Source organism: Bufo gargarizans, chromosome 3 (genome assembly GCF_014858855.1).
Source record: "Bufo gargarizans isolate SCDJY-AF-19 chromosome 3, ASM1485885v1, whole genome shotgun sequence".
In the NCBI taxonomy this organism is placed as follows: domain Eukaryota; kingdom Metazoa; phylum Chordata; class Amphibia; order Anura; family Bufonidae; genus Bufo; species Bufo gargarizans.
This window is the reverse complement of record NC_058082.1, coordinates 29862290-30006468: the sequence shown is the minus strand read 5'-3', so window position 1 is coordinate 30006468 and position 144179 is coordinate 29862290. Positions and strand designations below refer to the sequence as shown.

Below are 144179 nucleotides of genomic sequence, written 5' to 3'. Positions count from 1 at the left end.
TGACCTGTATTTGCTTTACTGAGTTGTATGAACTTTGCCTGCCCTGACCTTGCATTCGTATTATTTTACTTCTCTTTATAGCTTCTTGCCTGAGGGATGTTTTAAGGGGACAACTGGAGAATCTTTTAAACTCCACGCTGTCTGGTTTAGTTGTAGCAAAATCCAATAAGGGCATAGTTGGCTCATACTCCTTTTCCAAGACCAGACCAAGATAGATGGCCTATCCTAACCAAGATGAAACAAAACTGATTCTTTAGTTAAGGTGTGTATAACACAGAGAAACCATTACTGTGTGGACAATTACTCCATCTAGACTGGCATTTCAAAGTTTGCCGACAAGGGGGTGAAATTGGCCCAAGAATTTGTCTGTCCTATAATAATTGAGGCCGGAACATTATTGTGCTGCTCTCTTCTCTTCTTAGAGGGCATTGGTGCAGTGATGGGGACTTAAAAGTAAATTTAATAGTACGAGATTTGTGGTTAAAGTAGTTTTCTGGGAATGATTTAAAATGGCCACCAGCAACCTGTCCTAGAATGTGAGGACTGGTTGCCTCCACTTGCAGAGCAGCCTAGGGAGTGAGGGGCCGTGGCCTCACTACACATTATACTCTGGCACTTGCATGTACTACACATTGTTGAGTTTTCCTGTCAGGCTGCTCAGCCATGATGCATAACATAGGCAGGATCACATCATTACTGTTTATTGTAAAGCTGTGTAGTGAGGGCCCACTCCCTCACCTGAGCTCTGCAAGTAGCGGCAACCAGTCCTCCTCTCATTCTAGGACAGGTTTCTTATGGCCATTTTGCAACATTCCAGGAGAACCTCTTCAGAAGCCCTGAATAAAGCTCTTGGGCCCCAATGCAAAATTTGTACAAGGGCACAAAGGTCCACTACTGCTACACCACCTATAACTACACCCCTGGGTTGAAGAGGCTGTCCCATAGTGACGCTTTTTTATTTATATGACCTACTGGTAAGGCAAGTTATCAATGCAGAATAGGTGGTTGCACAGACTCTGGATGCCTAACCACTAGGGATGAGCGAACCCGAACTGTATAGTTCGGGTTCGTACCGAATTTTGGGGTGTCCGTGACACGGACCCGAACCCGGACATTTTCGTAAAAGTCTGGGTTCGGGTTCGGTGTTCGTCGCTTTCTTGGCGCTTTTTGAAAGGCTGCAAAGCAGCCAATCAACAAGCGTCATACTACTTGCCCCAAGAGGCCGTCACAGCCATGCCTACTATTGGCATGGCTGTGATTGGCCAGAGCACCATGTGACCCAGCCTCTATTTAAGCTTGAGTCACATAGCGCCGCCCGTCACTCTGCTCTGATTAGCGTAGGGAGAGGTTGCAGCTGCGACAGTAGGGCGAGATTAGGCTGATTAACTCCTCCAAAAGACTCCATCCAGTGATCGATCTGCAGCTGTGGATGATTGAGCTGCTGATACTCAATTGCTCACTGTTTTTAGGCTGCCCAGACCGTTTGTCAGTCACTTTTTTCTGGAGTGATCGGCGGCTATTTTGTGTCTTGTGGTGCGCCAGCACAAGCTGCGACCAAGTGCATTTAACCCTCAATGGTGTGGTTGTTTTTTGGCTAAAGCCTACATCAGGGTGAAGCTGTCACACCAAGTGCATTTAACCAGCAATAGCCTGTTTATTTTTTGGCCATATACTACATCAGGGGCAAGCTGCGCCTGTCACCAAGTGCATTTAACCCTCAATGGTGTGGTTGTTTTTTGGCTAAAGCCTACATCAGGGTGAAGCTGTCACACCAAGTGCATTTAACCAGCAATAGTCTGTTTATTTTTTGGCCATATACTACATCAGGGGCAAGCTGCGCCTGTCACCAAGTGCATTTAACCCTCAGTAGTGTGGTTGGTCAAGCTGTCACACCAAGTGCATTTAACCAGCAATAGTCTGTTTATTTTTTGGCCATATACTACATCAGGGGCAAGCTGCGCCTGTCACCAAGTGCATTTAACCCTCAGTAGTGTGGTTGGTCAAGCTGTCACACCAAGTGCATTTAACCATCAATAGTGTGGTTATTTTTTGGCCATATCCCAGTCTAATTCTGTCAGTAAACGTATACCTGTCACCCAGCGCCTAAATACTAGGCCTGAAGTTTATATCCAGCTAAATCTCTCGTTACCGCTGTCCTGTTGTGGCTGGGCAAGTTATTTAGTGTCCGTCAAAGTACAGTTTTTGTTCTGGGTTGAAATACAATTCCCAATTTAGCAATTTCCTAATTTAGTGGTTTCTGCTGTATCAGGCCTACTTTAAATACATCCCTAAAAGGGTATATCAGAATCAAGGTGCTGATAGGGTCATTCTGAATAACTTCACACACACGCTACTGTGCATTTCCAAGTCTAATTCTGTCAGTAAATCTATACCTGTCACCCAGCGCCTAAATACTAGGCCTCAAATTTATATCCCGCTAAATCTGTCGTTACTGCTGTACTGTTGTGGCTGGGCAAGTTATTTAGTGTCCGTCAAAGCACAGTTTTTGTTCTGGGTTGAAATACAATTCCCAATTTAGCAATTTCCTAATTTAGTGGTTTCTGCTGTATCAGAGCTATTTGAAATCTATCCCTAAAAGGGTATATAATATTCAAGGTGCACATAGGGTCATTCTGAATAACTTCACACACACGCTACTGTGCATTTCCAAGTCTAATTCTGTCAGTAAACCCATACCTGTCACCCAGCGCCTAAATACTAGGCCTCAAATTTATATTCAGCTGAATTTGAATACAATACATTGGGCCAAATAATATTTTTGTTGTTGTGGTGAACGATAACAATGAGGAAAACATCTAGTAAGGGACGCGGACATGGACATGGTCGTGGTGGTGTTAGTGGACCCTCTGGTGCTGGGAGAGGACGTGGCCGTTCTGCCTACCCGAAGAAAGTGTTGCACCAGGCATACAATAGAGCAAAAAGTACAGATAGAGATGACCTTCTGAAGGAAAAAAGGAGAAATACTGATAAGATGATCAGATGTATAGGAACATTTGATGTTCAGAATAGACAGGTGTACAATATCCTGAAAAAACATTGGCATGTCTTAAAATCAGACAGGGACTTGGTACAGATACTTCCAAAAAATCCAAGTATCACATACAGACGTGGAACAAATTTGAAGGAAATGTTGGTGAAAAGCCACTTTCAAAAAATTATCAGTAAAAAAGAAACTTGGCTGAGAACGAAAGGCTCATACCCGTGCGGGGCATGCAGCTTCTGCAAATACATGGTACCCAAGAAGGAATTTGTCAATCCTGTGGATGGTAAAGTTTACCAGATCAGGGAATACATAAATTGCGGAAGCACGGGTATTGTATATGGAATACAATGCGAGTGCAACAAGCTATATGTAGGAAAAACCATCCAAGAATTCAGAAGAAGGATTTCAAAACATTTTAGTGTCCTAAATGCAACGGAAGAAACACCTTTATCCAGACATTTGCAGAGATTCCATAAGGGCCAAACTATAGGCCTAAAGATATGGGGGATACAGAAAATAAAGGCAAACCCGAGACAAGGGAGTATAGATAAAAAAACTCCAGCAAGAGGAGACAAGGTGGATATACCGCCTCCATGCATTAGCACCAAATGGCCTAAATGAAGGATTCACCTTTTCCCCTTTCTTATAATTTTGGAGATAACGGCAAGATGATACTCAACAAACAAAAGTGAAAAAAGATGAATAAGAAAAGAGAAAAGAAAAAAATTAAACAAGGAACTCTAATGGAGATTATTGTGGGAGGCCCCCCAAAAGTTAAAACAATAAATATAATATAAAGAACTACAAATGGTAAAAATCATATTTAGATATTGGAAACAGAATCAATAATACAGTGGACAGAGAAATGTCATCTATCCAATCCGGCGGTAAAAACAACAATAACAAATGAAGTACTGACCTACAATCCTTGACCTAGGTGGGGATTCCAGAGAGGAGGATATCTGGGGAAATGAGGAGAAGGAACCTATAGGAGAAATAACAGTGAAATAATTATAAGCAGACATTACAGTATGAATGATAGGAAACAACAAGAATGAAACGGGGGAAGGGTGGATAAAAAGAAAAAAGAAAAAAAGAGAGAAAGAGAAAAAAAGAGATAAAATAATAAAATATTAAATGATAAATAATAAAAATACAAAGATATAAAATAATAAAATAATTAAAAACTTATTAAAAACACAAAAAACAATAAAAATAAAAAAACAGAGATAAAAAGACAAAAAATATGAAAAAGAACAAAAGAAAAGAAAACAGGACATATAAAGAATATAATTTTCTCTATTTAAATAACAAAAAGGAGTGATACAAATATGTCATATTTGTATCAAAAAATAAGTAAAGTTCTCCTCCCTCCTCCCTCTTCCTAAGAATTAACATAGGAAAGAAATTAATTTGAAAATAATAAATCAATAAATAATGAATAATATGGATGAAAGGTATAAAGCCTCCCTAAAAGTACAAAAGAATAGATGAGATACTCCACCTGAAGAGGAAAAATGTAAGTAATGTCAAAATTAGTTCCTCCTCATGTTCTCCTTTCCTTTCATCCCCACCCCCCCCCACCCCCCTCCTTTCCCCATCACCCACCTTCTCTTATAAAAAATGATAAAGTCCGGGCGCAGGCGCAAGTTAGGTAGTCGGGGATAGAAACCGATCGAGACGTTGAAAAATTCCAAGTCCTAGCACATGCGCAAAGTAGGAACTCAATGCGAACCGTAAGAGTAAGTATACGTCATTATAGGAGGACCCGGGACGCAGAGTAGAGACGTCACGGGTAGGCGACGCTGAGTCATCAAAGGTGGACTTATGACGTCAACGTAAGATACCGGTAATAAACAACTATTGGCCGCAAGGGGTGTCAGTCATGTTGAATCTCCCAGCGATTGGCTGGATGACACTCGCCCACATAAAGAGAAGGCATAAAGCCTCGGAATAGCCTCCTACACGTTGTTGCCTGCACGCCATCCCCTGAAGAAGCCGTTTGTATGGCGAAACATGTAGGGATGCAGGAGTAACATAGATTTTAGTTCAGAATTGGAGAGAAGGGAACCCCAACAGGGGAGATAGTACATACAGCAAAATAACAGCTGAGACACAAAATAGTCTGACAGAAAGGAATAGGACATATGAAAAGAAGGGGGACAGTCCTGAGGAGATATCAGGCACCCCAGTAGGGAATAAGTCCATATGTCAGCATTATACACAATTCCCATCTCTCCAACTCTTGAGGAATTTTAAATTTAGAGTGGAAATAAATATTTTCAAATTAACCATTAAAATGTATGTTTTATGAAAATCATAAAAAGTCAGTGAGGTGATAAAAAGCCACACTTTGGTCCCAGTGACCACTGAATTGCATATATAAAGAAATATAGTGTGACCACCTCCTGAAGGACCCAAAAGTCTGTTGAATAAAAGTTCTGCCACATCCACACGTCCTAGTGTACCAACTACCTCAGGTCCCAGTAGCCGCCAGAATTTACAGCGATATTTGGTGGGGCCCAATGCCGTTCTAAGGATGGTAAGGCCTGAGCAGGTACAGGCATTAGTCAATTGGGTGGCCGACAGTGGATCCAGCACGTTCACATTATCTCCCACCCAGTCTTCTGCAGAAAGCGCACAGATGGCGCCTGAAAACCAAGCCCACCAGTCTGTCACATCACCCCCATGCACACCAGGGAAACTGTCTCAGCCTCAAGTTATGCAGCAGTCTCTTATGCTGTTTGAAGACTCCGCTGGCAGGGTTTCCCAAGGGCATCCACCTAGCCCTTCCCCAGCGGTGAAAGACATAGAATGCACTGACGCACAACCACTTATGTTTCCTGATGATGAGGACATGGGAATACCACCTCAGCACGTCTCTGATGATGACGAAACACAGGTGCCAACTGCTGCGTCTTTCTGCAGTGTGCAGACTGAACAGGAGGTCAGGGATCAAGACTGGGTGGAAGACGATGCAGGGGACGATGAGGTCCTAGACCCCACATGGAATGAAGGTCGTGCCACTGACTTTCACAGTTCGGAGGAAGAGGCAGTGGTGAGATCGAGCCAACAGCGTAGCAAAAGAGGGAGCAGTGGGCAAAAGCAGAACACCCGCCTCCAAGAGACTCCGCCTGCTACTGACCGCCGCCATCTTGGACCGAGCACCCCAAAGGCAGCTTCAAGGAGTTCCCTGGCATGGCACTTCTTCAAACAATGTGCTGACGACAAGACCCGAGTGGTTTGCACACTGTGCCATCAGAGCCTGAAGCGAGGCATTAACGTTCTGAACCTTAGCACAACCTGCATGACCAGGCACCTGCATGCAAAGCATGAACTGCAGTGGAGTAAACACCTTAAAAACAAGGAAGTCGCTCAGGCTCCCCCTGCTACCTCTTCTGCTGCTGCCGCCTCGGCCTCTTCCTCCGCCTCTGGAGGAACGTTGGCACCTGCCGCCCAGCAAACAGGGGATGTACCACCAACACCACCACCACCTCCGTCACCAAGCGTCTCAACCATGTCACACGGCAGCGTTCAGCTCTCCATCTCACAAACATTTGAGAGAAAGCGTAAATTCCCACCTAGCCTTCCTCGATCCCTGGCCCTGAATGCCAGCATTTCTAAACTACTGGCCTATGAAATGCTGTCATTTAGGCTGGTGGACACAGACAGCTTCAAACAGCTCATGTCGCTTGCTGTCCCACAGTATGTTGTTCCCAGCCGCCACTACTTCTCCAAGAGAGCCGTGCCTTCCCTGCACAACCAAGTATCCGATAAAATCAAGTGTGCACTGCGCAACGCCATCTGTAGCAAGGTCCACCTAACCACAGATACGTGGACCAGTAAGCACGGCCAGGGACGCTATATCTCCCTAACTGCACACTGGGTAAATGTAGTGGCAGCTGGGCCCCAGGCGGAGAGCTGTTTGGCGCACGTCCTTCCGCCGCCAAGGATCACAGGGCAACATTCTTTGCCTCCTGTTGCCACCTCCTCCTTCTCGGCTTCCTCCTCCTCTTCTTCCACCTGCTCATCCAGTCAGCCACACACCTTCACCACCAACTTCAGCACAGCCCGGGGTAAACGTCAGCAGGCCATTCTGAAACTCATATGTTTGGGGGAAAAGGCCCCACACCGCACAGGAGTTGTGGCGGGGTATAGAACAACAGACCGACGAGTGGTTGCTGCCGGTGAGCCTCAAGCCCGGCCTGGTGGTGTGCGATAATGGGCGAAATCTCGTTGCAGCTCTGGGACTAGCCGGTATGACGCACATCCCTTGCCTGGCGCATGTGCTGAATTTGGTGGTGCAGAAGTTCATTCACAACTACCCCGACATGTCAGAGCTGCTGCATAAAGTGCGGGCCGTCTGTTCGCGCTTCCGGCGTTTACATCCTGCCGCTGCTCGCCTGTCTGCGCTACAGCGTAACTTCGGCCTTCCCGCTCACCGCCTCATATGCGACGTGCCCACCAGGTGGAACTCCACCTTGCACATGCTGGACAGACTGTGCGAGCAGCAGCAGGCCATAGTGGAGTTTCAGCTGCAGCACGCACGGGTCAGTCGCACTGCGGAACAGCGCCACTTCACCACCAATGACTGGGCCTCCATGCGAGACCTGTGTGCCCTGTTGCGCTGTTTCGAGTACTCCACCAACATGGCCAGTGGCGATGACGCCGTTATCAGCGTTACAATACCACTTCTATGTCTCCTTGAGAAAACACTTAGGGCGATGATGGAAGAGGAGGTGGTCCAGGAGGAGGAGGAGGAGGAGGAGGAGGAAGAGGGGTCATTTTTAGCACTTTCAGGCCAGTCTCTTCGAAGTGACTCAGAGGGAGGTTTTTTGCAACAGCAGAGGCCAGGTACAAATGTAGCCAGCCAGGGCCCACTACTGGAGGACGAGGAGGACGAGGATGAGGAGGAGGTGGAGGAGGATGAGGATGAAGCATGGTCACAGCGGGGTGGCACCCAACGCAGCTCGGGCCCATCACTGGTGCGTGGCTGGGGGGAAAGGCAGGACAATGACGATACGCCTCCCACAGAGGACAGCTTGTCCTTACCCCTGGGCAGCCTGGCACACATGATCGACTACATGCTGCAGTGCCTGCGCAACGACAGCAGAGTTGCCCACATTTTAACGTGTGCAGACTACTGGGTTGCCACCCTGCTGGATCCACGCTACAAAGACAATGTGCCCACCTTACTTCCTGCACTGGAGCGTGATAGGAAGATGCGCGAGTACAAGCGCACGTTGGTAGACGCGCTACTGAGAGCATTCCCAAATGTCACAGGGGAACAAGTGGAAGCCCAAGGCCAAGGCAAAGGAGGAGCAAGAGGTCGCCAAGGCAGCTGTGTCACGGCCAGCTCCTCTGAGGGCAGGGTTAGGATGGCAGAGATGTGGAAAAGTTTTGTCAACACGCCACAGCTAACTGCACCACCACCTGATATGCAACGTGTTAGCAGGAGGCAACATTTCACTAACATGGTGGAACAGTAAGTGTGCACACCCCTCCACGTACTGACTGATGGTTCGGCCCCATTCAACTTCTGGGTCTCTAAATTGTCCACGTGGCCAGAGCTAGCCTTTTATGCCTTGGAGGTGCTGGCCTGCCCGGCGGCCAGCGTTTTGTCTGAACGTGTATTCAGCACGGCAGGGGGCGTTATTACAGACAAACGCAGCCGCCTGTCTACAGCCAATGTGGACAAGCTGACGTTCATAAAAATGAACCAGGCATGGATCCCACAGGACCTGTCCGTCCCTTGTCCAGATTAGACATTACCTACCTCCCCTTAACCATATATTATTGTACTCCAGGGCACTTCCTCATTCAATCCTATTTTTATTTTCATTTTACCATTATATTGCGAGGCTACCCAAAGTTGAATGAACCTCTCCTCTGTCTGGGTGCCGGGGCCTAAATATATGCCAATGGACTGTTCCAATGTTGGGTGACGTGAAGCCTGATTCTCTGCTATGACATGCAGACTGATTCTCTGCTGACATGAAGCCAGATTCTCTGTTACGGGACCTCTCTCCCTTGTCTGGGTGCTGGGCCTAAATATCTGACAATGGACTGTTGCAGTGGTGGCTGACGTGAAGCCTGATTTTCTGCTATGACATGCAGACTAATTCTCTGCTGACATGAAGCCAGATCCTCTGTTACGGGACCTCTCTCCTCTGCCTGGGTGCTGGGCCTAAATATATGCCAATGGACTGTTGCACTGGTAGCTGACGTGAAGCCTGATTCTCTGCTATGACATGCAGACTAATTCTCTGCTGACATGAAGCCAGATTCTCTGTTACGGGACCTCTCTCCTCTGCCTGGGTGCTGGGCCTAAATATCTGACAATGGACTGTTGCAGTGGTGGGTGACGTGAAGCCTGATTCTCTGCTATGATATGAAGACTGATTCTCTGCTGACATGAAGCTAGATTGTCTGTTACGGGACCTCTCTCCTCTGCCTGGGTGCTGGGCCTAAATTGATGAAAATGGACTGTTACAGTGGTGGGTGACGTGAAGCCTGATTCTCTGCTATGACATGAAGACTGATTCTCTGCTGACATGAAGCCAGATTGTCTGTTACGGGACCTCTCTCCTCTGCCTGAGTGCTGGGCCTAAATTTATGAAAATGGACTGTTACAGTGGTGGGTGACGTGAAGCCTGATTCTCTGCTATGACATGAAGACTGATTCTCTGCTGACATGAAGCCAGATTGTCTGTTACGGGACCTCTCTCCTCTGCCTGGGTGCTGGGCCTAAATATCTGACAATGGACTGTTGCATTGGTGGCTGACGTGAAGCCTGATTCTCTGCTATGATATGAAGACTGATTCTCTGCTGACATGAAGCCAGATTGTCTGTTATGGGACCTCTCTCCTCTGCCTGGGTGCTGGGCCTAAATATCTGACAATGGACTGTTGCATTGGTGGCTGACGTGAAGCCTGATTCTCTGCTATGATCTGAAGACTGATTCTCTGCTGACATGAAGCCAGATTGTCTGTTATGGGACCTCTCTCCTCTGCCTGGGTGCTGGGCCTAAATTTATGAAAATGGACTGTTGCAGTGGTGGGTGACGTGAAGCCTGATTCTCTGCTATGACATGCAGACTGATTCTCTGCTGACATGAAGCCAGATTCTGTGTTACGGAACCTCTCTCCTCTGCCTGGGTGCTTGGCCTAAATTTATGAAAACGGACTGTTGCAGTGGTGGCTGACGTGAAGCCTCATTCTCTGCTATGACATGCAGACTGATTCTCTGCTGACATGAAGACAGATTCTCTGTTACGGGACCTCTCTCCTCTGCTTGGGTGCCGGGGCCTAAATATCTGAGAATGGACTGTTCCAGTGGTGGGTGACGTGAAGCCAGATTCTCTGCTATGGGACCTCTCTCCAATTGATTTTGGTTAATTTTTATTTATTTAATTTTTATTTTAATTCATTTCCCTATTCACATTTGTTTGCAGGGGATTTACCTACATGTTGCTGCCTTTTGCAGCCCTCTAGCCCTTTCCTGGGCTGTTTTACAGCCTTTTTAGTGCCCAAAAGTTCGGGTCCCCATTGACTTCAATGGGGTTCGGGTTCGGGACGAAGTTCGGATCGGGTTCGGATCCCGAACCCGAACATTTTCGGGAAGTTCGGCCGAACTTCTCGAACCCGAACATCCAGGTGTCCGCTCAACTCTACTAACCACTACTCCAAACAAGGGGCCCAAAATCTTGAATGAAGAGGTGGCCACTCATAAGTGGTCACTCTCCATATGGATAAACAGATTAAACTATTATCTATCTGAATTATTTCTATGGATAGAGGATACTAACTTCCTACCATCTCTCTGGCTAAGAACAGAGACATGACACCCATAACATGAAACTATGGGAGCTCCAGAGGTAGGTCATTGCTGTCTGACATGCCTAACCACTGCAATAGCGCCGTGGCCTTCTTGCTGCTTCCTGCAAGCCAGTGATGTTACAACTATGTCACATGGCCTGGGCACTGCTCGGCCCTATTCACTTCAATGGAGCTGAGCTGCGCCTAGGTCATGTGATATAGTCGTGTGCCTTCTAAAACAGCTTATCATCGGGGAGTCTCGGGTGTCGGACAGCTGCTGATTAGATGCTGATGACCTATCCAAAAGATAGATCATCAGTAACAAAAAGGTGGAGAACCCCTTTACAAAAAATTACAAGGACCTGATCATCAGGGGGTCCCGGGTGTCGGACCCCCGCCGATCAGATGCTAATTACCTATCCAAAGGATATATCATCTGTAACAAAAAGGTGGAGAACCCCTTTAAAATGGTTACAAGGCCCTTTCAGGAGTTAAAAAAAAAAATACCTCAACAGCTTGAACCCTTTGGGTCACTCACCCCTGAAACCCTTGCTTCTCGCTGGATGCAACAGGACCTACGCGCCCAGTCACATGATCACGCTGCGAGCAGGTCCTGCAGCATCCAGTGAGGAGCGAGTGTCCTCATGCATTCAAGTGGATGATATAAGTATTTTATTTTTGCCTGCACTATCATGGGTTGGGGCTACAGGGGGCATTTTCTATAGTGGGGGGCACTATGGTTGCCATTATCTATACTGGGGGCACTATGTTGGCCATTATCTATACTGGGGTGCACTATGCGGGCCATTATCTATACTAGGGGCACATTATATATACTAAGAGCACTTTAGGGGTTGGAATAAAAAAAAAAATCGTTCGTTTTTAATAGCCGTTTTTTAACGGTTGTTAAAAACTGATGCAAATCGGCCATTAAAAATGGATAAACGGACAGAAAATGGATGCCCACTCTCACAGGTTCGAGGCGCAGAGTAAATCTGGGCCACTGTAATTAAGTTCTGCGTAAAGCTGTTTATTTACTAGCCCGATACTTTTTTACATTTTTTTTCCTCAGCTAAATATAATTATTTCATGTTACAAAATAAGTTATATAGACATTGTTCAATCGAGATACAGAAAATTAATATGCAAAAATAAATTAGCATTTGCAAAGCACCTAACAATTTAATTAATATAATCTATAGCTGATCATTATCCGTGCGTTGTAACGTCAGGGTTTGAAGATTATGGTTTTGATTATGGAAACAAAAAGATTATCTGAGCCGCATTCATTAAATCCGACCAGCGAGAGCTAAATACATTGTTATCTGTGCGGCAAAATCCCTTTACATCTGCTTGTTTTATGGCACCTGGACTCTGTAATGTATATGCAGTCTATCCATATAAGCACGGTCGGGGGCCTTATGTAAAATTATATAATATATAAATATTCTGGAAATAACACCGCAAGCACAACCATCCGATAAAGATCCCAACATGCTAACACTGTGATCCAGTAAAGCTACATCTTTGCTCATAAATCAAGAACTCTTTTTATGCCATGACTAATAGTGCGTACCTGATAGCTGCTGTAGGGCCCTTGAGCTACAGAGGTCCCACCATCTCCATCATCTTGTTTCACAGGTTGCTTTTTTGCACAGATTTGCAAATATTTTCATGAAACTGTCACCGCCACTTCTGTAAGAAGGTCTGTTAGATGTTCTTCTCTACCTGCATGACGTTCTTTGTTTTGGTTTCACTTTGTCATCTCCTTTCCTTCTCTCAGCTGTCACCTATTTACACTAATTGTCTCCCTTTATATTCCCTCCCATACTGCCTTACTTTGCGGTTTATACTTCTTCCTGGATTGTGTTCACTGCTGGAGGCTGCTTCTGCTGATTCCTCAGATAAGTCTGTTTCCTTTATTTGCGTTTCCTTGCTGGCTTGATTCTAGGTGACGCTGACTTCGTCCGTATTAAGTGCAGGGAGTCGGTGGTCGTGTCCCCTCACTATCATAGGGTTTTCAGGTGTCACATAGTATTAGGTACGTGGGCATGCAATCGTCTACCATAAAGACCTTTGCATGGGCATACCAGTCAGGGAGAGCTCTAGGGGTTTTATAGGGCTCACCCATATGCTCCTTAGTTTGGGATCAAGCCAGTCGGATGTTTATTAATAAGTTCCAGCTTTCTGCAACACCATCCATGACATAAACAGTGGCCAGAAGAACATCATTTTACTAAAACATTGCATTTTATCATTATTTTGAACATGCTGTGGCAAAAACTGCAATAAGGAGATACAGAGGTGTCCACCATTACCTTTGCTTAAATTTGGTTACTCGTGAAAAGAATTGCGGACAAATACAATATGAGTATGTGCTAGCAAAACCCTTGACAGACTGCAGTACACAACACAACCACTGGGTGACAATGCAGTGTGCCCCCGAGGAGCCAAAGAAGAGGTTGGGAGTGGTAGTGGCCCTGATGAGGTGTTTTAGTTACTGTATCACGGTGCACTGCCTCAGGCCATTGCTTCCAGGGGTTCGGTGCAGCGAAATAAGTAATGTGAAGGAACCATTAAGACTGAACATTTTTCTTTGCTTAGTGGAAAAAACGCAGCACATCCAGCAGCAGTTCCTACAAAGTGCAATTTCTCCTCCCGGATAATGGGGTACGGTGTTTGGCAATGTGGCAGAAGATAATACTCAGACATTTGCTAGCTAATGCTGTCTTTCTCTGGATTCCCTTCCATACAGCTTAACTCTGGCAACTGTAGCTGTAGATGTCCACTGTGTGATACAGCAAAGAAGTCCCAGCGGGCGCTAAATTTTCAATTCATGTATCCTTTATTTCATCTTTGTAACAATGTAACAATAGACACGTTTCGGCCCATCCAGCCTTCATCAGCTCAGGTTAATACAATAGATCAACATCTTAAATAGCAGTAAAATCAATCACCTGTGGTGACGTCAGACGCCAACAAAAAAGTGGCCGATACCCAAATCGATGTCATCCAATGATCTCCCACAGTATGACCTTACTATGGACAAATGATTAAAACAATGAAACGATGCTGATACCGCTCAGCTTGCAGCGTGTCATCTCTGATTTGCTGTCTGTGAAAAGAAATAATTGTCAGTAACAATCTGATATAGCGGCAGCACGATTTACATATGCATAATCTCGTATTCTCTATTCAATCCTCTGGGCTGTAATGTGCCCAGAGTATGGATCCAATAGGCTTCTCTCCGTAACAATTGTGCCTTAATGTCACCACCTCTCCTATGTCGCTTCACTTGTTCCAGCACCTGGAATCTCAGCTGGAAAATTCTATGTCGGTGCTTATGAAAAGGTAAAGGAAGTAACAAATTGCCCGTGCGAATATCCGATTTATGCTTGCTGATGCGATCTTTTACCGCTTGTATAGTTTCTCCTATGTACACCAAACCACAGGGACGCTTCACCAAATAGACAACATTCGCAGAATCACAGGTAAAAAAGCCCTTAATTTTAAAGGCTTTTCCCTGTGTGGGGGTAATGGAAGAGATCGCCTTTAATTACATGAGAACACTGTACACAGTGCAGACAAGGGTAAGTGCCACTCTTCCCACTACCAATTGTTTTCTGTATTGATGTGGTTCTCATAGTGCCAATATCTGCATGTACCAACTGGTCTCGGTAAGTGGCACTTCGCTTGTTGCAAATCAAGGGTGCATTCCCAAACTCGGCAATTTGTGGGTACGCCTTACCCAACAATGGCCAATGTTTGCGTATAACGCCATCAAATTTTCCATTATAAGGATGATATTTATGGGTGAATGCAATGCGTGAATCTCCCATATTCTTCTCTGTTCGTACTGAAGTGGTAGCCTCTTATGATATCTGAGATGGGTAACCCCTCATCCTAAATCTCTGCAACATCTCATCTATCCTCTGTTCCTGCAATTGGGGGTCGGAGACAATTCTTTTCACCCTTTGCACCTGCGATTCAGGAATAGCTTTCTTTAAAGGGGATGGATGTGCACTTGTTTTAATGCAGCACACTGTTCTTATCTGTCTCCTTCCTATACAGATCCCTATGCAGATTACCCTCCCCATCCTTGGTGATCAATGTATCCAAAAAACTCACCTCAGTCTGATCATATGTGATTGTAAATTTTAACTCAGTAAATACTCCATTCAGCCGATCCAAGAAGGCCGCGAGGGGCTCGAGAGGCCCCGCCCACACGCAAAACACGTCATCAATATATATTTTCCACCACAGAACATACTTCTTATAACTCGGATCTTTATATACATGGTTATCTTCAACTATATACATGGTTATCTTCAAATAATGACATGAAAGCATTTGCGTAGGGCGAGGCCACATTCAAGCCCATCGCGGTCCCCCACCGCTGAAGGTAATAGACGTCATCGAACATGAAGTAATTTTCGAACAGCACCAGACGCCACAATTCCATGAAAAATTCTCTCTGCATGTTAGTATAGATACTTGTTTGCAATAAGCGTGATACTGCCTCCACACCCCCACCGTGACTGATGGAGGTGTAGAGGCTGACCACATCTATCGTGACAACCCAGCTTTCCCTAGGAACCGTTCGTATCTCTCTAATAATGCTCAGAAAATGTGATGTGTCTAAAGGGAAAGACGCTGTCTTTTTTACCAATGGTGTCAAAACCTTTTCCAAAACAATGGCTAAAGGAGATACAATAGAATTGACCGATGCCACTATAGGGCGTCCTGGGGGGTCCACTAATGCTGTATGCACCTTTGGGAGTATATAGAAAACACCAGAGTAATTGGTGATTGATTCATTAAAAATTCACTCATTTTTTTATCTATCACTCCCAGATATGCATAATGATTGATGACACCTAATATCTTGTTTTTGATCTTAAATACTGGATCACTATCAAGGATCATGTAGGTATCAGTATCTGACAATTGACGCATTATTTCCCTCACATAGTTAGCCTTATCCAGGACGACAAGTGATCCACCCTTATCAGCAGGTGTTATAATCAAATCCTTATCTTCTGCTAGGGACCGGATCGCTTGTCTTTCCTCAGCTGAAACATTATATGTCATATGCAGTTCACCCTTCCTGATATAGAGTCCATCAGGACCTCAGTCTCACAAGGTTGAAAGTGCTGACCGTTCCTAACTACACTGTGTGATACAGGCTTCTATCTATGGGTACTTTCACACTAGCTGTTCACCCTGTCACATCCGTCCTGCCGCTATTTCGCCGGACTGCCGCTCCATCCCCACTGACTATAATAAGGACGGGGCGGAGCTCCGGCGCAGCACGGTAGTGCACGGTGAGAGGCCGCCGGACTAAAAAGTTGGACATGCAGTACTTTTAGTCCGGCGGCCTCTCGCCGTGCACCGCCGTGCTGCACCGAGCTCCGCCCCATCCATATTATAGTCAATGGGGATGGAGCGGCAGTCCGACGGCACGGCGAAATAGTGGCAGGATGGATCCGACAGGGTGAACAGCCGCTAGTGTGAAAGTAACCTCTGCCTATCCTGAACTGTGGTGATGGTGTCTTAACATGTTTCCCCTCACCTTGCAGCGGAGTCTGTATATTTTTCTTAATCACTCTGCTGACACAAATACACCATACTTTACAGATCTTCTGTAGCCTGGGACCCTGCAGGCTCTCTGGGGCAGAGTTCTTCCTAGATGAGCTGACTCTACAGTCCTCATGACTGGAGGAGCAGGAGGTGGATCGCAGGCTCCTCTCGTTTATGGTTAGTGAGTCTAGTCTGAGTAGAACAAGTGAGAAAATACTGTATGTGTAAAAGAGTCAATGCAAAGAACACTTATCTCTGAGGCTTTACCTGTCTAGGAAACAACTTCAACACAAGAGCACTCCCGATAGAGAGAGACAAGGCATCTTAGAAAGTCTTAGAAGGAACACCACATCAAGGCCATGCGAGATAATGTCAGTAAGGTACAGCTCGTTTATGGCAAGGGACTTTGCTGCTGTGGAGAGTGAATATTGCTTAAGCAACTGCCATCATTTGATACTGATTGGCCATCTGGCTCTTTAATCTGCACCCCTCAGCTTGGGAACTGCAGAATGGGTTAATAACAGGATATCATGTCTATGGTTATTTGGAGTGATTGCAAAGTTCTCTGAGAGAGAGAGAGACTGGGAGTACTACAACTTACCATGATTGTTGCTGCCTATATACGGCCATTGAGGAAGTACCACCTGTGAAATTGTCACGAGGGTGTCAAGAGCCACGCCTGACTCCGTTGTACCCGGGGTCAGGAGGTCGCAGCGGTTGGCTGCACGCTCTATGTCAGATAGGGAAGTTTCCTTATTGTAGCTTTCTGGTTTTGCTTTACAAACCCTTTTGGCTCACTCAGGGATCCGTAGCTCCTTCTCTCAGCTGTTCCTTGTCCAGCACTCCCAATCCTCCTTATATTCCCCTCTCACACTTCTCTGGTTGCCAGATATGGAGCTTTCTGCCTGGACATCTATTCTGACCCACTGGAGCTGTGTTGCTGCGTTCTCTGAGTGTTGCCTTAGAACGCTACCCTCCGGATCCCTGTTGGACCTTTGTGGACAATTGTTGCCGTCCACCTGGGTGTTTGTGTTTGTCTGTCCTCTCCCTGGTGTTTCCCTCTTAGTGCAGTGGTGAGGACTAGCGATCCCACCGGCCCGTTCATTATCTAGGGCTCATTTCAGGGAAAGCCAGGGTTTAGGCACGTGATCGCCGCACGGGTGAGGAACCCGTCTAGGGACGTCAGGGCAGTCAGGTGCCAGCTGCAAGGTGAGTTAGGGGTCACCACCTTTCCCTCTCCCTTGGGCAGGGCTTTCCCTGTTTTCCTCCCTGTGCGTGTTGCCGGTCATTACAGAAATACCTTTGAATTGTGCTATTGCAGCTACCTGTATTGAAACTGTCATCATCAATTCCATAATAAAAAAAACGTATTGCAACCAACTGGCCTGGTTGACTTCACCGAACATCCACCAGTCCCTACACCTGATCTCCTGCCTTGCACCCATCTGTCTAACACCAAAGGCACCCCATCTAACATCAGGCAGGGTCCCCAAAACATCCATGGTGTGCCCCAAGGGAAGAAACGGTGCACCCTCCTGTGGTGATAGTATCAAGATATCAAAATTATTGTTAGGAGTAGGCAAACCCTCTCTTTACATTCCAGGATTGGGTCATAACCTCGTCCATGTTTCCTTCCAAAGCCAGGTCAGGAGACTGTAGCCATAAAATCATTCAAAGGGAACCACTTCACAGAGACCCCTATCATAAAATATAAAGATGCCATATACAAGCTTTACACAGCGGGGTCAGGAAAAGGCTAGTGTCCTTTCCAGCCAAGGTCACACATAAAGCCCCTATCTTGCAATATACAGTCGTGGCCAAAAGTTTTGAGAATGACACAAATATTAGTTTTCACAAAGTTTGCTGCTAAACTGCTTTTAGATCTTTGTTTCAGTTGTTTCTGTGATGTAGTGAAATATAATTACACGCACTTCATACGTTTCAAAGGCTTTTATCGCCAATTACATGACATTTATGCAAAGAGTGTTGGCCCTTCTTTTTCAGGACCTCTGCAATTCGACTAGGCATGCTCTCAATAAACTTCTGGGCCAATTCCTGACTGATAGCAACCCATTCTTTCATAATCACTTCTTGGAGTTTGTCAGAATTAGTGGGTTTTTGTTTGTCCACCCACCTCTTGAAGATTGACCACAAGTTCTCAATGGGATTAAGATCTGGGGAGTTTCCAGGCCATGGACCCGAGTTTAGTTATCACTTTTGCCTTATGGCATGGTGCTCCATCGTGCTGGAAAATGCATTGTTCTTCACCAAACTGTTGTTGGATTGTTGGAAGAAGTTGCTGTTGGAGGGTGTTTTGGTACCATTCTTTATTCATGGCTGTGTTTTTGGTCAAAAATTGTGAGTGAGCCCACTCCCTTGGATGAGAAGCAACCCCACACATGAATGGTCTCAGGATGCTTTACTGTTGGCATGACACAGGACTGATGGTAGCGCTCACCTTTTCTTCTCCGGACAAGCCTTTTTCCTGATGCCCCAAAAAATCGGAAAGAGGCTTCATCGGAGAATATGACTTTGCCCCAGTCCTCAGCAGTCCATTCACTATATTTTCTGCAGAAGATCAATCTGTCCCTGATGTTTTTTTTGGAGAGAAGTAGCTTCTTTGCTTCCCTTTTTGACACCAGGCCATCTTCCAAAAGTCTTCGCCTCACTGTGCGTGCAGATGCGCTCACACCTGCCTGCTGCCATTCCTGAGCAAGCTCTGCACTGGTGGCACTCCGATCCCGCAGCTGAATCCTCTTTAGGAGACGATCCTGGCGCTTGCTGGACTTTCTTGGACACCCTGAAGCCTTCTTAACAAGAATTGAACTTCTTTCCTTGAAGTTCTTGATGATCCTATAAATTGTTCATTGAGGTGCAATCTTAGTAGCCACAATATCCTTGCCTGTGAAGCCATTTTTATGCAACGCAATGATGGCTGCACGCGTTTCTTTGCAGGTCACCATGGTTAACAATGGAAGAACAATGATTTCAAGCATCACCCTCCTTTTAACAGGTCAAGTCTGCCATTTTAACCCAATCAGCCTGACATAATGATCTCCAGCCTTGTGCTCGTCAACACTCTCACCTGAGTTAACAAGACGATTACTGAAATGATCTCAGCAGGTCCTTTAATGACAGCAATGAAATGCAGTGGAAAGGTTTTTTGGGATTAGATTAATTTTCATGGCAAAGAAGGACTATGCAATTCATCTGATCACTCTTCATAACATTCTGGAGTATATGCAAATTGCCATTATAAAAAATTAAGCAGCAACTTTTCCAATTTCCAATAGTTATGTAATTCTCAAAACTTTTGGCCACGACTGTACATCAAATAAATATGTGGCCTAATACATATATAGTCCACGTGCTTCCTCCTGAGAAGTCAGGCCATGGATATGCTTCCATGGTATCAAAATCAAATGGATACCAGCTCAGTAACAGGGAGCAATTAGATAACTCCAGCTATCCTGCCATTACCAACGCCATGTTTGGTACGCAAGTGTGAAGGACATCAGGACGGAGTGCATGGAGCTAATATAAAATTGCTAGGATAAATACTCGAAAAGAAGATATTTCAATACAAAGATTTTGAGGCAGACTTGGTTTCCAGCAAGTGGTCGTAAAAACTGTCATAAAAGGTCATTACCATACTCCCTGGCCTCTTCTGACATCACAAGTGATGGAGAGATTTTACTGACCCTTTTTAACACATGCATGGAGAAAAGCAAACTGTCATTTCTTTGGGGATCACTAGCTTGATGGACTGACCAATATTTCTGCTTACCCAGGCAACCAGACTTAACCGTCAAATAACGTATTAAAGGGAACCTGTCAGCAGCAAAACCCATCCCAAACCGCCAGCAGTACCTTCAAGTATCCGGCAGTGAGTTTCGAATGATGATTTCTTACTGCATTCAGATGAGGCAGAAGAATGAAAAACTTTCTTTTATCCTCCGTCCGCGCTATTTTCCAAGCAGGCTTGAAGTCAAGGGAGCAGCGGCTCCTTGTTTCAAGGCAAGGTTAACAGCGCCCCCTTCCCTGCCCCTTCGCTGTGACTGACAGCCGGCTGTCGGGCATAAGCGCTGTCAGTCACAGCAAAGGGGCAGGGAAGGAGGCGCTGTTAACCTTGCCTTGAAGCAAGGAGCCGCTGCTCCCTTGACTTCAAGCCTGCTTGGAAAATAGCGCGGACAAAGGATAAAAGAACGTTTTTCATTCTTCTGCCTCATCTGAATGCAGTAAGAAAATCATCATTTGAAACTCACTGCCGGATACTTGAAGGTACTGCTGGCGGTTTGGGATGGATTTTGCCGCTGACAGGTTCCCTTTAAGGCCTCTTTCACACTTGCGTTGTCCGGATCCGGCGTGTACTCCACTTGCCGGAATTACACGCCGGATCCGGAAAAACGCAAGTGTACTGAAAGCATTTGAAGACGGATCCGTCTTCAAAATGCTTTCAGTGTTACTATGGCACCCAGGACGCTATTAAAGTCCTGGTTGCCATAGTAGTAGTGGGGAGCGGGGGAGCGGTATACTTACAGTCCGCGCGGCTCCCGGGGCGCTCCAGAGTGACGTCAGAGCGCCCCATGCGCATGGATCATGTGATCCATGCGATCACGTCATCCATGCGCTTGGGGCGCCCTGACGTCACTCTGGAGCGCCCCGGGAGCTGCACGGATGGTAAGTATGCTGCTCCCCGCTCCCCACTACACTTTACCATGGCTGCCAGTACTTTAGCGTCCTGGCAGCCATGGTAACCATTGAGAAAAAGCTAAACGTCGCATCCGGCAATGCGCCGAAACGACGTTTAGCTTAAGGCCGGATCCGGATCAATGCCTTTCAATGGGCATTCATTCCGGATCCGGCCTTGCGGCAAGTGTTCCGGATTTTTGGCCGGAGCAAAAAGCGCAGCATGCTGCGCTATTTGCTGCGGCCAAAAAACGTTTCGTTCCGGAACGGAAGACATCCTGATGCATCCTGAAGGACGGACTGTCTATTCAGAATGCATTAGGATAATCCTGATCAGTATTCTTCCGGCATAGAGCCCCGACGACGGAACTCTATGCCGGAAGAAAAGAACCCAAGTGTGAAAGGGCCCTAAGTTCTGTTTTTATTCCTTTTATTTTCCAAACTGTGTTTTTGTACTATATGTATATGCCTGTATATTTTATGATGTATTTTCTATGATAAGCCCATTGTTTGTATGCACTGTCCTTTTTTGATATTAAAACTTCACTTTAAGAGCCTTCTTGTGTTCTAACGATTCCATGGCCTTAGAAGAAGTGTTACCTAGATTGATTTATTAACCATGTGAATGCTAGCAGTTGTAGAGTGTACTTATGTGTTATTTAATGCAAGGTGTCTCGTCAGCCTGATATGACGAGTGGTGGCAGCTAAGATTGATTAGTTTCAGATGACGGAGTGCTTACAGAGGGAGGTCCAGCGTGACCCTGCAGGCTCCCATCCTGAACCTAAGATCCTGACACCTCCTATCACTGCACTGTCCCAAGGAGAGCCGGGATGGAGATTGCCACCTTGAACTGTGAGCACAACTACCACCATTGAAGCCACTACCACTCCTCCCATTTTTCACTCTCCTCCTCTGCTGCAGGGGAACCACCAGGCCATTACCTTTTGGAGTAGTCTTTGTTCAAGTGACAGCTGACCCATGAGGGTCAAGAGACTCTGGTAAGGAACACAGAGAAATAATACAAAGGTGTACATACAGCAGTGGAAGGAGCCGAACGATGGGCATTGTGGCCTGCCAGTGAGAGCAAGATGGGCATGGACATAACCGTGGCACTTCCTGTTGCTATATCCAACCAACCCCATGATGCACTTCTCCTTTCTCTACCACAGCATGAACACTAAAAAAAAAAACACGTAGTTTATAGCTCCTTCTACTCAGATAGCTACATAGATCCTCCAATATCACTGCCCCAGTTGCTGCTTTCACGTCCATAGACATAACATCACAGGAAATAAGAAACTGCATAGACGTGTGCAGTATCCTACTGCTAAAGCGGTGGTACACTGTAAAAGGATTGTAAATGTGGTTTACTCTATGTGCATAGACTCTTGCTGCAAAGGAGTTGATAGGCCAAAAGCAACCAGTCCCTACGTGGGGTTGTGTCCCTCTTCTCATATGGAAGAGTAGTTTGGATTACAGAGAATTAAGTGTAGAGACAGGATAGGTCATCAAGATCTGATCGGGAGGAACGGGGGGTGGTTCCAGCAGTGTACACCACCACTGATCAGCTGTGTGAACAGGCCATTTCCGAACCTACATGACTTCACACTTTTGGGAATTATAACCTTTAAAATATAACATTTGCTTAAAGAGGTTTTCCAGGAGTAAGAATATTGATGGCCCATCATGGGGATAGGCCATCAGCATTCGATCAGTGGAAGTCCAACACCTGCCATGCCACCAATCAGCTGTGTGAAGAGCGGGCAGACTGGCTATTGGCCCCACAGGGAAATTTCCCAGGGGGCCACCCGAGTCTTCCTCACAGCCGCAATTCATACTAAGAGCATCTGGTACTTATGCCCCTCACCAGTGGCCACCTGAATTCAACTGTATAGCCATCCTCAAGACAGTGATACAGTCTAATGCTGCTGTGGGGGCACCAGTATTTTGTGCTGCACTGTGGTATTTGGTTCTGCAGGGGCGGTACCTTGTGCTGCACTATGGTATTGCTGGCCCCGCCTACTTATGGTTCGTGTTGGCCCTGCCTACTTGTGTTGCCTACGTTCTGTCAATTGGGAGCCACCTAAAACATGGGGCCACTTTTAGTTTTTTTTCCAGGGCGGACTTTAAGTCCCCACTCTGCCCCTGGTGAAGAAGCTGCAGCGGTGAAGCCCCCTCACAGCTTACCAAGCACAGCGCTGTACATTGTATAGTGGCTGTGCTTGGTACTGCAGCTCAGGCCCTTTCACTTGAATGAGCTGCACATAAGCCATATGACTGATAAACGTGAGGTCATTAGGCAAGGAAGGGGCCACAGGGTTCACCGGCTCACTGCTGATGGGCGGTGGGAGCCAGACGTCAACTTGTGGATAGGTCATCAATATTCTACTCCCAGAAAATCCCTTTAATAAAGCCCTTTAAAACCTTAAGTACAGCTACAGCAAACTAAAACACATCCGTCTGTCAGACCCTGAAGAATACAACCACACATTTTCACAGTCCCATAAGTAATCTATATAATTTAGTAATAATCTCCTCGATATAAATCCAAACCAAACAATAACATTCAATGAATGAAAAACCCCCCAAAAATATTGTAAAACATAATTTACTGAAAATAATGAGTTTGTTTATGGAAACGAATGTCACCTATTAAATGAACTAGATGAGAAAGACGGCGTGTGCGGGAAGGTAATTAATAGATGCGGCACGCGCGTTATCACAAAGATAACATATGTCATTGGGAACCTTATTATTGTGTGTCGTTATTAATGCAAAGCCCCAACGCATGGACGGCCAGAATAATTCATTATCTCGGCGTCTTAATCCTTGCTAAGACACCAGCCTTTCTCCCGGATAAAACCATATGCGTAATATATGTGCGGGCATAAGAAGTTACTGTAGACTGCAGCCCATACTATACTGGCAGACGTGGCGCCATGCAGTCTGCGCTCCCTCAACTGCAAAATGTCAAAAGTAATTTTTAATTAGACGCAAAAGTTACAGAAATGAAAAGATTATTTTTTTTGTCCGGACAGACCAGTCTATTCTGTTACTGACTGCAAGGATGTAGATAAATACGGCTATTGTGGTAGAGCCGTGCACCCACTCCGGGACTGGTGCACAGACTGACCCTCGATTTCTATGGAGGTTTTTTAGTTGCACCTTGAGAATATGACAAACAATAAAATGTCTTCCAGTATTGTTTCTCGTGAAGGATTGTGGAGTGTTAAAGGAGTTATCCCCTCAATTAAAGGCTATGGACACTTCTGGGGCAATTTCAGTTTTTAATATTATTGCTTTATACTCATTTTGGGCCCCCCAAAAAAACAAACCTTTTTTCAGTAGGTGTTTATTAAAAAAAAATTTACAGTTTTTCTTCTACAGCTTTCGAGGCTATGGACAATGGCTTTGGGGACATTTTTTATGATTGCATTTTAGGCTACTTTTACATCTGCGCTTTTGCTGTCTGCTTTTTAGATCCAGCATTGGATCTCAAAATCACAGCAAAACACTTCCATTATAATAATACAACCGGCTACATCCCTTCTGAACAGATCCGACCTCAAAACCAGACAGCACAACACAGATGTGAAAGTAACCTAACTCATTTTGGGCTAAAAGTCATTTTTTCAATTGGTCTTTATTAAAACTTATCAGCAGTTTTTGTGCTACATGCAGTTAAAAATCTGTCTATTTGCAGACTGTTCTTTCTGTCATGTGAAGCCTTATCTCTGGTCTCCTGACCTCATAAACACTCATTATAGCTAAAGAATGTGTTAAGAATGTGGCTTAAAGGGGTTTTCTGAGACTTTTCAACCGATGACCTATCCTCTAGATCAGGGATGCTCAACCTGCGGCCCTCCAGCTGTTGCAAAACTACAATTCCCAGCATGCCCTAATAGCTGTCGGCTGTTCAGGCATAATGGGAGTTGTAGTTTTGCAACAGCAGGAAGGCCACAGGTTGAGCATCCCTGATCTAGATCATTAGTATCCGACACCCAAGACCCCACCAATCAGCTGTTTGAGAAGACCATGGTGCTCCTGTGAGTGCTGCCTTCCTGCAGCTTTTCCTAGGCCATTGACATTAACGTACATCGGTCACATGGCCTAGGCACAGCTCAGTGCCATTCAAGTGAATGGGGCTGAGCTGCCATACCAAGAACAGCCTATATAAAATGTACGATGCTGTGCTTGGTGATCAAACAGCTGATCGGGGGCGTCCCAGGTGTCAGAACTCCACTGATCAGATACTGATGATCTATCCAGAGGATCGGTCAGCAGTAAAAAAAACATCAGAATCACCCATTAAATTAATGTTTATGAGGTCAGGATATCAGAGATAAGGCTTTACATGAGCCATTAGCTGATGGAACTCAGAAGGGACAGTCTGCAAATAGACAGATTTTTGTAAAAAAAAAAAATTATTCGTTTTTTAAAACATAACAAATAAAACTTGACTGATTTTTAACCACATGTATCACAAAATTGATGAAAATGTTTAATAAAGTCCAACTGAAAAATAATTTTTAGCCCAAAATGAGTATAATGCAATCAAAAAAAATAATTGCCCTGAAGGTGTCCACTTTCAGTACATTTTCAGACTAGCTCTCTGCCTCACACTGAATCCATCAGAGAGCTGGTCTGTCAGCTGGCTCTGCAGCCCTTATCTATACTTTCCTAACAGCTCATAAACACTCATAGCTAAATTCTTATCAGTTTCATAAGCATTCAGCTTAAAGGGACTCTGTCACCACTTTCTAACCCCCACTTTTAAAACTATAGTTCTGTCCATGGAGCCCCTGTGATTTCAATGGTGTTGTTATATGCGAAATCCGCAGGCTCGTTTTGATAAAAAAAAACTTTTATCTAACCTGTCACTCATGTGGATAAGGTGCCCAGGGCGTTTCTCCTGGTCTGAACATGCCGCCCGCCGCCGTTGGTGCCCAGCTCCTCCTCTGCCTTGAATTAGCGCCGCCTGAATGTGAAGAAATACGCCTCCGGCTCTCCCTCAGTCCCCCCTCCTTCTTTTCTAAGATCCCGCGCGTGCGGCAGTGTTCGCGTTATCGGGAGGTTGAGCGAAGTGCGCATGCGCATGCGCACTTCGCTCAATGAGGCTGAATCGAAAAGTCCGCACGGGCGCATCAGGCACAGGCCTGTGCGCACGCGCAAAATTTTAGAAAAGGAGGGGGGACTGAGGGAGAGCCGGAGGCGTATTTCTTCACATTCAGGCGGCGCTGAAAGGATCAGAGGAGGAGCTGGGCACCAACGGCGGCGGCGGCATGTTCAGACCAGGAGAAACGCCCTGGGTACCTTATCCTCATGAGTGACAGGTTAGATAAAAGTATTTTTTATCAAAACGAGCCTGCGGATTTCGCATATAACAACACCATTGAAATCACAGGGGCTCCATGGACAGAACTATAGTTTTAAAAGTGGGGGTTAGAAAGTGGTGACAGAGTCCCTTTAAATAAGTGTTTATGATCTGTTAGGAGTTCAGAGATAAGGGATACCGATCCAGTCTTCAGAGCAGTTCTATGATTCAGTGTGAATTTCTTTTAGCCCAAAATGAGTCAAATGCAATAATAAAAAAAATGCCCCCAAAGGAGCCTTCAAACATTTAAAAAAAAGGCTCAAAATGGTGTGAAATAGTAAAATCATTCTTGACAACTTTTGACCTGCAGCCTCCCTCGTGGTGTGACATGATTTCCTATATGCTCCATCCCTTTTACTATAGTGCCCTACCCCTTTCCTGCAGAACCCACCTCTTTCTTGTATCACTGGACTCCCTTATGTATGCTCGGGACTGCCTCTAATGAGCAGCATCTCGGCGCTGTATACATTTAAAGTACACTGCGGGCTGCTATCCAGGAGATTTGCCAGCTCTTCCAGAAGTCTGAGAGGTGTCAGATTTTTCTGGGAGCCTGTTGGATGTTTTAGGAGTGTTGTCAAACATGAATAAAAAAAAAGTCATACTCAATTTACCAGCCCCCCACTGCTCTAGTTCCAATGCTTTATGGGCCCCTGCTGGTTTCTGTTTCCAGATTCTTCTTGACACACAGGAAATGACGACTCAGCCAATCACTGGCCACAGTAGTGACCCGCCTCACCCAGTGATTGGCTGAGTGGTCATGTGACCAGAAAATTCTGAGACCAGCAGAGAACCATGAATCATCAGGATAGGAGCAGCATGGTGATAGATGAGGCAGCACCATGTAAGCGTCACGGAAAGTGTACAGGAAACAACACAAAATGAATATACGACTCACCGGATCCAAAACTAAGGAACAAAAAGGGAGACCCCTGCATCAGACCTGGTACTCTCCCTGACTGCTCAGCCTATGCGAAAATCCCAATGGTAGATGATCGCATATCCTCGTACCTCGACTGTATAACACCTGAACACCCTATAATAGTGAGGGGACACGACCACCGGCTCCCTACACTAGATACGGAGGGAGTCAGGGTCACCTGGGATCCAGCAAACAGAAAAACACAAATGAATGCACAACACTTATCTTGTAGAAGACTGGGAAGTAGGATCAGCATGCACACACACTCCAGGAAGTAATATAAACCGCAAACTGATGCACTATGGGGAGGGATTTAAAGGTATGCAATCAGTACAACTACATGACAGCTGAGAGAGGCTAACGAGATGAGGAACTGAAAGCAAAACAAAGGAAGCTCAAGGAGGAGGTTCTGAAAGGCATCTGTCAGAGCTTCTCAGATGTCTGGTGGTGACAGTAAGAAGATTAATTTTGTATGTGTGGCCAGTCACCAGTTACATTGTCTTATTCGCCACATTCCCGTGGGTTGGCAGTAGCGCCTGACAATGGTCCATGTCCGGTTCCAAGGCAGCCATTTGCTTCCTCCTCTCCTGCTTGGTCCACAGCTCTGCTGCTTAGGATCCGCTAATGTTTCGAGCAGTTAATGCAACCGGCCCCCCATATATGACATGAGGCTTAGCGGCTTATTTAAAGGGAAATCGTCCTGCTCTGCCTTGCCCGGTGTTTGAGGTTCAATTCTATCCTGTCTCTAGTTCTCTGTGCTACTGTTTCTAATTTGACTCCTCATTGACCCTGATCCTGACCTCAGTCTCACCCATTTGATAGTTTGTCTGGTACCTGTTGTTCTACTCCTACCTCTGATTATCCTTGGCTACATTTCTGACTGTGCTCCGTTATCATCCTCTGGCCTGTCCCATCCTGACTGCTCTCCTGTTGACAAGCATTGGCTCCAATCAGGGCGGCAGCAATAGGGGGTCTGTGAATTTAGTATTCTGAATTTTTACCCAGCTAAACAATCCCTTTAAGCTTGCTTGTGTGGCCAAGATTTTCTGGTCTCATGGTGGCTGGGCCTCTCTCCATTAAACTTCCATCACTCCCAGAGCTGGTACAGTGATGAGGAGGTCGCACTTGGGTTGATAGAGGTAGTAGTTCCCCCAGGACACACCATCTGTAGTATCTCCTGGATGATGGAAGGTACAGTACGGTGCCCATGGTGTTAGTGTGTGAATTCATAGGCAGGAGACGTGTGCTGTACATGTTCTCCACGGACAGCACACGTACCCATTAATTTTAATGTCTGTATTCATACATCAATGTTTTAGCACGGTCCGTGCTTCCACGGTTTAAGCACGGAAGCATGCTCTATTTTGTCCATGCTCACAGATCCATCATCCATATGATTCAGTGAAGAACACGGATGCAATCTGTGTTTCATCCATGTTTCATAAGCCATTAGGAGTAGATGCTATGAAAATAAATTTTCAGCTGTGCAGTGTCAGTGAAATATGGAGAGCAAAAAACGGACACATGGACCAAACACGGACCCTTCATGGATTATTAACTGACCATACTATCATGGATTTCATCACGGATGTGTGAATGAGGCTTTAGTCCATGCTATGAGGGCCATAACCAAAGTGTTCTCCTCACAAACTATACCCTACCTACTAAATTTTTATTTTTATTATTTTGTTAGTATTTTGTAAATCCACCTTTGGCTTTCAACACTGCTTGAATCCTTCTGGGCATTGTAACGGTCACGTACACACACACACACACACAGGGGGGAGGATAGTGACCACTGCGCTCCACCCTCACCCCTGGCCCTGCCTACTTGCCTCACGAGTCCTGATGACAGGGGACAACTGGACGGCAGTCCCTAACTTAGGATACGTGCGGGAAGGACAGACAAGACAAATAACGGATAGTGAACGGACCGGGTCAAAACCAATAGGACAACGCAGTACAGAGGGATAAGCAAAGAAAGGTCAGGAGAAGCCGGGGTCATAAATACCAGGAGAGTTGAGAAGTACCAAAGGAGTCCGCAAAGAATAGTCAGGTGGAAGCCGAGGTCAATATACCAGGAAGGATGTGCAGTACAGGAGGAGCAGGCAAAGGATCGTCAGGGAACAGGATCAGGTAAGTACACAGGTATCCAACAACTGCCAGGAACCTAAATTAACAGGCAACCTGTTGCCAGCAGGCTGCCTGTATTTATAGTGGGGAGTCAGGGTCATATGACGTGGCCAGTGTCACATGACCGACAGACCGACCAGTCGAGCACCGAGTGATCAGCTCGGCGCTCAAGGCAGACCTAGGAGCAGGGAGCCTCCCAGCTAGCAAAGCCGCCCTGGCAATGAGGTCAAACAGAGATCATCGCTCCCGAAGCTAAGCAGCAGGTCTGCGGCTGATGGGAGACCGAGTGCGCCTTCAGAACCCCGTTACAGGCATAATCTCGATCAGATTCAAGCATGTCTCGATGGAAATCTATTCCCCGGTCTCTTCTACATGTTCCCAATGTTAGTACATACTGGTCGACTCACTTGGGTACGAATACAGCTTTTTCTTCAACTCTACCCACAAGTGTTCGATTGGGTTGAGGTGTGGGGGCCAATCCAGCACCTCTACTTCATTGTCATTGAATAATTTTTTCGCCAGTCTCGACGTATGCTTCGGGTTGTTGTCCTGCTCAAACACTATGTCTTCCGTTTCATACCCATAGTACTCAAGTGTACGAAGTAATTCGTCTTGTAGGATACTCACATATAGCTCAGTATTGAGACCACCATCAATCCTGGTCAAGTATCCAACCCCTTTGGCTATGAAACAACCCCCATATCATCAGGCATCCTCCACCAAACTTAACACTTCCTTCAATCTTGTTAGCCCCCTTTTCCTTTGTTTCTTCCAGACCCATTTGCACACATCAGTTCCCAGTCTATATGCTTTTGTCTCATCGCTCCAAATCACCAGTTTCCAAATCTTCTACTGTCCACTGTTTGTACTTTTTTGCAAACTCGAGCTGACGCTTCTTATGACGATATTGAAGTCAAGGCTTCTTCACCTTCTTTCGGACCGCCATTCCAGACTTGTGTAATGTGCATTGCACAGTGCTTGATTGGACATCTGTGATCTCACTATTACAAAGCATACCTCCACTACCGTGTTTGTCGTACCAGATCTTATAGACCTTGTGATGAGATGACTTGTTGACTCTGATATTTTGCCTGGAGGTCCACCTCTTGGCTTTGGAATGGATGAACGGACTTCATTTTGTATTCTTCCAACTGTCATGGCACTCACATGATGCAGTTTGGCAATTTGATAAACCCACTTAAGGAGAAGTTGGCATCGTACCCTATCTCAGAACCACATTGGAGGTTCCTAAACTCTTTCGTTGGTTAAATCCTAATTTTAAGCTTAGTCTAAGGAGATTATATGGCTGTGTGCTTGATACTATACACATGTAGGTGACGGGGGCGTCCATCATTACTCTTGGCCATATTTTGGGGTAATTACTTCCCCTGTAACTCTGCTACTCTTGTGTCTAAAGTTTTACATACGTCTTCTCTGGTTGATTTGTATAAATGGAATCAGTGGATAATAATGAGCACATTACTCCCTTTTCAGCCTATAGTATTACATGTACAATTGCTGTACCTTATCCGTGAAAAGTGATAATTAAAGAATATGTAAATGCGTCAACAGCACAAAGGCACAATAAAGCCGCATCTTTCCAGTACGCCTAATGGAGAACAGATAATTATTCCCATCAACCTGTTCTGTTGTCATGTTCACAATGTAGGCTGCGATCACGCGCACAGAAAAAAATGCTTTTTGCATTGATTTAAAGGAGAAATGTATCATCAATGACAATAACGCACCTAACAAAAACTACTGGTCCGACTGTGAAATATCCCACGTATACCTTTTCCCAGCTGTTATCCATCACTTATTCTCTGTGCTCCATCTCATTATCCAGCACTCCAGTCATTGTCCCCCCTCTATTCTTAAAAACTCCATCTAAGCTTACCAGGTGCCCGCTGGTCTGCACTTCCTGGTCCCGTTTCAGCACACAGGAAGTGGCAGTCAGTCACAGGAAATGGAGACCAGTAGGAACCAAAACAGCATTGGAACAGCAGGCAAGTCATTCTTTATTTTTTAAACCCATTATGCCCCTTTTCTAAAGAATTTTATCCTGCTGGACAATCTCTTTAATACAACTTGTTTCCCCATAGGTCAGAGGGACTCTCTCAGGCTTGAGGATGCAACTGCAGCCTTTGCATCCACTTTTGTTTGGCCCTTTGAGGTGACGTTCTATCTCACAGTGTGGCTGTGGTGGCACATCTGAAGATCTCAGAGAGGTGCGTGCACAGATCTCATAAGGCTCCATAGCAAAGCTTAGTAGCCCCGCTGCACCACCTATTTAATCAGTAGATGTACATCAAATGCTCCCAGGCAATGTAAAGTGTGATGTCCCAAATTTCTGATGAATTTACAATCTTTTTCATTAAACAGAAGACATTTTAATTTAAAAAAAAGTTCATACCAGAAAACTGGCATACATTGATAAATCTCCTACTTCACTTCACATATTTCAAAGCTCTCTTCCGCCACTAGGGGGAGCTCATTAAGGAGAGCTCAATGCATAGTAGTTTATATAGTTACAATTGTCAGCAATGAACGCTATAATCATCTTCTCCATTTTTGTTTTGTTCCCTCTAGTGGTGGATGCATGAAAATGCAGGTTTTCGTTACATCTGAAACAGTAGGAGCACCTATTCCCCCCTGGGCCCCATAAGAGTTGTTTGGCCTGTCTCTGTTTAAGGTACACCACTGATGTCAGAGTCAGAAGAGGGACTTTTTATTCTATGCACAGGATTCGGACCCTACAGCAATATAACTTGCCTTAGTGAAAAGTTTTAAAGGTTTGAAGCATTTTTAGTTTTAAGCCCTTAAAGAAGTTTTCCAGCCTGGCAATATTGATGACCTATGCTCAGGATAGGCATGAGTATTAGATTCATGGGGTCCAACACCCAGCATCCCCACCGATCAGCTGATCAAGTAAATTGGAGATGAACTTAAATATGCCGGCACAGCCACTACACAGTGGACGGAGCCTTCTGCTTCTGGTTTCGTCCACTGTTTAGTTCTGATGCAGTAAGACAGCTGATTTATGGGATGCTGGGTGTCAGACTCCTACTGATCTGATATTGATGCCTGTCTTGAGGATAGGATTTAGTGTTAAAAGGTTTTCCCACCAATGACCAATCCACAGCATATGAGATAAATGTCTGATAGGTGAGGATAACATCTCTGGGATCCTGATTGCATATCTGTAGGAAAAATGGGTGATGAGGCAGAGATTAAATAGAGAGATATTACGACTTGTTGTGGCTGACTCTGTAAGTCTCTTAGATTAATAATAATAATCTTTATTTCTATAGCGTCAACATATTCCGCAGCGCTTGACAGTTCAGGGTTTCATGTACAAACTAAACATAGACCCTTAAAAACTCTCAATCTTTATTTGAGTCAATTAACAGACCTATAGACACGGGTCAGGATGTATAAAAATGTAAATCATGGTCAGTAAGTCCATTCACAGATTACCAAATATACAAAAAAAAATAATAGACAGTGGGGATGGAAAGGTTGGTGAGGGAAAAAAGATATTGAGAGGGATGTCTTTCTCTATAGAGACCCTATATACCCCTCAGCCTGGAGATGTCTCCAAAAGGTGGAGACTCTCCGTCCTCATACCTACCCTAAAACACCCTAGTGAACCCTAATGAGTTCCAATTTCCCTTATACCCTGACGCGTTTCCCCCAAACTGGGTTCCTCAGGGGGTCAGTGTTGGAAGGAATGAAAAAACAGAAAAAGTCAATAAGACTAAAAAGAGGGTGAAATTAGAAGATACATATCCAATAGAGTAAACAATATGCTTAGAGAGGATAGCTCCGCAGATATATATTGGGGCAAAAATGATAAAGGATACATCACATGTAGTCCAAAAAGTAGTGAAACTAGGGGAACAGTAACTGGGCCTGGAAACTAGGGAAGAAACAGGTCACCTCCTAGACAACCCTAATCCGGGCCCTGACTACCTATCAATATAAATAGACCTTGAAGGTAGGAATATTCATATGCAGGATACCTAGGCCCTGATTTCCCTATAAGGCTCTGGAATAAGTATAGGACCAGAGACAACCCATTCCTCCCCAGATGGACGAATGAAAGTCTCTGTCTCAGGCCCAGATACAATAACAGGGAATATAACAAATACAAACAAGTGTGACACTTAACTTCTGTAGAGATGGAAGAGCAGGAAAACCAGAGACGACCTCACACCAGCTCAGCCAAATCCAAATTAAGCTATCTACCGCATAGTCAGAAGGGTGGGGTCAGACTATAAAGGGTAGAAGTGATGACCACTGAGCAACAGCTGAGAAAAGGGAAGTGGTCATTAACCCTATCAACACTGAATAAAGAGAAATCAAGGAGGCAGTTAGATTCCTCCACGCTCAGCCAGTCTCTCGAATCTCCTGACACCAGTCACCTGGGGGACCGTGACACAAGGTTATAGGAAATCATGGTCAAAGATCTAATGGCTCCGGCATCAGGTAACGATGCTGCAGAGAGTTACTTACATGAGCGATCCCCCTACGTCTCAGTAACTCCTCTACAGGTACAAGATGGTGCAGACGCAACAGAGTGTGTGTGCCAGGTTTAAATAATCAAGTAAGGAAGAACTTCCTCCTGCCGCAATCCACAGTTCTGATGTGGTGGAGCACATTACTGGGAGGTTCCTAGTGCTTCCGATGTCGTGGAACTCATCTCATACTTCCGGTGCAATACGGTGGAGCGCATATGTGGGAGGTTCCTAGTGCTTCCGGCGTCATGGAAAGCATAGATGGAACGCATCCCCTACTACCGGTCTGGCTCCATACTACCTTTAGTTTATTATTCCTATCCAGGTGGAACGCACAGACTCAGTCGTGCGTTCCACTGCGGAGATGACATACGAGTTCTTTAATCGTCTTGCCAATGTAGTCTTTTGGGCATGGGCACTGACATATGTAGACCACACCTCTGCTTTGGCAATTAATAAATTCTGTGATTGAGAAGGTCTCATTCGTGGCAGAGCAGGTGATTGTTCTTGATGTAGAAATGAAGTCGCATGCTTTACATGCTCTGCAGCGAAACATGCCTATGGGTCTACGGTGAAGCCACGTGCCAGTCCCTACAGGGGCCGTGTAGTGGCTATGCACCAAGCGGTCTTTCAGACTTGTCTCCTTGCGATATGTCTTACTTGGGGGAGTGGTAACGGCCTTGGTTAGATCAGGATCCATCGAAAGAATCGGCCAATATTTGTTCAAAACGTTACTAATTTCTGCATTGGCAACATCATATGTTGAAATCAGTTGGATAGGGGCCTGTTCACTATCCAATGCTACTTTTGGGGTAAGGAGATTCGTTCTGTCCTGCATCCGCACCTGTTTGAAAGCATCCCTCAAAATTGTTTGTGGGTACCCCCTATCCAAAAAAAATGTATATAACTTTTTGGCCTCTACATGGAAATTCTCAGAGCTAGAACAGTTTCTCCATACCCATAAGTATTGACACCTAGGGATACCTTTCTTTAGAGCCGGGGGGGGTGACTGTCACAATACAGGATGGTATTTGTAGCTGTTGGTTTCCTGAATATCATGGTTGTTAGTCTGTCTCCCTGTGTCCGTATCTTCACATCAAGAAAAGTAATACACTCACTCTGGATCTCATAGGTGAATTTTAAAGCAAACTAATTGATGTTAAGAGTGTTGATCAGGCTTACAAACGTCTCCTTATTTCCTTTCCATAACACTAAAATATCGTCAATATAACATGTCCAGAATGATATCTTGTCATTCCACCATGTATTTTTTTGGATAGGGGGTTACCCACAATCAATTTTGAGGGATGCTTTCAAACAGGTGCGGATGCAGGACAGAACGAATCTCCTTACCCCAAAAGTAGCATTGGATAGTGAACAGGCCCCTATCCAACTGATTTTAACATATGATGTTGCCAATGTAGAAATTAGTAACGTTTTGAACAAATATTGGCCGATTCTTTCGATGGATCCTGATCTAAGGCCGTTACCACTAACCCAAGTGTGAAATATCACAAGGGGACAAGTCTGAGAGACCACTTGGTGCATAGCCACTACACGGCCCCTCTAGGGACTGGCACATGGCTTGTCCGTAGACCAATAGGCATGTTTTGCTACAGAGCATGTAAAGCATGCAACTTCATTTCTACATCAAGAACAATCACCTGCTCTGCCACGAATCAGACCTTCTCAATCAGAGAATTTATTAACTGCAAAAGCAGAGGTGTGGTCTACATATGTCAGTGCCCATGCCCAAAAGACTACATTGGCAAGACGATTAAAGAACTCAGAAGGAGGGTTTGTGAACACATCAACGATGTTTATAAGAAGAATATTACACCCGTAGCTAGCCATGTAGTCGAGATGCACTCTGGCGACCCCCTCGTCCTAAGATTTTCGGTCTTGGAGATAATACCTCCATCGCCGAGAAAGGGTGACTGGGATAAAGAGATCCTTCAAAAAGAATCTGAGTAGATCTATAGGTTCCGGTCCCAGTCCCCAAGCGGTTTAAATGAGAGACTAACTTTTAGTTGTTTCATATAAATCGGACAGCTGACTTTATTTCTTTTCACATTAGTTTCTGTTTCCTGTAATTTATGTATTCAGTTCTACACTAGCCAGTGATGCGAGAAGCAACCAAAATAAATATGGAGGCACCTATCATGCCACCTTATCAGTTTCACTATGTTGTGAATCCACATGTATTTTATGTGGCTTCTCTCTGGTCAGTTGGCGTTTCACTGATGTTCGGCACTTTTTCAGCATTGGATTATTTAGACATGACTGTTCATGATTGAACGGTCAGCTATGTCCCTAGATGCCTTATTTTGACATCTATAATCAATGTCCGATAGAAATATCATTGGTGGTGAAAATGCTGATTGTATGTGTGTCTAATATATATATATATGTATTTCCATCTGGAGCCTATATAAGCCGTTTCAGATGTTAGACCCCATTCCAGGTGGTACAAGCTAGATATATTCACCTCATATGTCATCTCCGCAGTGGAACGCACGACTGAGTCTGTGCGTTCCACCTGGATAGGAGTAATAAACTAAAGGCAGTACAGTGTTCTGCCAGATTCCTATACCTGGCAGAATGCTATACCCGGAAGTGACGCGGCCGCACCGGAATTAGCTGGAGGAGGGTGTGTGTAGAATTGTGCAAGCGCAGATCCACTGGATTCGGAAAAATAATTGCACCGCCGCAGGAGAAGCACCTACTTCATTTGCATGTGCGAAACCGTACACCGCGCGTGCGCACTCAGGGTGACCCCAATATCCTGCACTCAGCTCTGCTATGTGGTGTCCCCAATATCCCGCACTCAGCCCTGCTATGTGGTGAGGCTGAACTGCTCCAGATGATATGTCCGCGCGTGCGCACTCAGGGGTAGGGAGATGTGATGGAACATTTTGCACTGAAAAATCTACCTATCCCTGAGTGCGCACGTGCGGTGTACGGTTTTGCGCATGCAAATGAAGTAGATGCTTCTCCCGCAGCGGTGCAATTATTTTTACGAATCCAGCGGATCTGCTCTTGCGCAGATCCACACACACCCGCCTCCAGCTGATTACTTCCGGGTATAGCATTCTGCCAAGGTATAGGAATCTGGCAGAACAACGGAGCCGGACCGGAAGTAGGGAATGTGTTCCAGCTATGCGTTCCACGACACTGGAAGTACTAGGAACCTCCCAACTATGCGTTCCACCGTAACGCACCGGAAGTAGGAGATGTGTTCCATCTATGCGTTCCACGACATCGGAAGCACTAAGAACCTCCAGTAATGCGCTCCACTGCACCGGAACTGTGGATTCCAGCGGGAGGAAGTTTTGCCTTACTTGATTATTTAAACCTGGCACACACACTCTGTTGCGTCTGCACCATCTTGTACCGGTAGAGCAGTTAGCGAGACGCAGGGGATCATCAATGTAAGTAACTCTCTGCAGCATCGTTACGTGATGCTGGAGCCATTAGATCTTTGACCGTGATTACCTATAACCTTGATTCAGGTGTAGCCTGGTCATCACTACTTTTTGGACTACATGTGATGTATCCTTATCATTTTTGCCCCAATATATATATCTGTGGAGCTATCCTCTCTAAGCATATCGTTTACTCTATTGGATATGCATCTTCTATTTTCACCCTCTTTTTAGTCATATTGACTTTAGCTGTTTTTTCATTCCTTCCCACCCTGACCCCCTGGGGAACCCAGTTTGAGGGAAACACGTCGGGGTATAATGGAAATTGGAACTCATTAGGTTTCACTAGGGTGTTTTAGGGTAGGTACAAGGATGGAGAGTCTCCACCTTTAGGAGACATCTCCAGGCTGAGGGGTATATTGGGTCTCTATAGGGAAAGAAATTCCTCTAGATATCTTTTTTCTCTCACCAACCTCACCATCCCCACTGTTTATTATTTTTTTGGTATATTTGGTAATCTGTGAATTGACTTAGGCTACTTTCACACTAGCGTTCGGCTGTCCGCTCGTGAGCTCCGTTTGAAGGGGCTCACGAGCGGACCCGAACGCTTCCGTCCAGCCCTGATGCAGTCTGAATGGATGCGGATCCGCTCAGACTGCATCAGTCTGGCGGCGTTCAGCCTCCGCTCCGCTCGCCTCCGCACGGACAGGCGGACACCTGAACGCTGCTTGCAGCGTTCGGGTGTCCGCCTGGCCGTGCGGAGGCGTGCGGATCCGTCCAGACTTACAATGTAAGTCAATGGGGACGGATCCGTTTGAAGATGCCACAATATGGCTCAATCTTCAAGCGGATCCGTCCCCCATTGACTTTACATTGAAAGTCTGGACGGATCCGTCCAAGGCTATTTTCACACTTAGCTTTTATATGCCAAAATAATGCAGACGGATCCGTTCTGAACGGAGCCTCCGTCTGCATTATTATGATCGGATCCGTTCAGAACGGATCCGATCGAACGCTAGTGTGAAAGTAGCCTTACTGACAATGATTTACATATTTATACATCCTGTCCCGTGTCTATAGGTCTGTTAATTGACTCAAATAAAGATTGAGAGTTTTTAAGGGTCTATGTTTAGTTTGCTTAGTTTTTCATAATTTGCGGGACTCAGGATTGACATTGATTGTATCATCCTATAAGCCTTATGAATTTCATGTACAAACAGTCATAAATAACATAGCAACAGACAAGTCAATAATTAGAATAAGAGGAATAAGGGCCCTGCTCGCAAAAGCTTACAAACTATAAGGGGAAAGGGGTGACACAAAAGATAAAAGTTCTTGTTTTGTACAATGGTTCGGCCATCTTTGGAAAATATGGGAGTAGATATTAAGCTGCATTAGCCAGTCAACAGCCGATATCTCTAGTGATTCTGGGTGCGGTGGAGAGTTTGGTTGAGGATCAGGTTCAGGAACTGATTATAAATGGTTAATATAGGGAGGGGCATTAGATCAGGGGATGTGATAGGCCACCCTAAAAAGATGTGTTATTATGGAGCACCTAAAACTGTGTATATTGCGATTTAACCGCATTTCTTGGGGTAGGGCCATCCATAGAACTGGTGCAGCTCGGGAGAAGTCTTGGAGCCGGGAGTGAGAGGTTTGGACTATGGCTGATGTCAGTCGTAAATCATTTACAGAGCAAAGAGCATGGGAAGGGTGGTAGACAGAGATGAGGGAGGAGATGTGGGGGGTACAGCACTGTGGAGAGCTTTGTGGTTGAGAAGAAGCAGTTTAAATTTGATTCTATACTGTATGGGCAACTAGTGCAATGACTGGCACAGAGTGGAGGCATCGGAATAGTGGATAGACAGATGCAGTGGCTGGGTTTGGGGTGGCCCTAACACTACTCTGGGTCCCCCGGACACCGTTGAGATGTCATCACATATTGCTGCTCTCCAGAAGGGATAGTAAGGTGTGGTGCACCCCAATGGGAAATAAGTCCAGAAAGTTAGGGTCTGCAGTAAACCAGGGTGCTTTTTTATTGGAGGAATTCAGGTGCAAAACAATACAGGCAAGACATAGGGCTGGCTTCTCCGGTATCCTCCCTGGAAGAAGAAGGGTTTTATTTTGAGGAAAGGCCTGAGCTACCTGTCCCTCTCTCTCTCTCTCTCTCTCTCATAAAGCTGGTATCCTGGCCAATGGCTGGAGGTCCATGGTCTGTAGCTCAGTAGTCCGGGTGGCTACTTGGTCACAGGGCTGATGACCCATGGTCTGTGGCTCAGCGTCCCCATCTCAGGGTCTTATTCTGGTCACTCATGCAGACTGGCAGAGTCTTCCCCTTCAAGCCTTCAAGAATTGGTCCCTAACTGCAGAACTCTAGGGGCTCTGACTGCTCTCCTTATATACCATTTCTAGCTAGACTGGAACCTTCTAGTGGGGAAGGGGGTGGAGTGGAGAAACTCAGCACACAGAATTACAAAGTTATCTCTCCCGTTTGGCATAGACTTACATTAGAGCTTCAATGATACTCAATGGCAATGGCAATTTTCCAGACAAAACAAGTTTCCAGACATAATAACATAGCTAAAACCAGACATTCGAAAGGTCAGTCTGTCTTGTTTTGGTGGTAAACAAATCAGTTTTTTCCCTCCAAAACATGCTCATCTTTAAACCCTATGGCAGCAGTGAAAAATTACCTGCTTCTTTTTCAAAGTCCCAAAAGTCTCTCAGTATTCATTAACCCTTTCCACACAGATACAGCGCAAATGAACAAGATATATATCACAACATACATAGAAATTGCAGTTAAACAGTGCATGTTAACCCTTTCAAGTGAAATAAAGTAAGACGTTTATAACTTTGCATAGAGGAAACAGGGACAAATGTCCAGACTTTAGAGTACCCCTGCTCCAGGGCACTACAATAGATGAGCCTGGGTGCTCCATTCAGGATAGATTGGAGAGGGGAGAATCTGGTGAGGGGGAGGCCAATTAATAGTGAGTTACAGTAATTGAGGCGGGAATAGATCAGGGCTTGTTGTTTCCAAAGAGAGAAAGGAGCAGATTCTAGAGATATTTTTGAGGTCCAGGCGACATAAGTGGGCAAGAGATTGAATATGGGGGGTGAATGAAAGATCAGTGTCAAATATAACACCTAGACAGCAGGTGTGCGGCATAGATGGTGCCACACCCTTAGATGGAGATATCTGGTTTAGGTAGGTTAGATTGCGATGGAGAAAGTAGTGTAGAGGTACAGCCATCTCGCCATTCAATCCTCACCAGGATGTGGCAGCTGGAGGTCATCTAACCATGCCAATAGGGGGTGGTTCTCCTATGACAAGTAGGTTGCAGAGATAAGAATCCCACTACAGACATTTTGTGTATACCCTGTAGATATGCCATTCAAGAAAAAAAAAATTTTTTAGAACACTAAATTTGACCTCATAAAACCTTATTTTTTCATCAATGCAACCATATGATGGCTTGTTTTTTGCAGGACGAGATGTAATTTTAGGCACCGTTTTTGTGTCTTCTTCAAACTTCTATGCCATTTACTACGCACAGTACATTAAGTGCTCAGCACCAAAAAGGTTTATACACAGTTTTTCATAGAACAAGATGGAATTTCTTTTGTAAAGTCACTCCTTCAACTGTTGAAGTCGGTCATCTGTGGTCATTCCATTATCTTTTAGAAACACTTCATTTATGTCTTTAGTTTATCACATTCATCACCATTGTATTCACAATCTCACGTACACAGACAAAGGGTCACATAAAGCAAGTTAGGAAATCCAAGTGCTTACACAATTTTAGACAGATCTGATCAAATTCAAAACCAGGACCCAAGTTCTTAAAGGAGAAGGCTTTCACCTAGTTACTAGTAATATCTAAGTGTTTAGTCACTCATTCGGTTGTTTCCAAGTATTCAATTTTGCATGTTAGTCCTGCTTTCTGGCCAGGAATAGGGAATTGGGACCTTTGGTTTCAGCAATGACGGGGGTCCAAGAGGCTGAAACCCTTTACTAAGGTAAAAACAATAAATAAAATGGTAACTTTATTAAACAACCTCTTTAAAGGGGTTGTCCCACTAAAAATATTGTACAATTTTCAAACCAGGATCTGGACACTTTTGTAATTGCATGTAATTTAAAAAATTTATAACCACTGACTTATTTATTAATATGTATTTGTATAGCGCCATCTGCTGTTATTTTTTTTTTCTTTGTCCTGCTTACTGAGGAGGCCGCACATGCTCAGTTTCATCCTTCAACTGCCTCCTGAGCTGTGATAGGGAGAGCATGGACACGCCTCCTGAGCTGTGATAGGGAGAACATGAACACGCCTCCTGAGCTGTGATAGGGAGAGCATGAACACGCCTCCTGAGCTGCAGCAGAAAGGACACTCCCCTTGAGCTGCCAGCTTGATATAAATCTAGCATAGCAATAAATGAGGAGATCTCTGGATCCATGTGAGGTACAGGGCTGGTTCTAGCTTTGTTAGAAAGAGACTGTCATATACTGTATGATGTCTGATTACCATTTTTTTACATTAATCATGGAATAACCCCTTTAAATGGTACAATATGTATGGTAGGGATGAGGGAATCAATAGAATTGTTAGAATTAATTTGTCTCATTGACAAGAGCTCTTTGTCTCTAAGGGCCTATCCCCAGAGGTGAAGAAGTGCCCATCTGCCTTTTGACTGACAGAGCCAGACATCTAGCCCGGCCCTGACAATCTGGGCCCTGTGCCACTGCTCCAAGTAGCAACACGGGTACTGAAGCTCAAAATTGGCTTCATGAGCAGCAACTGCGCATGCACTAGACTTCTGGGTAGTGGCACCAGTGCAGTCACTGCTCCCAAAGCCGAATTTGAGCTTCGGCACCTGCATCACTACTCGGATTAGTGGCACATGGCACAGATTGTCAGGGTCGGGCTAGATGTCCAGCCCTGTCAGTCAAAAGGCAGGTGGGAGCTTCCTTACTTGTAGAGAGTAGAAGTGTTGCTAATGAGACAAATCGATTAGTTAGTATCGATTTGCTCATCCCTGGTATGAAAGGGGATGTCTAAGTTAATAAATAAAATTCCCCTCATGCTTCTACATGCTATAATATTATTCACCTTTTTCTTCCCCATTCTCAATGCTGCAGCTCCGATACTCTTCTCCGTATTTGTATACAAGGCTGCAGCAGTAATACAGTTTAAGGCATGTCATGTGACTGCCGCAGCCGACCATTAGCCTCAGTGGTATACAGCATGAGACTGCGGAGAACAGTGAATGGCTGCAGCAATCACGTGCCCTATACCGCTACGTCACCACCGCAGCCTTGTATACATACTCTGGGAGAAGGACCAGATTTGCAGCCTGAGAACAACTGGGCAGAAACTGGTAAATATATGATAATTTTTTATTTTATAGCGTTTAGTGGCCTAACTTAGACAACCCTTGTTTTCACCTTCCTGCCCAGGCCGTTTTTTGCAAATCTGACGTGTCACTTTATGTGGTGATAACTTTAAAATGCTTTTACTTATACAGGCCATTCTGAGATTTTTTTCTCGTCACGTATTGTACTTCATGACAGTGGTAAAAACAAGTGAAAAAAAAAACATTTTTAATTATAAAAAAATACCAAATTTACCAAAAATTTTGAAAAATGTGCAAATTTCAATTTCTCTACTTTTATAATAGATAGTAATACCTTCAAAAATAGTAATTGCTTTACATTCCCCATATGTCTACTTCATGTTTGGATCATTTTGAAAATGACATTTTATTTTTTGGGGACGTTAGAAGGCTTAGAAGTTTGAAAGCAAACCCACTTTTTAAGGAACAGTTCAGGTCTGAAGTCACTTTGTGAGGCTAACATAATAGAAACCACCCAAAAATGACCCCATTTTAGAAACTACACCCCTCAAGGTATACAAAACTGATTTTACAAACTTTGTTAACCCTTTAGGTGTTCCACAAGAATTGATGGAAAATGGAGATGAAATTTCAGAATTTCACTTTTTTGGCAGATTTTACATTTTAATCCATTTTTTACAGTAGCAAAGCAAGGGTTAACAGCCAAATAAAACTCAATATTTATTACCCTGATTCTGCGGTTTACAGAAACACCCCACATGTGATCGTAAACTGCTGTACGGGCACACGGCAGGGCGCAGAAGGAAAGGAACGCCATATGGTTTTTGGAAGGCAAATTTAGCTGAACTGGTTTTTAGATGCCATGTCCCATTTGAAGACCCACTGATGCACCCCTACAGTAGAAACTCAAAAAAGTGACCACATTTTGGAAACTACAGGATAAGGTGCCAGTTTTATTGGTACTATTTTGGGGTACATATGATTTTTAATTGCTCTATATTAAGTTTTTTGTGAGGCAAGGTAACAAAAAAATGGATGTTTTGGCACCGTTTTTATTTAATGTTTTTACAGCATTTACCTGAGGGATTAGGTCATGTGACTTTTTTATAGAGCAGATCGTTACGCACGTGGCAATACCTAATATGTCTACTTTTTCTTATTTATTTAAGTTTTACACAATAATAGCATTTTTGAAACCGAAATAAGATTTTAGTGTCTCCATAGTCTGAGAGCCATAGCTTTTTTATTTTTAGACCGATTCTCTTAGGTAGGGTCTCCTTTTTTGCGGGATGAGGTGACGGTCTGATTGGTACTATTTTGGGGGGCATACGTCCTTTTGATTAATTGCTGTGGCAATTTTTGTGATGTAATGTGACAAAAATGGCTTTTTTTTTACACAGTTTTTTTTATGGTGTTTACCTGAGTCGTTAGGTCATGTAATATTTTTATAGAGCTGGTTGTTACGGACGTGGCGATACCTAATATGTATACTTTTATTTATTTTTTCACTTTAGCACAATAATAGCAGTTTTGAAGCAAAAAATAATCATATTTTAGTGTCTCCATAGTCTGAGAGCCATAGCTTTTTTATTTTTTGACCGATTCTCTCAGGTAGGGTATCATTTTTTGCGGGATTAGGTGAAGGTCTGATTGATACTATTTTGGGGGCATACGCCTTTTTGATTACTCTCTGTTGCAATTTTTGTGATGTAATGTGACAAAAATTGCTTTTTTTACACTTTTTTTTTTTTTACGGTGTTCACCTGAGTGGTTAGGTCATGTGATACTTTTATAGAGCTGTTTGTTACGGACGTGGTGATACCTAATATGTATACTTTTTTTATTTTTTTCACTTTAGCACAATAATAGCAGTTTTGAAGCAAAAAAATTATCATATTTTAGTGTCTACATAGTCTGAGAGCCATAGCTTTTTTTTATTTTATTGATTCTCTTAGGTAGGGTCTCATTTTTTGCGGGATGGGGTGACGGTCTGATTGGTACTATTTTGGGGGGCATACGCCTTTTTGATCACTTGCTGTTGCAATTTTTGTGATGTAATGTGACAAAAATGGCTTTTTATTACACTGTTTATTATTTTTTTATGGTGTTTATCGGACAGGGTGGATCATGTGATATATTGATAGAGCCGGTCATTACGGACGCGGCGATACCTAATATGTGTGGGTTGTTTTTTTTTCTGTTTTTTATTATAAAATAAGGGGAAAGGGGCGTTTTTTTTATTTTTTTACTTTATTCATTTTATTACTTTATTAATTTTATTAAAAACACTTTTTTTTAACTTTTTTTTACATTACTTTATTTATGACATTCACTTTTTGGGGTCTGATCCCCTCTGCAATGCATTACAATACATCTGTATTGTAATGCATTGCCTGTTAGTGTATGACACTGAGTCATACACTAACAGGTTGCCTAGGAGACCCAGCCTGAGGCTGGATCTCCTCGACACCCGTAGAAGGCAGTTCCCGATGCCGTGCAAGGCATTGGGCAGCCTCTGCACGGCATCGGGCTGCCTTGTGTCGCATCGGGTCCCCGCCACAGCAGCGCGGGGACTCGATTCGATCGTTCACCCAACACAAACCTCTTCTATGTCACGGTCAGCGTGGACCGCGGCATAGAAGGGGTTAATCCGCCGGCATCAGCTTTTACAGCAATGCTGGCGGATACAGCAGGGGCCCGGCTACCACGGACTGCCGGGCCCCTGCAGTGATCGCGCGCGCACCGCTCCGGTGCCCGCGCGATCACTATGACGTACTATTACGTCAAATTGCGGGAACTCAGTGGTTCCCATGACTTACTAGTACGTCAAAGGTCGGCAAGGGGTTAAGGGATGAACAGAATGAAAATATAATAAAACCATAATCATAGTAATAATGGGTTCTTAAAATTTCCACATGTAGAAATTTTACTAGATTTTTGCACCATCTATGGGTTGCATCCTAAATTGGTAGAAATGCTAGGCACATAAAACAAAGCTCCATATGTCCATATCTAGATATATATTTATTCCATATGTATGTCTAAAAAACCTAGAAAGAATGTAATGTGTAAAAATATGCATTTTTACATCACTATATTTATTATCTTTGTTCTGGTTATATTACCCCTGTACTGTGACATCACTGTGTGTATTATCTCTGTCCTGTGACATCACTGTGTTTATTATCCCTGTACTGTGACATCACTGTGTGTATTATCCCTGTACTGTGACATCACTGTGTGTATTATCCCTGTACTGTGACATCACTGTGTGTATTATCCCTGTACTGTGACATCACTGTGTATATTATCTCTGTACTGTGACATCACTGTGTGTATTATCCCTGTACTGTGACATCACTGTGTTTATTATCCCTGTACTGTGACATCACTGTGTGTATTATCTCTGTACTGTGACATCACTGTGTTTATTATCTCTGTACTGTGACATCACTGTGTTTATGATCCCTGTACTGTGACATCACTGTAGTTATCCCTGTACTGTGACATCACTGTGTTTATTATCTCTGTACTGTGACATCACTGTGTTTATTATCCCTGTACTGTGACATCACTGTGTGTATTATCCCTGTACTGTGACATCACTGTGTGTATTATCCCTGTACTGTGACATCACTGTGTTTATTATATCTGTACTGTGACATCACTGTGTGTATTATCCCTGTACTGTGACATCACTGTGTTTATTATCCCTGTACTGTGACATCACTGTGTGTATTATCCCTGTACTGTGACATCACTGTGTTTATTATCCCTGTACTGTGACATCACTGTGTTTATTATCTCTGTACTGTGACATCACTGTGTGTATTATCCCTGTACTGTGACATCACTGTGTGTATTATCCCTGTACTGTGACATCACTGTGTGTATTATCCCTGTACTGTGACATCACTGTGTGTATTATCCCTGTACTGTGACATCCCTGTGTGTATTATCCCTGTACTGTGACATCCCTGTGTGTATTATCCCTGTACTGTGACATCACTGTGTTTATTATCCCTGTACTGTGACATCACTGTGTTTATTATCCCTGTACTGTGACATCACTGTGTTTATTATCCCTGGACTGTGACATCACTGTGTTTATTATACATGTATAGTAATATCACTGTGTTTATTATACATGTATAGTAATATCACTGTGACATCATTTAGTTTAATATATATTTACTGTAACAACCGTCTGGGATTATTTTTGTACTGTATTATTTCTGTCATCCTTAATGCACCACTTTGTGCATGTTTTGTCAACTGTGCTTTTATTAAAAGCTTTCCCACTTTACGACACTAAATTTAGTATGCTTACAGTGCCTTGAAAAAGTATTCATACCCCTTGAACTTTTCCACTTTTTTTCACATCACGTTGGGATTTTATGTAATAGACCAACACAAAGTAGCAAATATGTGTGACGTGGAAAGAATACATGGTTTTCAACATTTTTAATAAATAAAAATCTGGAAAGTGTGACGTGCATTTGTCTTTTCTTGTCTTGGCCACGGCTTTAAGCTGCCATTCCACGATCCTCAGTGCTGTCTCCATTGAGAAGTATGGGAGGCAGAGAGGACGTGGCCTCCGGCTAGTTTTCTGCAAAATTTTGGCGCGCCAAAGTTCGGCTTAAAAAGCTGCCATGTGAACTTCCCCTTAGTTTGCCGTCACACATAGCGTTTTGCATTTAGCCAAAAAGTTCATCTTTGGTCTCATCTGACCAGAGCACCTCCTTCCACATGTTTGCTGTGTCCCCTACACGGCTTGTGGCAAACTGCAAACGGGACTTCTTATGGCTTGCTTTCTTCTTGCCACTCTTCCATAAATGCCAGATTTATGGCTCATGTACACAAACATGTGCTGGCTGGGCCTGTGCTGCGGACCGCAAATTGTGATCCACCATGAACGGGCATCGACTGTATGCCCACCGTCTGCGGACGCGGACCCATTCACTTGAATAGGGTCTGCGATCCGCATCCAACCACAAAAAAGTAGTGCATTCACAAAATTTTGCAGTGCGGAGGGACGGACAGAAACCCCCGGAAGCACTCCGTAGTGCTTCCGTGGCCTTCCGATCCATGCATCAGTTTCGCACCGCACCGTATCATCAAGATTGCGGACCCATTCAAGTGAATGAGTCCGCATCCGGTGTGTTCACAGCTGATGCCCGTACATTGCAGACCCAATGTTTGCAGGCCGCAAGACTGGCACGGCCAGGCAACGGCCGTGTGCATGAGCCTTCATGCAGTACACGACTAATAGACTGTCCTCATGTCTCTGCACATGTGACATGCAGTACAGTAGGAAAGTTGGGTGACATTACATCATATAATGTCATCCTGCATGGCACAAGTGCAGAGACATTAGAGTATGAGCAGTAGGAGAGGGGTCACTTGTGTGCCATGTAAGACAGCAAGAAAGCTGGGTGTCTATATATATGTATTGTATATGAGTGCATCCATGTATGTGTGTCCATGTATGTGGCGAGTGTGTGTATCAGTGTGTCCATGTATGTGGTGAGTGCGTGTATGAGTGCATCCATGTACAGTGCTGCTCATAATTATTCATACCCCTGGCAAATTTTGACTTAAAGTTACTTTTATTCAACCAGCAAGTAATTTTTTGACGGGAAATGACATAGGTGTCTCCCAAAAGATAATAAGACGATGTACAAGAGGCATTATTGTGGAAAAAAAAAAACATTTCTCAGCTTTTATTTACATTTGAGCAAAAAGTGTCCAGTCCAAAATTATTCATACCCTTCACAAACTGTCAGTCTGTGGGAAAATCAAAAGTCCTATATTATACCATTCCAAATAGTCCAAGCTGTTCTAAAGCATCTTAATTACCCTGATTAATTGGGAACAGCTGTTTTAATCAACTCAACAGGTGAAAAACAGCAGCTCTCTGCAGTTGGTTTGTGGACAGTCATGGCTAAGACAAAGGAGCTCAGTGAGGACCTGTGGCTGCTCACAAGTCAGGAAAGGGCTACAAGGCCATTTCTAAATGTTTTCAAGTTCCAGTGGCTACAGTGCAAAGTATTATTAAAAAATACAAGATGTTCCGCACTGTCTCAGAGGAAGTGGTCGGAAGCCAAAAGTGACACCTGTGCTGGCCAGGAGCATAGTTAGAGAGGTGAAATAGAATCCAAGGATCACCACCAAGGCCATCCTGGTGAATCTGGGCTCTGCTGGTGGCAATGTCTCAAGGCAGACAATCCAACGGACACTGCACAATGCAGACCAAGGAGGACGCCACTTGTCCAGATAAGGCACACAAAAGCTCGCTTGGCCTTTGCAAAAGCTCATCTGGACAAAGAAGAAGACTTCTGGTCTTCTGAAGGCTTCTATGGTCAGATGAAACAAAAATTGAATTGTTTGGTCACAATGATGTTTCCTTCATTTGGCGTAAAAACATGGTGGTGGGAACCTAATGCTTTGGGGGTGTTTTTCAGACAATGGACCAGGGAACCTAATCACAGTAAACGGCACCATGAAAAAAGAGCAATACATGAGGATTCTCAACGACAACATCAGTCAGTCTGCAGAGAAACTTGGCCTTGGGCATCAGTGGACATTTCAGCATGACAATGACCCAAAACACACAGAAAAAGTGGTGAAGAAATGGTTAGCAGACAACAACATTAACGTTTTGGAGAGGCCCAGCCAGAGTCCAGACTTGAATCCAATTGAGAATCTGTGGAGGGAGCTAAAGATCAGGGTGATGGCAAGAAGACCCTCCAACCTGAAAGATTTGGAGCTTATTGCTAAAGATGAATGGGCAAAAATACCTGTGGAGACCTGCAAAGAGCTGGTCTGCAATTATAGGAACCGTCTGATTGCTGTAATAGCCAATAAAGGATTTTCTATTGATTATTGAGAAGGGTAGGAATAATTTTGGACTGGACACTTTTTGTTAATAAAAGCTGAGAATTATATTTTTTTCCACAGTAATGCCTCTTGTACATCGTCTTATTATCTTTTGGGAGACACCTATGTCATTTCCCGTCAAAAAATTACTTGCTGGTTGAATAAAAGTAACTTTAAGTCAAATTTTGCCAGGGGTATTAATAATTATGGGCAGCACTGTATGTGATGAGTGCGTGTATGAGTGCGTCCATGTATGTGGTGAGTGCGTGTATGAATGCGTCCATGTATGTGCTGAGTGCGTGTATGAGTGCGTCCATGTATGTGGTGAGTGCGTGTATGAATGTGTCCATGTATGTGGTGAGTGCATGTATGAATGTGTCCATGTATGTGGTGAGTGCATGTATGAGTGTGTCCATGTATGTGGTGAGTGCATGTATGAGTGTGTCCATGTATGTGGTGAGTGCGTGTATGAATGCGTCCATGTATGTGGTGAGTGCGTGTATGAGTGTGTCCATGTATGTGGTGAGTGCGTGTATGAATGTGTCCATGTATGTGGTGAGTGCCTGCATGTGTGTCCATGTATGTGGTGAGTGCCTGCATGTGTGTCCATGTATGTGGTGAGTTCATGTATGAGTGCGTCCATGTATGTGGTGAGTGCAGGTATGAGTACGTCCATGTATGTGGTGAGTGCGTGTATGAGTGAGTCCATGTATGTGGTGAGTGCATGTATGAGTGCGTCCATGTATGTGGTGAGTGCAGGTATGAGTACGTCCATGTATGTGGTGAGTGCGTGTATGACTGCGTCCATGTATGTGGCGAGTGCGTGTATGACTGCGTCCATGTATGTGGCGAGTGCGTGTATGAGTGTGTCTATGGCTGCAGTGTGAAATGTACATAGGCTAAAATCCTTGTGGTTATGTAGAGGTAAATCCGACATGTCTATTTTGCAGCGCAGGTGTAAAGGGGTTGAGTTAAATATAAACACAGTCAGAAGCTTTAAATGTTAAAAAACAATAGTCATGCTAAAAATAACAGGAAAATAAATAAATAAAAAGTCACTCTGATATGATAAAATGTGAGACTCTCAGCCAATATATTTTGATCAAAACACATCTGTGCCCGCCTACCCGCGCCAAGGTGGTCTCAGTCAGGCAGGTCCAACTCTAAACCTACCTATGCCGTATGGGCATCTATATTCAGGAGAGCAGACCCTGCGCATATAGTGTGCTGCTCGTAGTTACCTCTGTGTGTACCGAGCAACCGATGAGAGGAGGAGCACGCACACCTATATGTACCAGCTAATCAAGGTCACCTATGGGATAGGCGGGACAAAGGTGTACAAGAATGGTACTTCCCAGATAATAGGAGAGCATTCACACTTGAAGTTGCCACTCCTTCAAGTGTATACTACAGATTAAACATTTAATTAGTGCTCTCCTTGCCTGGGCTGTCAGTTTAGGTGGACGGCCATGTCTTGGCAGGTTTGCAGTTGTGCCATACTCCTTCGATTTTCAGATAATAGATTGAACAGTGCTCCATGAGATTTTCAGAGCTTGGATATTTTTTTATAACCTAACTTTGCTTTACACTTCTCAACAACTTTTTCCCTGACCTGTCTGGTGTGTTCCTTGGTTTTCATAATGCTGTTTGATCACTAATGTTTACTAACAAACCACTAAGTCCTTCACAGAACAGCTGTAGTTATACTGAGAATACATTGCACACAGGTGGACTCTGTTTACTAATTAGGTGACTTCTGAAGGCAGTTGGTCACTGGATTTTATTTAGGGGTATCAGAGTACAGGGGGCTGAATACAAACGCACGCCACACTTTACAGGTTTTTATATATTAAAAATTTTGAAAACCATGTATCATTTTCTTTTCACTTTCATACATACTTGCTACTTTATGTTGGTCTATCTCATAAAATCCCAATAAATACGTTTGAGTTTGTAGGTGTAATGTGAAAAAATGTGGAAAAGTTCAAGGGGTATGAATATTTTTTCAAGGCACTGTAACTATTTATTGTCTCCAGTTAGCTTAGCCCAGGGGTGCACAACCTTTTCTGGTTGAGGGCCACCTTGTCAGCCTGAACCATTTCCAAGGGCCCGAAAATAACACTTAAAGTGGTTACACCAACTGAAATACTATGTTTACAGCATATTGAACATACAGTATATATCAGAAATGTCTAGTTACACTTCCAGGATTCCCATCTGATGGAAGAATACATGAAAAATACATGTGAGCAGCCACAAGACCTAGACATACATTTCTGTTACCAGAGGGTTGGGGGCCGCACACCATGGTATCGAGGGCCGCATGTGGCCCCCGAGCCGCAGGTTGTGCACCCCTGGCTTAGCCCTAACTACTGTATATAACTATCACCTTCCACGATGCACAACACTCTGGTGATGGAAACTAAAATAATTTTGACCTGAGCTTTGGATATGATTGAAGAAGAAAACATCATGCAACTTTAAATCAGTGCTGGATAAATAAAGCTAAAGAAAAGTATACATTTTATGTAGATTTACTTATAGAATGCTGTAAATTATTCACAGTGGCGGTTTTGATACTCTTTTATACTATTAGGATATGCGACTGTCATTTTGATGCTTTCCTTTATTTGATATAAAGTTAGATCTTGTTACATAAATTGCTTTTTACCCTTTTTTCGTTTCTATCTCATTCTACATGGACAGTAAATCTTCCTCTGTACCGTTTATATAGTCCTAATTTTGTTTCCATTCAATGAAACTGAAATATCTGTCTTGGCAGCACATTTGCCTAGAAAGATCTCGGTGCCAGATGTATAAGCAGAAGACTTTTAGACGAGGACATAGAACAGTGTTCTGTCTCATCTGTACATTATTCTCATGACCTATTTTGCAAGTCAAAGAAAGTACCAAATCAGAAATCTATTTTCTCTAGAAGACATGATAATGTCTCATGGCTTTTGTTATTGTGTAGAACACAGGGCTTGAATTATAATTGGATGGTAGCACAAAATTGAAGTTTTGTCCACCGAGGATTGGCAACAATTTTTAAAGTGCTATATGACCATTTGACCTTAGCCAGTGCTATAATAGCCTATGGTCTACCTCTATGGACTGTCCGTGAACTCCTGTATCGGTGAGAGTAGTGATATGGTTCATTGCAGTGTCTTCTTAGGATCTCCAGTCTTTACCTCTGCTTCAGTTATGGTGAAAGCCATGAGAGATGGTCTAGACTCCAGGTAGTGTAGTAAAAAAAATACCAGCCAAGTTTAAATGAGTAAAAAGGGGGTTGTGATTTTGGGGGTTTTGCTTAACATGGGGTGTTATGTATAGTCATCATTTCTGGTGCCCTCCAGTGGGATGCATGACCAACATCTGGTCCTCCAACTCTGTTTTCACAAAATGGCTAGTGGAGTCTTAGACCTGCCAATGGAGCTGCTTTCAGCACGTCTAGACCCCCTCTACTGCCCCGGGAAGTCAAAGACTCCAGCATCCATGCATCCATTTTGTAAAGATGGAGTTGAGGGACCAGTTCTCGGCCATGGAGGCAATGCAATTCCAGAAGAGGGCACCAGGAATGATGACCATACATTTTAACGTATAGTCAAATTTGAGACTAGAATGTTGCTTTATGCAGCAGCACAGGAGCATGGGATGTATCCCTGCATATCTAAGCTCTTCAGGGGCCTAGGAAAGCATGGTGAATCCTGTGCAAGCTGTCAGTTTGTCCAAACAAGACTTGTCATCTTGTGGAGGAGAAAGAGACAACAACTCTTGTCATGGTTTCCTCCTCCCCTGTTTGCTGAAGTTCCAGTGCTTATGAAGAGCCCTGTGTGAGTTGACACCAGTCATTGTAAAGGGGTAAGGGATAACCTCAGCTGGTCCCAAAGTAATGACCCTCCTTCTATGGCACATATTTTACATATGCACAATTATGCATTTGATGGATCAAAACGATGCGTGTCCGGTGCTCTATTTAACTACGAGATTTCCAGAGGGAGCAGATTACAAGCACTTGGCTATCTCCAGCAGCCCCCTAAATCCGAATGGAGCAGCGGTACTGATCCATTCATACTGGGGAGCACAGGCTTCCGATCTTTTGATTGGCAGAGCCCCTGTGGATAGAGGACAAGTTGTCTTACAGGGATTCTGTCACCTCATTTTAGCCTATAGAGATACGGACGTGCACGGCTAGATTGCCGCTAGCATGTCCGCAATATATCTGTCCCATAAAGTTGTGTACTTTTATTGTGTTTAAAAATGATTTTATAGATATGTAAATGAGCCTGGTAGGGAACCCAAGGGGGTGTACTAACCTTCTTGGAGCCCAGCCACGCCCCCCTGTGAAGGAGCCCAGCACCGCCTGCGTCCTCCGCATCTTCTCCTTGCTCACAGTTAGATCGCCGTAATCTCTCGATGCGCGAGCTCTCGCATGCGCAGTGCCAGCCTAGTGTTCCTTCCCTGTGCTGGCATCAGCCTCAGGGAAGGAACTGCACATGCGCGAGCTCCCGCATATACGAGATTGCGGCGATCTAACTTTGTGAGCAAGGAGTAGATTCGGAGGACGCAGGCGGTGCTGGGCTCCTTCACAGGGGGCGTGTCTGGGCTCTAAGAAGGTTAGTACGGCCCCTTGGGCTCCTTACCAGGCTCATTTACATATCTATAAAATCTTTTTTTAAACACAATAAAAGCACACAGCCCTATGGGACCGGTATATTGCGGACATGCTAGCGGCAATCTAGCTGTGCATGTCCGCAGCTCTATAGGCTAAAATGAGGTGACAGAATCCCTTTAATGGGACAACCCCTTTAAATTGCAAAATTAATTTTACCTTCTAATCTTTGTTTTTAAAGGAAGTCTGTCAGAAGTTTTAACCATGCTAAACTGCTGACAGCACTAGGCAAGAGCTTAAAAGAGCAACGTAAACATACCTTTTGTGGGGCTTTTCTTATCAGGAGCAGTTTGAATATGAAGTTTTATTCTGGCAGATTCTGCTTCTGCAAGAGCCCATAAGGGTGGAGCTTGACTGTGAACTGCTCACTGCAATAAGCTGCTTCAGAGCCCCTCCCCTCTGCTGTGAGTGATAGCTGTAGCATCCAACCAGGAGACCACTGCAGCTGTCACTCAGAGCAGAGGAGAGGGCTTGCAAACCAGCTCAATGCAGAGAGCACTTCACAGTGAAACTTCAACTCCTGAGCACTTGATAGAGCAGAATAAAACTCCATATTCACACTACTCATAAGGAGAAAAGCTCCACAAATGGTATATTCGTCTTGCTCTCCCCAGCCCCTACCTAGTGCTGTCAGCAGTTTTGCGAGGTCAAGACAAAATCGCTAGACAGGTCTGAGGTCCTTTAGTGGAACCCAACGTATCTGTCCACATAAGATACGCCCTCAAGGAGGGTCCCTTTTTGTCTATGTCCTATACCAGGATAATGATGGAGATCAGTGGGAGTGAGGTAGTGTCCATGTAATCACTTTGACAAACACACCCATCATAGTCTATACAGTTACTCCCGCCGATGACAAGAATATTTGTCATGATGTACAAAGGTTTTAAAGAAAATTTCCTGCATTTGATTGCTATTCTTGGAAAATATGTCCTAGTGCTCCTTTAAGACGTTCCTGAGTCTGTGCACCGAGTACAATAAACAGCACATTAACCAAGTATAAAACATTATAAATACTATAAAGCATTGTAATTACACGAGTGTAGTACATCTGGAGCCAGGCTCAATCATCGTAAGCATAATTATTATTGTTATGAGGTTTTCATGAATCCTTTCACAGAAACAAATGTGTATCGTAAATCATGAATATTCACGTAGAGTCATTTCTGTCTGGGATGGGAAATATGAAGTCTCGGCCTGCGCTTGATGATCTGTCTGTTCTTCAGGAACAATCACATTTCTAAACATCTAATAAACTTCTAAACGTTAGAAATATCATTATGGAAACCCAGATGAATAGACTGAGGAATGGATTTACCTTAAAGTGACACTAACCTCAAAACTTTATCTTCTTAAGACTCAGCCCCAATTATCAAACACTTTAAATATTAAAGAGCACCTCTGCCAACATCTGATATTACATCTCTGCTCTGCTCTTCGCTCTTTCCACAACCTTGAGTCAACAAAGACCTTTAACCTCTTCTTCTGTGGCCTCTCCTCTGACACTGTGGCCTCTCCTCTGACACTGTGGCCTCTCCTCTGACACTGTGGCCTCTCCTCGGACACTGTGGCCTCTCCTCGGACACTGTGGCACACATGAAGTCATCCCATTAATACCCACTGCCCGGCAAATTAATTTAAAAATACTGACAATGGCATACAAGGCCTTCCATAGCCTGTTCCCTCCATACATCAATGTCCGTGTCTCCTCATACATGTAATCTCTGGTCTACAACTTGTCCCCTCCATATTTCTCTGCTCTAACCTCCTGGTCCCTCCACACTGATAATCAGTCATCTGAAGAACTTTTCTTCTTTCTTTTTGCTCCTCACATGATTGTCTCTGAGATGTCCCATGCATCCTCCATACTCTGGGACTTGCTACCTCAACCCATCAGACTCTCTCAATATCCAAATGTCCAATAGCAACTGAAGAACCTGCAATAACTCAACCACACAACCATCTGAGCAGCTTCTACCCTCACCTTGCGTCTTTTTTCCTAAGGTTGCGAGCCCTTGTGGGCAACAAGACCATCTCTGATAGTCTGTGTAATTGCTTATATTGTGTATTTAAAGGGGGTGTCCAGTGTTTATAAAGTGATGAGCTATCCTTAGAAATCGGTGCTGGCACTATGCAGCACTAAAGCTGTGCTCCACTACAAGGTTCCTCCACTACAAGGTTGATGGTGCTTCCAGTAACAGAGTTACACCCTGATCGGCAGGGGTGTGGGATCTCAGACTCCCCGACAATCAGCTAGTAGTGATGAGCGGTAGAGGCAATATTCAAATTCATGATTTTTCTTGAATATTTGGGCGAATATTCGCCATATATTCGCGAATTCGTTATCTTAGTCATTATTTTCTTGATTGTCTAAATCAGCAATTAAAAAATTTGCAATAAAAATTCGCAGTACGAAAATCCGCAGTAAGAAAATTCGCAATCAACACTACTCCTAAAGTCAACGATATTGCAGCCTTCTCATTGGCCCACAAGCTGAAGCAGGAAGGGATCATGTGTACTGTTTAAAAAAAAATCTTGAATATTCTAAATTACGAATATATATCACTATATTCCAAATTTCCGCGAATTCTCAAAGTACCGATATTCGCGATAAAAATTTGAATATTTGTGATCAACACTATCAGCTGGTGATGACTCATCCTGAGAATAGGCCATCACTTCATGAAAATTGGCCAACATTTCACAGTGTCCTGGAAGGACTATTGTGCAGGGACAATACACAATGCATGCACAGACAATATAGTGCCCCATAGCAAAACTTAGTAAGGGCCCAGCCCCCAGTGTGAATTTCAATTTTTTTATTTATTAAATGGAGTAGTTTTTGAATTACAAAAATTGCACTCCACTTTACCCGACTTCTATTCCAGAAAAAAGTACACAAGGTGCTTTATTAATATGGTGTGCATTGTGAATACCAGATTTCTCAAAGTATTCACACCAGACAACTGGCATGAATGCGCTGAAAAATCGCTAAATCCCTGCTTCCCCTCATACAGTACATGCTAAAACTGCTTGCCTGCACCCACCACTAGAGGGAGCTCAGTGCACAGGAATTTATATAGTTGTCTTTGAATTCAATGGCAGTTGTAAAAAAAAACTTTGCACTCTAACCGCTCTAGTGCTGGCAAGTAATACTATGAGTCTATGGGAAACAGAAGGAGTCCGGCGCCATGCCCCCCTCTTACCCTCTTGTCCTGTATTACATAGGCATCACATTTATTTGAATGATTATTGTTGCCTCTGGAGAAAAATGTAACATTTCCTACTAGGTTCCCCTCACTGATAACAGCTGATTGCCGGAGGTTCCAGCAGGAGGCTGCTTTGTGGGGTGGAATTGGAATATTTAAGTTTTGATATTAGGGCGTTCACTGTGCACTAAAAATGACACAATGTCCTTATTCTGTGGGTCAATACGATTATAGTGATGCCAGATTTATATTTCGTTTTTATTTTGTTTTACTATTTTAAACCTTTGAAAAATAAACATTTTCTTGGCATCGCCATTTCTGAAAGCCATAACTTTTTTTTAGATTTCCATCTACAGAGATGTAGGAGGGCTTTTTTTTGCGGGACGAACTGTAGTTTTTAAGGGTACCATTCTGGGGTACATACAACTTTTTGATCACTGTTATTAAAAAAAAATTTTTTTTGGGGGGGGGGAGGGCATCAAGGTAAGTAAAAGAATTGCCAATCGCTTGTTTTCATTTATTTTTCCGTTTATCTCACAGGAAAATTCTTTTTCTATTTTAACCCCTTTAGGACCCTGCCATTTTTCACCTTAAGGACCAGACTGATTTTTGGAAATCTGACATGTGTCACTTTATGTGGTGAGAACTTTAAAACTCTTTTACTTATCCAGGCCATTCTGATACTGTTTTCTCGTCACATACAGGGCAGTTTCTAGGGAAATTTACCAACAGGGCGAGCATCAAAAAAGCGCCCCCCCCCCCCCCCCCCGATTGTGGGCTGATCTCTGAGGTACCCCATTGTAGTTAATGGGGGTGGCGGGCATTCAGTCTGCAGTGCCGGATCCAGTGAATTCCGGCAGGTTGTTCTCAGCTGGAACAGCCTGCCACAATCACTAACGCAGTTGTGAAAGTAGCCTAGTAGTCTCCTTTGATGTAGACGTTCTCTTTCTTTATCTTCTCCATTCAGATCAGACCGCCATGATGATTTTTCAGCCATCTCGTCTCTCTGCAGAGTTTGACAGACATCTTAGTTTCCTACTTTTCCATCATCCTCCCACCTTCTCAACATCCCATCATGCACTTCCAAAACTCTACTGCATAAACTGATAAACCCCCTGAAAATACTACTTAGGCTACTTTCACACTAGCGTTCGGGGCTCCGCTTGTGAGTTCCGTTTGAATGCTCAGAATGCATCAGTCTGGCACCGTTTGTCCTCCGCTCCGCTCAGCAGGCGGACACCCGAACGCTGCTTGCAGCATTCGGGTGTCCGCCTGGCCGTGCAGAGGCAAACGGATCCGTCCAGAGTTACAATGGAAGTAAATGGGGACGGATCCATTTGAAGGTGAAACAATATGGTGCAATTTTCAAACTGATCCGCCCCCCATTGACTTTCAATGTAAAGTCTGGACGGATCCGTCTGAATACAAGTTACACTTAGACTTTTTTCAGAAATATAATGCAAACGGTTCCGTCTGAACGGATCCCATCGTTTGCATTATAGGAGCGGATCTGTCTGTACAGATACCAGACGGATCCGCTCCGAACGCAAGTGTGAAAGTAGCCTTACACACAGATATCGCCCCCTTCAATAATTATGCTCCGTTATGTGTCAGTAAAAAAAGACAAAAAAAACAAAACATCTTAGTGCCCCCAGTAGAGCCAATGTCCCCAGAATGCCCTCATGTGTTCCATTGACCCGTACTGTGTGCCACTAGAAAAAACACTTATAGTGCCCCCAGTTGAGCTTAGGTGCCCATAGTGCCCCTATAATTTGTGACAGTATAAAATACTCCTATATAGTGCTCCTAGAAGATGCCCCATAGTGCTCCTCCCCTGACCCCATAGTGTCCTCCATAATGTGCCAGTATAAAATGCCCCTATAGACCGCCCCACATAGATGCCCCCATAATGCTCCTCTCCCCCTTCCCCATAGTGGCACCAAAATGTTTGCCAGTATTAAATGCCCCTATATAATGCCCCCATAGTGCTCTTCTTCCCCACTTCTCCATAGTGCCCCCCATAATGCGTGCCAGTAAATAGGGCCCCCAGTAAATGCCCCCATAGTGCTCCTTTACCCCCCACTTCTCCATAGAGCCCCCATAATGAATTCCAGTATATAGGGCCCACAGTAGATGCGTCCCCTCTTCTCCATAGTACCCCCCCATATTGTGCCAGTATATTGGGCCCCCATAGTGCTTCCCCTCTTCTCCATAATGCCCCCCCCCATATAGTGCCAGTATAAAGGGCCCCCAGTAGATGCATCCCCTCATCTCCATAGTGCCCCCCATATTGTGCCAGTATATAGAGCCCCCATAGTACTTCCCCTCTTCTCCATAGTGCCTCCCCATATTATGCCAGTATATAGGGCCCCCATAGTGCTTCCCCTCTTTTCCATAGTCCCCCCCATATGGTGCCAGTATATAGGGCCCCCAGTAGATGCGTCCCCTCTTCTCCATAGTGCCCCCCCCATATTGTGCCAGTATATAGGGCCCTCATAGTGCTTTCCCTCTTCTCCATAGTGCCCCCTTCATATTGTGCCAGTATATAGGGCCCCCATAGTGCCCCTCCATATTGTGCCAGTATATAGGGCCCCCACCCCCTTCTTGCCACAGTATGCTATAAATAATAAAAACAATAAACGCATATACTTACCTTATGCTGCTTAGCGATGCGATGCAGGCCTCTTCTGGCCTGTGTCCGGCTCTGTAAGGCTCAGACGGCTCGTGCCGCCTGCACCGGCCTCTGATAGGCTACAGGCACTAAGCCTGTAGCCTATCAGAGGAAGGGCCAAGGGAGAGGCCTCTCCTCTGCTCCTCCGCACCGTTCATCTGTATCGCTGTCCTGAGGACAGCGATACAGGAGGATGGAGGGGGCACAAAGGACTTTATTACTATGGAGGGGGCACAGAGGGCATTATTACTATGGAGGGGGCACAGAGGGCATTATTACTATGGAGGGGGCACAGAGGGCATTATTACTATGGAGGGGGCACAGAGGGCATTATTACTATGGAGGGGGCACAGAGGACTTTATTACTATGGAGGGGGCACAGAGGGCATTTCTACTATGGAGGGGGCACAGAGGGCATTACTAATGTGAAGGGTGCACAATGGGCATTTCTACTATGGAGGGGGCACAGAGCCAGAGGGCATTACTTCAATGAAGGGGGCACAGGGCAATATTACTGTGAAGGGGTAACAATGGGGATTTCTACTATGAAGGGGGGGCAGGGCAATATTACTGTGAAAGGGGGAACAATGGGGATTATTACTGTGAAGGGGCAAAATGGGGATTATTACTGTGAAGGGGGCACAATGGGATTATTACTGTGAAGGGGGCACAATGGGGATTATTACTATGAAGGGGGCAAAAATGGGGATTATTGCAGTGAAGGGGCACAATGGGGATTATTGCTGTGAAGGGGGCACAATGGGGATTATTACTGTAAAGGGGGCACAGATAGGGTATTACAAGTGTGAAAGGGGCACAGAGAGGGCATAACTACTGTGAGGGGGCACAGGGAGGGCATTAATACTGTGAGGGGGCACACATCTGTACAAAACTACTGTGAAGGTTGTACAATGAGGGCAATACTACTGTGAGGGGGTACATTTTTTTTTTTAAGTATTGCATGGAGGGGGTGCCAAACATCGTAGGCACGCCACTGAAGTACGGAACTATTTTCTCCCCGCTCCACCATTGAGCCGCCAGCGCTCCACAGCAGCAGCAGCACGATGTCCTCACACATGGTCCTGCTGATCTGTGTAGGGGGAGAAGCAGGGCAGGCTGGGAATCATCCTCTGCTCCTCCTACACAGCAGCGCCATGTGTCACAGTATCCTGCTGCTGCTGCTGATAGGGAACGCAGATCATGGGAGGAGCCAGGTGACTGAGGAGGGGCCAGGTGACTGAGGAGGGGCCAGATGACTGAGGAGGGGCCAGGTGACTGAGGAGAGGAGGATTTATTGTTTGTTTCACTTCCTGTGAAGGGGACACATCTGGGCATAACCACTGTGAAGGGGGCACTGGGCACATACAGGGCCGGTGCAAGGATTTTGCCAACACAAGCAAAGCTACATTTTGGCGCCCCCCCTCGCAGCTCACCTGCGAGGGGGGGGGGCGCCCACCTCAGGTCAGACCAGCAATCAGACCCCCAATGTTAATCAGACCTCAGCTCACAGCCCCAATCAGACCCCTAATGTTAATCAGACCTCAGATCAGACCCCCATGTCAGCCATCAGCCCCCCATGTAAGCCATCATGCCCCCATGTCAGCCATCAGCCCCCATGTCACATTTCTCCTCCTCCATGTCAAATCACCCCCCTATGCCACATCAGCCCTCCATGTCACATTTCTCCCCCTCCATGTCACATTTTTCCGCCCTCCCCCAGGGTGCGCCCTAAGGCATCCGCTTGGTCTGCCTTATGGTAGCACCGGCCCTGGGCACATATCTTGGCATATCCACCGTAAGAGGGCACATATCTAGGCATATCTACTGTGAAGGGGGCACACATCTTGGTATATCAACTGTGAAGGGGCACAAATCTTGGCATATGTACTGTGAGGGGGAACATATCTGTAAGTAGACCTGAGGGACTGACACACTGGGTAGAAAATAAAAGTAGGCACATAAGGACTGATTCTCATATATCCGCTCTGTGTAAGGCATTTCATTGTTGTAAGCGCCGTGCAAAATACCACAAGGGGGCCCACTGAGACTTTATCGCCCAAGGGCCCACATGAACCTGGAGCCAGCCCTGGGCATCGGCCACAGGCTCCACTGATGCTGCCCCTTTAAAGACAGCACAAGACGCCACCTGAGGCGAGATTCTCATCTCGCTTCATAGCAAAAGCGGGCCTGGCTATGCTGTAAAAAAACCCAAAAAAACACTTAATTGCTGTTTTGTTAATCCAGCCAAAAGAAAAAAATAAAGTGATTGAATATATATATATATATATATATATGTACCTCAAAATAGTACCCGCAAAAATTTCAGCTCTTCACACAAGAAACAAATCCTCACACAGCTCCACTGACAGAAAAAGAAAAAATGAATTTAAAAAAATCATTGCGGCATCCTGAAGTCCAGCTTAGGTCATGCCCTTAAAGGGTTTTAACTTTTGTCAAATAGGTAAGATATAATATTATGAAAAAAATTATTGAAATCTCTCCATATTGATGTGATCATAATTATCAGTGATTTTATTATTTATGCTCAGTGTGTGGAAAAATAGTCCAAAGACGTGATGTGATTAGAGTGTAATTTTGTTCATATTACAAGCTGCTGTTACACTGTATTAACTGGAGTTTGACTGACACCTAGTGGTAACTATAGATAAGTGCAATTAATCTTTGGTACCTGGAGCAGTCACTTGCGGTATTATGCTGGGCATCCTTGGCATTGTGCCCCGCATTGTGTAGCCCCGGTTAGAAGTATGTCCCTGTTCAGCCTGATGATATTGCACAAGGTATGCCGCGTGTCAGCCGTTTGTTACCTTTCCTGCCTGGTAACTGCGACTTCTAAGGCCTCCTGCACACGACCGTATGGCTTTTTCAGTGTTTTGCGGTCCGTTTTTCACAGATCCGTTGTTCCATTTTTTGTTTCCGTTGTGTTTCCGTTTTTGTTCCGTTTTTCTGTTCCGTTTTTCCGTATGGCATATACAGTAATTACATAGATAAAATTGGGCTGGGCATAACATTTTCAATAGATGGTTCCGCAAAAAACGGAACGGAAATGGAAGACATACGGATGCATTTCCGTATGTGTTCAGTTTTTTTGCGGACCCATTGACTTGAATTGAGCCACGGAACGTGATTTGCGGGCAATAATAGGACATGTTCTATCTTTAAACGGAACGGAAAAACGGAAACGGAATGCATACGGAGTACAATTCAGTTTTTTTTGCGGAACCATTGAAATGAATGGTTCCGTATACGGACCGTATACAGAAAGCAAAAAACGGCCAGTAAACGGGGGGAAAAAAACGTGTGCAGGAGGTCTCAGGGCTTGTTCACACGACCGTATGGCTTTTTCAGTGTTTTTCACAGATCCGTTGTTCCGTTTTTTGTTTCCGTTGTGTTTTCGTTTCTGTTCCGTTTTTCCGTTCCGTTTTTTCGTATAGCATATACAGTATACAGTAATTATATAGAAAAAATTGGGCTGGGCATAACATTTTCAATAGATGGTTCCGCAAAAAACGGAACGGATACGGAAGATATTTCCGCATGTATTCCGTTTTGTTTGCGGACCCATTGACTTGAATCAAGCCACGGACCGTGATTTGCGGACAAGAATAGGACAAGACTCAAAATCTAGCAGAACGGAATTGCGGACATACGGAAACGGAATGCTCACGGAAAACATTCTGTTTTTTTTGCGGACCCATTGAAATTAATGGTTCCGTATACGGACCGTATACGGAACGCAATAAACAGCCCGTATACGGAACGCAAAAAACGTTTGTGTGAACGAGCCCTTAGGCTGCATTCATCTTGCTGCTGGTTGCAGCGCTCTTCCATGTGACCAAAATTATGGTATGAAGCAACTTCCATCACTTCCAGGTGTTAGTATTTGGCTGGATCTGAGTTATGATGTTTTTTATTATTATTCTTGTTTGTGGAATTCCTCTTTATATTAGCAAACCGTTGGTCTAAGGACATTTGTTATTATGCATCTTGGGTCACTTCCGGTCACCATGATTTAGCCGGATCTGAGTGATGGTATTTTTTTGCATCATTTTCAGCTGTTGTGAGTCCTCTGCCCCAAATGATCCACCCCGTCACCTGAAGGCCCCATGCACACGGCCGTTGTTCGCAGCCGTGTGCGGGCCGTGGAACCGCGGCCTGGATCCCTCCTGAGAGCAGGAGCGCACGGTGTCACTGGTTGCTATGACGCCGTGCGCTCCCTGCTGCCGGCACAGTACAGTAATACACTGGTATGATCTATACCAGTGTATTACTGTACTGTGCCGGCAGCAGGGAGCGCACGGCGTCATAGCAACCAGTGACGCCATGCGCTCCTGCTCTCAGGAGGGATCCAGGCCGCGGTTCCACGGCCCGCACACGGCTGTGAACAACGGCCGTGTGCATGGGGCCGAACGCCGTAAAAAAAAATTATAATAATAAAAACTGTGCTAAAACAACCATTTTTTTTATCACCTTACATCACAAAAAATGTAATACCAAGTGATCAAATAGTCATATGTACCCCAAAATAGCACCAATCAAACCGTCATCTCATCCCTCAAAAAATGAGACCCTAAGACAATCGGCCAAAAAAACAATATACAGTATATATATGGCTTTCAGAATATGGAGACACTAAAGCATGATTTTTTTGTTTCAAAAATGCTTTTATTGTGTTAAAGTGAAAATAATTTAAAAGTAGACATATCGCTGCTTCCGTAACAATCTGCTCTATTAAAATATCACATGACCTAACCCCTCAGGTGAACACCGTATAAAAAAAAAAAAAGGGCCAAAAAAGCTATTTTTGGGCACCTAACATAGCAAAAAACGTAATACCAAGGGATAAAAAAGCCATATGCACCCCAAGATAGTACCAATCAAACCGTCACCTCATCCCGCAAAAAATTAGACAATTGCCCAAAAAATAAAAAAAAACACTATGGCTCTCAGAATATGGAGACCCTAAAAAAATCTTTATTTTTTTTCAAAAATGCTTTAGTATGTAAAACTGAAACAAACAAACAATAAAAGTAGTCTTATTTGGTATTGTCGCATCCGTAACAATCTGCTCTAAAAGAAATAGCACATGATCTAATCTGTCAGATAAACAGTAAAAAAACTAAAACGATGCCAGAACAGCCAATTGTTTATTTCCTTACCTCACAAAAAGCGTAATATAGGGCAATCAAAAATCATATGTACCCCAAAATAGTATCAATAACACTGCCACCTTATCCCGTAGTTTACAAAATGGGGTCACTTTTTTGGAGTTTCTACTCAAGGGGTGCATCAGGGGGTCTTCAAATGTGACATGGCAACTTAAATTATCCTAGTGAAATCTGCCCTCCAAAAACCAAATGGCGTTCCTTTCCTTCTGCGCCCTGCCGTGTGCCCGTACAGCAGTTTACAACCACATATAGGGGGGTTTCTGTAAACTACAGAATCAGGGTAATAAATATTGAGTTTTGTTTTGCTGTTAACCCTTGCTTTGTTACAGGAAAAAATATGGATTGAAATGGAAAATCTGCCCAAAAAGTGAAATTCTGAAATGTCATCTACATTTTCCTTTAATTCTTGTGGAACACCTAAAGGGTTAACAATGCTTGTAAAATGAGTTTTGAATACCTTGAGGGGTGTAGTTTCCAAAATGGGGTCATTTATGGATGGATTCTATTATGTAAGCCTCACAAAGTGACTTCAGACCTGAACTGGTCCTTAAAAAAGTAGGTTTTGGAAATTTTCTTAAAAATGTTATGATTTGCCTCTAAACTTCTAAGCCTTCTATTTTCCTAAAGGCTGTATATAGAGGAAGGGCTTAATGTATCATAATGTATCATCCCTAGAGATAGTTTCTGCATGTGGGCTGGTCCCACCCCCTGTAGTTGGGAAGCTGTTCAGTTGTGAGTAGGCTGTATGTGTGTGAGCAGCAAGAGAACTACACTGGAATACTCCAGCCCTGTGAGCCTTGGCCAGCCAGCAAATTGACAGTATACAGGTCCTTCTCAAAAAATTAGCATATTGTGATAAAGTTCATTATTTTCTGTAATGTACTGATAAACATTAGACTTTCATATATTTTAGATTCATTACACACCAACTGAAGTAGTTCAAGCCTTTTATTGTTTTAATATTGATGATTTTGGCATACAGCTCATGAAAACCCAAATTTCCTATCTCAAAAAATTAGCATATTTCATCCAACCAATAAAAGAAAAGTGTTTTTAATACAAAAAAGTCAACCTTCAAATAATTATGTTCAGTTATGCACTCAATACTTGGTCGGGAATCCTTTTGCAGAAATGACTGCTTCAATGCGGCGTGGCATGGAGGCAATCAGCCTGTGGCACTGCTGAGGTGTTATGGAGGCCCAGGAGGCTTCGATAGCGGCCTTAAGCTCATCCAGAGTGTTGGGTCTTGCGTCTCTCAACTTTCTCTTCCCAATATCCCACAGATTCTCTATGGGGTTCAGGTCAGGAGAGTTGGCAGGCCAATTGAGCACAGTAATACCATGGTCAGTAAACCATTTACCAGTGGTTTTGGCGCTGTGAGCAGGTGCCAGGTCGTGCTGAAAAATGAAATCTTCATCTCCATAAAGCTTTTCAGCAGATGGAAGCATGAAGTGCTCCAAAATCTCCTGATAGCGGCTGCATTGACCCTGCCCTTGATAAAACACAGTGGACCAACACCAGCAGCTGACATGGCACCCCAGACCATCACTGACTGTGGGTACTTGACACTGGACTTCAGGCATTTTGGCATTTCCCTCTCCCCAGTCTTCCTCCAGACTCTGGCACCTTGATTTCCGAATGACATGCAACAGTCCAGTGCTGCTTCTCTGTAGCCCAGGTCAGGCGCTTCTGCCGCTGTTTCTGGTTCAAAAGTGGCTTGACCTGGGGAATGCGGCACCTGTAGCCCATTTCCTGCACACGCCTGTACACGGTGGCTCTGGATGTTTCTACTCCAGACTCAGTCCACTGCTTCCGCAGGTCCCCCAAGGTCTGGAATCGGTCCTTCTCCACAATCTTCCTCAGGGTCCGGTCACCTCTTCTCGTTGTGCAGCGTTTTCTGCCACACTTTTTCCTTCCCACAGACTTCCCACTGAGGTGCCTTGATACAGCACTCTGGGAACAGCCTATTCGTTCAGAAATTTCTTTCTGTGTCTTACCCTCTTGCTTGAGGGTGTCAATGATGGCCTTCTGGGCTCGAACGTGGCACCCACGTATGCCAATATGTTCATGGCAGAGGTGGAGGACAGACTCATTTACCAGGCTGACTTGTTTAGGAGAGCCCGGTGCTGGTGGCGCTACATCGACGACATTTTCGTGGTGTGGGGGGGCTCCCAAGGTGAATTACAGCTGTTTTGTGAGTTCCTCAACAATATGGTGCCCGGGTTGGGGTTCACCATGACAATGTCGACAGTTTCCTTGCAATTCCTAGACGTGATGGTACACATTAAGGAGGGAGGTATTGAAACAGATATTTTCCATAAACCAACGGATAGGAACAATCTGTTAGACTTCAGGAGTAACCACCCCCGACGGATGGTAGAGTCGTTACCCTGGAGTCAGATGTTGAGGGTGAGACGGGTGGTATCTGGGGAAGAGTGTTTTGGGAGGAGGGTGGAGGAGATGGGGAGGAAATTCCTTGATAGGGGATACCCACGACGATTAGTGGATAAGATCTCACTGAAAGTGGGGGAGGTTGACCGAGAGTCCACGCTCCAAGGGAAGGTGAAGGAGAGGGATGCCAAACGGATTCCGTTTGTTTCCACATACGGATCTAGGAGTGGTGATATAGCGCGGATTATTCGTAAAGAGTGGCACATCCTGCAAAAAGGATTACCCAGGGTGGAGGAGTTTGTGGATTTCCCCATGATGGCATACAAGAGAGGGACCAGCCTGCGTGACAAATTGGTGAGGACGGAAGTTGGTGAGCCACGGGGGGATGGGCAGAGGTATCTGACACCAAGGAAGTTGGGTTGTTTTCCCTGCCTTGGTTGTTGCAATTGTGGTAACATGCTCAAGGGAGATACCTTTGCCCATCCCTACAGTGGCAAGCCATACAAGATAAAAAACTTCTATACATGCAGGTCACGGGACGTGATTTATATGATCACGTGCCCATGTGGCCTTATCTACATAGGGGAAACCACAATGGAAGCCAGGGAGCGCATCAACTCACATAAGAGTAATATCCGCAGGGCTCTGATAGATAAGCCGGTGGCAAAACACTTCGTGGAGCGTGGACACTCGGTCAACCAACTACGTTTCAGAATTATTGATTCTGTCGACCCTCTGAGACGAGGGGGTGACAAGGATCGCATTCTGCGCAAGAAGGAGCTTAAGTGGATCTTTGCAATGAGAGCCCTGCAACCGTTCGGAATGAACATAGAATTCTCAGTTATAAATGTGTAAGGGGACCATGGTATCTTGTTCTCTGTGTAGTGTTTTTTTAATTGTATTCTGTATTATATACACATTGTTTCACTTATTCCCTGTCCCGCACGGAGCAGAGCACGATATGATATGAGGGATCCATTCTTCATCCCTGACGTGCAGGCGGTCGTCCCGCGCCGCGCATCACAGCAATGGGCGGGTTCAGACCTCAGTTGTGTCTCTGACAGACCTGGGGGGGACGGACATGAGGAGGGTGGAGTCGCGACGTCACCAAGGCCGGTCTTTTGGCTGGAGGCGTGGTGTTGCTACCGGCCCATGTGCGGATGTCCCCCTTCGTGTGAGAGGGCGCAAGTGTGAGGTGAGCTACCTGGTTTGCGCCACCGGATCTGGGGTTTGACTGCTGGTGCTGTGGACGTGATGCGGTGGAGCGATCGCATGCAAGTGACGGGGTGGTGGTGACTCCTAGGCGTCCTTGGCAACGGCGCATATGCCGGGAGACTGGTGATGACGTGCGACGAAGGGGCGGAGCTTCCTGCGGTCAGCTGATTCGGAGTAAAGCGGCCAGTGACGTTGCTCCCTCTCCCGACATGCGCGCCAGAGGCCAGGGTACGCCGTGATACACGTGCGATGTGAAGGTATGTGGGACAGGGGACCTATCATATATGAATGAGACACTTTGTAAGAGCACATGTGGGCGCACTTTGTATGACATCAGTATCTCTTGTTTCTGTCATTGGCCACCCCATAGACAGTGGGTGTGTTTTAGTATATTTAAGCAGGTACTTTTAAATGGCACAAGTGTGTTTGATAAAGGCTGTGAAGCGGCCGAAACGTCACAACTTTTTTGCACGTTAAGTTCACTTGGCTGTGCCCATTAAAGGGTTTTTTACCGGACATGCTGCCTCCATTGCTTTTTTTCGGATTCATCATGAGGGAGCCCTAAAGAATCTTGGACTCCAGGTGGGCTGTTGCATTCCGGTTGACCGCAAGATCCGGTGAGTGCGATTCCAACACTTTATTTTTCACTAATGATGGCCTTCTGGACAGCAGTCAGGTCGGCAGTCTTACCCATGATTGCGGTTTTGAGTAATGAACCAGGCTGGGAGTTTTTAAAAGCCTCAGGAATCTTTTGCAGGTGTTTAGAGTTAATTAGTTGATTCAGATGATTAGGTTAATAGCTCGTTTAGAGAACCTTTTCATTATATGCTAATTTTTTGAGATAGGAATTTTGGGTTTTCATGAGCTGTATGCCAAAATCATCAATATTAAAACAATAAAAGGCTTGAACTACTTCAGTTGGTGTGTAATGAATTTAAAATATATGAAAGTCTAATGTTTATCAGTACATTACAGAAAATAATGAACTTTATCACAATATGCTAATTCTTTGAAAAGGACCTGTATGTGCCAGGCCCTGAGGGAAAGATTTTCTGGATAAAACAGACGGCTTAGCATCCATACAATGAGCATTGCTGGTATCTGTCAGAGAAGGTAGTGCATACACTTTGGCTACTGACTTCCCTGCATCTTGGTTGGGGCGATAAACCTCAGGTCCCTCATCATATTAAAAGGAAAGACTGCAATCTGTTTGAAAGACTGCACACCTCAGAGGGTACCGTGGAAATACAGATATTGAAGGAGCGAGAGGGAAAGGTTACACTCTTCGGCCGAATTGGGAGGATTGTGCAGGTTATGTGGAGAGGAATTGAGAGAGGACTGTTATACTACACCCCATATACACAGCCTTGGGAAAGGTGCCTATGCCACGTGTATGACAAGAACTGTGCCGACCTCTGCCAGCATGTGTATTTGTGAACCGCTGAAGTTGCTAGAAAATTGGTTCATCTGTTACCTCTGAAACCGGCCTCATCATTGCATGCACCAACACCTGCATTGACATGGCATGCCACTTTACCACCTTTTCTGGAACTTGCACCCCCAAAACCAACCAACATCAAGGGCATCCTGAACCACCAACAAGAAGGAGAACCTGCAAACCCAGGGTGTGCCTGGAGGGGAAGAAAGGGTGCTCCATTCCCTTTTACTGCACAGAGACCAAAAGAGTAAGGACTGCCACAGTGGGTACTACTCTTTTGCTCCACTCCCGGGCTTGCTGCACTTGTCATATGGGGATAGCTCAGGTGGAATGCCAGAAGAAGAGTCATAGGCCAAGTAAAAGATTGTGTATTAAGTGAAGTGTATCCAGGTTCTGGATTCTAATTATTGTATGGTGGCCATCCTGAGGAAAGTCTAGCCATAAAATAAAAAAAAATTAAAGCCTTCTGTATAAGCATGATGCTCAGAATCAAAAAGCAAGAGAGAGTCTGATGTGTCTTCCATTTCTTCTGTGTCAGAATCATCTGAAACAGAAATGTCATCTTCAGAATCAGAGGCACAAATTTCAGAGAAGCATCTCATTAAAGTAGTAAAACACATCAGGAAAACAGAGAAAAAGTTGTCCTCATTCCAAAACTGTAAAAGCCTTTTCCTTTCCCAGAAAAGAAAGGATGTGTGTTGCCCAGCCATGCTGTGGTTAGGGCTATTATGTAAAGGGGATGGAAGTATTCAGACAAAAAAAAAAAAAGATTTTGGTTCTCGTTTTAAAACTGAGTTTGAAAAATTTGAAGAACCGGCTAAAGTTGATCCAGTAGCTGCAAAACTGCCCAGAAGATCTTTCTAGATGAGGATTGTTCCCTACTGCGTGATGCGATGGACCAGAAGGCCGATTCAACACTTAAAGGCTGTGTACACCTTCCAAGGCAATTTTTATAATGATTGCATGTCACTCATTTTTGTCTAAAAATCTTTTTTCCAATAAGCCACATTCTTATCAGTTAGATAAGAACCAAGCTACAATGAGTGTTTAAGAGACCACATATAAGGAGTCTGTCTGCTTCTGGTCTGACGGAAAAGACAGAAAATCCAAAGGGTGCTTCTTCAGCATCTCAGCTCTGTACAGAAAAAAGGACACATATTTCTTAATAACGACCAATTCAAAAAATTATTTTTAGCTCAAATGAGTATAATGCAATAATAAATAAAATTGCCCCCAAAGGTGTACATAGCCTTTAAGCATGCTTATTTGTATTCATTGTAAGGGATCGTCTTTTTATTCGGGGGTCATTCTCAAAGACTTCTTCCAGACAAAGGCTTTAGTGTCTAAACAGTGCATTTATTTGGCAGTCTTCATGCACAAACGGCACCCAAAACATAAATCAAAACAAATCCTCAGCTGTCTGGCCACTGGCTAAACAGTATAGTCCCTCTCTAGCAGGATCCGGGTCTACCACCCAGCTCCCCAAAACACTGCAGTGCTTACCCCACACAGGGTCAGAGGGTCCCGGCTCCCACAGGCTTTAGCACAACATGCTCCTTCCTCAGACTGAGAGCCCCACCTAAGTCCAGCAACAGGATTAAATAGTCTCCCTGGACATGGGCATATTCCTAAATCCTGGAGTGGAGCATGCGGAACTGGCACCCACCCAGCACATTGCCTGTTTCCAGTAAAAGCCCGACCCGGACTAGCTGGAGCCAGCTAAGCTAAGTAGCTTGGTGTCCACCAACTAGCTTAGTGGCCACCTATATCTAGGGTCTTTACTCCACCAAGGCCGGGCCCCTTGGTGACACACTCCTGGTGCAAACAACACCCCCTTTCCATGCTTTGCCGGGACTTTTCTGTTCTCACACAGGCTCCTCTGGGTGAGATACAGCCTTTCAATGGCCGTCATGTGGCCCTCTGGCAGCAACACTGCCACATACACCCCCCCCCCCCCCCCCCCGATAAAGGCCGTAGGACTTTTCACCTTACTTAACCGCCCTCCAGGGTCAAAGCTCCTACGTTGGAAAACATCTATCACAACCTGTACCACCGCACACCTCATAACCTCAACTTCGTTGTCATTACAGGCAATCTGGTCTACATTGCTTACAAAATCAGTGACTGGGACACACATTACATCTGCACCCACCGGACCAATTTTCCCATCCCTTTTGGTGGCTTCCCTCTCAACATGGGACTGAGTGAGTTCTGCGAGGGTCTCCGCTTCTACATTCCACTCACGTCCTGCAAGGGGCACCATTTCTACTAAACACCCTTCTCTGTCATAGACATCCTCCTTGACAGTGTTATACACCAGGTTACTACCAACAACTGACACTTGTAAGGAATTTCCTACAACTATCTCTGGCTCCCGCACATGCTCCTCATGTCCTTCTTGGACTGCTGCAGCTCTTCACTGAACTGTTCGCACAGTTTCTCCCAGTCATGGTCATGTTCAGAGGACTGCCACATACTGGATGTTTTTCCCTTTTCACACCATTCTTTGTAAACCCTAGAAATGGTTGTGCGTGAAAATCCCAGTAACTGAGCAGATTGTGAAATACTCAGACCGGCCCGTCTGGCACCAACAACCATGCCACGCTCAAAATTGCTTAAATCACCTTTCTTTCCCATTCTGACATTCAGTTTGGAGTTCAGGAGATTGTCTTGACCAGGACCACAACCCTACATGCATTGAAGCAACTGCCATGTGATTGGTTGACTAGATAATCGCATTAATGAGAAATAGAACAGGTGTTCCTAATAATTCTTTAGGTGAGTGTATACTTCCATTCTGAACTCCTCCTCCACTTTCTCATCAAGGTTGAAAGTACTGGGGACATCGGGATCTTCACCAGACTCATCGTCTTCTGGCAATCCCTCCAGAGGTTCACCCATTCGTTTAGGCTCTAGGAGAGCCATCTCAGTGTCATCTGGCTCCTTAAGCTCTTCTTCAGGGGATCGAGCCCAGGGGAGGGCCTCCTCTCCACTCTGCTCTGCTGCAGCCGATGTAGAAGTATCACCATTCACTTTTGGACACCCTGTGAGGGTTCCACCCAGGGTCCCTTTAATCACTTTGTTTATGTCTAATGCAGTCTTCTTTGGTGACTCTGTGAAGACAGCTAGTCCCTTCTCTATTATATCTAGGGACAGGGTGAAGAGAGAGAAATCTTCAGCTGTACTGATGTGTCAGGTCATTTACCCCTGCCTGGATATGGGTCTCAGACACTAGGCTGCCGTCTCCCCACTCAGCTCTCGTGACGTCAGGTATAACTGTCGTCTGGTCGCTACTAGTGACTACCTGAATTTCGCAGGGTCTTGACATGGTAGCCTCACTCTCTGACTTGCTATCAGTCACAGCACATATGTCACATATACTGCTCATGTCCTTATTAATCCTGACCTCTAGGGGCACACATGAGCTAATCCCCACCTTGGACATTTCCCTAGCAACCATAGAACCCTGTGGATACTGCATATCCACTTCTGGTATGGGTGGTACATACTCTAGCCCCACCACATTGTCTACAGTGGGTTCTTTCAGCTGTATTCCCTCAACATTTATCAGCATTTCTACATCCATTACATTTTTACCAGCAGGGGGAGCTTCTTCCCCAATCACAGCCTGCTGCGGGAAAAGCACGTCATTATTATCACATATTTCATATGACATCACATTTTCATTATACAGCTCTGTAAACTTGGTATAATCACCTTGCACCTTATCTGCACCATTGTTTTCAATGGTCATTTCACTCACACCACTGTGTGCAATGTGTATCTCCGTCACACTCTCATTTAAAGGGATAGGTTCAGGTTCTTCAGGAGTGTTTCCCTTTCCCCAAAACAACGGGAAATTACGCCAAATATTCCCTCAGGCATGAGAGTATTTTTAACATCAAGTTTATAAGTCCCAGTACTCACTGGAGTTTCCCCCTCAGTGCGAACCACAGGATAGTCCTTGCTATCCCTGTCCATGTCCATCACATGGTCCCCAGCTACCAATCTGGACAAGCAAAAGATGATATCCTTGCTCCTTTTTGGCCCATAAGGATAGGGTTTCCAACCTTATTACAGCTTTTGAAGGGGGACTATTGGGACCTTCCCCTTTAAGAGCATCTTCTCTTTCAAAAAGTGTAACCACCAAGCATCATGTCTGTGCCAAGAAATGTAACCTCCGAGTATAGCACCTCTGCCCAGAGTTTCAACCACTAAGTATTGTTCCTCTGCCACGAAGTGCAACCGTCAAGCATTATGCCTCTGCCAAGAACTATAACCACCAAGCATTGGTGTTTTAACTGCCAAACATCATGCCTCTGCCAAAAAGTCTCACCACCAAACATTGTGCCTTGTATTGCTGCGTTGTAACTAATAGGTCTGTACTTTCTATGAAAGAGACTTTAAAGGGATTGTGCAGCAATTTTTATATTGATGACCTATTGTCCGGATAGGTCATCAATATATGATACAGAGAAGAAGATTCTGCTTTGGCGCAAAACCACTGGTGTAGAAGGTCCACAAAGTATCAAATGATCTTCTTTATTAACACAAAAGCACAGTATACATAAAACAATGCGTTTCGGGGAATCTGAGGTTCCCTTCATCAGGTTACAGAGTTATAGCATTTGTGTTCCAACAGATTCCAGCCTCCCATATAATAAAGAATACTGTGGTCTGGGGGTACTAGAGCTTCCAAGCTGATGTTGCTGAATGCAAATTATACAGCGCAGGAGCAATTCGGAGAAATAAGTCATCGGATTGTCTTATGCTGCTGCGGCCTTTTATTGCTGCACATATTCTTTATTACAACTAGACGATCACACAATTAGCAAACAGCAGAGCTAATTAGGTGTTTTCTAGAATTGCATCCTTTCCGCAGTATGTGTACAAGTGAAAACATCGTTCATTTTTGAGCTATTCGTTATTTTCAAGATTAATCATTTTGTGCAATTTTCAAAAACAGGTAAAATAAACAAGACGAGAGGAGAGAGGGAGAAGAGACAGGAGAGAGTAGATCCTACTGAAAGTGAGAATCCAGCAGTCATCGGCAGGGCTGTTTCTCCATTGATAAGATAGGACTTACAGTAGTGTCAGACTGGGAATCCTTGGTTCCACCAGAGGATTTGATGGGCACCCTGCATCTATACAAAAGGGGTAGGGGGTCAGACTTTACTATGGACCTTTTGGCCTGAGAGTGGTATATGTGGCTCCCCATTCAGTCATTTATACTGATGACCTATCAGTATCTGACCGGTGGGGGTCCTACACCCGGGACCTCCGCTGATCAGATGCTTGAGAGGGCAGCAGCACTTGCAGTAGCACCGCGGCCTTCTCTCTGCTCACTAAGCAGATATCACATTTATATAATTTTTCTTGTGTTTTAATACTGGAAAAAATATATATATATTTTCATCACCATTTTCTGTAGTTATGTATATGGAGCTGTGTAGAGGATCATTTTTTGCGGGGCGATCTGTATTTTTTCCTGATGCCATTTTGGGTTGTGTATGACTTTTTGATCATTTTTATAAAAAATTTTGTGGCAGGTATAGTGACCAAAAAACAGCTAATCGGCCATTTTGACCTTTTTTCCATTTTGCCGTTTGCCCTATGGGATAAATATTTTTATATTTGAATAGTACGGGCATTTTCGCACGTGGCGATGCCCATGATGGTTTTTTTTATTGTTTATTTTTATTTTGCGGAACGGGGAAAAAGTGGCGTGAGTGGGGGAAAGTCACAGATTTTGCCACAAAACCCCTTTGCGACACGTGCTGCGACAAAAATACACCAAAAAGTGGCATAAAAACAATAATAAATGATCTCTTATGTTCCTTTGGAGCCCTGTCATAGGCAGGACGACCTAGGAACCCATGTATGGTAGCCTCGGATCATTCAGGAGGACTGAGGCTGCCGCGCACTCCATCCGACTCCCGTGATCCTTGCTGAGGGGGGGGGGGGGGGGTGCGGTACATACCTGGAACGCGATTCTGTGTTTTTTGGGCCCCCAGATGCCACAGTCACATTTGACCACAGCATCTGAGGGGTTAAATGTTCACAATCGGCTTTACCAACGGTCGCGCATATTAGGCCCGGGTATCTGCTGTGTGCAACAGCAGGCACCCAGTTGCCATGGTGCCCGCTCCACTCCAGAGCAGGCTCCATTTTTAAAGACCCAACATGTGATGTACTATTACGGCACATGTCAGGAAAGGGTTAAATGGAACCTGTCACCATGAAAATGCAATGCAAGCTTCAGGCGGCGTATTATAGAGCAGGAGAAGCTGAGCAGATTGATGGATAGCTTTGTGGGAAAAGATTCATTAAAACTTATAATATATACATTTAAATTCCTGCTCATTCTGTGCTCTGAAGTCCAGGAGGCGGAGCTATCAGTGATTGACAGCCTTCTCTCTATGACTGTGTATACAGAGATAGCTGTCAATCACTGATAGCTCCGCCTCCATAGGCTAAAATGAGCAGGAATTTAAATGTATAAAATACAAGTTTTACTGAACCTTTTCCTATAAAACTATATATCAGTCTGCTCAGCTCCTCCTGCTCTATAACCTGCTGCCTGAAGCTTAGACACCATGTTCAATGTGACAGGTTCCCTTTAAGTTGTACATGTAGGAAGTGTCTGTCAGTAGCTATGCATGTAGAAGTTATTATATCAATACTACCGACTTGCCAACTCTTCTGGAACATCCGGGGAGCTCCAGAAAATGGGGAGACCTTCTGAACTCCCAAAGCTGTTAGTAAATTCCCTGCACAGGGCTTGAAGGACATGTCATGAAATGGGTGGGGCATACACAGAAGGGGGTGGAGTCTCAAGAAAAGGGGCATTTCCTCACGTTAGTTGGAGGCCCCCAATGAGTGGAACTCTCTGTATTCCTGGAGCCCTTAGGGGCCGTTCACATGGAGAGTTTTACTCACCAGCGGCCGCTTCCTTTATGCCTCCCATTCATTTCAACAGGAGGCAGTGTTGAGGATCGTGGCGTGGCAGCTTAAAACCTTGCCTGTACAAAAAAGGAACATGTCCGTTCTGTGGTAAGACCCGCTGTGTGAACGGCCCCTTAATCTGACCCTGACTGTAATGAACTGAACCAAGGTGGAGGCAGAAGGGTAAGTAACGACACTGGAGTTTATAACATCACCAGCAGAATCCCCTGTGACATCATCAGTTCCATATAAGGTAATACTGGATCCAGTAGAATCACCTGTGACATCATCAGTGCCATATAAGGTAACACTGGATGCAGTGGAATCACCTGTGACATCATCAGTTCCATATAAGGTAATACTGAATCCAATTGAATCATCTGTGACATAATCAGTTCCATATAAGCTAACACTGGATGCAGTGGAGTCACCTATGACATCATCGATTCCATATAAGGTAATACTGGATCCAGTTGAATCATCTGTGACATAATCAGTTCCATATAAGGTAATACTGGATCCAGTAGAATCACCTGTGACATCATCAGTTCCATATAAGGTAATACTGGATCCAATTGAATCATCTGTGACATAATCAGTTCCATATAAGCTAACACTGGATGCAGTGGAGTCACCTGTGACATCATCAGTTCCATATAAGGTAATACTGGATCCAATTGAATCATCTGTGACATAATCAGTTCCATATAAGCTAACACTGGATGCAGTGGAGTCACCTGTGACATCATCAGTTCCATATAAGGTAATACTGGATCCAATTGAATCATCTGTGACATAATCAGTTCCATATAAGCTAACACTAGATGCAGTGGAGTCACCTGTGACATCATCGGTTCCATATAAGGTAATACTGGATCCAGTTGAATCATCTGTGACATCATCAGTTCCATATAAGGTAATACTGGATCCAGTAGAATCACCTGTGACATCATCAGTGCCATATAAAGTGATACTGGATGCAGTAGAGTCACCTATGACATAATCAATTCCATTTAAAGTAATACTGGATCCGATCATGGAGTGTGAGAGCGTCTGATGTGTGACACTAAGCTCCGCCCCCGCCTCCGCTACCTGATCCGGATCTTGCAGGCCATGTGGAGAAGCCAGGGACATGAGGCCGGTGGAGATGCCGTGGGAGAGATCCAGTACAGGCTGCTCAGCGCCGCTTGACCTACTCAGCCCAGCCTAATGCAGCCTGGCGCAGCATCCTTGGAAGGGACACAGTGGGGAGTTGGATCCATCCGGGGGCAGTAAAGGAGTTGGTGAGAGCTGGCTGCTGGCAGTGTTCAGCTCAGTGTTCCTGCTGGGACGGCGCGTATGCCGCTATTGAGAGGAGGAGAGGTGATCCAGCTGGAGAGGGCAGTTGGAGGTTAGAGGTATTTCCTCTGGTGTATGAGCGAGGGAAAAAGTTATTTGGACTGTGCCTTTCCGACTGACAACCTGTGTTTTCTTATTAATCGCTCACTAACTTCCAATTAATGTATTCATGCAGCGTCCGACATATGTGTGTAAAGGGGACACTTCAAACATCTTAATGTATATACATGTGGTTATTTGTATTTGCATTTTATGGTATTGTCACGGGAAGTACGGGGAAGGAAAGACAACCAAAGGGAACCACAACTAAACAACAACAGACTAGGCCCCAAACCTAGGGAATAAAGAGGTCACCTCCTAGCATTCCCTGATACTCACCCTAAGCTGCTAACAACATGTGCAAATCTCAATGGTAGAAATGCACATGCACAGGAACCTTAGACTGCAGAAGCACTGCACCAAACCCTCAACTTAGGGAACAGGGAAAGAGGCAACCTGAAGGAGCCAGTGTCTCCCTGAGGCCTAGTCAGGACAGACACACCAAGAAAAGGTAAAGGACTTAGCTTGAGATGAAATTGGAACATGACAACCACCACACAAGCAGAGCACTCCACAGAAGAGCTTTCAGCCGCAGGGAAACAAGTGAGAGGCGGAACATATAAAGAGCCACCTGACTGATAATGAGCCGCACCTGCGAAGGGGTGGAAACCTGTCAGCAACAATGAAAACAAGAGAGATCTGTCAGATAGACACCTGAGTCTTCCGTCTATTTGAACTTCTAAGATCTCTCCCTAGGGCCGGAGGTGACAGGTATTCTCTATTATCTGGCTTCCAATTTCATTTACACCCATTCGTGCCTAGGTGGTGCTGATGGCACCACATAATATATAGGGGGGGGTGTCTAGCTGAGAGCAGAATGAGGGAGGATGTTAGTCAGTAGTTGGTGAGAGGAGGAGAAGCAAGTTCATGGAGGAGATAGACAGGCTAAAGTCACCATGTAACGTTGTTCCTTTCCTCTGGGCCCTGATCAAGCCTGGAGAAGATAACTACAGAAACCAAGCACCAGACAGTAAGTCTATACACCAAGATGCAGAGAGACTAGTGAGGGTAACAGCTAACTATAGCCTATGGACCTCATCAGCACAAGTGACCAGGAGTAGCTTTCCGAGTACCTGGACACAAATGGACAGTTGATGCGCAGAATTGTCTTTATCACTAACTAAACCTTCCGGGTAGTAGTGAAAACAAAAAAAACTTTCTAGAAGAGATTCCTGCCAAAGAATGAAGCTGATGTGTTTGCCTGCCACAAGGGAGATCACCCTTAAAGGATAGCTCATAGTAACTATATATATCAGCATACTTTAGTACCAGAGTGCTATAGAGTGAACTCAGGATTACCACCAAGATTCTTGCCTGTAAAGTGTCTACTTTAAAAGGGACAGCTCCTTCATTGACAACTGCCACTACTTGCAGTGGCGTAACTACCGGGGAAGCAGGGGAAGCAGCTGCTTCGGGGCCCGCGGCGCCCCAAGCAGCGTGTGTGACAGTTTATTTTCAAGTTAGATAAATATCGTGTTCAGGGCCCCTTCACAGCCGCTAGAGTGATCTAATTTTACTGTCTGCTAGAAGTCTCCAATCTATAAGTGAATCAGTGGCAAAGCATTTACCCTCACAGCCATAAAGGCTGCATTACAACTGACTGTAAAAAAAAAAAAATACATCTATACACATGACAGCTGCCCAAACACACCTAGCACTGCTATATCTGTATATGACAGCTGTCCCTGCACATTCAGCTCTGCTACATCTCTATATATGAACAGCTGCCATGTGTATAGATGTACACTTAGCCAGCTATAACAGTAGAAGTCTCATATTTTTTCACTCAGCCTCAAGGCAGCTCTTATGGTCTAGTGGATAGCTGCTCTGCCTCTGAAGCAGAAGGTCCTGGGTTCGAATCCCAGCAGACTCTTTTCTGAAATACAAGCACTGACTCCATATAAGGGCATACAGGGCGGGACAGAATACAAGGCGGGACACAGGAAGAGGCTGCATCGCATCGCTGACATGGAGGTAAGTAGAAGTGTTTATTTATTTTTTTTTAATACCCGACTGTTACTGCCATGGGGGAGCGGAAGGCACCTGATACTGGCACATGGGGGGAGGGGGGTTGGCACCTGATACTGGCACCTGGGGGGGGGGGGGGGGTTGGCACCTGATACTGGCACATGGGAGTGGGGTTGGCACCTGATACTGGCATGGGGGGGGGAGGGAGAGAGGCACCTGATACTGGCATTGGGGGGGGGGGGGGGGGGGGAGGGAGAGAGGCACTTGATACTGGCACTTTTTTTGTGGTGGTGGGGGGGGGGGGAGATGGCACTATGATACTGGGACATAGGGGGGGGGGGGGGAGGCACCTGATACTGGCACCTGGAGGGGAGAGGGGGGGTTGGCACTTGATACTGGCACATGGGGGGGGGCACCTGATACTGGCACATAGGGAGGGGGGAGGGAGAGAGGCACTTGATATTGGCACTTTTTAGTGGGGGGGGGGGGAGATGGCACTATGATACTGGGACATGGGGAGGAGAGAGGCACTTGATACTGGCACATGGGGGGTGGGAAGGAGAGAGGCACTTGATACTGGCACATGGGGGGAGATGGCACTATGATACTGGGACATGTGGGGGGGGAGAGGCACTTGATACTGGCACATGATAGGGGCACTTACTGGCACATTATTGGGGGGCATTATGGGGGACACTAGGCCGGCAGCCTATCAGAGGCCGGACACTGAGCGGCATCTACTGGGGCACTATATATGGGGCATTTTATACTGGTACATTTTGGGGGGGCACTAGCAGGAAGGGGGGAGAGGAGCACTATGGGGGAAGTTACTGGGGGCACTATATAGGGGTATTTTATACTGGCACATTTTTTGGGGCACTATGGGGACATTAGCTCAACTGGGGGCATTACAAGGGGGTATTTTTTGCACTGTCACATTATAAGGAGAATTATTACTACTGGGGGGGGGGCATTATGGTGGGTTTTATTACTGCCCCATGGTATGACCCCCTAGTAGCGGCACCAGCCTCTCCCTGCTCTGCTATCCCTCTGCCCCTTCTCCAAATCCTTATTATAAAATCTTTCTCATTAGGATAAAACACAACATCAGCTCCGCCGAGCCCCCGGCCAAAGTGTGGAAGTGGTGTCCGAGATCCCCAAGGACCAAGCCATGTAACTGTAAGTGTTCATGTGGAGTATGTTTATGTTATACACATATAGCCTACACTGTGCCACACAATATACAGTATACCGCTACACTGTGCCACACAATATACAGTATACCTCTATACTGTGCCTCACAATGTACAGTATACCGCTACACTGTGCCCCACAATATACAGTATACCGCTACACTGTGCCACACAATATACAGTATACCTCTACACTGTGCCTCACAATATACCGCTACACTGTGCCACACAATATACAGTATACCGCTACACTGTGCCTCACAATATACCTCAACACTGTGCCACACAATATACAGTATACCGCTACACTGTGCCTCACAATATACCTCTACACTGTGCCACACAATATACAGTATACCGCTACACTGTGCCACACAATATACAGTATACCTCTATACTGTGCCACACAATATACAGTATACCGCTACACTGTGCCACACAATATACAGTATACCTCTATACTGTGCCACACAATGTACAGTATACCGCTACACTGTGCCACACAATATACAGTATACCGCTACACTGTGCCACACAATATATAGTATACCTCTACACTGTGCCACACAATATACAGTATACCGCTACACTGTGCCAAAGGAGTGGGGTTTACACAGGAGGAGGGAGGTGCGAAGCGCGCTGAGGGGGGCCCTTACAAATATTTGCTGTGGGGCCCAGTCACTTCTAGTTACGCCCCTGACTACTTGATAATAGGATTACACGCAAACTTATTATTACTTATGCTATACAAAAAGCTTTCCATTGATGAACTGTACCAACTGTTTTGGCACTGTATTTATTATTTTTTACATTTATCTGACAGGGTAGATCATGTACTATTTTTATAGAGCAGGTTGTTACGGACGCAATGATATTAAATATGTCTACTTTTTTTTTTCAGTTTTACATAATAAAGCATTTAAAAAAGAAAAAGTTTTTGTGTCTCCATTTTCTGAACGCCATATTTTTTTATATTTTTCTGCCAATCGTCTTGTGCAGGGGCTCATTTTTTGCAGGAAGAGTTGACTTTTTATTGGTACCATTTTTGGGTGCATATGATTTTTTGATCATTCATTGTTACACTTTATGAGGAAAGGCAACCCCAAAAATTTATTGTTTTGGCACAGTTTTCATTTATTAATTTTTACAGCGTTCACCTGAGGGGTTAGGTCACGTGATATTTTTATAGAGCAGGACGTTATGGACGTGGCAATAACTATTATATATACTTTTTCTTATTTATTTAAGTTTTACACAATAATAGCATTTTTAAAACAGAAAAAATTGTTTTAGTGTTTGTTTCCGTGTCCGTTCCTTTTCTTTTTTTTTTCGGATAAGATGCAGACCCATTCATTTCAATGGGTCCGCAAAAAATGCGGACAGCACACCGTGTGCTATCCGTGTCCTATTCTTGTCCATTTTAGGCATTGTTACAATGGATCAGCAAAAAAAACGGATGTCCTCCTTATTTTTATTTTTGTTTTGCAAATCCGCAATTTTCGGACCGCAAAACACATACGTTCGTGTGCATGTAGCCTAAGCCCATACAAGGGCTATTTCTGGTATATTCCAATGCTGGCCTGCAGGTGGCAGCACAGCATTGGGATGTATTGAATAAAAATCCATTACAGAATCCAAATGACAATCTAATGATTGCATGTTATAGTCACCTAGGGTTACTTAAAAAAAAAAAAATAAAGTTTTAAAAATAGAAAAAATATATATAACTCAAGTCACCCCCATCTTTTCCCCAAAATAAAAATAAACAATCAAAAACATTAAACATTATGGGTATCGCTGCATCTGAAAATGCCTGTACGGTTAAAATAAAAAAAGATTTATTGCATGTGGCAAATGGCATAACAGAAAATAAAAAACCATCAAAATAGCTGATTTGCAGTTTTTTTTTATCTCTCCACCTCCTCCCAAAAAATTGAGCATAAAGTGATCAAAAAGTCCTACACACCCCAGAATGGTATCAATAAAATACAGATCGTCCTACAAAAAATGAGGCCCCAAACACAGCTCCATAGACGTAACTGTAAAAAAATGTTATGAGGGTCAGAATACTGCGAAAAGAAAAAATTTAGTTTTTCTAAAGTTTTTTTTTTTTTTTTGTATTAAAACTATATAAATGTGGTAACTCTGTAATCGTACTGACCTGAAGGTAACAGGTCAGTTTTACCGCATAGGGAACACCATAAAAACAAAACCCACAAAGATAAGGCGGAATAGATTTTTTTTTTTCCAATTCCACCCCATTTGGAATTTTTTTTCCAGCTTCCCGCTACCTCTTATACAATTTGATTTGGTGCTGTTAGAAAGAACAAATTGTTCTGCAAAAAAACAGGACTAAGACCTCATGCACACGACCGTTCAGTTTTTTGCGGTCCGCAAAAAACGGAAGCCACCCGTGTGCCTTGCGCAATTTGCGGAACGGAATGGGCGGCTCATTGTAGACATGCCTATTCTTATCCGCAAAACGGACAAGAATAGGACATGCTATTTTTTTTTTGCGGGGCCTCGGAATGGAGCAACGGATGCGGACAGCACATGGAGTGCTGTCCGCATCTTTTGCGTCCCCATTGAAGTGAATGGGTCCGCATCCGAGCCGCCAAAACAGCGGCTTGGATGCGGACCTGAACAACGGTCGTGTACATGAGGCCAGAAACAATCGAAACATTTTTATTTAAATTATGGCTCCAGAAAAAAATGGAAAATCGACATGTCAAAATGTACTTTTTATAATGTGGAAGAAAGGGGGGGGTCTAACCTACGGCCATTCCTGAATGAGGGCAGAGAGCTGGGGATGCATATTGGACCGCTTCTTCTCATAGGAAAGCGCCTGTGATCGGCTAGTTAGGCCTGATGTATGATATTTTTTTTAACAATATAGCGCTTCATTTTATATATTTTATATATTTGCACTGGAGGTCAAGCCCTTGAACAGGTAATTTCTTATCTGTAACTGACCAAATGAACTATTAGGTGGTTAACCATTGACATATTGGTATTTGAGAGGACAGAAAATCGCGCAAATGACAGACGCCAACATTTCTGATCCAACTGCGCCATTTTCTGTAATAAAAATATACAGGCGCCACATGGTAGCCACACTGGGGAATAACATGTATCCAAAATAGTCGCAAAGAAATAGTGGCGTAGTTGCCATAGTAACCAATTGGATTTCTGCTTTTCTTTTTCAAAAAGTGACCTAATTACTTTTTAATTTATTTACTCCATATAATCAAGTGAGACTCTTACATCGGCTCCTTCACCCATAAGACATGATGCAGACCGGCTGCGAATCAAGACTAGAACCTGGCATTCCTCAAAGAAATGCATTTCGACCCTCACCGCCTCCCGTCCCGGCCCATGGTTGTCAAGGCAACAGTCAGCGTCCTCCATGTGGGTTTTAAACGGTCAGATGAGGCAAGGGGCGGAGTTTACTGCCCTACAGGGGTGTTGATAGGGTGGGGCGTGTTATGGGAGGGGTTACATGGTCAGCGCGATGTATTGCAGGGGGTGTGGTCAGTTGCTGAGGTAGGCGTGGTTTGTGCCGGCGGCAGGACTGGCGCGGACTGCGCACGGTGATGTGAATGCAGTGTGTGGACGGGGGTCAGTGGTTCCCGGGGGAGACCTGCGGCTGCTCCTCATCAGAAGGTAGGAGGACTGTGATTAGGGTTAGCAAGGGCGTGCTGAGACTTGTAGTTCCTGCAGTGTGTGTATATATATGTATTCCTTATCTCTCGGTGATGCTCCAGCAGTATATTGTACTGCACACCAGCCTATGGCGGCGCTATGTGCTCCTAATGACACCATGGATTGGCTGGAGGCAGGTGATCCTAATGCATGTGCTTAATGTGTACAAGGGGGTCCCCGGGGTCATCCTGATGGAGTCTGGGGGTCCCCAGTGTGGCTCCTCTGGGGTCCCCAGTGTTTTCTGCCAGGATATCAGGTTCACTCTAATGGGCTCACGGGGCCCAAAGTTTGCTCATCTGGAGTCAGGGGTCCCCAAGGTTAATCCAACTGAGTTTTGGGAATCCCGGGGTCACTCGGCTTGTGTTATTCCTCTTAACTTTAAGGGAAGTGGGGTCCCACTAATGTTCTCCTCAAATCACATCATATTGGCGGGGGCGTCTCTGTCGGGGCCCCTCGTCGGCGGGGGGGCGTCTCTGTCGGGGCCCCTCGTCGGCGGGGGGGCGTCTCTGTCGGGGCCCCTCGTCGGCGGGGGGGCGTCTCTGTCGGGGCCCCTCGTCGGCGGGGGGGCGTCTGTCGGGGCCCCTCGTCGGCGGGGGGGCGTCTCTGTCGGGGCCCCTCGTCGGCGGGGGGGCGTCTCTGTCGGGGCCCCTCGTCGGCGGGGGGGCGTCTCTGTCGGGGCCCCTCGTCGGCGGGGGGGGCGTCTCTGTCGGGGCCCCTCGTCGGCGGGGGGGCGTCTCTGTCGGGGCCCCTCGTCGGCGGGGGGGCGTCTCTGTCGGGGCCCCTCGTCGGCGGGGGGGCGTCTCTGTCGGGGCCCCTCGTCGGCGGGGGGGCGTCTCTGTCGGGGCCCCTCGTCGGCGGGGGGGCGTCTCTGTCGGGGCCCCTCGTCGGCGGGGGGGCGTCTCTGTCGGGGCCCCTCGTCGGCGGGGGGGCGTCTCTGTCGGGGCCCCTCGTCGGCGGGGGGGCGTCTCTGTCGGGGCCCCTCGTCGGCGGGGGGGCGTCTCTGTCGGGGCCCCTCGTCGGCGGGGGGGCGTCTCTGTCGGGGCCCCTCGTCGGCGGGGGGGCGTCTCTGTCGGGGCCCCTCGTCGGCGGGGGGGCGTCTCTGTCGGGGCCCCTCGTCGGCGGGGGGGCGTCTCTGTCGGGGCCCCTCGTCGGCGGGGGGGCGTCTCTGTCGGGGCCCCTCGTCGGCGTGGGCGTCTCTGTCGGGGCCCCTCGTCGGCGGGGGCGTCTCTGTCGGGGCCCGTTATTCAGCTGCTGCATCAGTGGTGGTCAGAAGCTGAGGTGTGTTATAAGAAATAGCGCCCCCTTCTGTGTATGGTAAGAATGGTGGGTGCTCTATGGTTCTGGGCCTGCCGCTCCGTACAGTGATGTGGTCCCAGATCTCGGTGACATCACATAACCCATATTTGCCCTGTATGATGAGGGTGCTGATGGGATGATCACTCCTATCCTCAAGGGCAGATTGGAAACCTAAAGTGGCCCTATGTTGTAGGAGGGTCTAAATTGACAGGAGGCAACATAAGTAGGGGGGTCAGCAATATCATAGCGCAGAATACCGTCCTCCACAGTGCAGTCCCTCAGTGGCGGCCATCTTCTGTCCTCCTCCTCGGGTGAGATGTGGGACATGTGCGGTCGCAGGCCGGGTAAATAGGTACCTGATTCACACACTGATTGCTTATTATGTACCCAGCCAGTGGAAAAGATGGGGGCTCCCTGGGCATCGGCCCACTGGGAAATTTGCCTGTAAGGTCTATGGCCAAGCCGCCCCTGACTGTCCTCCTTGGATTGATTCTGTTCTCTATTCTTCATTAGGTTAAGAACTTCCAGTAAGAAACAGACAATTGTCGGCCTCCCAGACGCACCAGACAATGGGGTGAGTCCCTCCAGGTTCAGCATCTGTCAGCAGGAGCAACCCTGTAAACCATGCATACCTCTAGTTAGGGTTGATCCTGCAGAGTAAAATTATACCTTTCTTGTGAAAATCTACTGTGGCCTTACTAAGAATAAAGAATTTAGCTCTTTATGTAAATAAGGGCTTCAGTGCACAGAGGGGCGGGGCCTCAGCATTTTAGTGCTGGCCCCTCCCCTCAGTGCACTTCAGATTTTGAGGGCTGGCCCTACCTTTCCAGTACACCTCCAGTTTCCAGTGCTGGCCCCGCTCCTCAGTGCACCTCGGCTTTTCAGTTAGTGCTGGCCCCGCTCCTCAGTGCACCTTGGCTTTTCAGTTAGTGCTGGCCCCGCCCCTCAGTGCACCTCTGCTTTCCAGTGCTGGCCCCGCCCCTCAGTGCACCTCTGCTTTCCAGTGCTGGCCCCGCCCCTCAGTGCACCTCTGCTTTCCAGTGCTGGCCCCGCCCCTCAGTGCACCTCTGCTTTCCAGTGCTGGCCCCGCCCCTCATGGCACCTCTGCTTTCCAGTGCTGGCTCCGCCCCTCAGTGCACTGAAGCCTTCATTTGCATAAAAATGATTCCCCTGGAAAAACTCTATAAAGAAGGTTTTCCTCAAACTACACTTTTTCCCCATGCACAGTATTAGGGATAAGTGACTGATCTGCAGGGCTCTGACCACTGGGGCCCCCCGCCAACCACAATAATGGGGGTCCCGTGTTCCCTTATTCACATGCTCCAAACTGTATGGGACGAGCGCCATAGTCTATCTATGGCGGTTCCACAAAATGGCAGTAGTATTCATGCTCAACAGCACTCCATACAGATGGGGGCACAGGGCCATCCTTTTCTCGTGATCAGTGGGGGTCCCAGTGGTCGGACCCCTTCCCAGCGATCAGACACTTATCCCTTCTCCTGTGGATAGGTTTCCCCCAACCCTGTTCAGCAGCGGTCAGCTTCGGATTTCATCTGCAGAATTAGAATTATTTGATATACTGTGTGCATTGGTTCCTCACCTTTTGCAAGATCTCTGCTTGCTGTCAGTGAATGGCAACAGTTTGGCTTACATTTTGACTGCTGATATTCTGTACAGTCCCCTTACTGAGACTACAGCAGAGTACAGGGGGTGTATGGAGCGCCATACACAGCAGGTTTGGGTTGTGGTGTACAGCTGACACCTGCCTGCAGCAGCCAGGATCGGAGGTAGTCCCCATCTATGTTGTTTAACCCATCAGATGCCGTGGTCAGTGACATATGAGCAATTGTTGGAAGGGGATTCCTTCTGTCTTATGATCACCCCCAACCATGACATAAACATGAGGTACTGAGTTACATTGTGGCCTTGTGCATGTACAATGCTGCAGTGTAAAGCATGGGGAAGAGACTTTTTACACCTCAACAAGAATTCTGCTTTAACCCTTTCTTTATATAATAACTTTTGGGTTGTCTCCTAGTGACCTCTCCTGTGAGACCCAGCTAGAGGAGCTGATGCACCAGATCGACATCATGGTGAACAGTAAGAAGGTGGAGTGGGAGCAGCAGGTCCTGGCGCTGGAGCAGAGACTCGAGACTCAGGAGCTGGAGCTGTCCCAAACCAGAGGTGCCTTGGATGAAAAAGACTATGAGGTAAGAGGGTGTGACAGGGTCGCTCCTGGCTTTATCTACTTTAATGGTCCCTTATTGAGATAACAGTGTAGCCCCCCGAGTAGCTGAAGACAAGACCCTCCACAGATACCAGCTGAACGCCAGGGACCTCATATTCTTCCTAGGCTTTGACGCTTGGCTGCGGCTCCTCCACCGATCAGCTGAGCTACCAGTGTATGGAGCGGAAGCAGAAGGCACCGTACACTGCGCAGTTTCTGGAGCCGATGTACTGAATGGGGGCTGAACCGCAGTACTCAGCGCGGCCACTACACGTTGTACGGCGCTGTTTGCCTCCTGCTGAATGGTGGGGCCACCGGCGGGTGTCAGACCCCCACCGATCTGATATTGATGATTTATCCTGAGCCCGGATAACCCCTTTAAAAATGGATATGTGTAATTTACAATTTTTTTCTGGATGACGCAGGAATTTATTGATTTTGTATCCTGAGAAATCGGAAGTCCTTAAAGTGCTATTCCAGGAAAAAAAAATGAAAAAGCTCAGTTAGCTTTGCCAAAAAATAAAAACAGCGATTTATACTCACCGATTCCCCGCTGCTGCCATTCTGATGGTGGACGGGCCCCTGCTGCACTGGTGTTCATGGTCCTGTCCTGACACGGGAGGAAATGGCTGGCAGTGCCGCTCATCCAATCACAGGCTGCAGAGATGACACACCTCAGTCACTGATTGGCTGTGCGAGACTCGCAGCCTTTTCCTGCCGTGTCAGGACAGGAGCAGAAAGGGCAGGGCAGCGGGGGCACGGGTGCTTTCGGACTGGCTGCAGGGGGGATTGGCGAGGTGTGTACGAGCTCTGTTACTTTTATTAAAGCATCTGCAGCTAGGACTAAGCATGCAGCCTTTTACCGAACATCTGGCTTCAGGAGTGATGTCACGGCGCTGCACACTGCTGACATCATCCTGTCCTCAGACAAAGAATTGACCTTAAAGTAGCACCCCCACAAAAAAAAATATATTCTCTGACCTGTTAGAAAGGTGCATGATACTGTAGTGAAGGTAATCCTCTTACCAATGACTGTATTTGTGAGTTATAACCTCCCTTCCGATCCTCAGCTGTGTCATGTGACCTGCACTCTGATCTCCAACTGACACAGGGCAGGAAGTCAGTTACTTCTCCATTCCTATGAGACTGACATTGAGGCTCCCATAGGAATACATAGAGAAACAGACTTCCTGTCCACACATAAGAGGCTGTGTTATTTGGAAAGTCAGAGTGTTGGTCACATGACACAGCTGAGGATCAGAAGGGAGGTTATAACTCACAAATACAGTCATCGGTAAGAGGATTACCTTCACTACAGTTTACGTCATGTACTGTTCTAACAGGTCAGAGAATACCTCACGTGTGACATATGAACCACCTGTGATAACGGGCAGATATAAAAGACTGCATTGTGTCTTTTTTGTCTTAGATTGCAGCCCTCTCCAAAAAGCTGGAAGAAGCAGATAAGAGTCAATGTGAAACTGTGCAGAACTATGAGCACCAGCTGGAGGCGCTGAAGAGTCAGGTGAGGTTTTACTCCAGAGGAGAACTCTGACTCCATGTCTACACAGAGCAGCCTCTGGTATCAGATGAGGGGAGCAGCTTTTTCTGCTGCAGTCACAATCTTACTGGTTTCTACTGGAAACACTCAACAAGTTTGATACTACACACTCCCATAACATCCTGTCATATGGGGGGGGGGGGGGGGAGTGACTTTTTCCTACATCCGATTACTGTACAAATCTCAAGAACAAGCTCTGTACAGATGCTGAGCCATTCATGTAATGTTGGGAGACTTTAGCTCTGGAGTATAATACAGGATGTAACTCAGGATCAGTACAGGATAAGTAATGTGTGTATACAGTGACTCCACCAGCAGAATAGTGAGTGCAGCTCTGGAGTATAATACAGGATGTAACTCGGGATCAGTACAGGATAAGTAATGTAATGTATGTACACAGTGACTCCAGCAGAATAGTTAGTGCAGCTCTGGAGGATAATACAGGATGTAACTCAGGATCAGTACAGGAGAAGTAATGTAATGTATGTACACAGTGACTCCAGCAGCAGAATAGTGAGTGCAGCTCTGGAGTATAATACAGGATGTAACTCGGGATCAGTACAGGATAAGTAATGTGTGTATACAGTGACTCCACCAGCAGAATAGTGAGTGCAGCTCTGGAGTATAATACAGGATGTGACTCAGGATAAGTAATGTAATGTATGTACACAGTGACTGCACCAGCAGAATAGTGAGTGCAGCTCTGGAGTATAATACAGGATGTAACTCGGGATCAGTACAGGATAAGTAATGTAATGTATGTACACAGTGACTGCACCAGCAGAATAGTGAGTGCAGCTCTGGAGTATAATACAGGATGTAACTCGGGATCAGTACAGGATAAGTAATGTAATGTATGTACACAGTGACTGCACCAGCAGAATAGTGAGTGCAGCTCTGGAGTATAATACAGGATGTAACTCAGGATCAGTATAGGATAAGTAATGTAATGTATGTACACAGTGACTTCACCAGCAGAATAGTGAGTGCAGCTCTGGAGTATAATACAGGATGTAACTCAGGATCAGTACAGGATAAGTAATGTAATGTATGTACACAGTGACTGTGCCAGCAGAATAGTGAGTGCAGCTCTGGAGTATAATACAGGATGTAACTCAGGATCAGTATAGCATAAGTAATGTAATGTATGTACACAGTGACTTCACCAGCAGAATAGTGAGTGCAGCTCTGGAGTATAATACAGGATGTAACTCGGGATCAGTACAGGATTAGTAATGTAATGTATGTACACAGTGACTGCACCAGCAGAATAGTGAGTGCAGCTCTGGAGTATAATACAGGATGTAACTCAGGATTAGTAATGTAATGTATGTACACAGTGACTGCACCAGCAGAATAGTGAGTGCAGCTCTGGAGGATAATACAGGATGTAACTCAGGATCAGTACAGGATAAGTAATGTAATGTATGTACACAGTGACTGCACCAGCAGAATAGTGAGTGCAGCTCTGGAGGATAATACAGGATGTAACTCAGGATCAGTACAGGATAAGTAATGTATGTACACAGTGACTGCACCAGCAGAATAGTGAGTGCAGCTCTGGAGTATAATACAGGATGTAACTCAGGATCAGTATAGGATAAGTAATGTAATGTATGTACACAGTGACTGCACCAGCAGAATAGTGAGTGCAGCTCTGGGGTATAATACAGGATGTAACTCAGGATCAGTACAGGATAAGTAATGTACGTACACAGTGACTGCACCAGCAGAATAGTGAGTGCAGCTCTGGAGTATAATACAGGATAAGATAATATGATGTGTGTGCACATTGGGTAGATTATACCAAAGTGTAAGCTTTTTCTGTGCAAATGCAAGATGACTTAATCTTGTAAGGCCTCTTTCACACTTGCATTGTTAGGATCCGGCGTGCACTTCCGTTGCCGGAAGTGCCCGCTGGATCCGTAACGCCACAAGTGAACTAAAAGCATTTGAAGACTGATCAGTCTTCAAAATGCGTTCAGTGTTACTATGGCAGCCAGGACGCTATTAAAGTCCTGGTTGCCATAGTAGTAGTGGGGAGCGGGGGAGCAGTATACTTACCGCCCGTGCGGCTCCAGAATGACGTCAGAGCACCCCATGCGCATGGATCACATGACGTCACTCTGGAGCGCCCCGGGAGCCGCACGGACAGTAAGGATGCTGCTCCCGCTCCCCACTACACTTTACCATGGCTGCCAGGACTTTAGCGACTTGAGCAAAAAGCGCAGCATGCTGCGGTATTTTCTCCGGCCAAAAAACGTTCCGGTCCTGAACTGAAGACATTTTGATGCATCTTGAACGGATTTCTCTCCATTCAGAATGCATTAGGATAAAACTGATCAAGATTTTTCCGGCATAGAGCCCCGACGACGGAACTCTATGCTGGAAGACAAGAACGCAAGTGTGAAAGAGCCCTAAGTCATTCATTGACGTCATTGCACTTTCCTCCTGTGAGAACTTGAGATACTGACTTCAAGGAAGGGGCCTCTAACATCACATTTACATTTTATAGTTCCTCTGTCTTATGTGACAGACGGTCTGGATGCAGCCTCCCTTATCCCTCCAGGTTCATCACTCTACAGTATAATTGTGGAAATAAACCTCGTTAGCTCGAGATGTGTACTGAAATGAATTTCCATCACTGACCACTAGATGGCAGTAAATTGATATAAAAAGTGATTTGTTTTGCGCTTTAAGTCCTCATTCACACGTCTACAATTATCCTTCCGCATCTGTTCCGCAATTTTGCGTAACGGGTGCGGATCCATTCAATCATTGGGGGAGTAATTGCTGTCCGCATCAGCACTTCCGTGATGCGGTTCCGCCAAAAAAATGAAGCATGTCCTATTTTTGGACGCAAATTGCGGTCCGCGGCCCCATTGTACTCAATGGGTCCGCAAAAAAGCGGATGACATGCGGAAAGACACCAAATGTCTTCTGCATATCATCCGTATTATGGTATGGTACCCTAGCAGCATGTATTCCTCCTTCCTTTTTTTTTTTCTGCGGAAACACGGAACGGATGTGGATGCACTTTTGTAATAAACTGAAGGTTTTTACGGAAACACGAATCCACAAAAAAACGGACCGTAAGGATAATTGCGGACGTGTGAATGGAGCCTAAATGAAAACTGCTTGTATCAGTACAAAGTAGATATCATACATGCCGTATCGCTGGCCGAAGTGCACTGCTAAAATGAGAAAGAAAAACAGCCCAAAAAATTGTTTTCTATGAACATTGATGGAAAAGTCCCTTTTTGACTCTGGCACCCGCACCTCTCTGACTTTGGTGGGATACCCTAGTGATATGCCATCAAAGTCTTAGTTGTGAATACCTCTTTAAATAAAGTTTTTACAGTTACTCGACTTTTAGGTCAATTTTTATATGAATATTAGTGACAAGCGGAGTTTTCTCTCTCGTTTTCATGGTAACTGATAAGACGATGATGGTCGCACCGCTGTCTTTTATAACCGCCTGCCGCACAATAGATAAAGTCTCACTCTAATAACTGCTGATGGACGACAGGATATTACATAGTGTTTGGTAAAGTCTGTCTCAGGGACACTATGTGTTAAAGGGGTTGCCTGAGATACTTAAAAATCTTAGAAATGTCCCCAAAATGTCCCCGGACTGCGGCGGCAGCATGCAGGTTTATACCTGTTCACCGCTACCGTCTGTAAACAAGCAGCGGCAGGAGGACGGGACCGGCAGCGCAGTGACCACTGAGGAACCAGTAGGGATAGGAATGGCAACAGTGACCGATCGGTGAGGAATAGACTGTTCTACATCATATAGGAGGAGCATTCTGAACAAGAGGTAGGACGCTTTAATGGAGGACGGGCTAGATTTCCTTTGGGGTCGGATGATTGCGGCATATCCAGCTTCTCTAACCCTCTGCCATCGGATCTGGCCAGTCATTGTTTTCTATATTGGCCACGGCTGGAGAACTGCTCCATGGAATGCATGGACTCGATGGGCTCAAATCCACTTCTATAATGTCCCTTCTAGGGTATAGGGATAGTGGTTGTAACGGTGAGACAGCCCCTTTATGTTCATTTTGAGATGTGCTATGCCTTAGACCTTGCTCTGTCTTCTTCCATTTCATCTGCTCTACCTTCCCAATAACCATCTGTAGGCAAGGTTCTCCAGAGCTGAACACAATCCCCCGATTGTGGAATGGCCATAGCTCTGTGAAGTAGACTGGAGACCTCCTCCTCCTGCTGGATATTCCTCTAGTGATGTCCCAAATTATTCTCCCAGCCAATGTCTTGGTACTTTAGTCACTCTTGTTAAAATAATCTGAAGTGAGATTCAGCTAGTGTTTGTCCTCTGTGTTTCGTGCCTTAACTGAACCCTTAAGACAATATGGAGACTTCTTCTTCTATAACTAAAGGGAACTTGAATGACCCTTATCTTAATCAGCTTGTGAACCTCCGAAGCCACCTACCTGCTCATTCACTGTACCTTATAGGAGGGTTATTCAACGTCTCTTCATATCACAGATCTTACTTTTACATTCAAGAAGGGATCATTTATGGTGGACATGGTCCTCCTTAACTAAAATCTGTGTGTTTTTCTTCTTGTTTCCTCAGCTTTGTAAATTGAAGACGGGTTATGGTAAACTCCATTATTATCATATGAAAAACCATACGAGGGAAAGCATAGACGCTTCTACAGACCACGAGAAAAGTCAGTCTGAGCTCCGGCGCTTGTCTCAAAAGCTTGAGGTAAGTTTATATGTGTGGTGGCTCGGTGATTAACACTGGGGTCCTGAGTCAAATTCGACTGTGGGCAACATCTGCATTGAGTTTGTATTTTCTCCTTGTGTTTGAGTGGGCTTCCTTAGGAGACAAGGGTCCTAACCACAGGATACCTGCCACCCTGAAAAGGGCGACCTAGCCTGTAGTCCGAATCCTAACACTACTAACCCTAGTGCACATAAGCAAAAAGCTGGTAGTGATACACAAGATATTCCTTGGCTAAAGAGTAATTTTTTTTCCAGGAGTTCAATATTGATGATCTATTCTCAGGATAGCGCATCAATATCTGACTGTTTGGGGTCCGACACATGGCACCCCTGTCAATCAGCTGTTTGAAGAGGCAGCAGTGCTCTGGTGAGTGCTGCAGCCTTCGCACAGTATACCAAGCACAGCGCCACACATTGTATAGTGGCTGTACTTGGTATTGCACCCCAGGTCCATTCGCCCTTGAATGGGACTAAGCTATTCATAGGCCATCTAACTAATGAACGTGATGTCATAGGCCTAGGAAGAGGCTGCAGCACTCACCGGAGCACCACAGCCTCTTCAAATAGCTGATCTCTGAGGATACCAAGTGTCGGACCCCCATCAATCAGATATTAATGACCTATCCTGAGGATAGGCTATCAATATGAAAACCCCTTTAATAATATTCAGCAGCGCTGCATTAACCAGACACGGTCACTACAGTATACGGAGTGGCTCCTTGAAACAGCTGATTGGGTGGGATGCCGAAGTCGAACCCCCCCACTATCTAATCGAATCCCCCCCCCCCCACCTAATAAAGATGACGTAATCGAAGGGTCTTCAGATGACCTACGACAGCAAATAAATATAAAGACTGAATGAGCTGCCTTGTCATATTCGTAATCTGTAACTATGGAGGTACGTTGGTCTGATAGGAGCTGTACGCACAATACGGTAGGATGTTCTTAATCATTATTTCAATCCTGATTTTATTTGGGAGGTATGGTTGTGATAGTATACAGACCCCATAATGGACCCGACTGCATCTACACACCCCATAATCGGGGAAATCCAATAGTCTGACATCACAGTCGTCCTGCAGGTGCTGGATTAGGAGAATGTTCTTTGACCTGTCCTGTGAGCTAGAATCTAGTGTCTAGCAGTCACCTTCTCCCTCTTCTGCCGTCTTCATACATGGTCTTCTGATCCAGACTCCAGTAAATGTTCACTTGTCCTGTGAGGCTCATTCCTGGCCTCGCTGTAGGGGTTCTTCTTTATGGCTGAGGCCTGAGCACCAGATCTCATCATCTGCTGGCTAAATTATAACCTTGTGAGGTTGTGGCGTCTGGGCGGTATTTAAGAAATATCTTGTGACGAGCAGCCCTATAGACAGCCGTGAATCCTCCGGCGCTCCGGGAGCTCTTCTACAGATGGCGGTTGTTTATCGGCGCTGATCGCTCCGATTCACTGAGTAAATGGTGATTTTTGAGCGAAGCAACTTACAGACTAATTCATAAGGTATAAATAATGGAGGTGGGGCACACTGTAAAAGTATAGGGATCTTTATTAACACTTGATAGTAATACAATAAAATGACAGCAAGTATATATTAAATGGAAAATTGCAGACAAAAATTACAGCAGGTAAAATGTGGACAATAAAATAAATCCTAAATTATAAATAACCATAAAAGCACAGTATCTAAAAATACATTAAATATAACAATATATTCAGTTTGTGCATGGATCCCAATGTGAACTTTGGATTCGGATAACCGATCAAAGGTGTATAATCACTGGTTTTACTTGGTATAGAGTCCCATGTATGGGGTTAATATGATGTTATGGATAATCCTCTCCTGCAGAAAATCTTTGCTCGCCAATAGTGGTGGTGATCAAGAGCGTATGCAGCCTGAAGGTTTAGTCATGCGATAGTTAGGCTGTTCATACGCACAGCGGCGTCCCGCTGTATTAAATGTAAAAAGCGATCGCTTATTAAAGATGTATAGAGGCTTACCCGAGGGTCTTTTGATACTGGATAATAGGCTCTTGACTCGGCGTACCTGTCTTGGCTCCGGTCTCAAGAGCTGATGCCCAGATTGGAATTTTTTGGCGCCAGTGAGGTTCGTTTGTTGCACGCGGTGTAGATACTTTTCGTCACCAGCGTGATAGCAATAGTTCGCTTCAGCAGTTCACTGGTTAAGATAGCGCTTGTCCAGACTTCCTCGGTTTTGCAAGGTCTCTCTACATAGGGGGATTAATACCATACGCGTTTCGGGGATTTACGGAAATAACCCATTCCTCAGTGGTTAGTTTCCCCCTACTTGTTCCACTTTTATAGTGGATAAAGTATCTCAAAAGAACTGGTTCGGAATCCAGGATTTTTTTTCTACGGATTGGGATCCATGCAGTCTATTTCTGACCTTAAACATGTATCAAAAGGTGATACTTTCACTCTACACCGCGTGCAACAAACGAACCTCACTGGCGCCAAAAAATTCCAATCTGGGCATCAGCTCTTGAGACCGGAGCCAAGACAGGTACGCCGAGTCGAGAGCCTATTATCCAGTATCAAAAGACCCTCGGGTAAGCCTCTATACATCTTTAATAAGCGATCGCTTTTTACATTTAATACAGCGGGACGCCGCTGTGCGTATGAACAGCCTGACTATCGCATGACTAAACCTTCAGGCTGCATACGCTCTTGATCACCACCACTATTGGCGAGCAAAGATTTTCTGCAGGAGAGGATTATCCATAACATCATATTAACCCCATACATGGGACTCTATACCAAGTAAAACCAGTGATTATACACCTTTGATCGGTTATCCGAATCCAAAGTTCACATTGGGATCCATGCACAAACTGAATATATTGTTATATTTAATGTATTTTTAGATACTGTGCTTTTATGGTTATTTATAATTTAGGATTTATTTTATTGTCCACATTTTACCTGCTGTAATTTTTGTCTGCAATTTTCCATTTAATATATACTTGCTGTCATTTTTATGTATTACTATCAAGTGTTAATAAAGATCCCTATACTTTTAGAGTGTGCCCCACCTCCATTATTTATACTATTTATTACTTTCAGACTGGGTGTTGTCTGTTAAGTGGGTGCACCTCTGTGTGGTTCTCCACCCCATTTTAGTGCAACATTCCCTGTTTTGTTAATTCATAAGGTGATTACTGGCAAGGGGAGATGTAAATCATCCTGGTTTCAGGCAGTGACGCTTCCAGATTATTTGCCTTAATGACTACGTGGCTTTTACAGTAATAGTAGACATACCAGTGAAAGTGAACTTTTCAGTATTTTTCTTAACTTTTTTTTTTATTTCATGCAGTCCAAATTTTTTATTTTTTTTTTATTGTTCCAACTTATCTGACATGGGAAATTAAGTAACTCTGCATTGTTTGGTGTATAGAGCTCCTGTGCGGAACTATGTGTTTCCATAGTAACAGACTACAAACAATCCCTGTGCAGTCTGACCCTTTAGTCCTACTATCTGTCATCTCCCCTCTACACTTCTTGCTAAAATACATTTGTTAGGTTATCTAGAAATAGACGAATGGCAATTATTTTTACTCAAGGATTTTTATTTTATTTTAATTTTTTTTAACTCAAGGTTTGTTTTAGTCTGTTACCATGGGGACACGTAGATCTGTATAGGAGCTGTAGCCATAATTGTTCTGATTGTATTTATATGCATTAGAACATTTGAAATCCCTCCTCCCTCTCCTTCTGCACAGGTCACAGAGCATGTCCACAACAAAAGCCCTCCTCCCTCTCCTTCTGCACAGGTCACAGAGCATGTCCACAACAAAAGCCCTCCTCCCTCTCCTTCTGCACAGGTCACAGAGCATGTCCACAACAAAAGCCCTCCTCCCTCTCCTTCTGCACAGGGCACAGAGCATGTCCACAACAAAAGCCCTCCTCCCTCTCCTTCTGCACAGGGCACAGAGCATGTCCACAACAAAAGCCCTCCTCCCTCTCCTTCTGCACAGGGCACAGAGCATGTCCACAACAAAAGCCCTCCTCCCTCTCCTTCTGCACAGGGCACAGAGCATGTCCACAACAAAAGCCCTCCTCCCTCTCCTTCTGCACAGGGCACAGAGCATGTCCACAACAAAAGCCCTCCTCCCTCTCCTTCTGCACAGGGCACAGAGCATGTCCACAACAAAAGCCCTCCTCCCTCTCCTTCTGCACAGGGCACAGAGCATGTCCACAACAAAAGCCCTCCTCCCTCTCCTTCTGCACAGGGCACAGAGCATGTCCACAACAAAAGCCCTCCTCCCTCTCCTTCTGCACAGGGCACAGAGCATGTCCACAACAAAAGCCCTCCTCCCTCTCCTTCTGCACAGGGCACAGAGCATGAGAGTCAGGAGCCTTTCCCTGGTCTTCCATAGTAATCTGCCTGTTAAGCTATGCCTATTGGCAGGGCTTCATAGGCAGCCTATAAAAATCCCATTGACTGCAATAGTATTCTATTGCAGTCTGTGGTACAAGTGATCAGAAAGAAAAAGTCCCTAAGGGAACTCAAAAGTATAGTAAAGAAAATTGTATAAATGTTTTTAATAAAATAAAAAAGGAACACAAAAGTATTAAAAATTTTAATCACCCCACTTTCCCAATTTTATATATAAAAAGAAATAATTAAAAAAATTAAGTCATTGGCATCCGCGTCCTTAAAAAAAATAAATAAAAAATAAAAATAAAAAAGTTGTATGTATCCGACGATGATAACAATACAAACTACAGCTTGCCCTGCAAAAAAGCAAGCCTTCCTACAGCTCTGTGGACAAAAATATAAAGTCATGTAGGGAAAATCTGGCGCAAATTAAGTTGTTTGGCTGAGTGACTGGAAGCAATCAAAGGGTGGAGAACCCCTTTAAATTCTGAAATGTATCTGTGTTTTTTTCCCAGGAATATAAAGAGCAGGCCAGAGAGTGGGAGAACCAGAGGCTGCGGTATCAGAATAATATGCAGAAGCTAAACGAGCAAAGGAAGAATCTGCTGGAAAAATGTGACTCTCTCCAGGTACGCGACGCAAACCTTCACACGCCTACATTACCCGTCAGTCACTACCACGAGGGGTGTACAATGTCAGCTGCACCCTCTTGCTGAAAATCAGATTAAGTCCAAAAATGTCAGGCCTTCTCTATGAAAAAGCTGCTTCCACTGTTCCGTGAAATTGTAAATGACCCCCATTTTATATATTTGAAATGGTTTTATCATTTGGTGTGCTTTTTTTCCGGAAATCACTTCTTAGCCGAGCTGTCTGTGTGTCCCCCTCCTTTTTTAAATTCGCGCCTTCCAGCTAAAAAGAAATTAACTTGCGGTTAAAAACCTCTTCGCGCTGCTCGACAAATGGCGGAGACAAAAGGACTGAACTAAAAAAAAACAAAAAAAAAAAAAAAAAAAACATGAAACTCGTTAATTTTTTTTTCCCCTGGAGATTCCCCCTATATAGAGAGAGGAGGAGGAGAAAATGTCCTCTTTTAACCGTTTCTTTTTTTCCCGTATTCCACGAGGTTTCATGTGTTCATAAAACGCATTTTCATAATTTTATCCCGATTAGAATCGCATGAAAATCTAGATTTTGGTCTCTGACCCATTGGCTCGGTGGATCCCAAAGCGTATTTTTTAGTTTACCTCTATTAAATGATGAAAGGGGTATTCCTATGTCGACGTTTATGGTATACGGTCGCGGGACCACCTCTCCATTTACTACAGCGGCTGCGATACGGAGCCCCGTTCGCCAGATAGGTGCGAGCTTCCGGGGACTGTTGGTAACTGTGCAGCTCTGGACGTCGTATGGATGAGACCACCATGAGGAGGATTACGTCTGGGAGACCCAGCTGTGTTTGCCTGATGCACTCTCTAGTCACCGTTATGGGACTTCCTAAAATATCCAGGCACACTCGCTCGGCAATTTTTGGATTTCCTGTAGCAATGAATGTAGAGCAGAGCGCGCTCTCCTTCATTTCAGGGGCTCCGTTCTCTAGAGGGTCTCAGAGGTGGCACCTATCTGACATTCATGGCATATCCCAAGGATATGCCATCAGTGTCTCACATGGGCCAATCCCTTTAAGAATATAAGTCTGGATTACTCTCTCTGCTGGTCTTAAAGGGGTTGTCCCACTGTTACAGGCCTGATGGTTGATGCCCACTGATGCCCAAACGAATGGCGCGATGGGTGCACATGCAATCTGCCATTTCATTCATCTGTGTAGGACGGCGGCAGATTACCAAGCACTGTGCTCAGCGTTACTTCAACATGCCCATTGGGGGACATTTATCAATAATCCCGTAATTTGCGCCAGAAAAATACTAACATTACATTACATACACTAGCATTTTTCTGCCATAAATGCGACTTTTTACACACAAAAAAAATTAGAATTTTCCCCCTATTTGAGCTATTTCTGCCGATTGGAGGATGAAAACCGAGGAGAAATATGCGCCAATTTGATAGCGCCGACATTTATAACTCATTTCTGGCGTGATGCATTCTTTATGGTGAAAATTCTGGAGGAAACAGTTGATATATTTGGCGTAAATCAAAACTCCGTCATTTTTGGCGCATTTTATGTTATCATTCTGGAGCAACATGCTTAGTAAATGTCCCCCATAGAGTTGAAAGGAGTTGCACTGTGGATGTGTGACTGTCGCTCCACTCGGGGACCCCTGTTGTAGTGATTGTGGAGTCCCAGCAGGCAGACCCCCATGATTCCCCATCCTGTGTACTGGCGATAAGTTGTTACCATCCCTAGTATTTCCCTCCCTTTCTTCCCTGTGTCTGTAGACATCTCGGAGAGTTCTGTGGATCACTTAATTCACTTAAACAATCTCCCATTAATGTAAGTGGTTAATTTGCAGACTTGGCAGCTACAATGGCGGCTGCTGGAGACCCGTAATTATTCTGGACACTGCTGACCTCTGGAATTGCTCGCTCTCCAGAGAAGCCGCCGCGGATTCTGCTTTACTGTAGATTAATATTCACACAAATGTCTTGCTAATGCAGCAGATCCGATTCCTGGCATGGAGGGAAGTGCGGAGTCAGCCGCACCGGACACCTCCTAATGTACCGCATGTCTGACCTCAGGATACCTGCTGAAATGGGTCACACAGCTGCCCTCAAGAGGCCGATGCCGTCTCTTTATTATCCTCTTATATGTTTCATTAGATCATTGCATTATCTGCTATTCCCCGCTGTATCTGTTACCTGAATTGCTGCTTTTTACCAGCAGTAGACATTTAATCAGAACAGGGGCAGAAGATCCATATCTTCTACTATCACTGCAGGTACCTTCAGCAGATTACGGGAACCTGCCACAATACCCATCACCACGTTCCTACAGTGTCCTGATGCCTGCGGCCTGCTCCATTACATCATTTTGGACCTAATTATTAATCCTCTGAATAGGTCCCCTATGTCAGATCAGTGGGGAGCCTATACCTGGCACCCCCAACACTTAGCAGTGCTAGAGACACGCTGGATGTCAGACCCCACTGATCTGATATTGATAAAGTTTGATTTGTGTTTTTATTTCACTCTTATATATTTAAACATAAGGCTAGCCTAAACAAACCAAACCCTGCTCTGCTGAGCAAGTACCTAATACAACCCGACAGTCCCTGACTATACGTGGGACCAGCTACCCGGCCCACAGGTACAAATGGCAAGTATTGGGTGGCACATGCAATACCTTCTGTAGTTCGGCAGTCAGCTCTCCAGGTATGGCCACACTGTTCCGCTCTACACTGAGCTTTAAATTAGGCCCTAATGCCCCTTTAAAGAGGTACTATTTGTTCGCGCAGCCCGGCTTCTCTTCTGTCTTCTTCTTTGCTGTGCACAGGAAAAGGACATGTGATGACGTCACTGCGCTCATCACATGATCCATCACCATGGTGATGGATCATGTGACGGACCATGTGATGAGCGCAGTGACATTACCACAGGTCCTTTTCCACAAATGGTTGAGGTGAGTTAAATTATTTTTTATTTATTTTTAACCCCTTCAGCCCTATTGTACTAAGCATTCTGTATTAAGAATGCTATTATTTTCCCTTATAACCATGTTATAAGGGAAAATAATAATAATCGGGTCTCCATCCCGATCGTCTCCTAGCAACCGTGCATGAAAATCTCACCGCATCTGCACTTGAATTTTTCACTTCTATAGGACCTGCATTGCATGAAAAACGCACAATATAGAGCATGCTGCGATTTTCACGCAACGCAACGCATAAGTGATGCATGAAAATCACCGCTCATGTGCACAGCTCCATAGAAATGAATGGGTCCGGATTCAGTGCGGGTGCAATGCGTTCACCTCACGCATTGCACCTGCGCGGAAATCTCGCCCGTGTGAAAGAGGCCTTACTCTTCCCATCCAGTAATTATTCCAGCCTGTTGAGCATTGTTTTTTTTTGTCTAATTGGTTCTCGGGGTCTCATTATTTTTGGCCCACAATGAAAGCTCCGATGTGTAATTGTGACACGATGTGTAATCTCGTTTCCTAGAAGCAGTCACAAAGCCATCAGGAGCAGCTCTCGGGCAGGACACGGCTGCAGGACGAGGCAATTACCAATAACCAAAGCGAAATCAGACGGCTGAGGTGCCAGCTCCACGCTTCTCAGGAGACGATAATCAGCGGCAGGGTCATCATTGAAAATCTTAAGTCTACTGTAAAAGAAATCACATTAAGTAGGAACTTGCTGAAAGACGAGAATCAGCGCCTCTTGCAGCAGCTGAGGGATTGTCAGAAGCGATGCCAGGTAATGAGATGATGGAAGGCAGCACACAGCCACCAACAATGTTCTGTCAAGTCCAATCGTAGTACTCATCATTGGTACAAGCACATTATCACCCCGCCAGAGCCCTCATTACCAGATAAATGCCCAGCGCTACTGTCCTGGCATGTTTAACATGTTCAGTGCTGAAGAGGCAAGTTGGTAAGAGCTTTGTGGTTCTGGTGGCAGAAGGTGACTTGTCCATGAAGGGGTTGTCCCTTTTAGCTGGTGGGGGTTGATGATGAGGAGAGGTGGACAAGGACCGTAGAGTAGGACAAGTCCAAGTGGATGTTGCACATTGTTAGTTCACTTTTGAAGACCCTTAAAAGGGGTTAAATAAGGAGACCTGAGTACTGATGGCCTATTGTCAGGATAGATCATCAATATCTGATCTTGGGGGTCTGACACCCGGGACCCCCGCTGATCAGCTGTTTGAGAAAGCACTGGCACTCTTGTGTGTTCCATGGCCTTCTCTCTGCTCACCAACCACAGCGCTGTCCATTGTATAGTGGCTGTGCTTTGTATCGCAGCTCAGCCCCATTAACTTCTTCTACATTGTGCCTAGACCATGAAAACGATGAACGTGTTGTCACTTGGCCTAGGGAAATCTGAGAGAAGCAGCTGATCGGCGAGGGTTCCGGGTGTCCAAAGCATAGGTCATCAGTATTTAAGTCTCAGAAAACCCCTTTAATTCTGATAGGTCTGGGGTCATGTTAAGAATTACGTCCTTCATAGGAATCCCTAAGTGTCTTCAAGGCATGTTTATACAGACTGTAGAAAGAAAGGAGAGAAGAGGCTTTGAGACCAGGTAGTGAGTAGAAGATGGTGAGGAGCCTGGACATGAAGACAGAAGGTGGGAAGAGAGTTGGGGGCGACGTAATGAAAGAAGGTGGCACGGAGCCTGGTAGAAGGGATGGAGCCTCACGGAGAGTCACCATAAATAAACTTTTATAAATGAAAGATAACTTCAGAATGGATCCTGCTGGAAATAAATCTGTGATTCTGAAATGTCCAATGTATGTTTGATTATGTGTGAAGATTCAGAACAATCCTAGATGGATTTATCAATGTAACGCCTCTTGCATGTTTGGGTTGTGCGAGAATAGCCTTACTACCTGCTCAAACATTACTAGTTTTCTTTTACATAAAACCCATCATTGATCAGTTTCTTAGATGTAAGGGTTTAACAACCTTGCATATCAGACCCATCAGACAACCAATCTCCTCTTTATCACTTGACTCTTAGAGGATGGAGAACAAACTCTTGACGATTGAACTGCAGGCACAGGAAGACCTCTCGAGGGCTGCAGAGATGGATCAAAGGGATCTGCAAACATTTATTTTGCAGTATTCTGAAGAAAAGAAGCTCAGGTAAGATGACCCTTGATACGGGGCCACCATCAAAACTGTTTGGGCCCTTCACAGTAAAAGGTTTTGAGATGTCCCATGTTGTCCATTCTGCACACCAGTTACCAAACACGGTAGAATAAAGTATTGTAGCCAACTGACTAATATACTGTATATTTTTATGGCCATTGGGGGACCAATAGGACTGTTAGTTAACTGCCAAAATTTGATTAATCCCACAGGCTGAGGTGGGGACTAGCATGACTGTGCTTTATCCTTCTCGGCAATCTACCAGTCAAGCTTTTAAAGGGGTTGTCTAGTTTGTTTAGAAAACCCATTTCCACATACTATTAGGTAATCTGGAGATAATAAGAGAGTTGTCTTCTCCTTAGGATCCTTATACCTCAGCAAGAGCGAAAAGCATTAAAAAGAGACTCTTTCTGAAGGACTTATACTACCCTGTCTTAGTAGACAACCCATTGATGGGTAAGAGCATTGTGCAATGCTTACTTTCCCCTGTGGTGGCGTTGCAAGAAAATGTAATTCTCAACGACCGCAGATTACAGTTGATCGTTAGGGAACCCAGCAGGGAGTCTTTATCAGCTAATTGTCAAGGGACATTCAAACAGGTAGGGATCGTCCAAAATTGACTGTATTTGGTAACAACTCCAGTCTTCTGTATGGGGTTGTCAGGCATCACATTCCTAGCAACCTGACTGGCTAAGATTACTAAGGTCCTCATCTCAAGGCACTGAATTAAGGAACAAGGAGGCACAGACAGGACTTGACCTTCTCTAACTGGTGTATTAACCTAATAGTGTATATGATCGGGAAGATCCTGTATACTAAGATGTGGATTCCACGTTTTATATTTTTTTTGCTCTTGTTAATTATGTTTATGTGGAAATCACCTTTTATTTCCGTCTTTCAGCGCTCAGGATTCGGACGTGTTCATGAAGGAGCGGACGCCAAACAGAGAGAAAGTTCAAAAGAGATTAAAGCTGTCTCTATGTAAAGAGGATCAGGTAACCTGAGCGCTGGAGGCTTCTTCACATTCATGGTGTTTGTTTGTTAGAAGGTCGATATTTGCACAGTCACCTCCTATGAAGGCTTTGGATAATGATGCTTTGATGACACATTGAGTAAAGCGGTTTCATCAGATGTATAATTATTCAGGTTTAAGAAAAGACTTGTTCTAATAATTTTCACTTTACCTTTCACTTCTAAGGAAAAATCTCATACTTCCTCGCAGGATTCCATTTCATTGGCCAAGGACGTATGAGATATGTCCTTTCTACTGAGGGGTCTATCTCAGGCTGTATACCAGCTAGAGATAAGAATGGTTGCTGGCATGGCCACTACACGGTGGATGAAGCTGTCTGCTTTTTGCTCCATGCACTGTTATGTTTCCAGTGGTGTAGGCCGCCAGAATCAGCTAATCGTGGGGGTGTCGGTTGAGATGGGTTATCAATATAAAGAGACTGGAAAATCATTAGAATCACGTGTGTGGCAAAATGCCACGTAAATAAACTGGCTCACTGAAGGCCTCATTAGCGCAATTAAATGGCTGATTTCTCATGGAACAGAGTGATATCCCTTTAATCAGGTGATCACCAGGGACCACCATGTGTTTACCTGTTGTCGTTGAGTATTACCTCGTGTGGGGTCCAAAGGAATTTGATCTTCTCAGACTCCGTGCTTCAGATTACAGTGCAAGAAGTTGTGTCCATATCTATAACCCAGGTTGTGTTATAGAAGACTACTATATGCCTCGCTTGATGGACCAAAATGGTAAAAGAACACTCGGTAACCTGAATCTCACCTTGGTGCTCCTCACCTTGTCTGTGGTCTGAGCTTTTACTGCCCCTTATATTTTCCTCCTCCTGCTGATGATGGCTCCTGTAGACACATAGAAGCCTTACGGTCTCTTAGCTTTGGGAATTCTTCAGACAAATGGTTTTCCAGCGCCCGAGTGGCGATGAGTTTACATGGTGACAGGTGGATGTGCAGATTGTGTCAGGTAACATGGACTACTCGCCATGTAAAGACTTCTATAAGAGGAGTCCGTGTAATGTGCCCGTCAGGACACAGCGCCTGTCTGTGATGAAGGGCTTTCTGGTTACTGAAGTTTAGCTGCAGTCTGTACGCTGACAGACCACATCTGGACCAGGTAGTGAACATATGGGCTGACTCTGCTTACCTACCTGATGTCTGAAATCAACTGGCAGGTTCAACTGACTGTAGTCTAATGTGCATAAGCGCCCTAAAGGGGTTGCCCAGGAATGCCTACGTTTTAACTGATGCCTCTGCTATGGAAAGAATCATACTTACTTGCGTCCTACCACTCCTTTCCTGTGCGCTGACTCCCATGTGTCCATCTTCCGGTCAGCAACTTCTTTACTTACTCCCCATCATGAGCATGGTCACCTGCTCCTCTGCAGCCAATGACTGGCTTCAGTGGTGACGTGTCCACAAGACACGTTGCCACTGAAGCCAGTGGTTGGCTGCAGAGGAGCAGGTGACCATGTCTTAGAGGAAGTAAAGAAGCCAATAAGATGGACACACAGGAGGTCACAGGGCCGAAGTGGTGGGGAGCAGGTAAGTATGAGTTTTTCCCTAGGTGTGACAGGCTGCAGGCATCAGTTAATATGTAGGTGTTCCCTGAAACCCCTTTAAAAGAGCAAAAAAGGGAACCTGTCATCAACTTTATGGTGACCTCACTGAGGGCAGCATTAAATAGTGACAGAAATGCTGATGTCAGCGCTGTGTCACACATCAGCTAAAAGTAAGTGGTTGCTGAGAACCAACATCATATTCATTGCCGCTCAGGCCTTGAAAAGAGTCAAATCTACCTGAGAAGAGTCCTGGTTATTCATAATCTCCTGCTCTCGCCCATCTGCTGATGATTGGCAGTTCTCTCCTAGAGAGAAAGAGAGAAAACTAGGTAGAAGACTGTCAGCCATCAGCAGGTGGGCAGGAGAGCAGGACTTCATGAATAACCATGACTCTTCTCAGGTGGCCGGGACTCTTTTCCAGGCCCAGTCTGCAATGATTGTGATGTTTGTTCTCGGCAACCACTTACTTTTAGCTTATAAATGACAGACCGCTGAAATCAGCTCACCTGTCTCTACTTTATTCTGCCATTAGTAAGGGCAGCATAAAGTTGATGACGGGTTCCCTTTAAAAGGCCAGTAAGACTACCCAAGCCATTACCTTTTAAACAGAGTCTGTAAACTCCAAAATCTGTAGGGTAGGTGCCCCATAACATAACGATACCTTTCTTCTGAAAATCCAGACCTCGAATTCTGAGAAATGCTTCTTTATTTTTATGCAAATAAGGTTTTCAGTGCACTGTGGGCGGGGCTGCCCTGTTCAGTGCACCACCACTCTTTCACTAATGCCACCCAGGTTTGCCACCTCCTTGTTTCATTCACAGTCCCTGAGATTTCAGAGCCGCTGACCATGATGCAGGGGGAGCCAGGTGCACTGAATGGAGTAGCCCCGCCCACACTGCACCCACAACTTTATTTGCATGGAAATTAGTATTTCTTACAATTACCAGACTATTTGTTTCCAAGAAAAAATGGTTTGGGGCACCTTCCCTCTATGGCGGTATGATTACTTTTACTTTTATTATTCCTTTTTCTGAGAACATTTGGATTCTCATGATTAAGGCTATGTCTACACCATGACATTTGTCGCGTGACAGATAGGGCTCAACTACACCGCAACATTTGTCGCGCGACAATTTTTATAATGGCAGTCTATGGTGTCGCACTGCAACATACTGCGACGCAACAGTTGCGTCACAGTCGCAGCATGTTGTAGTGCTACACCATAGACTGCCATTATATAAATTGTCGTGCGACATTAGTGCAACATAATGTCGCGCGACAAATGTCGTTGTGTCGACGTAGCCTAATCCCTCAAGCAGACGGTGGCTGGACGCTCTGGAGTACTAGACACACAATATGTAATAGGCGCAGCTTTGAAAGATCAGCATAAAAGATGAATTGCTATTGCAGCGACCCAGAGGGAAGACGAGGCGGATGGGAGTGGTAGTTGTGGCCCTGACCGTGGTAGTAGTAGTGGCAATCCCCCCCCCCCCCTCTAGCTTTACCCGAGGCGTGCAGTGACTGGAGGGCTCACCCTTTCTTTCCTCAGGGCAGACCCTGGCATTGGGGCTCCTGCCTGGTGGTAGGTGGGGTGGCCTTAATGTTGGGTGCTGGTCTGGGTGCAAGACAGGAGGCCATATGTATGTAGACTCTCTAGAGACTCCTTCCCCAGCCTGATAACCGTAGATTAAAAAGCCATCCGGAGAGGGTGTACATGGACAGTCTATATAGCTGGAGCACAAGAAATGAACTGCGACTCTCACCAGACACCAGGATGATGGGGACCACAGCATTCTGTTCATCCAGGTCTCTAAGGGAGGAATACCTCGAAATCCCAATATTCTAAGAATCTTCACACTTTGAGAATCCGATCTTATGGTTCTCTGTGATCTTATCTTTTGAACGTCTCAAATTAAAGGGGAATTCCAGTTTTTTTTTTTTTTGTTATTGGTGGCCTATCCTCAGGGTAGTTCATCAATATTTGTTTGGCCCGGGGTCCGACACCCCACACCCCGACTGATCATCTATTTTGGGGTAGCTCCAGAACCACACAGCTCCATCCATGAGCTGGTTACTGCAGCACTGCTCCCATTGAAGAGAATGTCAGCAGCGCCGCAGTTACCACCGCAGTTATCCACTACACATTGGACAGAACTATCTAGTTCCAGCTCCCCCAAAACAGCTGATCGGCGGGGGTGCAGGGTGTCGGACCTCCACCGACCAGATATTGATGAGCTTTCCTGAGAATAGACCATCAATAACAAACAACTGGACAACCCCTTTAAGCCCTTGAATTGAGAATCGCTCAGGTTCTGATTAAAGTATAATACCGTGAGTCAAGCTTACGCTGAAAGTGCTGGAAGTTTTATTCGTGACATGATTTAGCGGGGATCGGGGTCGTACATATGGCGATAAATCATAAGGATGTTGATGTTACTTGGAGCATTAGCATTCCCTCCGCTGTGTCTGCCTCCTGCAGGTTGTCAGAGGTAAAGCCTTACATCACCAGGCCTGTCCTGGCTGAAATAACCCGCTATGTAATATGGCTGACAACTGCTCGCCCCAGGAGATTAGAAAGTGCGAGATGAAAAATAGCCGAGGGTCGCAGGCTGTTTGCATCATGAATCCAACAGGTTTGCAGATGATCAAAGCCTCCAAATGATGTAAAGTGAAAAGTGACGTCATCACGGCTGCTATACCTGACCATGCCTGGCCAGTGTAACCCTAACACAATGCGCCACAAGTATTCTCTTGGTCATCATCGTTCTTCAGCTTCCTTCATAATAAGAAATTATAGCGGTTGTCCAGGGTTAGAAAAACATGGCTGCCTCCAGAGACAGGACCACGCCTGTCCATGGGGGTTTTGTCTGTTATTGAAGTGAATTGGTCTGAGCTGCAATACCACTCGCAACCTGCAGACAGATGTGGCGCTGTTTTTGGAAGAAGGTAGACATTTTTTTAAAATCCTTTAAAACCCCTTTAAGGAGTAAGAGAAAAACATACAAACACATTAATCGACCCTTCTAAAAAGCCAGAAAACTGGCACCAAAAAGCAGACGGAGGCAGCCATAGCCGGCGTGACACCTTTATGATAAGCTACACCAGGAAATTGGTGTTGATTATACTGGAAATATACACCAGCTATCTTATGCTACAGAGAGATATTCAGGTTTTAATGATGACATTTACATTATGTAGAGGACAGGATGTTGCACCATTTTCAAATCTACATCTATTTATAATGTTGCTTGCAGACCTTTATTATATCCATACAGTAACCTCCTAAAGAAGAAAAATGGTACGACCCATAATGCATCCATAGGAGAGCTGGATAGGACTCAATATGGCGTCAGTCATGTGACCCTCATAAGTAGGGTTGAGCGAAGTGCTCTTCGGATCATTATCAGTAGGAATGAGCAAAACAAGCTTCGTATCGTAGATCCGAAGTCGCTTCGCTGAAAACTTTGTTTTAATGTTGTACGAAGATTCGTCTCCGTACAGCATTGAAATGTATGGGCTCCGGTGAGGCAAATCCGTTATCGCCGAGGCCTCGCGGGACTACAGTGAATAACTTCGGGGTTTGATTTTTCAACTTGAAAACCATCCTAAAACTTGGTTCGAAAGCCGACTTTGTATGGGCAGAGCCCATACATTTGAGTGCTGTATGGACACATAACCACATCACCTAGAGACAGGCAGCCATTGTAGAATATTACCAAGAGGCAGGCGGCCATGTAATGTAGTTACTGTAATAACTACAATCAAATCATTATTCCAGCACTAGTCCTATTTACTTATCACAGGAATGTGTCCTGTGTGCCAACCCTGCACATGTATGTGTCCTGTGTGCCAACCCTGCACATGTATGTGTCCTGTGTGCCAACCCTGCACATGTATGTGTCCTGTGTGCCAACCCCGCACATGTATGTCATGTCACACTGCTGCTTACTGATTGTCAGAGGTTATATCATGTGTAGGATGACACATAACTGATGTCAGTTGTAGTGCATCTGACCCCAGCGGGGGATAGATTACTACCAGTGTGTAATACGCCGTTCTTAGTAAGTGCCTCCTTTGATCCTTGTTTTCTTAAACCTGATGAGGTTGTGTCGGGTGATGAATGACTTCTGGCAGGTGAGACGTTGCATGTCATGGGCCATGGACATTCTGGACCTCTCCCCAGTCTGGTGCCTCATCACTGGTAATGCGGAGATCAGGTCTTCAGCAGAATCTGTTCGTTCAGAAAGCTGCAGCCAGCTTTCTCTTCTGGTCAGAGGGTCAGCCATCTTGTCTGCCTGTGTCTAACCCTGGAGGAGTCTGTACCATCTGTAATGTTGTGCACAGGATCTTCTCAGACCATGAAAAGGATTTATCAGCATCTCTCACCAGCAGTTGAAGCCCTGCCCAAGGAAGGCAGCATGTAGGTCCTCCAGATGCTGATCAGGTCCCGGCCAGGACAACATGACAAGGGAGGAGGAGGTTATGTACAACGCCTCATAGACAAGGGGGTGGTGCATGATCCGTAGTCCAGGAGAAGAGCGCTCTTTAGGCCACAGTTACTAGCATGGCTGACCCATACAAAACTAAAATATGTGCAATTTTTTTGTCCCTTTTTAAAGGATGAAAAAGATTTCTCCATGAAAGAGAGTAGAAACTCCGGCCTTGAAAGGCTGCGGGCCGACGTCTCAAACCTGACTGAGAAGCTTCATCAGAAGGACATGACTATAACAGCCATCAGCCAGAAAGTCTCCAGACTGGAGCGAGAGCTGGACATGAAAGAGCATGGAGATGTGCACCAACAGGTAGGAGGACTTGTCTACCTTTACCTAAGGGTTACTGATATCCATAGGTAACCACCACCGTGTCCATGAGGACCACCAGGCTTCTGATGAGTACATAGGGGAGTAATAGGAGGGTTCTGATCACATTGGTATAAATACATTTACCGCACTTACAGAGGACATCTCAGCTCTCCTGACTTGTCTGTATTGTATTCCCGATTAAATAACATACCGGGGTGTCTTTTCATATATCTTTGTGATGTGTTGTTCCTCTGTTAATCCTCCCGGAACAGTTATAGAAGGTCTTCTTTAGAGGAGTATTTCCTACGTGGTCATCTATGCCTGGTGACGATGAGGATCTGCCTGACGTGCCAGATGATGTAGTAGTAATCCTTACTGAGACTTTGTATGGCTTGTGGTCGCACATTGAACAGACGTGGTCGTGGCGTTTCCTCACAGTTTCTTAATTGCAGATATGATATTCTACAGAAATACATTTTATGTGCTGGTGTCCTTTTCAAGGGAACCTGACATCAGATTTGACCTCTAGAGCTAATTACATGTTCCTCCTGTTCATCCTCCCATCATTCAGAAACTGGCTTTTTTTTACACTAAAAAGTATTGTCTTCATGTCAAAAATCAACTTAGAAAATACTCATGGAGTCATTGGGGCGTTACGCTGGATGAGACAAGTCTCTCACAGACTGCCCCTTGCCTTCCTGACGTCAGCTCCCAGCCAAGGAAATCTCACACCGGTGCAGAAGACCTCCTTGCTCTGCCGCGATCCAGACATGCGCTGTGAGCGGAGGTGTATACACCTCAGCTTCGAGCACTCCCTGCAGCGGGACTGATGTCAGCTGATTACAGTGAGTGCTTGAAGCTGAGGTGTATAACTTTTATTCATTATTCACTAAAATTCCCTAAAAAACTGTGATACAAACTGCATCAATCGCTGCGCCAATGGTAACCTTGAGCTAAGGGTGTGAGGGTGGCATCCTGCGGGGGAATTTTAGTGAATAATTAATAAAAAGTTCTATATTAAGGTATCTTTTTCAAATATGAGATAGTATATCACCTTATCCGGTGTAACGCCCCGATGACTCCATGAGCATTCTCAAAAGTAGATTTTTGACATGAACACAATACTTTTGAGCGTAAAAAAAGCTTCTGAATGATGGGAGGATGAACAGGAGGAACATGTCAGGATCCTAGAGGTCACTTCTGATGGCTGCTTCCCTTTAATACTCAGTGTCATTTTTGCTAGTGGAGCTTCAGGAATACGTCTTTGCTGTCAGTAAGTGAAGTAGACCTTTGGCGCACGACTGAAAGACAGTTACCTTTGGGTTCCTCAAGCTTACATTAAATAAATTGTCCACCTGATGGTATGTCTGGCTCTGCTGCTATTACTGTGATGGGTAATGGGGCGTTTCACAAAGTCTTATGTGTTGTCACTGTGTCCCAAGGACGTCCATCTCCGTCCTCCAGTGCCATTCTAAAGCCGGAAAGACGGAGCTGTCAGTTATGGTGGGAAAGCAATTGAGCGTCCGTCGTGCCAACATGAAGCTATGGGCTTTGTGTGACTGAGCTGGGTGCACCCCCGCCCTGAGCTCGCTCGCCTCCTGCGTGCTTCCACATTCATCAGGACTCAGAACGGCTGGAAAGCCTACAAATACCAGTGTTATTTATGTGGCTATAAAATCGGACAGCCGTGATAAATGTCCGAGCGTCACTTGTGCAGCTGAACGGCGGCGTCTTCAGAAGTCTCACTGGCAGGTGCCGGGATGGAGGCTTTCTTCTCCGTGTGAAGCGCAAAGGGACCTGGAACATGTCCAAAAGTTTTTTCTTTTAACAAATATTTTCATTGCTGATAAATGTAGAAGAAAGAACGGACTGTCTTGTATGGACGGCACCAGTCGGGTCACATGGAGCGAGAGCCTCGTCTTCTTACCATACATATTGTCCGCCATTGTGTGCAGGATAAATGTATGTATGAGAAAAGTGCAGTAGTTTACAGGTTTGATGGTCTATGACTACTGAGACCAGTGCTCGGCTATCTCCAGCAGTCCCATAGAAGTGAATAGGGTGGTGGTCACATCTGCTCACTACTCCACCATTCACACAGGACTCGGGAACCCCGTTCTTGTAATGGCAGAGGGTCCCAGCAGTCATACATTTGTGGATAGGTGATTAAATGCTGTATGTGGGCAGACTCTGGTTTTCCGGGAGTTCAATATTGATGGCCTCTACTCAGGATAAGTCATGAATATCTGATCGGTGGGAGTAGTTTCTTCACTACGCGGGTGAAGAAAGCTGCTCATCAGCGACTGTAGATTCCGGCTGCTGCTGATGGAGCTGGTACTGCTCCTGCCACCCCACCCCAGCAGCCATGGCAGTGGAACATGAACGCAGAGGGCCCCCCCCGGGAGATCATCTCCCGGCACCACCACCGATCCCATGTCTGGTGAGCGCTGCGACCCCCTCATAACTTATCAAGCACAGCGCCATACACTGTATCGTGTTCGTGGTTGGTATTGCAGCCTAGGAGCATTCACTTGAATGGGACTGAGCTGCAGATAGACAGAGGTGTCTGGAGGGGGCACGGGTGTCTGTCAGCAGCTCCCATTGTCATTCATGGAAAGGTCGTAGTGATCACTGTTGGTGTATGGCCACCTTAAGAGCGACTTTCCATCCTAATAGTCTTGTCGACCATCCTTCATCTCTCTCCAGATCTTCTGTGTCCTTTTTAAGGATCAGATCCCCAAACTGATTTGAGATGTCCGGGAATTTGTAGAGAGGCAGTATTATATTTAGATCACTGCTTTGCCGCCAGATAATTTCATTACAGATTGTGACATTCTTTGCATTCTCACTTTTGTCACTTTTTTTTTGTGAATTCTTGTAGGTCTTGAGATCGGCAGAAGAGCCCTATCCCTCACATGACCCGACACTGGAACCAGAGGTGGAGAAACAACTGAAGAACTTTTTCACCGGGCACGACCTGGAGGTTCTGCAGCCAGAGATGATGAAACCTTATTCCTTGCATAAAGAGATTACCAGGAAACTGAGCCAAGGAACACAGAGCAGGTACATTGATATTTACTCTGTAGAGGGCTTTGAAATTAGATGCCAAGACACCTACATGAGCTAAAGTGTCCTCAGGCCATCAGCCCTCATCACTCAGTACTTCCTTCAAGGTCCTTAAAGAGGCCGATATTCTCTTTATTCAGCAGTCTAGCCTCTTCTGACTTTTGGGGCTCCTGTTCTTACTGGTGGCTAGAGATGAGCGAATCAAAGCTGACTAAGTGGAATTCTATCCGAATTTCAGGAAAAAATTGATTCGCACCAAAGCCGAATTTCCTCGCGCTTCTTGGTAACGGATCGCATTTTTTCCTTGCTGCATGTGTGAGGACATGGAGCAAGGAACTCTGGGAAGGCGGCATCACCCATAATGCCATGTATGCAGCCAATCAGCAACCAGCCAGCCCTGTGATGTCACAGCCCTATAAATTGCCTCAGCCATCTTAGATTCTGCCATTTTCCAGTGTACTTAGTGCAGGGAGAGACGTCAGCAGGCGCTAGGGACAGTGCTAGGAAAGACTTGATTGTGGTCGATTTATAAGTGTAGGTAAAGGATAGGGAGGAATCATTTCCACAGTATTGAAGCAGAACAGGGTTCAGTAGGGGAGGTTACAGCCTGGGTAATAGGAACAATCCTATCACACCTTGCTGCACTGACTGCGGATCCAAATTGCTATTATACAGCTCTGTAATTCCAGCAAACCATTTGTTATTCGGGTGCAAGTGCTGATTGATACAGCCATTAACAGGGGTATTACAAGGAAATATTTCTAGAGTACGTCTTATTTGCCCTTGTGCGGTGCAGTTATATGTTGTAAAGCCTTTTTGCCGTGTATTAGTGGCAAAAGAAAAATATATTTGCCCTTGTGCCGTACAGTGATATATTCTAAAGCCCTGTTTGCTGTGTATTAGTGCCAAAATTATAATACATTCGCCGTACAGCGTTGCACTTATCTGTTGAAAAGCGTTTTGTGTTGTGTAAAAGTAGAAAATAATTAGGGCCTAATTGCCCTTTAGCGGTGCAGGGATATATTCTACGGCCCTGTTTGCTGTGTATTAGTGGCAAAATAAAAAATATTTGATCTAACCGTGTGTCAGGCAGAGAAGTGACAGGCCCTGCACAGAGGAGTGGCAGAGCCCTAAATGTTTCTGGCGCAGGCACAGGTTGCAGCAGAGTAAGGGGTCATGGCAACAGGAGTCGCAGCGAGAGGCCTCAGCTCCCAGTGTCAGCTAGCGGTCGTGTCTTGACCAGCAACCTAGCAGTTCTTGAATGGTTGACTCGATCTTCGACTTTGTCGCAAGTGACATCAGACACCCCCAGCCAATAGTCGGTGGGTTCGTCAGACACAACCCTTAGTTGGCATGACCCGGGAGCCTCTGTCCTTTTTTGTTCCCTCAGCCAGAGAACTATTATATACTGTGGTCTCAGCCCCAGTATACAGTCAGCAGTTACTGGCCAGCCAAGATCTGGAGGAGACATCTGCCACTTCCTCCGGTAGGCGGGCAAATAGTGATAAGGAGAGTGGCGTGGGAGCTGGTGCTGTGAGCGCTGAGGCTCCTGGCCCAGATACCGTTAAGGAGGACATCAGTGATGTGCAGACAGTACTCGATGATGATGATGTAGCTGATCGCACTTGGGAGCCGGGTAATTTAGGGGCTTCATCATCATCAGGAGAAGAGGGTGGCAGCTTGCCCATGAGGCAGCAGCGGAGCCAGCAAGTCGCTAACGTGGCCGAGAGTCAGCAGGGTGGCAGCAGTGGGAGGTAGGAAGCCAAAACGTGCCTGGGGTAGACCTCCCACTTTGCAGGAGACTACTTGCCTGGAAAGTAGTGGTGCAGGGGTTCACGGAAGAAGCAGCGGTAGCAGTCAGTCAGTGCGGAGCATTGGGGGTGAAATCACCTACTCGCCGTTGTGGCAGTTTTTTGTTAAGCCACCAAAGGAGGTGAACATGGCCACTTGTAGAATCTGTGGACAGAAGGTGAAGCATGGCCAGGGTGCCAATGTTGGCACTACGGCCCTGCGTCAACATATGCAGCGTCGCAATAAAGTGGCCTAGGAGAACCATGGCTCCGATGTGGTGGTCCAGCCTGCCACAGCAACCGCTGCATCACCCACTGGCACGTATCCGGTTTCAGGCAGTCAAGGCTCCACCACCTCAGCCGAAGGAAGCTGTCTGTCCTTCCCATCATCTGCTGGTCCTGATGCTCCTGCTCCTCCTCGTCACTCATTCCGTCAGCAATCGATCACCGAAGCGATTGCCAAGAGACAACAGTATGCGTGCACTCGTCCAACGGTGCAGAAGCTGAATGTGCTCCTGGCCAAGGTGCTGGTGCTGCAGTCCCTCCCTTTCCAAGTGGTCAACTCTGAACCTTTCAGAGAACTGATGGCTTATGCCGAGCCGATGTGGAGAGTTCCAAGCCGTCATTTTGTTGCGAAAAAGGCAGTACCAGCCCTGCACACGTATGTAGAACAGAAGGTGGGCCAGTCCTTGAGCCTGTTGGTGTCTGCCAACATGCACGGCAGCGCCGACGTGTGGATCTGTAACTACGGTCAGGGACAGAGCATGTCCTTTACGGCCCACTGGGTGAATGTGGTTCCTGCACAGCTACACCAGCAACTTGGCCAGGTGACACCGCTTCCGCCTCCACGTTCTCATGCCGTTGGTCCTGCGACAATGTCCGCCTCTGCCTCCTCATCCTCCACCGTGTCCTCAGCCTTCACTGCAGGGACAATTCACAGTGCCCCTCCAGCCTACCACATGTGCAGGGCACGGCGGTGTCACGCTGTTCTGCACCTCGTTTGCCTGGGCGAACAGAACAGAGTCACACAGGGGAGGAACTGCTCCGTGTCCTTCAGCAAGAAATCGAATCCTGGCTTTCTCCACGACAACTCAAAATCGGAACCATGGTGACCGACAACGGAAAGAACATGGTGTCGGCACTGCGTCAAGGAGGACTGAGCCATGCGACCTGCATGGTGCAAGTGTATAATCTGGTTGTAAAGCGGTTCCTGAAGTCTTCCACCCATCTGAAAGACATCCTGAAAATGGCCAGGAAACTTTGTATGCACTTCGGCCACTCGCACACCCTCCTTGAGCTGCAGCGGCAGAACGGCATCCCCCAACATAGGCTGATATGCGACGTTTCCCTAGTTGGAATATCACCTTCCATATGTTGGACCGACTATACGAACAGAGAAAGGCCATCAATGATTTCCTGATGATCCAAGGAGTACTCCCCTGTGTAACTTCAATGTCAGCCAGAGGCAGCTCATGTGTGACACCTGCCGTTTGCTCAGGCCCTTTGAGGGGGCCACGTTATTTGTCAGTCGCCAGGACTATGGGATGAACGTTATTCCACTGCTTCATGTCCTGAAACAGATGCTGGTAAATCTGGCTGGTCAGGGGACTGGAGACGTGGCACCTAGATCTCACACCTAGGCCACATGAGCCCTGTGGGGGCTGAACTGGAGGAGGAGGGGGACATTGGAGCACAAGCAATGTGCAGCAAAATGGGTAGTTTTTCTACACAGGTGACAGGAGAGGAGGAGCAGGACCAGCCGGAGGAGCTACAGGGCGATGAGGCAGATGACCCAGACACACTGTGGCAGTATGCAGTGGAGATGGAGGCAGAAAGTCCCACCGAGTCACTTGCACAAATGGCCCGATGCATGCTCACTTGCTTGGGTAGTGACAACCGAATTGTCACCATTCGGCAGAGGGATGACTCCTGGCTCTCCACCTTGCTGTACCCTCGCTACCGGTCCAAAATGGGGGCTTTATTTTCACCCGCTGAGAGGGAGGACAAACTGAACTATTATAGAGACATCCACCCACCTCCACACTATGTCACTGTGCCACTCTGTAGTCTCCTCATGCTGCTCCCACCTCACCACTGTCATTGGGCCACTCTGTGGACTTCTCATGCTGTTCCCACCTCACCACTATGTCATTGGGCCACTCTGTGGACTTCTCATGCTGTTCCCACCCTCCCTACTTCATGACTGGGCTACTATTTAGCCTTTTTGGCTTGGTTGACATCATCATTTATTTGACCCTTCTTCTGATCTGTCATAAGGAAAGTAAAATGAGACGCACAACGGATCCTGTCTGTGTAGCAGCTGTAAGGCCTGTATGGTCCCATCAGAATTGGGTTATGATTTGGTAGCCAAAAACAGGAGTGGGTACAAAACACAGAAGACACGCAAATATTCCATTCACGTGTCGTCTCTGTTTTGGATCCACTCCTGTTTTTTGGGCTTTAGCACAACTGATGGATTACTGACCAAATGCTGACAGAGTGAAGGCGGATGCTCCACAGACAGGATCCGTTTTTGGGGGTTATTGTTCTGACGGATCAGAGAATGGGGAAAATAATCAGTGACATCTACATAAACTTACTGCTGACACCCTCTCCACTCTGTCGGGGGGGCTCTACTTGTATAAGCGTTTAATAGAAGAGGTTCTGTAGACATCTATGTGGAATCAGCAGACGACGGTGTAAAAGGAGTGCGCTTCTTCTTGGTGCTAACATTGACCTGTAAGGCTGAGTTCACACTTGAGTTATTTGGTCAGTTTTGGCCCCGTGACTGCCCAAATAAGTGAAGTGTGCAGTGATTCTAAGAGTTACGCCTGTCATCTGCTTGTCATACTGACTGACAGTATTGTTTCACTACCACAGCAGACTCCCTATGCGCGTTACAGCAAGGCACAGTGTTCTACACCACTATAAAGGCTCTCTGCAGCCAGGAAATAGACATTTTTTTTTTTACGTAATTTGGTGTGAATATATTCGGATCAAACCAAATTTTTCCCAAAAAATCTGGCAAAACGGCGAATTGAATTTTTTAAAAATTTGCTCATCTCTACTGGTGGCATTGGCATCAGGCAGGGGACAGAATCTCTGAATATTTTGTTGATCCAATCTCACATTACGAGGTCCAACAGGAAGATGACAGATGGGGAGATCTTCGGTGGGGTCTTCAAGCTAGAGATCTGCTGGAAAAGCATCTGAATGGTTTGACAGATGGAGGCTTTAGCTGTCACCCTGTTGGCACCCTAGTGACAGGCAGCCGGATCTATCCTCCGCTTTGCACTTATTGCTACTCCCCTTGATTGATAGCTTCCAGGCATCTCTTGTGATCATGTAATATTGTGCCTGGGCTCTAGTTTACATTATCGGCGCATGCGCAGTACATCAGCCTCTGCTTCCCCAGCAGCACAGATGACTGCGGTGTGTCCACGGATGACTTCATCCTCCCTCTGGAAATGGAGACGCTCTGCTTTGTTCGGGCAGGGGATGAAGTCATCTGCGCTGCTTGGAAAGGAGAGGCTGATGTACTGCGCATGCGCCGATAGTGTAATCTATGGCGCAGGAGCGAATTTACAGACGCTTTGTCAATGAAGGGGGGGGGGTGTCAATAGGTACAGAGCGGATGAGCAATGATGCTTTGAGGGGCTCGGGAATGGCCCTAGGTGCACTGAACACCTAATTAACATAATATAAAGTGAATTTGCTCAGGAACGGCGCAATAGAGGAACATAAATGAGGTGTCCTTATACTCAGCAGAATCAACGGTTTAATAGGGCTGATCCTGCTGACAGATGCTCTTTAATGTGTCTCATCTATACTGCATGGTAAATGCCTTAGTTGGAACTGCTGCTTTTCCTCATTCCTCCCCCAACTTAATTAATAAATGTTTACATTTTTATTTATTTTTTGCCATTAATACACTTTCTCCTGCAAAAATCAAGCCCCCACAGAGCTGCTGCAACGGGAAAATGAAAAGACTGATTCTTGGAGTGCAGTGATAAAAAAAAAAAAAAAGCTGCGTCCTTAAGGGGTTAAAACTCCTGTAAGACTGTGCTGGAAATCACGCTGCACCATCTAAGTGCAAACATCTGCATTAAAGAGGCCGGTGGCATTACACGGGCGCTCTCCATGGTTACTGAGGGACGTCGTCTGTCCGTACACAGATCTGTATGCTAATGCATCACACGGGCGTCCACAACTACACGCAGCGCGATGGGTCCCCGCCGCCTTTTAGGAAAATGAGAAATCTCGAGGCTTCCAGCGCTGACGCAGCCTGCCCTCGATTTCCACATTATTTATTCCGAGCACTTAAGATGTGCGGAGCTCAGCAGGATCCCGGGGTGAATTTGCTTTTACCATCTTTGATGGAACTTTGCTTTGTTCTTCTGAGTAATTATAGCTCAGCGCAGCAAAAGAAGTGCATCTCTGAAGGCTGCACTACAACCTCTCCTGATAGGGCACTGAGGTTCGGTAGATGATGACGATCAGTGGTCTCCAACCGGTGGATCTCCAGCTACTTCCACTAGAACTGAGGAGCCACAAGTTGGAGACCACCACCCTGGAGGAAGAGCGTGTAGGTGTCTGGAGGGTGTCATGTCCCTTCTTGGCCTCCTGAGATTCTGACATTGCAGTTCTGGGAAATCCTAAGTACGATACTCAGCAGACCACTGACTGACGTCCTCTTGGCGTGGGTTGTTCCCCCATCCACCCTGGTTGAAGGTCAGGCCTCTGCAGCAGTTTTTGGCCACATTAAAATTGCAGGTTACTGCAACGTTTCCCTAGATATTGCAATTTTTGTAAATCACCTGCAACTTTTTCAGTGAGGTCATGTGACAGATGTGGTAACCTGTAACTTTAACGTGATCAGAAGTTGTAGCCTAACGGACAGTGACTGTGCAGCTGCTTCTCCAGCAGAACCCGGGGCAGATGCCCCACTCAGTCCCATCCATGGACCATAAATGTCATCTAGTCTTTTATATTCTTTTATTTCAGATCAATCGAGGATGATGAGCAGACCCTGAAGATGGCGGATCATGACACAAATCATAATCTAAGCTGTGACCGCCTGCTACTGGACCAGGAATGTCTGGAGTACATACTGCCTCAGTTGAAGAGTCCAACTCTGGACGACCATCCTGAGATGGATTTCATCGACTTCTCCTTCCTAGTTTGTGATCAGTCAGGAGACTTTACTGCAGTGGTAAGTGGCTGTCGGGACATGCTGGGAGTTGTAGTTCTGCAGCTGCAGAGAGGGCAAGAGACCACAGAGCTATACTCATCACAACAGGCGGCTCCTTGATGGTGGGACATCTCAGAGAGGTCCACCTACCTTCCATTGCTCCGAACCCACATTTATTCTTATCCTTAGATGTTGACATAAACAATATTATTGACGTGCTGTCAATGAATGGAAATCTTCCTTTTCGTTCAGCAGAAACCCATAGGTATCCTTATCTATTGGTGACACTGAAGTGAATGATACTATTGAAATGCTTTCAGTGGAAGCCCATCTTGCCTTCTGTCTTACACATCTGACTGGGAGCTTTCCATCGGAAGTCCAGGACGGGAGAGATTTGTGTCGCTGCTGCTTTGCTCCATAGGAAATTCCTTGATATATTGTAACAAACCCTCAGCTGCGTAAAAGTAAACCTGGGTCTGTATGACAATGTTTCACTGACAGCAAGCAGTGATATTGAATTGACACCAAGTATGGTGAAATCTCTCCAAAGACCACACTTTAGACCGAGATTTTCCATTCCACCCTATTGCATACTCTTTGAGAAGACCACTTTTCAATGCACTTTTGGGTGGTCTTCTTGGCGACGGCTCGCTTTATGTTATAAAGTTGGAGGATTTTTCATTATGCCGGCTTGGTGAGGGGGGGGGGGGGGTTGAGTCCCTGGGATCAGGAGAATGAGGGACGCTCGGCCCCTCATTCTCCTGATCCTGCCGCACATATGGACCAACCCCAGAGAGCACATATGGACCAACCCCAGAGAGTACCATAGGCCCTTCACTCTTCTGGAGCAGGACCCCCAGGGATCACACTGACGACCTGTCCATGGATATTCCTGATAGACCCCTTTGTCTTGTATTTCAGCCGAGCCCAGAAGAATCCTTTGTGTCGGCGGCAGAGCGCTTCCTGCAGGAGGAGAACCGACGAGCCCTGGACTTTGAGAATCTCTTGAATTCGCACATTGAAGAACTGCAGCGATACTCTGAGCGCACGGTGAAGAGATACTCATCTCCGCTACACTGACCACCACCCACCATCTACCCGAAAGGGACGGAGCAGAGAATCCAGCTGTGGTCACGGTTTTCAAGATCTCTGCTTGCTGTCATTCAATAAAAACCCTTATTGTGTACTTCCACTAGGGTTATGTGATGGACACACCAGTATGCGGCTCGTTACAGTCCAGTTGTCAGAGGTATGTCTTGTAACGAGCTGTGATCGGGACAGATTTTTTATTTCTTTTTTTACCCCCTGGCAGTAAATAATAAAAGTTCCTATTGAGTGACAGAAAGCAGAGATTTTGAAAACCATGCAAGAGTGATACAGAAAATCTACTGTCAATTGATCTAACTTTATCATTCATAATGAATAACTTATTTACTAAAACCAGAAAACCTCGGGACCCCTGAGACATTTCCGTATGTGTTCAGTTTTTTTCCCATTGACTTGTGGGCAATAATAGGACATGTTCTATCTTTCAACGGAGCGAAAATACGGAAACAGAATGCATACGGAGTACATTCAGTTTTTTTGCGGCACCATTGAAATGAATGGTGCCGTATTCGGAACGCAAAAAACGGCCCGAAAACGGAAAAAAAACCACGGCCGTGTGAAAGAAGCCTAAAGGAAACACATTTATTAGAAAGCTGCAGAACTTTCCATTAGGGCTCATTCACGCGACCGTATATTTTTTTTCCGTTTCTGCTCCGTTTTTTTGCTCAGTTCATTTCAATGGTTCTGCAAAAAAAAAGTTACTCCGTGTGCATTCCATTTCCGTTTGTCCGTATTTCCCTTCCGCAAAAAAATAGAACATGTCCTATTATTGTCCGCATTACAGACGAGGATAGGGCGGTTCTATGAAGGGCCAGCTGTTTCGTTCCGCAAAATACGGAATGCAAACTGATGTTATCCGTATTTTTTGCGGACCGCAAAATACATAGTCGTGTGAATGATCCCTTAAACAATGATCAGACTCCGTTCTTATCCAGGTGGAGGGGACACATCTGTCCTAAGGTATTTCATGTGAGAACTGTATAATAGACGCTTTTAGATTTTTATAATATAATTTTTTACAGATATCTTAAAAAAAATATATATAATGTATAACATTAAATCTGACCTAGAGATACATCATTTTATAATGGTGATTATTTATATTGTATGTAGATGGACGCAGCTCCGGCTGTGCATAGAGTATAAGTGTCACATTTCACAAACCAAAGTCTGCAAGCGACATCAAGACGGAGTCCGTTATAAGGCACTGGGCTCCGTCGTGTGACCGATCCGGCCAGCGTTGTGCGGTTGTGACACAGGACGGAGCTCCAGTTCACATGCAGCAGAAATTTCTGTAATTGAAATTGTTCCATTTCTCTACCCTCTCGCAGCAGAATCTAAAAGCACAACCTGCGGCCCTCAATATCATTCTGTGCGGCCCCCAACCATCTGGTGACAGACATGTCTGTGTCTTGTAGCTGCTCACACGTATTTTTCATTTATTCTCCGATTCGATAGGAATCCTGGAACTAGACATTTATATTATAGACTGTATGTACACTGTCATAAGTACAGTATTTCAGTTAGTAATACACCTTTAACTTTTTTTTACTTTTGGCCCTTTGGGATTCCTTCAGCCTGAGAAAAGGTTGTGCACCCCCTGCTTTAATGTGACCAATACGCATTAAAGTAGCATTCCCATGGAAATGTTTGTTCTCTGACCTGTTAATGATGTCATCTGTAGTGAAGGTAATTTTCTTACCTGTGACTATAACCTCCCTCCTGATCCTCAGCTGTGTCATGTGATCAACTCTCTAATCTCCAACTGACACATGACAAGAAGTCTATTACTTCTCTGAGACAGAAAATGAGGTTCCCATAGGAATACATGGCTTCCTGTCCACACATAAGATGCTGTGTCATTTGGACAGTCAGAGTGCTGGTCACATGACACAGCTGAGGATCAGACAGGAGGTTATAACTCACAAATACAGTCTCTCTGGTAAGAAGATTGCCTTCACTACAGTTTACATCATGTACTGTTCTAACAGGTCAGAGAATAAAAAATGTAGTGCTACTTTAATGAAAGTGGTTGATATATTTATGCAAGTAGTTTTTTTTCTTATGGCCAATGACTGACTAAGTTTTGCAAAAAGGTTATCAATCATATTGGAACCCAATCTTTAAAGGTGGTGATCTGGGTAATCACATCGACAGGGGTCAGAGTCCAGGCATCCCTGCTGAGCAGCAGTTTCCGGGAGCCGCGGCGCTCACAGGAGGCGGTGGCTTGCCAAGCACAGCGCCACACCATGTAGAGTGGCTGTGCTTGGTATTGCAGCTCAGTCCCATTGACTTGAATGGGGCTGACCTAGGAAGAGGCTGCAGCGCTCACAGGGCACCTAGCCTCTTCTAGCAACTGATTGGGTGTTGGACCCCCACCAAAATCCAGAGGATAGGTCATTAATATTCATTCCTGGATAACCCCTTTAATATTAATGACATGTCCCCCGACCCGTTTTATATTGACCTAAATATGGGGGAAAAAGTAAAAAGCATAAACCGATGTACGTTCTAAAATATGCACAAGCAGAGGGACCAGATGTTCCATCCTTTATTCCAAAAATAAATATCAGGGGTATAGGGTACAATATATTACACGGACGTCACATATCGAGTCCTTTGGCAGCTGATACAGAATATAGCAACATTGCTGATAATCTGAATGAAGAAAGCCCGACCCCCCCCCCGATTTATTAACTACACCAATTTTTTCAGCTGGTATATTTAAGAATCATTTGTAGAAAGGCACAAGGGATTTATTTTAATTTTTTACATAAAAATTATGGCACTTTTTTCTGTTTCCCAAATGTTTTTGTTTTTACATTCAATAAAAGGACAGGTAAAAACCCTGGATGACGGGCGGTTCCTCCTTATAAACGGTCAACGTAGAAAAAGTTGCGTTTGGTTCTATTGGCACGAAGCGTTTTGTACCCATACCGATGGGAATCTGCATCACTCGATTGTGTTTGGACGGGTCGCCACGTAGACAAACACCACAATTAATGCCACCACAACGGCGAGTGTGGGAAGCACTATGGTGGTGATCTGCTGACGGGCCTCCTGCATGGCTTGTTTTCTCTCCTTCTTATCCCTGGAAGACTCCTTCTTCGGTTTGCCTTTCAATTGTCTCATTTTAGTGGTGGGATCCTCGAGGATGTCTCGCTGTAGACCAGTAAGGTGTACCAGCCGTAATATTCGGCAGACGAGCCGGAGATCTGGAAAGTGAGAAGCATAGAATTAATAATGGATGTGGTCAACAAGTCCCATATGTGCCATCAGATGAGCGCAGGAACGGTCACCGATAACTGTACTTGTTCAGTACTCAGTAGGAAAGTGTGTGCAACATCAGACCACCAGGATAGTGAACGGATAGGCGTTCATGTAACACCTACAGGTTGCACCCACACCTTGTCCACCATTCATACACAGGGTCAGTCACTGCAGAAAAGGACCCATTCCTGGTGACCCACCTCATCTAAGGCCCCATTCACATAGCTGTAGTGGGCATGTGTAGTTGGCTTCCAAGTCCGTGCCTCCGTTCAGCAAACCTGTCTTTTGCCGTATCTTGCAGATTGTGGACCCATTAAAGGCAATGGGTCTGCACCACGATGTGGAGGTCACACGGCCGAAGCCTGTGTTTGTAGTCCGCCACATGGGCACTACGGTCGTGTGAATAGGTCCTAAATGGAATAGGGTTGAGGTCTCATTTCCACATTTTTACTTTTTGCTCCAGTCAAGGCAACCAGATGGAGGTGTCCAGGGTTGTGGAGAGCCATCATAGATACCTCCATGAGGGCGTAACCTAATCCGGGTACATCCATCGTAATAGTAAAAAATACCAGCACATAGAAGTCTTCAAACCGTCCTCCTCCCTCAAGTGACATCAGTTACCTGGGCAGCTGGGTGACAAAAAAAAAATAATGTCACTACTACAGTTCCCTCGTGGGTGGCCATCCAGGTTCTATAAATGACCAATCTCGAGAGCGCTTAAATGCTCATTCGCATATGGATTAAAAATACTTTTTCTTCAGAATTAGGCAATGGATCATGCACACGACCATGTGTGCCCGTGCTGTAGACTGCAAATAGCAGCCCGCAACGCACGGCCACCGTCCATGTGCACGCCATTTGCAGATGCAGACCCACTGAATGGATTTGCGCTCCACACTAAAAAATAATAATAGGACATGTTCTATCATTTTGCGGTGCGGAGGCACAGACTGAAATCCCACAGAAGCGCTCCGTAGTGGTTCTGATCAGTGCCTCCGCTCCGTATCTTGAGGACTGCGGACCCATTCAAGTCGTTGGTTGACACAGGGTGCACACGGCCAGTGCCCGTATATTGTGGACCCGCTGTTTGCGGTCCACAATACAGGCAACGGGGCACACACGCTCGTGAAAGGTATATTTAAAGCTACAGGAACCAATGTTAAAGGGGTTGTCCACCCCCCGCTGATCAGCTCTTTGTACTGGCGCTGCTTTCTCTTCATTGTTTAGCTTCTTGCTCAGTATTAACTTGAATAGGAAGGAGCCGTCCCATAGAAGTGAATGGAGAAGCCATACTTGTAGTTATACCTGCTCACTACTGCGATATCAATGGCGAGGAGGAAAACAATGAAGAGAAAGCAGCGCTCGCTTGTACCAACAGCTGATTGGCAGGGGTGTCGGACACCAAACCCCCCCCAGTTAAATATTGACCTATCCTGAGGATAGGTCATCAATATAAATAAAGCGGACAACCCCTTTAATAAGTGCAGTCTCAGACTCTGCAGTGAAGACGCTCAGACTTCTAATTTACAACACATCAGCATACAAGGGGTCAAACATTATTAGTGACAACTAATGAATGACCTGTAAACTAGGCCTTAAAGGGTTTCTACCACTTGCATATCACATATTTGGTGATCAGACACTAGCGATCCGCTAGTGTCTGATGTAGCTTACAAGCTAATTATTACCTTAATCCGTTCGGCCCATACCTCAAAAAAAGCACTTATATCTTTATGCAAATGAGCCTCTAGGTGCTATGCAGGCGTTTTTCCAGCACCTAGAGGCTCCGTCTACCTTTCAGTTTGCCGCCCATCGCCTCGCTCCAGCACGCCCATCTCTTACCGTATTCGATCCTCCCCCTGCTTCTGCCTTCAGAAATCCCGCGCCTGCGCCGTTCGTCGCGGCATTCGGAGGCATTCGGCGCAGGCAATGTCTGACCGCTCCGTGCTCAGACATTTCCACTGCGCCTGCGCCGATGCAGTGGAAATGTCTGAGCACGGAGCGGTCAGACATTGACTGCGCCTGCGCCGAATGCCGCGACGAACGGCGCAGGCGCGAGATTTCAGAAGACAGAAGCAGGGGGAGGATCGAATAGAGTTGAAGATGGGCGTGCTGGAGCGAGGAGCTGGGCGGCAAACTGCAAGGTAGACGGAGCCTCTAGGTGCTGGAAAAACGCCCGCATAGCACCTAGAGGCTCATTTGCATAAAGATATAAGTGCTTTTTTTGAGGTATGGGCCGAACGGATTAAGGTAATAATTAGCTTGTAAGCTACATCAGACACTAGCGGATCGCTAGTGTCTGATCACCAAATATGTGATATGCAAGTGGTAGAAACCCTTTAATCCTCCTCCAAATCCAAGGAAATGGCTCTCCGCAGAGCTGCATTAAATATTCAGAGCTGTAATCCTACATAACTAAGCTATAAATAATGTATACGCGGCCTGGTTGTGCACGGAGGGATGAGATTAATCATTATCCTAGATGTGATGCTCTGTGATAAAGCACAAAGTCTATTTCAAGACGGCCAACAATGAAACGAGCTGGCTGGACGGATACCATCAATGGCGCAGATCTTTCCAGCCATATACTGACTCCCACCAATCTTCTGGACAAGCATGGACCCAATCCTTCTATGGAGATCACTGATCTCTATGGCAAGATGTCTGCACTGGACACCCACAACTTTCATGGTGGGTACCAAGATCTTGAATGTTCATTGCTTTTGTGAAGGCCTACTCAACAGGAACGTTGCCTTCTACTGTCTCAAACATTGGGTGGAGAAGATGACCTTTACCGTACTATGTGTCTCCATGGTTAGACTATAAAGAAAACCCCCGTGCATAGTGAGATCCTGCAGTCTGTAGATATGGAGACACATAGACCTGCATAGGAGCTGTAGACACAAAATGGTAGAAGAGTTTTAAGCTGAGACCATCTGTTTGATTAGACCAACCCTTTATCCAGACCAGATAACCTCTGGTAAACTAGCCTTCTTCTCTGGAAGGACCAGCCCTGGAGAAAACCATTTTTGAAAGCAACGTTGGACAGTTGTGTCAAAGAGGTTTTACTGGTTTCATTTGTAGGCCATACTGTGTTACTGGGGAGTACAATCTCATTCATTCCAAAATCAGCCTCCTTGAAGAGCTGGTCAAGAGACAACCTCCTTGATTGACAGGGCCAGGCGATGTCATCTTGCTCCGGGTAATGAGTACTTGAGCAGAGCAGATGCCAACTGTGCATGCGCCCCTGACATCTGGGTACATCTGGAAGTGTAGCGGCACATGCACAGTCGGCATCAGTGCTGCTCAGGCAGTTGCAGCAGAGCCTCGGCGCTTGCGATGCTACTCAGAGCAATGGCACAGCAGCGAGACTGACGGGGGAAGACGAGATGTTTGGCCCTTCCTTCAAGGGGAAGTCTCTACAGCAACATAGCCAGCTCCTGAACAAAAAGGTCTATGGAGAGAGGAGGGAGGAAGTGCAGAGAGATACAGACACGTTGCACATAAAAGTCTACAGAGAAGGGGAGGAGTGAGCTGCCAGTAGAAGAAAGAAGCATTTTTTCTGACAAGCTATATTATAAAGTTTCTTCTATTCACCTGTACTACTGATTTAGTACAGAGACCATTCAAACACTGATGAGTTAATCCTCAGACTCCTGCCCCATAAATCAACCAACCTGTAATCAAATATGGTGTCTGCCACGATTAGCATCGAATACATTTTTTTTTTTTTTTACTGCACTCCCTCATATGCTTCATTATGGTTATAAATTCTTTAAAATAAAGTATTCTTGAAAGGAAGACAGAAATTTTTATGATTTATGGCTACAAAATATATTTTTAAGAAATTATTCCGTACAGAGTGATTTATCTCGGTACAGGCTTACAAGGGAAATTCTTAAGTCCTTTTGTCTTCGGAAACATTTGTTTTCTCGGCGACTAAATCCGCAGTTTCTGTCTCGCATTCCCGTTAGTCTGTGGTTTCAGCAACGGCCTTGAGCTGGAGCACGGCGGTGGCGGGGGATACGGGTGCGCCATTTACTTTACTAGAATAAGCTATTTTACAGACAAAACCTCTTGACAAGGTAGAGGGAGCACCCGACACAGCAAGCATGGAGAGAGGGAAAAAAATCTGCACTTTCTAAGGGTACTTTCACACTTGTGTTGTTTGATTCGGGCAGGCAGTTCCGTTGCCTGAACTGCCTGCCTGATCAGGCAAACTGTATGCAAACGCATATAATTTTTTCTGACTGATCAGGCATTTTCCAGACTGATCAGTCTGAAAAATGTCTGATCAGTCAGAAAAATGCATTGCAATACCGGATCCGTTTTTCCGGTGTCATCCGGAAAAATGGATCCAGTATTTATTTATTTTAACATTTTTAAAAGGTCTGTGCATGCGCAGACTGGAATACTGGATCCGTCAATTTGAATGCTGGATCCGGCACTAATACATTCCTATGGAAAAAAAATGCCGAATCAGGCATTCAGGCAAGTCTTCAGGTTTTTGGGCCGGAGATAAAACCGCAGCATGCTGAGGTATTTTCTCCGGCCAAATACCGTAAGAGTGACTGAACTGAAGACATCCTGATCGGATTGCTCTCCATTCAGAATGCATGGGGATAAAACTGATCAGTTATTTTCCGGTATTGAGCCCCTAGGACGGAACTCAATGCCGGAAAAGAAAACACGCTAATGTGAAGGTACCCAATGTTGAACGTGATGGACATGAATGGCACGTGACCACTGAGGCCAGGACTTGGCGGCTCCGCCTATTCAAACGAACAGGGCTGAGTGATAAAGGGGAGCGGACGCAATGTTTATATAACCCAGCCGCATTAACTCTAACTTACAAGGTTTTAAATGGCGACGTTCATCCTCCTAAAACGTACGTATAGTTAACCCATTGGTTTTCCGCTCTCAGAAATCTTTTCACCTTTGAGAATTCAGCACAATTTCATTTCTAGGACACCTTTTCCCCACGAGCAATGACAGTTTTTATCTTTTTTCCTCTCATTACACGGTAATTGGCGGAGATATTGATTTCTGGGGGGAAAATACAGGATCGGGAGGAGAAGTGAAATAAAACGCCGGAGGCCGGTACTTTATAGGTGCAGGAAACATTCATAAGATCCAATCATTAACACATTAGTGACCTTCCCCCATCCCTTAAAGGGGTTTTCCTAAAAGGATGTTTGTACATTCCCCACCCCTTCAGCCAGCAGTACCTCCCCACCACCATGTGGCCCCCCAGGCTGTCTTCACTGGACTTCCGATCCCCATCTGTAACCTTCCGCATGGCCGGAGTCATGCACACTGCTGCAGGCAATGACTGACCTCAGTGGTGCGATGTCTCCAAGCAGCAGATCACTGCTGGGTCATTGGCTGCAGCAGTGCTCGTGATCCTGTCCATGCTAAAGTTTATAGACAGGGACCATAAGTCCAGTGAAGACAGATGAAGTGAAGGGGGGGGGGGTTAAAAATAAATAAAAATATGGTTGTCTTAAAGGGGTTGTCTCATCTCCGACAATGGGGGCATATCGCTAGGATATGCCCCCATTGTCTGATAGGTGCGGGTCCCACCGCTGGGACCCGCACCTATATCGAGAATGGAGTGGACAAAGTGGTGGGTAGAGGACTCCGGTCCGGACACCACCAAGTGCTCTCTCCATAGAAGTGAATAGAAGCGCACCGCGCATGACTGGCCACCACTCCCATTCACTTCTATGGGCCCGATGGAAATAGCCGGCAATTATTGGCAGCCCCATAGAAAATGAATGGAGACAACCCACGTCTAAAGAGATCCCCTGCTCGGAACCTCGCTTTCTAGGACTCCTTTCAGACTGCGTCAGATATATGCATCAGGAACAGCGCCACACCTGTCCATGGGTTGTGGCTGGTATTGCAGCTCGGTGGGCAGGCTGGTATCTGCATGCATTAGTTCACCTTTAAGTATCCCTACCTTCAGGTTATCGACCTCTTGATCTTCTCCCAACGTCCCGGTCCTTTACCGCCGCCTGTAATGGAGAAGCAGGTTCACTACTCAGTGGTGCAGACCGCACAGGGGACGTCCATTCATTTTATATATAATGACCCCCCACTGGGATAAGCGGATTCAGTGGGGATCTGCACTGCGGGAACAATACTGGAGACCCCTCATCAGAAGGTAAGAGAAGCGGACATTTCTTAATGACACATCAGATATTTCGCTTGGCGTGCCGAGATCAAGGTCATGGACTTGCAGAAGAAAGATTCTTCTTGACCATCTGGAAGATCATCAGTAAATATGAAGTTTGGCTCGTCCTTCACCTGGAGGTTTAGAATGGAGCCATCAGAACTTCATGGGTGCCAACAGTCTCTAAGAGCAATGGGGGCGTTGCCGTTACACCTAGAGATTCTGCTCTCTCTGCAATGGCCACGGCCTTTCCACTTTGATTGACAGGACCAGGCAGTGCAAATGTGATCACGTCTGGCCCTGTCAAAGTAGAGACAGCGCGGCAGTTGCAGAGAGAGCAGAGCTTCTAGGAGTAACGGCAACGCCCCCGTTGCTCCTAGAGGCTTATTTGCATATATCAAAACATAATTTCTCAGCAATGCGGGCACATATGGACATGGGACCAACACAGATGCCTTCAGCTGCCAAACGCACATGTAACAGGTCAGCCGGTGTCATAGGTTCAAAACTGCTGACAGATGCCCTTTAAAAGAACACTGAACAGAAAATAAAAAAACACTATTCTGCTGGTGCAGTCACTGTGTACATACATTACTTATCCTGCACTGATCCTGTATTATACCCCAGAGCTGCACTCACTATTCTGCTGGTGCAGTCACTGTGTACATACATTACTTACCCTGTACTGATCCTGTATTATACCCCAGAGCTGCACTCACTATTCTGCTGGTGAAGTCACTGTGTACATACATTACTTATCCTGCACCGATCCTGAGTTACATCCTGTATTATACTCCAGAGCTGCACTCACTATTCTGCTGGTGCAGTCACTGTGTACATACATTACATTACTTATCCTGTACTGATCCTGAGTTACATCCTGTATTATACTCCAGAGCTGCACTCACTATTCTGCTGGTGAAGTCACTGTGTACATACATTACTTATCCTGTACTGATCCTGAGTTACATCCTGTATTATACTCCAGAGCTGCACTCACTATTCTGCTGGTGGAGTCACTGTGTACATACATTACTTATCCTGTACTGATCCCGAGCTGTATACTCCAGAGCTGCACTCTATTCTGCAGACACACAGAACCAAGCTGAGTAACAGTCCACAGGCCATGTTCACACCTCGTTCAGTGAGTACTTTGTGTATATTCCACCCAATGGATCATTAGAGGTCACAAAGGGTTGTAAAACAGCACACATACCAGCTTACCTTTATTCACTAACCAACTAGTAACTAGTCCAAAACACAATGTAAAAAGACCATGATGAGAAAGCCGACCACCATCAGTTAATTCAGCCGGTTTTCACCTGAGCTTCAATTTTAAGTCCAGACAGGAAGGTCTTCAATAACTGATTAAAGAAGTTCCCCCCCCCCCCCCCCCCTCATCTTAGAAATTTATGGCACAGAAAAAAAGAATATGGAATCCTAATAAAGACCAATTAAAAAAATGATTTTTAGATCAAAATAAATACAATAATAAAAATAATAATAAAAATCCCACAAAGGTGAACATAGCCTTTAAGTGTTCTGAGGGTGGGCCCTAGCCACTTGGTGCACCTTATGTCCTCTGCTCTGCTTCCCTGGACACTCCCTTTACCACTTGATTGACAGGGCCAGGCATCCAGGTGGAGGGGGGGAGTGTCCAGGGAAGCATAGCAGAGGAACTAAGGTGCACCAAGTGGCTAGGTCCTCCCTCAGTGCACTTTAGCCCTAATTGGCATATTTGAAAAAAAAAAAAAAATGCATCAACGAATTGGAGGAAGAAATATATGGTTTTACGTAAGCATGGTTAGCCCTTCCAGGCATTATAGCTGGTTTAAAAGGGTTGATCCTGCTGACAGATGTCCTGAGGAATTCATTTACCATGGCAATGCTATAACCTGTATGGGTCATAGAAAGGGAGACACCCCCCCGCCCCATCCCATCATATCCATAGGTGCTAAAAGGGTCTAGGGACTGGGGCTGTCCTCATGGGAAAAAAACAAACAAAAAAAAAAAAAACTTCAGTTTCAGGTAGGTCTGTAGAAAGAAAAAAAAAAAGTGCTTTGTTCTTTTTTTATTTTTATTAAGTTTTAAAAACTTCCCTGGGAGCAGCCATATTGGAGGCTCAAACGCTCCCCGGCCTCTGTTAATCCTGAATGCGTGCAAATCTTCCGCGCATGCACTGTCCCACATGTCTGGTGCATGCGCAGAGAAGCGCTGATGCCGGGAGCTGTACACCTAGTTTTACCGTGCAGGCGCCCTGGAGGAGTCAGATGTGCGAGGTGTGGAGAAGTGAGGAGATGATACTGCACTCCACCAAAACATACAATCAAGGGACAGGAGGAATTATGTGGGAGCGGCGACCATGACTTGCTGGATGCAAGAGTCAGCCTACTGGACTTGACAGTGCTCATGAGCAGAAGGCGGGAGCGGGGAAGAAAGTTAGTATTCTCTGCAAACATGAAACATAAAACCAGAACAACGGCATTATCGGGGGCAACGTGCTTGAAATGATAAGGTAGTGTGCATGGCTAACTGTGGAATATCTTGACGGGTGCCCTTTAAATCTTATACCTTCTTTCTACTGACGAGATGACTCTGCTAAACTGTCTCAGTCTATACAGCAAAGCTGAGAAGAGACGTTCAAAAAAAGAGGAAATGCCGGGCCTATTGTGTGAGCAATATAAATGGAAAATGTTAATAAAAGAAAAAACACTGGCCCAGATTCACTAATGATCCATCCAGATAATTAACCGGCGCCCACCTTCTGCTTTGGGCCGCATATGGAGATTTAATGCCAGCTGGCCGATGCCGCAGCATAATATAGCTGTTCAATGCTGGCGCATTTCGGTCTAATGGACAGTCCAGCGTACAGTTCATGCTGCTCGTAAGTATTTAGCTGTAGACACAGGAGATAAGATTGTGGCAGAGGTCGGCTCATGAGCCCTGGGATCGCGGCCCAGAACCAACAGACAGAAGGCGCAAAACAAGAAGAAAGAAATATCAAGGTTAAAGTGAAAAGCCGGCGCAATGTAATTTACCGCTTCAGCAACCCAGAGACAGCGGCTACAGGCAAAATGTGGACGTAGCGGTTACATCAACAGAAGAGAACTACTCAACCCATCCTGTTATAAAGAGCAATAGAAAGATTGTGTAAAAGTTGCATGACGGCGTCAACTTCCCTGACCTGCGAGGATAATAAACTTGCGATTACTGATGCACCGAAAATCAACTGCTCAGTGTCCTCTGCATCCTGCCCTAGACACCTCTGGTCCCTTTGGTTGTTCTAGTCTCTGTCCTTGAAAAATAGAAGAGCGCCCTCTAGAGGGACCAAGGGGCAAGCAAGTGGCCATAGATATTCAAGGAGTTTTAAAGGGGTGTTCCCACCTGCACACTGACGGCATATCCACCTCTGGCGCCCGCTCCGTTTTGCGCCGTGGAAACTTCCTACAATAGCCAAGTGCGCTGATCAGCAATTTTCGCAACTCCCACAGAAGTGAATGTAGAGCGCGGCTCACGCACGGCCTCCACTCTCTTCATGGTGGCAAAAGATGGGGCCTCGTTTTGGACATAGGATCAGGTCCCAGAGGTGGGACTGAACCTACTAGACATCTATGCCATATCCTATGAACAACCCCTTTAAGAAATTAGCAAAAAAAAAATAAAAAAGGGTCTTTTTTCCCCCTCCAGAAACACGCGTTTCGTACTGCAGTCCAGCTTCAGCAGACCCTTCTTGTACAACCCCCTTACATCAGACTGCTCCCATGGAGGAGAACAAGGATCCAACACGTTTGCCGTTACCCGTTCAGTGAATGTGGGGCTGGGGGGGAGGAGGGGGGCACAATCTTCAGTACACAGACTTCTTAAAGGGACACTAAACAGGGAACAATTTTTCCCCCACCGTCTGTCAGTCTGCAGGATGTTCCATAGGTTCCTAGAGATCTTGTAGAAGTCTTGCACAGGACACAGGGGGTGGAGCTTAATCTTTCTGTCCTGCTGCAGACAAAGCAGAGGGGGAGGCTCCTGCTGCAGACAGAGCAGAGGGGGAGGCTCCTGCTGCAGACAGAGCAGAGGGGGAGGCTCCTGCTGCAGACAGAGCAGAGGGGGAGGCTCCTGCTGCAGACAGAGCAGAGGGGGAGGCTCCTGCTGCAGACAGAGCAGAGGGGGAGGCTCCTGCTGCAGACAGAGCAGAGGGGGAGGCTCCTGCTGCAGACAGAGCAGAGGGGGAGGCTCCTGCTGCAGACAGAGCAGAGGGGGAGGCTCCTGCTGCAGACAGAGCAGAGGGGGAGGCTCCTGCTGCAGACAGAGCAGAGGGGGAGGCTCCTGCTGCAGACAGAGCAGAGGGGGAGGCTCCTGCTGCAGACAGCTGTCTTACAGCCAGACACAGGACAGTGAGGAGGAGGAGGGGGGACACGGCTGCTCTCCAGGGGCACATAGATTAAGAATCTTTCCCTGTAGATTGTATTTTACCTGTTATCATTCATTTATAGAATAAATCTTAGATTTGGTATTAACCAGAAGAAAGGGACCTAGTGACCCCCATTCTCTATATGCATGATGGGAGTATAAGAATGGAGTCCTCAGGACTTCTCCCATCTGATCCAACATTATCACCTTTCATATGGATAAACTTTCCAAAACTACAACACTAGTGGACTATCCTGGTCAGTCAGCTGAATGAAGAGGCTGCAGTGCTGTACAACACTATGACTTGCTTGTGGCTGTGCCTGGTACTGCAGCCGAGTCCAACTTACCAGAACAGGACCGCGCTGCAGTACCGGGCTCAGCCACTGCTGTATGTATGGCGCTGTGTCTGGGTAAGCAATGGCAGGACGGTGCACCACGCCCGCTGATTGGTGGGGGCGCTGAAAGAGAGACCCCAACCGAATCTCAGGGCAGGTCATCGATTTAACAGCCCTGGAAAACCCCTTTAACGTCAGGGTGCCCTTTAAGAGACACACACACGATGCATCCGGCCGTAGACCTGCTCGCGCTGATGAATCAACGATAAAAATAGAGAAGAAGTGATTAATCTACAGGAGCGATCGCATCAATCCGGGCCGTCAGCAAATATAGACAGTGATGAATCCCGAAATCCGGGACCCCATCATCGTTACCAGCTCCGTCCACAACACAACGGGCGAGGTGATCACATCCCGCCAGCCGATCCCAAGGACAGACTATCAATATAAGGGCTCATGCACACAAACATTTTTTTTCCGCGTCCATTCAGTTACTCCGTGAGCATTCCGTTTCCGTATGTCCATTCCGCAAAAAGAAATAGAACATGCCCGCATCACGGACAAGGATAGGACTGTTCTATTAGGGGCTAGCTGTTCCTTTCCGCAAAATACAGAATGCACACAGACGCCATCTGTATTTTTTGCGGACCGCAAAACATATACGGTCGTGTGCATGAGCCCTAAGAGAAACAGAAAACCCCTTTAAAGGGAACCTGTCACCTGGATTTTGTGTATAGAGTTGAGGACATGGGTTGTTAGACGGCCGCTAGCACATCCGCAATACTCAGTCCCCATAGCTCTGTGTGCTTTTATTGTGTATACAACCGATTTGATACATATGCAAATTAACCTGAGATGAGTCAGAGCTTGAAAATATGACTCTTCTCTGGTCACACAAGTAAGATATGACTCTTTTATGTTAATTTGCATATGTATCAAATCGGTTTTTTGACACAATAAAAGCACACAGAGCTATGGGGATTGGGTATTGCGGATGTGCTAGCGGCCATCTAGCAACCCATGTCCTTAGTTCTATACCCAAAATCCCGGTGACGGGTTCCCTTTAATTAAAGCTGCCATATCCATTAGAGCAGGGGCGGGGAACCTGCGGCCCAAGGGCCGTATGCGGCCGGCAGGATCATTTCATGTGGCCCCCGACCTGAACAGATTGTGAATATGCTAATAACCGCTTCCATTATGGAAGACGTCACTAGCCTGCGGGAGGCACAGGAAGGCGAGAACAGCGCATTGCTAGCTCTACTCACCTTCCCTGGTCTTCTTCCAGGCCCCGCTCTGTGTCCTGACACGTACAGCGTCGGGATGTAGTGCACGTAGATGCGCACTATGACCTGACGCTGTGCGCTGTCAGGTCACAGTACAGCGCAGCGAGAAGAAGACCAGGAAGGGTAAGTGACTGCCAAGAGGCAGCACCCTCTGTTGCTGGAGAGGTAAGTTTATTTCTTTATTTTAAACGTCTGATCTGAGGTCTGATGGGGTCTGATGAGGGTCTGGTCTGAGGCGGGTCTGGTCTGAGGCTTGGGGGTCTGATGAGGGTCTGGTCTGAGGCTTGGGGGTCTGGTCTGAGGCTTGGGGGTCTGATCTGAGGCTCGGATCTGATCTAAGGCTGGGGAGGGTCTGGTCTGAGGATGGGGGTCTGATCTGAAACTAGGGAGGGTCTGATCTGAGGCTGAAGTAGACTGGGGGGTCTCATAGGAGGCTAATGAAGGCTGGGGAGGGTCTGAGGCTGAAAAGGGACAAAGGCAGGAAGAGTAAAAGCTGGTTGAGCCCCTCTCTGGACCCCCGGGGGTTTAGCTTGGCTGCCATTAATGCCAAATAAAGAACTAAATATGTAACATTCTGAACTTAAAAATTAGACCGCTATGTGTGGTCAAAATGGCGCCTGTACTATATATATATAGCGCAGGCGCCAGTTTATGCTGCAAAAATACAGCGCTCTAGATTTTATTTTAATTGAAGCGCAATTTCTGTAACTTACCTCTAAGTCAGTGATATGTTTGACTACACCAACCAGTCACAGCAGCAGCCGACGACCATCTAATGCGTGCGGAGGCCTCCCGACAAGATACAGATCAGGCTGAGGCATTTCAACATGCCTGATCCTTTTGTTCCTGGAAAGATAAGCCACCGCTAAAGGTGTCTGGCGGCGGCGGCGGCGTTCTCCCCTCGTCATATGTGGGCACACGCATGCTCGGATGAACAGGTAGTGCATGTGTACGGGGGGAGGGTTTGAAGACCCAAGTCGGCCAAATAAGTGTCCTGCTGACGGGCATCCTGTGTACAGACAGTCAAAGGCCTCATGCACACGACCGTTGTGTCCATTGTTCCGTTTTCCGTGATTTTCTGCTGACCCATTGACTTTCAGTGGGTCCGTGGAAAACTTGGCTAATGCACCGTTTGTCACCCGCGTCCGTGTTTCCAGTCCGTCAAAAAAATATGACCTGTCCTATTTTTTTTTCACGGACAACGGTTCGCGGACCTATTCAAGTCAATGGGTCCGTGAAAAAGCACGGAGGCACACAAGATTGCCATCCGCGTCCATTTATTTCCTATCATTTGCATGGCAAACTTGACTTAGATTTTTTTTTTCCACTTTCCTTCATATCTGGTGATCCTCCAAAAATCAAGGAAAACACACGGAAACGGATCACGGAACAACGGAACCCCGTTTTGCGGACCGTGAAAAAATACTGTCATGTGCATGAGGCCTAAGGCTGAGGTCACATCTGGGCTGGTGGCTCTGGTGCGTGCATGGACTCCGCTCCATCACCAGCTCGGCGCCTCTCTGCTCCTGCATTCTCTGCGCAGATCACGCAGCGTTTTACCGACGACGGGACTGAGCCTTGCAGAAGGACCGCTCGTCTTCCCTGCCGGATGTTACAACTGAACACTTCCTATGGTCAAAGTCTAAACTTTTTATGTACAGAAGAGTATCTCTGAACTGCAGTACCAGGCACAGCCAACAGACAGGAGTGGCGCTGTGTCTGCAAAAAAACAAAAAACTTTTCTGCCTGCAAGAAGCCACCACTAGAGGGAGCTAATCAGGTAGTCGCAGGCAGGTCGGCCTCAGACCACTGCTGACCATGGGTTCCACAGCCTAGTAGTATTCCTGAACTCCAAAACGGGGGACAGCGCTGGTATAAAAGCCGCCCCAGAGCTTAAAGGGGTTGTCCAAAGTTATAGGTGTCCACAGGATACAGAGGAGCGCAGTGCTCAGCTATTCCCATACAGATGAATGTAGTGGCAGCCAGAGTCATGAATGACAAATCTTCCATATCACATTTGGTGCATAACCAGGCAATTCTGGGAAAGCTAAGCGACGACCCCCGTCAGTCCCGGTGGCAGACGACCCCCGTCAGTCCCGGTGGCCGACGACCCCCGTCAGCCGCCCGTCAGTCCCGGTGGCCGACAACCCCCGTCAGTCCCGGTGGCCGACAACCCCCGTCAGTCCCGGTGGCCGACAACCCCCGTCAGTCCCGGTGGCCGACAACCCCCGTCAGTCCCGGTGGCCGACAACCCCCGTCAGTCCCGGTGGCCGACAACCCCCGTCAGTCCCGGTGGCCGACAACCCCCGTCAGTCCCGGTGGCCGACAACCCCCGTCAGTCCCGGTGGCCGACAACCCCCGTCAGTCCCGGTGGCCGACAACCCCAGTCAGTCACACGTCAGTCCCGGTGGCCGACAACCCCCGTCAGTCACACGTCAGTCCTGGTGGCCGACAACCCCCGTAAATCACACGTCAGTCCTGGTGGCCGACAACCCCCGTCAATCCTGGTGGCCGACAACCCCCGTCAGTCACACGTCTGTCCTGGTGGCCGACAACCCCAGTCAGTCACACGTCAGTCCTGGTGGCCGACAACCCCCGTCAGTCACACGTCTGTCCCGGTGGCCGACAACCCCCGTCAGTCCCGGTGGCCGACAACCCCCGTCAGTCACACGTCAGTCCTGGTGGCCGACAACCCCCGTCAGTCACACGTCTGTCCCGGTGGCCGACAACCCCCGTCAGTCCCGGTGGCCGACAACCCCCGTCAGTCACACGTCAGTCCTGGTGGCCGACAACCCCCGTCAGTCACACGTCTGTCCCGGTGGCCGACAACCCCCGTCAGTCCCGGTGGCCGACAACCCCCGTCAGTCACACGTCAGTCCTGGTGGCCGACAACCCCCGTCAGTCACACGTCAGTCCTGGTGGCCGACAACCCCCGTCAGTCACACGTCAGTCCTGGTGGCCGACAACCCCAGTCAGTCACACGTCAGTCCTGGTGGCCGACAACCCCCGTCAGTCACACGTCAGTCCTGGTGGCCGACAACCCCCGTCAGTCACACGTCAGTCCTGGTGGCCGACAACCCCCGTCAGTCACACGTCAGTCCTGGTGGCCGACAACCCCCGTCAGTCACACGTCAGTCCTGGTGGCCGACAACCCCCGTCAGTCACACGTCAGTCCTGGTGGCCGACAACCCCCGTCAGTCACACGTCAGTCCTGGTGGCCGACAACCCCCGTCAGTCACACGTCAGTCCTGGTGGCCGACAACCCCCGTCAGTCACACGTCAGTCCTGGTGGCCGACAACCCCCGTCAGTCACACGTCAGTCCTGGTGGCCGACAACCCCCGTCAGTCACACGTCAGTCCTGGTGGCCGACAACCCCCGTCAGTCACACGTCAGTCCTGGTGGCCGACAACCCCCGTCAGTCACACGTCAGTCCTGGTGGCCGACAACCCCCGTCAGTCACACGTCAGTCCCGGTGGCCGACAACCCCCGTCAGTCACACGTCAGTCCCGGTGGCCGACAACCCCCGTCAGTCACACGTCAGTCCCGGTGGCCGACAACCCCCGTCAGTCACTGTAGTAGCCCTAGTTCTTCCCACACCGGTTGTCAGACAGCTTTCCCGCCCCTAAAGGACTTTACAGAACATTGTAGAAGTTTCTTCCCGGACTCGGGACCTGCTCCGGACACTGAGGACATAAGGGGGTCTCCCAGGAACTGCCGCATCCAGGACAGGAGCTCAGGGGCAGCAGAGCCGACACCTCCCGCTACTTACCTGGTTGTCGGCAAAGTTGTCAGCGGGCAGTGAGGACACAGGGGGAGGCACAAAACTGTGCGACAAAATAACTTTCCCCAAACTATGCGACCCCCTGTCCCAGACGTCCCCGGTCCGAGCAGCGGGACCCCCGCCCGGATCTGCCCCCACGTAACTTCTACCGCTGCCCCGAGCCCCATGCAGCACCCCCCGGGTCACCCCGCCGCCACCCCCCGGGCTCCCCGGCCCCTGCAGTGTGCGCAGCGCCGGATCCCTCACCTCCTGCTTCTCAGCCTGGTCCCAATAAGCAGTCCATGAGAAGAACCTCCACAGCGGAGGACCGAGACTACAACTCCCGGCATGCTGAGCGGCGGCTTCAAAGAGAGAACAACTTTATTAGGCGGGGACAGCTGACGTGGCTGAGCGAGCGGCGGAGGCCACGCCCACCTCCACTCTGCACAATCTGCGGCTGCGGCAGAGCTCGAGAGATTCCTGGGGATGTAGAGAGGAGAAGATACAGAGTGAGGAGAGAGAGACAGAGAGGGGATGTAGAGAGGAGAGAGAGAGAGTGAGGAGATGAGAGCGGAGAGAGAGAGTGAGGAGATGAGAGCGGAGAGAGAGAGTGAGGAGATGTAGAGAGGAGAGAGAGTGAGGAGATGAGAGCGGAGAGAGAGAGTGAGGAGATGAGAGCGGAGAGAGTGAGG

At 46.0% G+C, this 144179-nt stretch overlaps 2 protein-coding genes across 9 annotated transcripts; one reads left to right on the top strand and one right to left on the bottom strand.

Annotated features, from left to right (window-relative positions):
* Window positions 1-81952: 81952 nt before the first annotated feature.
* LOC122933049 (deuterosome assembly protein 1-like) lies at window positions 81953-124923 on the top strand. 3 transcript variants are annotated; one of them, XM_044287786.1, is made up of 13 exons: window positions 81953-82008; window positions 87534-87594; window positions 89059-89230; window positions 90677-90772; window positions 95405-95539; window positions 100469-100582; window positions 104072-104326; window positions 105588-105712; window positions 106620-106713; window positions 112923-113105; window positions 115987-116168; window positions 122966-123173; window positions 124074-124923. In XM_044287786.1, the coding sequence occupies exons 2-13, from the start codon at window positions 87590-87592 to the stop codon at window positions 124230-124232; spliced, it is 1728 nt and encodes a 575-aa protein (XP_044143721.1). In that variant the 5' UTR covers window positions 81953-82008; window positions 87534-87589; the 3' UTR covers window positions 124233-124923. The 3 variants fall into 3 exon arrangements, with proteins under 3 accessions (XP_044143721.1, XP_044143722.1, XP_044143720.1); XM_044287787.1 differs by lacking the exon at window positions 81953-82008 and adding an exon at window positions 85321-85430; XM_044287785.1 differs by lacking the exon at window positions 81953-82008 and adding an exon at window positions 85639-85685.
* A 1867-nt stretch (window positions 124924-126790) lies between these two features.
* Window positions 126791-143876, bottom strand: SMCO4 (single-pass membrane protein with coiled-coil domains 4). Of its 6 annotated transcripts, none has more exons than XM_044286805.1 (4): window positions 143755-143876; window positions 133492-133546; window positions 132383-132575; window positions 126791-127474 (listed from the first exon to the last, which is right to left on the bottom strand). In XM_044286805.1, exon 4 carries the CDS (start codon window positions 127389-127391, stop codon window positions 127212-127214), a length of 180 nt encoding a protein of 59 aa, XP_044142740.1. In that variant the 5' UTR covers window positions 127392-127474; window positions 132383-132575; window positions 133492-133546; window positions 143755-143876; the 3' UTR covers window positions 126791-127211. The 6 variants fall into 6 exon arrangements, with proteins under 6 accessions (XP_044142740.1, XP_044142742.1, XP_044142741.1 ...); XM_044286807.1 differs by having other exon boundaries at window positions 132466-132575; XM_044286806.1 differs by lacking the exon at window positions 132383-132575 and adding an exon at window positions 128099-128158.
* Window positions 143877-144179: the final 303 nt, after the last annotated feature.

Coding starts and splice junctions, on each gene's coding strand:
- LOC122933049 (XM_044287786.1), top strand. Junction 106,714..112,922: donor CTCTATGTAAAGAGGATCAG/GTAACCTGAGCG, acceptor CCCTTTTTAAAG/GATGAAAAAGATTTCTCCAT. Junction 113,106..115,986: donor ATGGAGATGTGCACCAACAG/GTAGGAGGACTT, acceptor GAATTCTTGTAG/GTCTTGAGATCGGCAGAAGA.
- SMCO4 (XM_044286805.1), bottom strand. CDS start 127,391: ATGAGACAATTGAAAGGCAAACCGAAGAAGGAGTCTTCCAGGGATAAG.